The sequence below is a fragment of the Saimiri boliviensis genome, chromosome 11, assembly GCF_048565385.1.
Source record: "Saimiri boliviensis isolate mSaiBol1 chromosome 11, mSaiBol1.pri, whole genome shotgun sequence".
Taxonomy (NCBI): domain Eukaryota; kingdom Metazoa; phylum Chordata; class Mammalia; order Primates; family Cebidae; genus Saimiri; species Saimiri boliviensis.
Genome location: NC_133459.1, coordinates 55,269,910 through 55,399,183, shown reverse-complemented (window position 1 = coordinate 55,399,183; position 129,274 = coordinate 55,269,910). Strand labels below are relative to the sequence as shown.

At 42.0% G+C, this 129,274-nt stretch overlaps 2 protein-coding genes across 2 annotated transcripts; one reads left to right on the top strand and one right to left on the bottom strand.

Annotated features, from left to right (window-relative positions):
* The first annotated feature begins 16,760 nt into the window (after positions 1 to 16,760).
* On the top strand, positions 16,761 to 54,167 carry C8B (complement C8 beta chain). Its single transcript, XM_010348524.2, has 12 exons — positions 16,761 to 16,947; positions 22,931 to 23,087; positions 26,213 to 26,354; positions 28,612 to 28,753; positions 31,403 to 31,535; positions 33,825 to 34,022; positions 37,202 to 37,442; positions 39,418 to 39,546; positions 42,087 to 42,250; positions 49,912 to 50,065; positions 51,525 to 51,593; positions 53,805 to 54,167. The coding sequence occupies exons 1-12, from the start codon at positions 16,856 to 16,858 to the stop codon at positions 53,954 to 53,956; spliced, it is 1,773 nt and encodes a 590-aa protein (XP_010346826.1). The 5' UTR covers positions 16,761 to 16,855; the 3' UTR covers positions 53,957 to 54,167.
* An 11,005-nt stretch (positions 54,168 to 65,172) lies between these two features.
* C8A (complement C8 alpha chain) lies at positions 65,173 to 128,523 on the bottom strand. The gene is made up of 11 exons (XM_003921508.3): positions 128,317 to 128,523; positions 114,880 to 114,973; positions 107,187 to 107,331; positions 106,071 to 106,218; positions 100,368 to 100,557; positions 98,260 to 98,460; positions 96,211 to 96,451; positions 76,329 to 76,463; positions 75,024 to 75,181; positions 70,520 to 70,742; positions 65,173 to 65,626 (listed from the first exon to the last, which is right to left on the bottom strand). Exons 1-11 carry the CDS (start codon positions 128,391 to 128,393, stop codon positions 65,475 to 65,477), a joined length of 1,764 nt encoding a protein of 587 aa, XP_003921557.1. The 5' UTR covers positions 128,394 to 128,523; the 3' UTR covers positions 65,173 to 65,474.
* Positions 128,524 to 129,274: the final 751 nt, after the last annotated feature.

Below are 129,274 nucleotides of genomic sequence, written 5' to 3'. Positions count from 1 at the left end.
TGAGGCAGGAGAATCACTTGAACCCCAGAGGCGGAGGTTGCAGTGAGCTGAGATCATGCCACTGCACTCCAGCCTGGGTGACTACACATATACATGTCTGTAAAAGTGACACGAGGTTAGCACTGTAATGGGGCATAAATGAGCTAGCAATTGTAAAGTGCCTAGAATAGGGTAAATTCTACCTTTGTGTTTGTTAAATGTTAATAAAGTGCCGGAGGTCCAGCACTGGTGAGGAACACAGGGAGGTCTGCCCTCAGGTCCACCTACCTGGCTGCTGGCACTCCTTACACTACTTTGTGACTCTCTCTAAGAAGCGAGTGATCACTGATCCCCACTCCTTATGCAGAAGCAGAGGCTGGATCCTCATCCTTACCCCTTCTTACTACCCCAAACTCTTTGGGTGTCTCCATTGAAAGGAAAAGTGGGTGGGTGAAATACCTCAGCCTTCCTCCTGTGGAGACAGGCTATTGTCACGGGACGAGGGATGCTGTCTTGCCTTATCTGCTGGGTCTCTGTCATCCAGGCCTCCTCCCTACTTTTACAGGTGGATTCTAATAATTCCACCTTGGCCATGCTTGTTCCTTAGCCTCTCTTCTTCATCCCATTAGCACTGCAGAACAAGCCTCCTAAGAGGTAGCCTGGTCTTTCTCCTTTGAAATCCATCTTAAACAGTGTCTAAGAAACACAACTTTGCTCATACACTCTGCTCTTCTAAGACCCTCACTGACTCCATGTTACTTGTAGAACCGAGCCTGAGTGAGTCTGATATTTCCACCCAGGTTTCAAATAAGGAGCAATTAAAATTACAGTAAGTGGTGAATTTTCTGGAATGTCATCATAAACTTGTACGCTGAGTGGTTACTGGCTCTCATCCTTAGATGTGTCAGAAGCCTTGACGGGCTTTCTTGTCTGAAAGGGGAGTTGGAGAGGGGTTTGGGAACACTTCGTAGATCTCTTCTTCCCCCATTCTATGTTCAGCTGCCAATGGCACTACCCTGAGCAGCTGAGCCAGTTCTGACCACAGAGCTGGTTATTAGCAATCTTATCCTCCCCAGCAGGTGGGGTTTGGATATGGCTTTAGCATCTCGACTCAGAACAATTCTCCTTGTGGAACCACAGCTTTCCTTTTGGATCCTGGCCACGAGAGCCCATTCTTTGTAACCATGTTTCGATTGTAGTAGGTGATGTCCACGCTGGTGCTGCAGGAAGTCCTCTCCAGGGTGCCAGTGGGTCTGCCTGGGGTTCTGACAAGCTTTTTCAGACCAGGCCTCCTTTCTGTGTGGCACTGGATCATCTCCCTGTCTTATCAGGCTGTGGTCCTGCTTCAAATCAGTCCACAGTCCCCTAGAAATCACAGCCAGACCCCTTGCTGGGAAGGCCAGACCTAGTTGTTCCCTCCCCTACCTGTGACAAGCCATTTGTGTCTCTTCACCTCTGCACAGCTAGTCCGGGAGTCCACCCCTTATCCAGCTCACAATTCTATCTACCAAGCACATTTCCCCCTTTCCACCAGGCCTATTCTTTCCACCTTCTCCTTACAACCAGGTATACATATATATACACACACACGCGCGCACACACACACACACACACACACACACACGCATATGTATATATACCTGGTTGTAAGGAGAAGGTCCTCTCCTTGAAGGAATGCACAGGTGGAGAAAGAAGGAAGGACAGACGGCCAAGGAATCACAACATAGTGTCACAAATACCTGCAAATACTATCCTAGAGATAGTGCTATGGGTCCAAAATAAGACATGGTTTCTTTTCCTGGGATAGGCAAAGTTTCCGGTGTAGTTTGGACGTGTGTCCCCTCCAAATCTCATGTTGAAATGTGATTCTCATTATTGGAGGTGGGGCCTAGTGGAAGGTGATTGGATCATAGGGGCGGATCCCTCACAAATGGTTTTGCACTAACCCCCTTTGTGATGAGTGAGTTCTTGCTCAGTTCACACCGGATCCAGTTGTTTAAAAGTCTGGGGCCTCCCCTGATCACTCTCTTGCTCGCGCTCTCATCATCTGATATTCCTGCCTCCCTTCAACTTTCGCCATGATCGCAAGCTTCCTGAGGCCCCCACAAGAAGCAGAGGCTGGCCCTGTGCTTCCTGTACAGCCTGCAGAACTATGAGACTGTTAAATCCCTTTTAAAAAAATAAATAAATAAATTACCCAGCCTCCGGTATTTCTTCACAGCAATGCAAAAATGGACTGATACAAGCTTCTCAAAGGAAGAGTGACATTTGAGATGGATCTTGAAAAGATGAACATGAGTTTCCCAGATCGAGAATGAGGACCCCAGTAGCAAGTCCACGTGACAGAGGCAACAACATGTACCAACGTTGCACAGGTCCGGGAATTCAGGATTTCTCAGTGGAGACCCAGGATTTCATCTAGAAGAGTATGCATTTACTCATGGGAAAGGATGGGAGAGGAAAGGAAGGGAGGGGAAGGGAGAGAAAGAAATGCTATTTGATGCAAGGGATCCATCTTATCTGCATTGATGGGTAATACTCAAGTGCTATAATGAAAGCTGTGAAACAGCTAGTATGGCAATGAGCTTCAATTCCAGAAAGCTGAAGCCATGCAATGTGAGTCCCCAGAGGAAATTTAGAAGTCATCTGAGCTCAGATTTCCTAATACGAACATTTCTTTTTCCTTTTATATATCCCTGCCCTGCTGCCTTTTTCTCCTCACCCCACCCATTCATCATTCTAGGACTGGAAATGGAGTGTGGGAGGGGGCAGGATGTGAGCAGTTTTTGATCTTCAGCTACATTTGGGCTGGGAAACACAAACTACAGTGAACACTGTCATTTTAAGGATGAGAAAGCTGAGGCTTAGGTAAAGGAAATGACTTTCTCAAAGCCTCAAGCTGGGAATAAAGCCCCAGTCCTTCTGGTTTTCTGGCTCAAGTCCACAATCCCTAATAACTTCTCCATATGTAACTTCTCTAAACTATGGTGAGAACATCTGCATGCCCCCATCAGCCTTTCTTAACTCAGGACACAGGTGTAGCCAGCCTGCCGCCAGGGCTGGAAACTGCACTTCTGCGGGTCAGTTTCCTGATCACCGGCTGGAATCTCGCTCTAGGGAGGAAGACTCAAGGGCATTGCTGCCCAGATGGCTCTTGCACTTCACCCTCAGCATCAGGAGAGACTTCCAAGTGCTCCTCTTAAGAGTCCTTAGTTTATTGTCATTCACTGGGGCTTTACAAATTAAAGAAAGAAATGAGAGAGAGTAAGCATGCATGCATATGAGAGAGCAGATTCTAATTGCTCTCCCACAAAGTTAACAGAAAACTGAGGTTTGACATAAAGTCCTGGCTCAAAGCCCACCTTTATCGAATACTTGATATTATTATTATTTTGATTATAATAGCTTCTGTTGATCCTCTCCTAGGTTTCAGGCGCTGTGCAGATGGCTTGTGCCCACTTCATCTTTAATCCCCGCAAAATCCGAGAAAGATAGCATCATCCCTGTTGTGTAGATAAAGAAATAAACCACAGAGAGACCAAGTCTTATGTTCAAGGTGATACAGCAACAACCTAGCAGTGTCAGGATTCGAGTGCAGATCTCTCTAACTCTGAACCTTATTTTTAAAAGCTGTGTGACCTTGGGCAATGCAGGCTTCTCAACTGTGACACAGAGAATAATAATAAAAATTCATGTTGTGGAAAGACTCCAAGAATAAATAGATCAAAGGAAATAAAATAACTCTTACCTGTCAGGATTGCCATCAGCATCAAACGAGTTGATAAGGAAAAGTGCTTTGTAAACTGCAATACACCATCCAAATTTTATCATTATTATTATTTCAAAAAATATGGCTGCACCCATAAAATAAAACATTGTGTGGTATATATTTATGACAACATGCCTCAGACACAATTTCCACTCTGACAGGTTCCCTCCGTATCATGTTATTAAAAGGTTAAGGAAAATGAACAACTGAGGATTAAGATTAGATCTTTCACACATGAAACCGCAAAATCAATAGAGCCCCCGTAATCTATCCAGCGACATGAAAAATATACTGAGGTGCCTGGAATGATTACTCAGGGAAATGCCAACAGGTATTGACAAGGAACCTGGCAAGGCAGCTGCGGTGGAGGCTTGGCCACTGCCTCCTGCACACTAGCGCCCTCCTGGTGAAAAGAGACTCATTCTGAGAAGTCAGGAATGGTGGGAGAGCCCGGGAGATGGGCACTTTTTGCTCTCTCAAAGTTCTGTAGAACTTCTCTTCCTGCAATTGGGTCAGAGCTGCGTGGGGAAAATGATAGCTGAAGCAGCAACTCAGAGAGTGTGTGATTACACCGGTTTGTGGTCAATATACGGTCCTTTTAAAACCTGCTATTGTTATCCTTATGCTATGATGGTCATTATCACCGGGGCTGAAAATTTAATAATTTTCAGTATTTGAAGATGCTAACTATCTTTGTGGATACCTGTGGGACTGGGGGGAGCCAAGGCTGCAGTCTCAAAGCCATGGAGTTCTGCTTAAGGGGGTTTAGTTTTCCTACTTATCTGGAAAGGGTTTCTTGGAGATCTCAGAGGATGGAAGAATACTGGTGAATGTTCCGGTCAGGGTTTTAAGTCGAAACTCTGAGATGTGGCTAAATGTGACATTGAAGCCTGGCCCTCAAGTACTCTAAAATAAAATGACCTTTTGATTAACCTTTAGGGTTGCATGATACTCTGTGTTACCCTCCTCTGGCAGTCCTGGACATGGATGTGGAGTCACAGATGATAATGGTGACAGTTACGACAGAAGTAGCAGCTTCCACATATTGTTCACCTGCCATTTGTCAAGCACTGTGCAGGAAATTTACGTATGTTGCTTCTAGTCTTTATGACCCCCATACCAGAAGAATTTTCTCCATTGTGAAGGAACTGAGAATCAGAGAGGCAAAGTAACTTGCCCAAAGTCACATAGCTAGCAAATGACAGAATTGAGATTCAAACTCAGCCCATTGTCCCTCCAGCGCCTATACTCCATCCACTTGCTGGCACTGTCTCTGAAAAGTACAAACCCCCAAACCATAGGCAAGTACTGCAACTGGGTGGAATGCCCTCCCACCAAAGAATAGCCAACTAACAGAGCTCATGGATGGCAGGAGTAACAGAAGAAGGTGCTAAAAGGAGCAGTGGGTTAGGGCAGACTGTGGAACAGACTGGAGAGGCTTGGCTCATTTTAGAGGGCTTGGGAAGAAGCCTGCATGGGAAGGACAAGCCAGTCCCAGAGGGTTTTAGTGTTTGCCAAACACACTCACAGGCTGTAATATTTCCAGCCTCTGAGGCCACAAGTCATAAGATTTGGGGGGTGTCAGGGTCCCCAGCCACTTACTCTGCAAGCATCTGAACACAAGACAGCTTGGTTGCCAGGCTCTTTGGGTCCTTGTGCCCCATTTCCAGTACCTGGGCTCTGGGCATCATCTACTTTCCAGACCTTAAGGGAATCCGGTGACTCTGGCTTGGATGAGTGGGCACTTAGGGTTGCCCTGCCTCAGTAAGTTTGCCTGGATAAGAAGTGCCCAAGGGCTCTTCCCACAGGGATTGCCATTTTATTGTGCAGGTTGACAATCAGAGATTCAAACGGGAGACTCCACCTGCCCCAGAACACACACAGATGGTATGCAAGTGGCAAGAATGGACTAAACCTCATTCTCTAGTGTGAATCACAGAACATTTTCTCCCACTCTGTTCAGCCTCATAGAAGAATCTCAAATCTAGGGCCAGGTTTCAGGCATCAGGCAGAACTTTACATTAGAACAGGCCACCTCTCTGTCCTCTTCTCACACTTGTTTAAGGAAGTCCTTGAGGTTGAGAGTCAGGGTCCAGACAGGGGTGACCTGAGAACTGGGATCTACTTCCACATAATGGCATTCGCAGCAGCCTGGATGGAGTTGTAGGCCATTATTCTAAGAGAAAACTCAGGAATGGAAAACCAAATATTGTATGTTCTCACTTATAAGTTGGAGCTAAGCTATCAGGATTCAAAGGCATAAGAATCATATAACGGACTTGCGGGGAAGGGCGGGAGTGGTGAGGGGATAAAAGATTACACATTGGGTACAGCGTACGCTGCTTGGGTGACAGGTGCACCAAAATCTCAGATGTCACCACTAAAGAAATCATCCGTGTAACCAAAAACTACCTGTTCTCCAAAAACTATTGATATAAAATAAAAAACTTCTACATCTAATGTAGACGCTGAATAATTATAATAGCTAATGCTTGTATAATGTACTCATCATGGGCCCAGAATTTTTCTAAACATTTTATGTATGGTAACTCATTTGATCATCACAGGAGCCCTATAAGGTGGGCACTATTAGCCCTATTTTCCAGACAGGAAAAATGAAGTTAACAAGTATAAAAGACATTTTAGGAGTCTTACGAGTATACATGTGGTGTTGATTTTGATTCAAAATATTATTATACTTTATAAGTTTCTGTTTCTCCTGAATGCACTAGTCTATTAACTCTGATACAAGTTTGGATAGCTGCACTTGTCAGGGTGTGCAACTGTTATTCCTCAGAAACTTATAAAGTATAATAATATTTTGAATCAAAATCAACACCACATGTATACTCATAAGACTCCTAAAATGTCTTGTTTCTATATCATACAACAACAAAAAAGGTAATTGGGTTGGACAGTCAGTGTATTAGTCTGTTTTCATGCTGCTAATAGAGACATACCTGAGACTAGATAATTTATAAAGGGAAGAGGTTTCATGGACCCACAGTTCAGCATTTTTGGGGAGGCCTCACAATCATGGCAGAAGGCAAATGAGAAGCAAAGGCACGTCTTCTACGGCAGCAGGCAAGAAAGCTCAAGTGGGGGAACTCCCCTTTATAAAGCTGTCAGATCTCATGAGATTTACTCATTATTATGAGAAGAGCACAGGAAAGGCCCACATCCATGACTCAATTTCCTCCCACCAGATCCCTCCTAGGACCTATGGGAGTCATGGGAGCTACAATTCAAGATGAGACTTGCATGGAGATACAACCAAGCTATATCAGGCAGTATGATTTAGGTGTCCTGGATTCATCCTTGACTTTGGCTTGCTGTTTGTGAACCATGTGTAGGTAGCAAGGCTTTTCCTCTCTAGCATATTCTGCAAAGTTGGATGCTGACTGCATGTAGGCATAAATAAATCCTCCCTTCTGAAAAGAGGGCTGTTATTCTGGCTTTGCCTACTCTGGTTGCTAAACTTTTCATACCAATAGATAGATACAGGAGTCCATTGAGTCAATTGTCTAGCTGGAAGGCTGTATAAGTTGGAAATTATGAAATTAACAGCCAGAACATCACCGATGATAATATTAATGGTTGGCATTTCTTTGCCTGATGTAGGTGATGGGAGGATGGAGACAGCAAACCACCATGGCATGTGTGTACCTACAGTCCTGCAAGATCTGCACATGTACCCCAGAACTTAAAGCACATTCAGTAAGTTGTAGGGACAGGTTCTACTAATGGATGTTTGGCCTGCAGAGCTGCCCTCTTAACGTTTGTGCAATTCTAGCCTAATTTCATATGTTTGATTTACCACATAGTTAAGCAGAAACATACAACGAACTGTAGAAATGCTAGATTGGAGTTCTGGTGTCAGACATGGTGTCTTCCTTTGCAAAAAGAATGGCCTCTGGTCAGGCAGGACCGGGTTCTCCTTGCTGTGGTTTGCTTGTGAGATCTGCTGATCATCTTTGGAGAGTCCCTGCTCTTCTTTCATGCCCCATCTCTGGATTAAACCATTTCCATTCCTCAAGGGTCTTAAAATCTTTTGAAGACAGATCTTGGTCATTGTACCTGCCAATTCTTGAAGTTTATTCTAAGTTTTTTTTAAATGTTTTTACTGTTTTTTAGAGACAGGGTCTCACTCTGTCTTCCAGGCTAAGTGCAGTGGCACAATCCTAGCTCACTGCAGCCTCAAACTCCTGGGCTGGAGCAATCCTTCTGCCTCAGCCTCCCAAGTAGCTGTGACTACAAGTGTATACCACCACACCAGATGGGGTCTTGCAATTTTGTCCAGGCTGTTCTCAAACTCCTGGCCTCAAGCAATCCTCCTGCTTTAGCCTCCCAAAGTGCTGGGATTATATAGGTGTGAGCCACTATATCCAGCCCTCCATCGTTAAGTCTTAAGTCCTGATCAAAGAATTACTGCACTTATGAGTCTGGACAGGATGTTTCCCTGTGGTTTGGTGGTACAGTGGCATACCTATCTCTAATCAAAAAGCTCTGCCTATCTCTGTAAGCCATATTCTCTATTAGCATTGGCTGAAAGAAGGTACTTACATATTTGGAGAGAAAGGGGCTCTTTTGATTAAACCTTGTATTTTTTAAAAAGTCCTTCCTTAAGCAATGCCACTTCCTGAGTATGGTAACTGGTCTTCAGAGACTGTTCCCAATGCACTATTCCACTGTATTGTGTTACTGTCTCCTAAATTGAGAATGGGCTGGCCCTGTGACTCATTTAAATCAGTAGAATATGATGAAAGCAAGTCTACGCTCATTCCAGGCTACAGCCTTAAGAAGATCTGGCAATTTCTGCATTTCTACTTTTGGGATTCCTGAGATGTCACGTGAGAACTCTAGTTCCACTATTGGAGAGACCATGTGGAGAGGCCTGTTGGGTGGCCACCTGAAGAGGAGGAGGCCTGAGGAGAACCGCAGCCTCACCCAGGCTGTCCCCTCTAACCCTCAGCCATCAAGTTTCTGAGCCGAGTCAACAGACTTGTGAGTGGATAAACCACTGTGCATCTTCCAGCCCCTGCAGACATCACAAGGAGCAGAAATGACCCTTCCTCCTGGGCCAGCCTGAATTCTTGAGTTACAGAATTGTGAGTAATGGTAACATAATTAATGTTTTCAGACACTAAGCATGCCGGTAGATTTTTATGGTTGTATCAGATAACAGAAACCCTTGGTGACGCTATGTAACATCAGTAATTGCATCATAGTTCAAAAACCTGACCATTCAATCACTTCACTCTTTGGTTTGAGGCTTTGCAAGCACAGGGGAAATTTCCCAGGTTACCCTTCCACAGCCACCCCACTAGTGTTTGTCAAGAAAGTACATGGTTTTGGCCGGGCATGGTAGCTCACGCCTGTAATTCCAGCACTCTGGGAGACTGAAGTGGGCAGATCACCTGAGGTCGGGAGTTCAAGACCAGCCTGACCAACATGGAGAAACTGTCTCTACTAAAAACACAAAACTAGCTGGGCATGGTGGTGCATGCCTGTAATTGCAGCTACTTGGGAGGCTGAGCCAAGAGCATTGCTTGAACCTGGGAGGTGGAGGTTGTGGTGAGCCAAGATCACGCCATTGCACTCTAACCTGTGTAACAAGAGCAAAACTCCATCTCAAAAAAAAAAAAAAAAGAAAGAAAAAAAAGAAAAAGAAAGTAGAAAGAAGGAAAGAAAGAAGAAAGAAAGAAACATGGTTTTCTACTTACAGTTACCCAAGTTATAATTACATGTGTTCAATCACTTGAGTTTATTTCCTCTATGAAACTGGAAACTCTGTGAGGGCAGGGAGCCAAGAATGATAGTCATTGCTGAATCCTCCACTTAGCACAGGGTCCAGCACACAGTGGACACTGAACATATATTTTTTGAATGAATAAATGAACTTATGCAGTGTTTGAATTGGTATGAAGTTTGGAGTAGCTAGAGCATAGAGATTGACAAATTGTTAATTTGCTAGGCTAAAGACTTTGAACTTGATCCTGTAGTGAGCAAACGAATAGATGCACAGGGTGGCCTAAATTCCACCGTTTGCCACACTTAATCCACAAAATCAATGCAACTACATAATCCATCCAGTTGTTTCAAGTCCCCCAGGGAATTAGTTGCAAGGCACCTTGCCAAGTAGAATCCCACTTTTCCTCCCCACAGATTTCTAGCATTCCTGGAACTCTCTGGAGTAGAAAGTGAGTACTCTTACTAGTTTTTAAAAAATCAATTGTCTGTAGTTATATTTAGAAACATTTGTGAAAATGAGCTGCTCTGAGTTGAACTAGAGAGACTTCATTGCCTATCCCAATGGTGTCAATGCCTGATGGCTCGTGAGGTCAGTAAAATATTCAAAGATTTTTGGGAACCAAAAAAAGGACTTAATAGAACATGTGATGTAAGGTGCCTCCACTATTAAATATATTGTGCCCACACCTGGCCCTAAGTCACTAGCATCAAATCAAATTGTTCCCAAAGAGCTATCGCGTCAGTCTTCACGCTTGTATTTGGTGAGCACGTCCCACATGATGGAAACCACACCTGCGAGGCCGGCTCTCCTCTCGGCTCTCTGGGGAGCCCCTCACCTTGGAGCACACTGTTGGCCTTTTGCATCCACCTGGTTATACAGTGCTCATTGTCACCATCAGTGCTGACCAACAGTTCTTATGACATACCCTATCTGTATCAGTCCATTTTCATGCTGCTGATAAAGACATACCCGTGATTGGGCAATTTACAAAATAAAGAGGTTTAATGAACTTAAAATTCCACATTGCTGGGGAGGCCTCACAATCATGGTGAAAGGTGAACGGCATGTCTCACATGGTGGCACACAAGAGAAGAGAGCTAAAACCATCAGATCCTGTGAGATCTATTCACTATCATGAGAATAGCTTGGGAAAGACCTGTCCCCATGAGCCAATTACCCCTCACCGGGTCCCTCCCATAACACGTAGGAATTCAAGATGAGATTTGGATGGGGACACAGCCAAACCATATCACTATCTGTTCCTGAACTACATGGCTTACACACAGTGTTCCACATCTTAGCTTCTATTACAGCCAGAGAGAAATATTTACCTATAATTTCTAAGACCATGCACAATAGAAGAAACAAGGTACCTGTGCATGTCTACAGATAAATAGGAATCCATTCTTTCTATACAGAACTAAACATTTAAAAAGGATGCAGAATGTCCATATCTGTCAACAGAGAGAACAAACAACAGCCTAGAACAGTGAGCCTCCTCTGCTGAATAGACACTGCCTTCCTGCCACTACTACATCCATGTCACAGACACTCACCACTTAGAAGGCGGTTTTCAACCCATGACTCCTTCCTAGTGAATGCTTGCCTGTTTTGTGAGGTGGAGAATGAGGATTTGGGGAAGGAGAGCGTGTTTGTTTAGGTAATGCTAGCCACTATAACAGAAAAACACTGGCCTCTCCGTGGTCTAACACAGTAGAAATTTATTTCTTACTCTCTCATAGTCTAATCGGCAGAGAGAGGGGAAGCTTCTGCTCCAGGCAGTCATGCAGGAACCCAGGCTGCCAGAGGTTCTGCCCTCTTCAACACTGGCTTTCAAGATCACCATGGGTATCCACATATAGCTGGCATATGAGGGAAAAAAGAGAGATTACACACAAGAGGATTTTTTTTGTGGGTTAGACATAAAACAGTACACGCCACTTCTCCGTATATTCCATTAACCAGACTGCAGTCACAGGCTAGGTATAATTGCAAGGGAAGCTGGGACATGTAGTGTAGCTTAAGAGGAAGGGGATGTGGCTCTGTATATGGCTACTTTTTTTGCCACAGGAAGATAATTTTGCTATCATTATCGTTCTTTTAATTTTTTTTTTCCTTCTAATTTTTTCCAGTTGGGAATAGAGCCACTTCTTTTTCTTATTCAGATTTTATTTTCCCCAGATAGCCCTCCGATGATCTTGCTGTCCACTCAGCCCACCCACACTTCTTTCTAGGAAAATTTTGAACCACAGTGGTGATAATACCCATGCGAAGGATAAGGCATTCCAATATGCATAACCGCCTTGGGTGATGTAGTTATCACAGCAGTCCGCTAAGGACTTTTTAAAATCAGGTTCCCCAGGCCACAAGAGAAATCTACAGTGAAAACAGTAGACACTGGCATTTCCCAGACACTGATTAAGGCTCTAGAACAATAGGAGGGAGATAGATTCTGTCTTCCAGGATCCAGAGAAGGTGAGCCCGGAAGACAAGGAGCTCACCTGAAGGTGGACAAGCCCATGCCGTAATCCATGGGACTGTGGGTGATAGAGGAAAATGTGTGCTGTGTAGGGGGGTGTCACTCTGAACAGCTGCGAGACTCAGCCCTGGGGACTTAATATACTTTCTTTAGTAGAGAACCATAATCTCAGTCATAATAATTCCACCTTTGCACAGAGCTGTGTCATGTATAAAGTCTATCACTCTTCACTGAAAGTATGTCATTTTCTTCCTTCAATGACATAAGACAGGTATTATGTTTATGCCTCCATCTCTACTCTCTCTTCTGCTACCACTGCCCTAATTCAGGCCTGCATCATCTCTCAGCGGACTATTAGGACAGCCTCTAACAGGTCTCCCGGCTCCAATCTGCCTCCCTCAAATCCATTCTCTACACTGTAGCAAGAGTAATCTCTCAAAGAAAGCAGTCCCCTTTCTTCCCCTCCTAACACCATTCAATAGCTTCTCTTGCAGTTTGGATAAAATCCATGTCCTTAGCATGCTCATCAGGCTCTACCTGATACGGCTCCTGCCTGCCTCTCCTGTTTCATTTCTTTCCACTGCTCGTGCTGATCTCTGTGCTACAGCAACACTGAATGGCTTATGGTCCCCGGAGACCCAGTGAGCTTCCTCACCTTTGGATCATGACTTTGCTGACCCCTCTCTCTGCAATGCCACATGCCCTCCCTTTCATTTGTTAACTCCTTTTTAACCCTTAAGTGTCAGCTCATTCCTGAGAATGCTTTTCCAATGGCCACACACATACTTGGCTGATGCTCAAGCTATGCGGTGCAAACCTCTTTCATTGCCACATTGTACTGCTGTGATGTATTACTGTGTGTGCCCCTCTAAGCTGTGAGCTCTCATAGGGAAGGTCCATTACATATTCACCCAGTTACCTAGCATTGTACCTGGCATCTAGTAGGTGCTCAATAAATGATTGTTGAAGCATTTTATCAACAAGCCTGCATTTTAAACTCAGTCAACTACTGCTTAGAGGACATAAGGAGTTTGACCAAGATATAAACGATTTCATGGGAGAAATGAGATGTCAGTCTCAGTCTTTCTGACTCCCCAAATACTTCACACTATGATACATGGTACAGCACATGATCTTCAAAAGGAGATGGATCATTATGTTGGCTGAAAAAGTTGTATCTTTGAAAACAATTGTTTTATTTCGTTCTACTTCTTTTAAATCTTAAGTGCTTTTGAGAATCTTAGGAAAGTTATGGACTCCCCCCCCACCCCCCAGAAAACAATGTATACACACATCAAATTTTTTATGCAGCGTAAGGTATATTAAAAGTATATTGGTCAGAATGGGGTAAGTATTGCTGCGGCAACACATAAACCACCAAATCTCAATGACACAGCACAACAAAAGTTTAATTCTAACTCACAGAAGTGCTTTATGGGTCAGCATGGGCTCTTCTCCATCCAGTGACTCAGGGGTTTAGGCTTCCTTCACCATAAGACACTGTTCTCTCAACACATGCTTCCAAATCCACAGGACAGAAAACAGAAATGGAGAGGGCACACCAGCTCTTAAGTGCTTCAGCCGGAAAGTGACACATATCTGGGATAAATTGCAGAGTGTTCACAAATTCCTTCCAAAACTATCGGCATAACCCTTTGCAATGTGACTCTGCCGTTCCTCCCATTGATAGGTATAAGCTCTTTCTCCGGCTCTTGCACGTGGGTCTGGCCATTTGCTTCAGCCAACAAGACTTTAAGAAACATCAGGCAAGCAGAGGTTTGGAAAGCATTGGCACATTGGGGTTTGTCTTTTCTTGCTGCTTTTTGGAACCGTTAGATTACCCTGAGATCAAGCCTGAGTCAGTTTATTTGGAGTCATGTGGCCCAGTTACTTGATCATTTCAGCTAATGGCCAGTGCTAACTGACAGAACGAATCATCAGGCCGAGGAGTGAGGCGATCCTGGACCAACCAGGCTCCTGCTGACCTTCCAGTTGGCTGAACCAAGGCAAGGCCAGCACCTATCTTAGCCTAGGCCCATATGATCACCCGAGGAATTGTGAGCAGATACATGACTATTGTTTTAATAAATAATTTTGGGATTATTTGTTATGCGGCAGAAGCTAACTAATACAAAAATAGGTACCAGGATTGAAGTGCTGCCATAGCAGAAACATGAAAAGCAGCATTGGCTGTGGAACTGGGTGGAGGCTGGAAAATCAGTTAACAGAAGTTGGAAAAACAACAAACTGTTGGTGTATCCATATACCTAGAGTTACAAATTTCTACATATAGTTTAAAGGCCCAAGAGACATGTGATCAGTTTAAAAGCTCTCACATGGTCAGAGATGAAATCTATAGCCCTGAGTAAGAGCAGCTAGACCAGAAGTGTGGTGTGGTGTGATGACTGTGATAGACTTAAAGCAGGGTTGGCACATCCTAAGGGCAAGGTAAAGCTTTAGAATTAGAAAACACAGTGTTTAGGAGTCAGAAAAGAAAAAAAAAATTGTATCTAACCATAGGTTTCCTTCTAATCAGCTGTGGAAACAGCTGTGAAACCCTGTCTCAGAGGCTTGGAAGAAGATACAAAGTTTTTTGGCTTATTGTCAAAATCAAACAAGATGATGCATGGGGAAATTGTTAAATTGCTAAGAACTGTACCTGGAAAAATATGTTTATTATTGTCACTGCAGCCTGAGGATGCCGCCCTCTGGGCAGGATCTCAGGTGAGCGGCACTGAGAAACCACCAGGGGGCGCGATGAGGTTGGATCTCCAGGACACCTGGTGGAGCCTGACCGGAAGAATCCCACGGGAATCTACCGAGAAGGCTTTCTTGAGCAAGTGACATTAGCATAAAATGTAAATAATGAGTCGTATTTAGCTAAGCGGCACATACTCTGGAAGGGGGAATGGCATGCAAAAGTCCTGGAGGTGAAAGAGCACAGGATTCACTTGTGTAACTGTCCTCTCTAAGCTCTGCAGGCTCCTCCTTGAGTACATCATGTTGAGGAGGTAGAACAGGAGCCTTGCCTTGTAAGGGTTTGGGTTCTCTTAAAGGCAGGTAGATAGGAGAGAGGACATGGATCTTTCTTGAAACACAGTTTTCTGCCTGTTTACAAATGATTAACCACCACAATCAATTGTGTCAAAGTTCGGGTCGATTGCATCCTTTGGGACAATGGTGACATGGTGCCTTGCACTTGGGCTTATGACAACTGGAATGCACCCTGGATGGTCTGACAGCAGAACTTGTGTTCTGTGTTTTGGACACAATCAGTGTGAGGGTACTACCATCTTCTGTGATTTTTCCATCCATCCCCTCACTATCCTTCCTTATTTGATTCTCCAACCCACCCGGCTACTCTGCAGGCACGGCAGGAGGTGGGAGAATGCGGACTGAACAGATCGAGGGCTTGCTGTTTTGTACGTTCAAACCCAACACAAACTTATCAAGTAGGTAGTAATGAATTATGATCCCCATTTCACAGATGAGAAAACCGAGTCTTAGAGAAAGTCTATAACTGTGTTTAAGGAAAGCAAATCCAGACTGTGCTCTTTCTACTAGCCTACCCTCATGCCTCGCAAGCTGCCTCTTCCCGCTGAGATTCCTCATCCACACATGCAATAGCAACAGCAACAGGACCGCCATCCAACACCTGGACTCGGCACTTTAGCGTGGCAGGTTGGTTTTGTAAACGCCAGGCTGGTGCAGTTTGGACTTTAATATGTTGATTCTGGGGAGTCAGGGATGGTTTTCAGGAAGGTAGATTTGAGAACCTCAGTCATTTGCATCTTTTGGGATGTAAACAGTAACAAGAACAGTACATATATTTAGATAATGATTCTCATGTAGTTATTTCTATAATGCCTATTTGTTCAACATTTTCACATTTAGTATTTGGTCTGACTCTCCTAACCGAGTGATAAGTCGGCACAGTCTCTCCAATTTTACATCTGAAGAAATAGAATCAAAGACAGTCAATAAAAATGTCAGCTCACTCAGAGAGAGAGCACATAGAATGCGACAGGCAATGCTCCACATGTTTTGAATATTTAAATTTATTTAATCTTCACAATAACCTGGTGAGGTTGGTAGTATTATTTTTCCTGTTTTATAGATGAAGGAACTTAGGTCCAGAGAGGGTTAGTAATCTTCTCTGGTCACACAGCTGGTGAATCATACAGAAGCAATTTGAACTCTGGTAGATGGGTTCTAGAGCCCTGCAGCTTCTTACTGACTAGTTCAACATCATGTAGCTGGAAAGAGGCAAACAATTCAAATATTGATCTTAATAGAATTCCAAACCCTGAATTCTACTTAGTAATAATAGTTTACATATCTGAGCACCCAACATAGGCTTGTTCTAAGCATTTCCTTCTATTAACTTGTTTAATTCTCACCAAATTGCAAGTAAGGAAAATGAGGCACAGAAGTAAAGCAACTTGCCCATAGTCCAAAGTTAGTAGGCTGGTGAAAAAGTAATTGTGGTTTTTGCCGTTAAAAGCAATGACAAAAACTGCAACTACCATTGTGCCAACTTAGTAAGTGGCAGAGAATGTACTTGAACCCAGGCTGTCTGAACCTAGAGCCCACAGTCCTCAATGTCTCACAAATAGCCTGTCCACTTAGCAGCTTACCCTAAAGTTATAGATGAATAAATACCGTGCTGCTACAGACGTTTCATTATTTTGGCTGGTTTCCAGAGTCACAGGTAAGTTTTTGGTCTGTGCAAAGTCTGAGTTTCCAATCACTAGTGGCTTTCTGTTTACTTTGCAGATCTATTTGCTCTTGGGGACAGAAGCTGACAGTGGCACTCACTGTACAGGCTTGTCATGGATCTAGCAGCCTCTGCGGCATCTCCTGTCACATTGGGAAAATGAAGAATTCCAGGACATGGGGTTGGAGGGTGCTGATGGAGATATTTCTTCTCTGTGCTGCCCTGGTCTGTCTCAGTTTGCCTGGCTCCAGGTAAGTGACAGCTACCAATAATTCCCTGATCAATAATATGACAGGGAAGGTGCAGCTACATCATGCTGATCATCTCTTTGTTGCATGCCTACTGAATGAAGAACGTCTCTTGAGGCAATTTGCATGCATCTGCTAACATAATATCAACAACTCTCTTCAAATTATTGTGGAACCAAGAGGCTGATTTCAACAAAAGTTCCTGTAAGAAACTGACATGTTTGAATGTATTTTGTCATGCTGAGAAGAATAGGATATTTGTTCTGTATTCTGAACAAAGCCTCCATGTGATTCTTTATGAAAAAGAAAGTTTGTTATATACAGATGAAAAAAGAGCCAATTCATGAGATGATTTTAATAAATGAGAGTGACCCACCCTACCTGCTTATCAACCCCAAATCTTCAGATTCTCAGGTTCTTTCTCATCCCCTCGCCTCTGTCTGTCTCTCTCACTCTCAATCTCACCACCACCCTACCAAATGTTCCCAGCAGTTAAGTGCTAGCTGATTTATTTCAGCATTGTTAGTCTCCATTAGCAGGGTGCAAAACAAGCGAAAGAAAATGTCTTAGTGGGAGCTCAAACTTGGGCTCCAGTGATAGAAGAGCTAGTGACTTGGCAATTTGGGGACCCTTCATGTGCCTGAGAAGCCCCTACCATGAGATGCTGAAGTATGCATGTGTCCCCAACATCCATGTAAACACTCCTGTGGGAATAGGGACTGTAATGCCATTCCTTTTACTTAGTCCAAAAATGAGATCTGAGCAAACCTTTCACTTTATGTGAGGAATATCTCCTACCCATGGGACACAGCCTCTGGTCTCAGTTCTATTGTGCTGCCATTAGGCACCACCACAGGACAATGAGCATTTGTTCACTATCCATTGGGCACTCAATAAGTAACAGCTGTTAGGATGATCAAGCATCTATCTCCATTTAGCCCAGAGAATAACTAAGCTGCTGGGACCTTCTTTGTGTGTACTGTGTGTACATAGAGAAGCCTTCAGTACCCCATAAAATGTGTCTGGAATGGAGGACTTAAGGAAACCATAACAACCCTATCTATAGCATTCAAATACCTGCTCTCTGTTGGGCTCTGAAGATACAGAGATGAGCCTATGTTCTCACAAAGAATGCCAACATCGAGCACATGCTACGTCTACTGTTGCAAGAGATGCTACAGGGGCAGCCAGGGAACAAAGAGGGAGTGGTCAGCTCTACTGAGCCTGGGGTCTGGAAAGGCTTCTAGAAGAGAAGAGTTCTAGGGCTGAATCTCTACAGGTGAACAGGTGTTTGCTGAATGATTATGGGGTGTTTGCCAGGCAGAGGGAGCAACACAGGTGACGGTCTGTGAGTGAGAGAGCCAGGGATCGCTCCCAAAGCTTCCAAGCACTTCAGTGGGCCTTGAACACAGGTCCCAGCGGGGAGTTGAGAAAGATAAGATAGAGTAGGAGTGAGCAGGCCTCAGGTCACGGGCAGAGGTGCGGGATGCTGGAGTACCAGTGAAGGAGCTTGAACTGTGTCCTCCTGCAATGCAATGAGAGCCACTGAAGGGTTGAAGCAAAGGAGTGACACGATGAATTGTATATATTAGGAAGTTCACTCTGAAATAGGGAGTGGAGGGGAAATCGTTGATTAGAGTGCAGTCTGGGAAATGGTATTTAATCGTCACCACAACATCATGAGGTGGCTGTAATCTCTCCTTCTTGCTATATAAGAGAACAAACCGATCCTCAATAACAAGAAGAGATTCATGCATGTGTGGTGAGTCTCAAATCCTTGCCACTATACCAAAACCCAGGTATAGTGTCTGACATCCACCCATAATTCCCATGGGGCAGTCTTGAACATGGCTGATATTTGAATTCCATCTGCGAAGTAGAAGAATAGCCTTTGGTTCTGGGACAGAAAATGCTCAGACCACTTTCATATTGGCCAAGAGAGTTTTTTGTTTTAACTTACTCTTGTAATCAAGTCAGATGATGAAATCATAATCACTGTGTCATAAGACCTATCACTTATATATCGCCATTCTGTACCAGACACTTGGAAACATTAGCTATAATCCTCATAGCTACTCTAGGTAAGGACCACTGTTTACAGTTTCACAGAGAGGGAAACAGAAAACATAACTGTCCCAAGGATGCCCACTTAACAAATAGCAGACTATGGATTCAAATCCAGTTTCATTCAGGTCTCAGAGTCCCTGCATGCTACCTGCATCCTTCACTTCGCACTAAGGCATTGTCTCCCCACCTCTGGACCCACCCCACCTCCCACCACCTATGTTGTGTGTCTGACTTGCTGGCCTCCTGTGTCATTTGCCCATCCCTGGGCCACACATCTGTTGCCTTGAGATGTTGCTTTAAATTTCATGTCTACCACAGCAAACTACAGAGAGAAGAGAAATTGAAAACCTGCCACCCAGAAGCTGCCCCTTCTAGCAAAGAAAAAGGATGCTGTTTGCAAAGGGGATGCAGCTGCCTAACAAATTGTGTGTGACAAGAAAGTTGTTGTGTCAGGGTATTTCTACCGAAAGCCAAAATATATTGATGCACCCGTCTATATAAGTTGATGGCTTGCAATTTATTGCTGACCCACCCCTGTCGTACTGGATGGATCTATCTTTATTTTGATCAGAGATGCCTGTTAGGAAGAGCGTGGGAGACCTGGGTCTGGTGAAATGTGTCCTAATGCTGGCTACAGCATTTTCTGCATCCCCGGGAAAGACACCTGCTTGCCAGTCTTTAAGTAGAGGGAGCACGTGTTCAAGGACCTGTACAAGGGTCTTTCCTGTAGCTCTATTTGCAATCACAAAACACTGGGCAAATATAAATGTCCCTCAAAAAGAAAAGGCACAAATTAAATGCAATACATGTCCTGTGATAGAACATCCAGGCAAAAGAAATGAACTAGATCTCTTTATGAATCAATATGGATAGGCCTCAGAAATGCAATGTGGATTAGTAAAAGTGAGTTGCAGAATCATATGTAATATGATATGTAGCAAAAGCAATACTAGAGATAGTGTATAGACCTCAAACTATTTGAAAGAGACTGGAAGGAAACACACCAAATTCGTGGCAATAGCTCCTCTGGGGACAAGGTGGGGGGCGTGAAATTGAGGCTGCTATAACATGCAGATGTCAAAACTAAAAATTAAAAAAAAAAAAAGACTTGAAGCAGGTGTACCAAAGTGTGAACAATTACCAATTTGGATGTGAGTACATGGCTGTTTACTATATTATTTCTTGTACTTCTATAGGCAGGTTTAATTTTTCAATGTTAAAAGCATACAGATGATTTTTAATGACAGAAGTTTAACCAGTTGGTTAAAATGTCCATCGGGTTTGTTTCTCTATAGAAATTCATGGAGGTGACAGGCTCATGTTTCTCCCACACACAGAGGCCCTAATGGAACCTAGAATTTTGGCTCCTTGTTAGTCCCAGGAATTAAAGATGCAATTTAATGTTAGCCTTTCAGGTTTGCATTTTGTAGTATTAACAAACCACACACATCTCATCCAATGTAATTTACAAACATACTATTTATTCAGCTGATTACTTCATTATATTGCTGCCTTCCATAATGAAAATTGGGTGCAAAAATGAGAGATGTGGTGGGTATAACTACTTTTTACCTAGTTCTTTCTGTAAGTGATCATCTTGCCCATTAACAGGCTTTCAAATCTCAAGAGAGGAAAATAATTGTGACTCTTAATAGCTAGTGTGTACATTACTTATCTGCTCAGTCTCAACTGTGGCCCTGGAGTTGTCTTGGTTGCTAAAAACGCAATGTAACTGTTTCGTAGTTGAAGTAGGAAGAGGGTACCCTGCAGAGCTGTCAAATACATACTTAGGAGAAGCCAAATCACAGACAATAATGTTTTGTCAAACCTGGGCACATTAGCAGATAAGAACACATTCTGAAGCCCCCCACTGGTGTGCAGTATCCTGCCTCAAGTAACCATTTTAAAGTATCCACCTGTGGTTTCCAGTAGTCTTTGACCTTTCATTGAATATCCAACTTTACTAGGCAATTGATTTTTGCTGGTCTCTGGGGCGGTCATGGACACAGATTTCACCGTAGTTAATATTATCCTCTTTTTAGGACTTTTGCCAAGTGAGAATGTATTGTTAATGACCTTGCCGGGAGTGACATCCTGCATATTTGAGATGGTGAAAACTATGTGATGAACTTCTCCCTAATGACTCAGTCCTGGATGTGGGAATGAAAGAGGCTTTACATAGAGGTTGGAAGGGACTGGTGGAGTCAGTGCCGGCCCGGTTTCCTTCCGGGTAGCATGGGGCAACAGACAAAGCACATACATACTCTAGAGCCTAACAGACCCTGGCTCAGATCCTAACACCACTGCCTGCCTACCAGCTGCATGACAGTGGACACGTCGTCACTGTCTCTCTGGGCCACTTCCCCCACCTGCCCAGGTGGCAGTGATCCGAGCGGCCTTCCACACCGCTGTGAAAATCGGAGATAGCATGGGTGACGCTGGGCCATTTAGCACAGACTTGACATGTCTGTTATAGGTGCTCAGTAAACCTCCATTCCTTTTGGCTTCTCATCTCCTTTTGTGGCTTGGAAAGGAACAGAAATTACAAAGAGTCTTACAGTGTAATAATACACTCTTTCATTTGTAAGAAAAAAATAAGAATCATCATAGACGCTTTATAGTACAAAAGAAGAAACTGAAGACCCAGGCCGATTAAATAGCATGCTCATTCATTCACTCGTAACCCAATGTGCTCCAGGAAATGAACGAAAAGCATTGCCTTGTCTCTGCTGGTGGTGCTGAGGTTTCCAAGAGTAAGTATCCTTGGCTTGCTTCTCCTCTCAAGAACCATCACCTCTGCTTCCATAGATTTCATGATCAGATCTATGCCAAACACAAATCTCTCATCCTGAGATCCAAGCCCATATAGGAACTACTTACTAAATGAGTCTCTGTAGGTGTTTCATGGTACCTACAGACCCGAAACTCACGTCTTCCCCATCAAGACTTATTTTCTGCTGTGTTTCCCAATGCTCACACACTCACATGGGGAACTATCATCCACTTAAAATGCCTTCCTTTAACACCCCACCTCCACCATCCAATTACCCATTACTATCCATCCATTCCACATGAGATACATCTCATATGCTGGTCCTCCACATCCTCTCTCCCTGGCCATTGCCACGGTTCAGGCTTACACCACTCAATGGCACTGCTGCTGCCAGCCTCCTCCTTGTTTCTCTGCCACCAGGCTCTCCTGACTCCCACGGGGTCTGCACAGCTCCAGCCATGGGGCCTGCATGCTGGAATTCCTTGCCTTCTGGGTAAAGTCCCACAGAGCTAGGATATGAGACATGTTTCTCCTTTTCTACTCTAAGATAAACTGTGACTTCTAGAAGTCAGAACCCTGTAGCACAATACTCTGACTATTGTTAGTTCTCAGTAAATGTTTCATAGACTCTTAACATTAACCTTAAAGACAATCTAGTCCAAACCTCTCATTTTTTAGAGGATAAAACAGAGGCCCAGAGATAGGGAGTAAATTCCTTAAGATCATATATCTAGCTGTAGCTATGTTCCCTGCGTAGCTGTAGCATTTGAGAGCTTATAGTACTTTCCCATGTGCTATCATTTTTAATCCTAAAAATAGCCTTTGTGGCAGGTATGATTATCCCCATTACATAGATGAGAAAAGTGAAGCTCATACAGGTTAAAAAACCAGATCGCAATACCCAGCTTAATGCACTGTCTTCTGGTCCAAGTTCAATACACTTTTGGCCAGAGCTAGCCATAATGTTAGGTGCTTACTACATGTTCAGTAAGTATTTGTTGGATGAATTATCCTATCTGAGAATGATAAACTAATAGCCTTGCACAAGCAAGCAAATATGTATTTATTGAATGTACAAATAGATGGTTGGATGTATACGTAATTCCCTTCTGATACTTGACTCTCTTCTCTCCTGATGATTTTTAGAGGTGAAAGGCCACATGCCTTTGAGTCAAATGCAGCTAACAAGAGCTTTGCTAAGAGCAGACAGACGCGGAGTGTGGATGTTACCCTGATGCCCATTGATTGTGAGCTGTCTAGCTGGTCCTCTTGGACCACATGTGACCCCTGTCAGAAGAAAAGGGTAAGCAGCCAGGCCTGGGGAAGCTCTAATCCTCCAGGAGCCTTGGTCCCCAGCAAGACTGGCTGAGCTATCGCTAACAGTGCTTGGCACATAGTAGGCCCTCAGAAAGGGTCAGTTAACTTAATTAATGCCTCCTTTCCCTCTGTGCTTCCAAGCAGCAATCAGTTCTTTCCTTTGGTTCTCCAGTATTTTTCAAGGACAGCCAGCCTTTCTTACTGTATCAGCTTCCTAATTAGACTCCCTGCCTTGAACCTGTTCTTTCAATACATCTTTCATCTTGAAACAGGAGAAGTAATCACCGTGTATGTTGGAGTTGTCTTTGGCCACTTGAAAACCATTCATAGTCTGCCCATGACCCTTAGGATCAAGACCAGGCTCATGATTTTCAGGGATTCCTGTGACCTAATCTAGCCTACGTCTCCAGCACACCTGACCCTTGTATGACTCTGGCCTTCACTCTCTCTGGGTCTTTCTTCATGCTGCTTTCTCAGGCAGGGTGACCTTTCCCACTTCCTTCACCGGCTAACACCGACTCACAATTTGAAAGTACTCAGGAGCTGGCTCTTTTGAGAAAACGTTTTGACTTCTCCTCAGCCCCACCTCCAGTTGGATAAGGCAATCTTTTATGAGCTTCAGTAGCTCCTTATTATTCTTGTGCCCTCACATTTGTCACAACACGCTGCTTGTTTTTCACCTTCACTAAACAGTGAACTTGTGAAGGCTAATTCAATTCTGCATCTTCAATGCATAAGCCAACCTCTGGCACATAATAGGTTTTTTGTTGTTGTTGTTGTTGTTGTTGTTGTTGTTGTTGTTGTTTTTTCATAAACGTGGTGTTTGCTCTCATTCTGTTTTTTGATGTCTCTACAAGGAAGGGAAGATCGTTATTACACTTCCTGTTAAACAGTTAGGTAAATGGAATCAGAGCAGGTAAGTGGCTTCTTGAGTTCACCTAGCAGTAAATGTAGGCCTCAAACTCAGGCCACCACCCAGTGTTCCTTGTCTAGGGTTCTACCAGTGAACACACTCAGCTTCTACAGTATTTGTCATTCAGCCTCCCTTGTCATAGGAGGGCTGACCCAGGATCTTAGTTCTGAGAGCGACAGATGTGCCAGAGAAAAGAGAAGGGTTGCTGTTTCCCCAGATCCTTGGGAAACCAAACCAGCCATGGGCTGAGACTCTAAAGAGGCTGTGGAAGTAGGCCCAGGACAATCACACAGTTAACTGGATCAATGGAGAGAGCCAAGCTGGATCATTCAGCTCCCAAAGTAGGTTTTATTGGTGAAGTTATCAGCATTGATCCAATTATCTGGATAATTGCTTCATCTGCACCATAAACTAGGAAGACTCAGCGTGAGTCAGCCTGCCAGCCAGAGCTGCTCTCTCAGAGTCTGCTGCCCACCTTCTCTCAGCTGGACATAACCCCTGTCTGCAGGGCCACTGGCTGGGGGCTCAGCAAAAACCTCTCAAGTCAGACTGTGTGACGTATTTCCTCCATCATTTCTGCACCCCTCAAGCCCACTTTGCCTTTGGAGCCTGGAGCTTTTAAGTCATTTTTTATTTTTTTCACAGTGTTCTCTGAAAGCCTTGTCCCTGTCCTGACAGGCTCTGCCTTTCAGAAAGAATGACCCTCTGTAAGTACAAAGGACATGGGTGAATGGTCATCTATATTTCTTTTTCGGATTTCCAAAGACCCAAGTACAGATGCCATACAAGTAATAATTATACCTCATTATTGTCATCCTGCGAAGGGGCTGCTGCTATCCTGGCCTGCCTCCTCCCCTCTTTTGTTCACTAAAATCTTGACTGCAACCACCATTTGGAAATCACCAAAATCTGATCACTTTCTTCCTCTGAAGCAGTTTCTCATGGCCCCAGGATGCAATCCTGTAACCACTTTCCCGAGGCCTGGAGGGCCCCGTGTCAGCAGCTCTTGTCTATGTCTCCCTCCCACTCTGGCCACCCTCCTACTTGTGCTCTTCTCTCCAGCCACGATGAATCTTTTTAATGTTTTCTGGAACACGGGACATCTTCTCTAGCCCTCTCAGCTTTGGTCCAGGAATTTCTTCCACCCACATCACTCTTCTGCCCCATACTCTCGCCAGTTCTTCACATCTGCCTGACATTCCTAGTCAGCCATCGAGTTTCAGCTGAGGTATCACTTAGTTCTTCCAAAGTCTTCTACTTGGGCTTCTCCTAAGCTTGCATGAGGGCCTTCTGATGAGCCTACAGAGTGCTCTGCCTCCCCTGCCGAGGCACTTATTGCACTGTGCTGTCACTGCCTGGAGCCCAGCATCTGTGACCTCCTTGAGAACAGGCTCAGGGATACAATTACTGGTGAAACTGACCAAAGAAGCAAGCAGCAATAACACTTACCTTTTTCAACACTGGGTGGCTCAGCCAATAATATTGGAATAAATGAATAACATGGTAGAGATATAGCAATATTGACTGCTAAAAAGCAAAAATAAAGAAACACAAGTCCAAGTAATTGCCTAAACATAATGAGATTATACAAACTTCATAACTGAACATTTAGATAATTCATGATCCCTATTTTACAGATGAGTAAACTGAGATTCACAAAGATTAAGTAATTTGCCCCATATCACATGACTATAAAGTATCAGAGACAGTTGTAGCTCCAAAGCCCATGTTTTAGCATTTATAATATACTGATGCCTTCAGAAACAAAGGAGAATACTTGAATCAACCCAGTGGAATAATTAAACTGAGAGATAATTTATTTTTTGTTATTGAACTGGCTACATGAGTTCATTTACTAACCTTTGACTCCAGAGCCCATGCAGTCAGCATAGGCTGACTTTCCCATATTTAGCAAATCTTGATTGATCATTGCAGAAGCAGAGATCAAAGGTAAGGTCCCTGCCCTCAGAGAGCTCAAAGACTAATTGGAGAAACCATTAGGCAAACAGCCAATCACAACATATCTCCTTAAGTGTCTATAATGGGGGTAGGACAAGGGGCTGGAGGAATGACAATTAGACATTTCAGTGTTCTTACGGAGCCCAAATCCTGGCTCAAGACCCATTTTCACAGAGTATCCCTCAGCTCCTGAGACCTGAGGCTCTGCCCTTGGCTCACCTGGTTCCTTTCTGCTACAGTACAGGCATGCCTATTTGCTGCGGCCCTCTCAGTTCCACGGGGAACCATGCAACTTCCCTGACAAGGAAGCTGAAGACTGTGTTGCCAACAGACCGTGCAGAAGTCAAGTGCGATGTGAAGGCTTCGTGTGTGCACAGACAGGTATAAGTCAATGTAGGAGTGAGAGGGGAAAGCCTGACATGAGGTCATGGGTTCTTCTTTTGTTTTTTTTTTTTTTTTTTTTTGAGATAGAGTCTCACTCTGTAGCCCAGGCTGTAGTGCAATGGTGTGATCTCGGCTCACTGAAACCTTCACCTCCCAGGTTCAAGCGATTCTGCTGCCTCAGCCTCCCAAGCAGCTGGAACTACAGGTGCATGACACCATGTACAGCTTATTTTCGTACTTTTAGTAAAGACAGGATTTGACCATGTTGGCCAGGATGGTCTAGGTCTTTTGACCTTGTGATCTGCCCACCTCAGCCTCCTAAAGTGCAGGGATTACAGGCGCGAGCCACTGAGCCCAGCTGAGGTAATGGTTCTTGATGACCAAGGGACAGCCCATGTCTAGTGCTCAAGATCAGGGTCATGGGCCAACTCAGGAGGCCTCCTTGTCCTGAAATCTCTGACTTCCTTTCACATGTATTCTTTTATGAAAATCACCTTATAATGTAGGTGTTATTATTATCTTCATTATATACCTTAAAAAACTGAGACTTGAAGAGTTTACCTGCCAAGACCATATAGCAGGTTAAGTGGAAAAGCTTGAACTAGAAATTCAAAAATTCAGGTTTCATTCATTGACATTAAAGACAAAAAAGTATGTGTACTGATGTCAGAAATCTTGGGTCAGGTCTTATTTTGACTTTGAGACTAGAATAAGTCACTTAACCTTTCTGCATTTTGGTTCCCTCAAATGAAAATTAGGAGTGATGTGAATACCTTACAGGTCTGTTATAAGCATCAAATGACATCATAGCTATGAGGGCTCTCTGTAGACTGTTGGCTTCCCTAGATCTCTCAGGGGTCTGGGTTAAATACAATGTGACAAAACTAGAAGATTATATAGCGTAGTTGGCGTTGTTTATCTCTGATAAATCTGCGGAAAGATATTTCCTGTCATTGACATTTCTGCATCACTAAGTTCAATATGTTCCCCAATCCATGATATATTCAGTAAAAATTGTTGTTTATAAAAAGAAAGAAAATAAAAAAGGACAGATGGATAGATGGACAGAAGGAAGGAAAGTAGGAAGAAAAGAGTACACAAATGAATAATCACCTGCTGCAAAGCTAAATGAACACAGCTTTTCAATTCATTCAGAGAACCCAGGCAAACAGATACTTCTCTATTTCCCTGTCTCCAGCAAAAATGAGAGTATTTTGACCCACATTTTCTAGACAGGAGTTGCAATTCTCTACATTTACTGCACCCATGTGGACTGTGCATGGGGATCTTTCAAAAGAGTTAGAGATTCTTAGAGTAATTTCTAGGGGTTATTGCAAATGCAAAATTCTATGCAATAAATCTGAGAGACTTTTTTACAGTGTATCCATGGACTCATTATGGCCAGTGTTCCATGATTCTGACCAAAGCCATAATGGTTATTTGGGCAGGCTTTAATTTAAATGCCTTGTAAGAAACATTTGAAGACCAGATTGTTATTTTTCTGCTTTTAACACTCCAAAAACATTGGTTTAAAATGAACATATGTAGCTGAGGAAATAGTACTACCTGTCTTAAGGGCTTTATCCCCCAAGAACATACTTATAAGAAAGAAAATCAATCAGGAGAAAAATGTTTAAATGAAGCAAAAGGGATGCAAATAAGTTTTCATGATCCAAATGACTACGTTGTCGAAGACACTGTGGTTTACTGGGAAGAATCTGCGATTAGATAGAGGTTTCAATTCCACTGCAAATATTTACTAGTAATGTGCCCTTGGCCCTCAAGAACACTGACAGTACTGATAATGCTTACACGGCACTTCCTGGGAGTTGGGACTATTTTATTTACTCACTTAAATGTCGAACAACCTTATGGGATAGAAATGATGACTTTCCTGTCTTACAGGTGAGTACATGGAGGCAGAGAGGTTAAGTAACAAGTGAAATGTGGCCCAGCTCACACAACTTACGGGGCCCACCCTTCCCACCCTCTCTTTCCAGCCCCAAGGAGACAGAGTCCAAACTGTCCTGCTGCTTTCTGGAATACAACATTGGCCTCTTTTGCTGGGGGAGGTGGCAAGATATTAATAAACTCTTCGTGTCATAGCCAATCTATCTGGATACAGGATGACTAATTAAAACAGAGCAGCATGAAAGGCCTGACAGAAGGTCTCACACCTAGTAGGTGCTAATACTATGGTAGTTCCTCTCTTGCCAGCCATGTGGCTGTGGGTGATACACTTTCTCCATCCTAGGAAGGTGTGTAAACCGCAGACTTCTTTGCAATGGGGACAATGACTGCGGAGACCAGTCAGATGAGGCCAACTGTAGAAGGATTTATAAAAAATGTCAGCATGAAATGGACCAATACTGGGCAATTGGCGGTCTGGCCAGTGGGTAAGTGACCATTTTTCTGTGGCGTAGATGGGAAGGCACAGCATTAAATGGAATTCTGAAGGATAGAGGAGAGAGCTAATATAAGCAGAGTTCCCACTCACCTTTCGGAGAAAAGTAGTGTAAGTGACGCTTCTGGCTGCTCTCTGAGGAGAGTTCCAAGTTGCTCCAGGAGCACGTTCCTCGGACAGACCTCAGCATCAGAAGGGCTGGTTTGGAACACTGAGACAGAGCTGTGTGTGCATGGAAACCACACAGGCTGCTACACGAGGGCCAGGGGGAGCCTTTATTTTAACACCTGCAGTGTGACCATGTTAGATGCTTTCTAAGCCTTACATCTTGAAGCCTACTGACAATTTGCCAGGTAGATTTTATCCGGGTCTGTCCCAATCTCCCAGCATTGATCCCTCCAAGAAGAGTGATCTCTAGTTAGATAGTAAAGGGATGGATTTCCAGGGCTTCTGAGGATCTCTGAGTTGGTCCTGTTCTCTGGCAAGGACAGAGGAGCAAGGTCAGCAGGAAGGGGCCGCACTAGCCTGACACGCACCTTACCTTCCTGCCATATTTTGCAGCTTCTCAGCCTGCAGGTGGAAGAGGGAGACCTTCCCCTCAAGTGCTTTAAGAATCATCATATGTAATGCAGCCTGGGGAGGGGAACAGTGACCCTGAATGGGATTTACCTTATTTCTGAAAAAAAATCAAATGTCAATTTTTAAAGTTGTCACTAGAGAGAGACTTGTGAAGTGGGAGGCTTCTCTCAGGACTACCTTATAAGCTCGTTATTATAATCCCCATTTCACGGATAAGGAAATTGAGGCCCAGGAAGGTTCAGTGAGTTCCGGGGTCACCCAGCTGGAGTGCGGGATAGCAGACATTCAAAGCCAGCAGTAGGGTCTGACAGGACCCTGTAGTGGGGAACGGAAGGAGTGGCTCACTGGCCAGGGGACCTCATGTGAGGTACTTATCTACTTGGAACTTTAGTTTTGTCATCTGTAGGAGGACGTTAATAACATGTTTCTTCCAAAGTGCCGTGATGATTGAATAAGTGAATATCACTAATAAACGAGGTGCTGGGCAGCTTGTGTGGTGGATTCTGTTTGTGCACCGTCAGATTTCAAAGGCCAGCCCACCCATTGCTCCTGGCAGGGAGACCCTGGGTTAGTCAGTTACCTTCATGTTCCTCACCTGCAAAATGGGGATAATAGTAATACTTACTTCCTAATGATTAATCCTCATAAGGATTAAATGAGCCATTATGTGTAAATTGATTAGGATGATGCTTCCACAAAGTAAGCACCACATTATATTTGTTAAATAAAATAAATATGTATACATTATTTTGATACATGGAAATGGGTCATGGGAAAGAGAGCCCAGACAATTCTGGTGAGGAACAGAATCAAGGCCAGTAAGTGGAAGCTGATAAGAGACAGAGACTGTTAATAAAAAACAGAACTTTCAGCAGTTAGAGACAGTCAAGAATGGAGGCTTACCCAAGGAGGCAGTGAGAAATAATGTCTAGAATAGACATTAAATGGAATTCTGAAGGATAGAGGAGAGAGCTAATACAAACAGTTTCCACTCACCTTTCTGAGAAAAGACTGTAGTGTAAGTAGCACTTCTGGCTGCTCTCTGAGGAGAGTTCTAATCTAGGGCGTTCTAGATTAGACATTATTTCTGGATTTTTCCTCTCTAAAATGGAGATAACATCTATTGCCCAGAGCTGCAGGGACACTAATGAGATGATTCATGGAGCCACCGACTGCTCTGTTTGTCACCAGTCACACCCTCAGTAAACAGTAATTATTGCAAATAATATTGTAAATGTGTCATGGTGAGGGTTGTGCAGAAATTAAGAAAACTACCACTTCAAACAGCTCTCAGTATAGTGAGGATGTTCTCTGGCAAGGACAGAGAAGCAAGGTCAGAACGGGCCACACTAGCCTGACATGCACCTTACTTTGCTGCCATATTTTGCAGCTGTAGTGAGGATGACAAATACATAAATAGCACATTTATCATAGACCAAGCAGTGTTTTAAGGACTTCATAAACATGGCACATGTGGTCCTCACAACATCCCCATGCAGTAGAATTTTCATGGTCCCATTTATATATGAGGAGACTGAGCCACAGAGGTGGTAAGTGGCCACCCAAGGTTTAACTGGCTTGCCTAAGGTCACCTGGGCAGTAAGGAGAAGAACACGGATTGGATCTGAGACGTCTGGCTCCAAAGTCCACGTGCTTACCTCCTATGTTACCCTACTCTCCCAAGGCAACTGTAGTAATACAGGACAATCAATGCACAATGGTGAAAGCACGGGGTGTCAGTGAAATGTCTCACCGCAGTGGCAACAGAGCTCAAACTTGACAGATAAGTTGGAGATATAAAAGTGACTGTCTGGAAAGGCATTCTGGGTGCAGGGAACAGCACCTTTCATGGAAGGAGTTGAGTAGACTGGAAAAGAGCAAGCCTCTTCACATGGCTGAGGAATGGGGCACGTGGCTGTGGCTAAAAGTAGCCAGAGATGAAGCTGGAAAGCTGTTTTGGACTGGGTATCAAGGGCCTTGAAGGCTGTGCCAAGGAACTTTTGCTTTCCTTCAGTAGGGTCCAAACCCTAACCTCTTCACTGTCTCTGTCTCTTCCTCACAGGATAAATTTGTTCACAAACACTTTGGAGGGCCCAGTTCTTGATCACAAGTATTATGCGGGTGGATGCTCCCCACATTACATCCTGAACACGAGGTTTAGGAAGCCCTACAACGTGGAAAGCTACATGCCACAGGTAAGGGACAGCCAGGTAGCAGTGGAGGGAGCCCCAGCTGAGCACCCAGTTAGCAGGATCCATGGCCTAGCCCAACAGCCTACTAGCTGTGTGATCTTGGACACATCCCCTTTTCTCTTGGAGCTTCAGTTTCTTCATATGTAAAATGGGTAGTTCCTTCCTCCAGATATTGTGGTGAAGATGACATGCTGCATTATAGTAACAGGAGGGTGGTCGTCGAGCAGTAATAATAGAAACCATAATATCAAAAGCTACCTTGAAGGTAGAAGTACAGCTTAGGATTTGGAGTCACATTGACTTGGTGGCCCTGCCACTTACCATCTACGTAATCCTATAGGCTCTGAGCCTCTGTTTTCCTGTCTCCAAATTGGGATTTACAGAGATCCTACCCTGTAGGGAGAGGATTAGTGAAATCATGAATTTAAGTATTTAGCACAGAATCTGGCTTAATGGTGAGTCCACCAGAAACGTTAACTCCTGTTGCTGTTGTTATTGCATTCTTATCAAATCCCTGTCTATTAAATGCAGGCATTGCTTTAAGCATTTTATGAAATGCTCTACCAAGGTAGGACCCTATTATGACTAATGTACAAACTTAGAAATACATCTCACAGAGAGTGGGGTTTAGAATATCCCATAAGACACACATGTACTTGAGTTCTGATGGGAACACACTGGGTTCCAGGCCTGGCTCTGCCACAGGTCCTAATTTTACCTTCGATTAAGTTCCTTTTCCACTTTGGGCTCAGTATTCTCATCTGTGAAATGAGGGGACTAGAGTAGAGGGTCTTGATGGAAATTTCCACTTCTGAAATTGCACCATGTTTTTTTTAGCCAAGTGTGGTGGTACATGTCTATAGTCCCAGCTATTCAGGAGGCTGAGGCGGGAAGATTGCTTGAGCCCAAGAGGTTTGAGGCTACAGTGAGCCAAGGTCGCACCACTACACTGCAGCTTGGTGACAAAGCAAGATTCTGTCTTTAAAATGCATATATTGCCCAATTTTGAAGGCTAGCTCCTCCTTATCCCTCCTTCCCTTCCTCCCCAACACACTTTTTAGCCAAGAAAGAACAAATTTACCTTAGCATCAAACACACCCTCCATCAGGGTGCCCAGTGCCATCCACAAAATCTCTGCTTTCAAGGGGGAGTCTCAGAGCGGCCATTACTATCCAGGTGACAGTGGATCCTAACTCAGGTGGGACATACGTGGTAAAGTCTCTGCTCTCCATACCAACATTATTTGAGTGCTGTGCTGGGTGCTGTGCTATGATTTAACAGGATGAACCCAATCCTCAGAACAAGCCTGATGGAAGGGACCATTATCGCCTCCATTTTACACATGAAGAAACGTAGGCATTTGTCCAAAGTCACCTGACTGGGAAAGAGCAGAGAGGCAGCACATCTCAGCAGCCACACTGCAGACCATGTCCAAACTGCTCCTCCTTCCCCTTGGGGCAGCTGAGCTGTTGCACCCTCCTCTGGGAATTATAGGCATCCAGAAGCCCATGGGAGCTGGGGGCAGGGAGATGACTCGGGACTGGTCACTCCAGGGCGCCCAAGACAGTACCCTTGGCAGTTTCCCCACACACAGAGCCATGAACACTGATTTTTGAGCAAATGGCCCTCTGCATTCTCTCTAAGGCACTTTCCTGCCATTGTCACTCCATCCCCTAGCCACTGCCTTAGATCAGACCCTCATCAACCATCACCTGCCCTGCTCATACAGCCTCCTCATGGGTTTGTCTCTCTGACTCCAAATTTTTTCCTTCCAACCCAACCACCACTGCCCCAAATCATTTTCCTGAGGCTTGATCTACTTCCTCTGCTGACTCATCTTTGAATTAAGCCCAGATTTCAGAACAAGTAATTCAAAAGCCACACTATTTTGATGCCAGAAACTCCTCTCACAACATCCCCATTTTCCCCTCACTCTTTCAGCTTCTCACTGAACCACACTGCTATTCCTGGGGCACATCCTGCTCTTTCCCACCTCCATGCTTTTGCTTTAGCTGAGCCCACAGCACAGAACATTCCCCTACATTTCCAACAGTTGAAATCCAAATAAAAAGCCAGCCTCTAAGTTTCCACCCAAGGCATTGAACAGGTCTGTCTCTACTACTGAATCAAGAGCCCTGAGGCAGGGACACAAATTGGCCCTGATTTTTCTGTATCCAGAGCATCTAGTTCAGTATCCAGCACATGGTAGGAGTAGATTTGCTGTCTGCTCATTGGTATTGAACTGATTTGAGCCAAATGAAATAAAAAACACTTTCTTTTTTCTTCCTTTAGACGCAAGGCAAATATGAATTTGCACTGGAAGAATATGAATTGTACTCAGATTTTGAACACAATGTCATGGAGAAAACAATAAAAAAGTCTAGTTTCGGTTTTGGTTTAAAAATACCTGGAATATTTGAAATTGGTATCAGTAGTCAAAGTGATCAAGGCAAACACTATATCAAGAGAATCAAACGATTCTCTCATACTGTAAGTATGCCTGTGTTGCTTTTAAACGTATATGTTGTCTTACTCCAGTTTCTGTTGCTGTAACAGGACACTACAGAATGGATAATTTAAAAACAAAAAACATTTACTTGGCTCACAGTTCTGGAGGCTGGGAAGTCCAAGCTCAAGGGCCATATTGGTGAGAGCCTTCTTGCTGCATCATAACACATGGAAGGCATCACGTGGTGAGGAAGCACATGCAGGAGACAGAAAACAGGGGGCTGAACTTCATTGTTTTATCAGGACCCCACTCCCACGATAACTAACCCTTTCCTGAAACAATGACATTAATCTATTCATGAGGACAGAACCCTCATGGCATAATTACCTCATAAAGGTGCTCCCTTTTAAAACTGTTACAATGCCATTTGATTTCAACATGAGTTTTGGAGGGGACATTCCATCAATAGCATGTGGATTCTTTTGAAATTTCATGCCCACAGATGTGTCTATATTCCACGTTACTACTAGTTCTAACAACAAATCATATTTCTGCTGTCTTGAAATCTTTTTTAAAAAATAATTATAGAAGATTATAGAGATAGAGACAGGTTATCTCTGCCTCTATCTCTCTCTTTTTAAAGAGACCAGGCAGAGATAACCTTCTGTAATTATTTTCTCTCATTTTCTAATAAACTTTTCCTTTAGGTTTTCAATGAGCTTATGGTGTAGCTTTGAAGACCAGAATATTTCTGGAGATTTTTCAACCCATAGGAATCTGACTTTTATCCCAGACATCCAGCTGAAATTCTCTCTGGAATGTCACCCAAGACCTCTTCTCTGACTTCTTAGGGTGCTTGGTGGAGATGACTAAACCATTGCTCTCCTGTTTCTCCTGCTTTCTTTCTGCTCATCAGCTTCCTTCCTGGCTCTAATATTCCCAGCTGTCCTTTATTTAATTGGTGGCCCTCTTCCCTATGTACTCTCCAGTCTCTCCTGGGTGACCTCTTCAACTCACTTCTGTTACAGGCACAAGCTATGAGCTTTCATCACTGCTTCTAAGCTCTCAGCTCAACTTCAGACCTTCCCTATCCACTCTTCTGAGCATCTCACCTGGGCATCGTGCTGACACTCCAAGGCAATGTCTTCTTCCTAAATCTTCAATGTATGTTAATGGCATATTCCCCTCCACTTTTTCAGGCTAAAAACTGAACCAGAATCATTGGTTCTCACTTTGGCTTCATGTCCACATCTGTTGAATACCAAATCCTTCAGTATTACTCTCCAGTATTTTTTACACTAGCTCCTATTACCTCTTAATTAATCCAGGTTATTTCATCTCTTACTGTTCCCAACTAAATGGTCTCTCTGTCTCCTACTTGCCCCTTCACACACATGAAGAAATGTTTCTAGGATGCTAATCTGATCGTATCATCTGCTTCCTATTGCTTACTACCTCCCCTTTTCCTTCTTTCCTCCCCTCCCTTCCAGCTACCTGATTCAAATTGCCAGTTATAGGATATTAATGTTGGACCAGGCACTAACCTAGAGACAGACTAGGGATCTCTAGACTAAAGGATAATATTCTTGCGTTCATGTTCACAGTGTAGTAGGAGCAGCAAACGTGGAGACCAATATATTATTCTTAATTACATCAGTTATGATACAACATGGTATATGCTATAAAGGCAATGCAAGCAAGTACAATGCAATCCTAGAGAAGGGAGTGCCAGCGTGTATCTGGGAACTTCGGGTTGGTATCAAATTGGAGGCAATAGCAAAGTAGAGATTTAAAAGATAAGTAGGTCTGTGTCGGGCAGAAAAGGGAGAAAATAACATTTCAGGGAGAAGGAACAGCAGGGCTAATAATATGAAAGAGAATGGCAGGCTTGGGGAACAGTGAAAAGTTGTATGAATATTGACCTACGTGGTTGGTAGAAAGCAGTAAAGTATGGAGAGCAGACCTTTGGGGTGGAGAAGCTGAAGCCAGAGAGGTTACTGGAGGACAAAGCGTGATGATGTTATATTCAGAGTAAGGAGGCTGATTTTATTCTGAAGGCTACAGCAAGCTAGGCAAGGTTTTGTTTTAAGAGGAGCATTGACATAACACAATCTGAATTTTAGGACTTCAACTGTGATTGGGGCATTGAAGGAGGCTAGAGAAAGGAAAGAGATCACAGAGGAAGCTTTTATAATAATGCCAACAAAAGGAGATGCAACCTAAAACAGTCAGAAAAATAATGAACAGAGTACCTAGTGACTGCTTATTTAGGAAAGGTAAGGGAGAAGGAAGATGGTCAGAAGTCACTGAGGCAGGACTAGAATGGGGCGAGAGCAAGCTAGGAGACAAAATGAAGCACCGGGGCAGTGGGCGCCAGCAGAGCTGGCATGGCTTTGAGAGCTGAAGGATTTAGGATTGGACAGAACATACCTCAGACATTTCCCACCTTCCTCTTTTCCTCTGCCTATACGGCAGTATAGGGGACGCTCCCCTTGGGTTGTACTAACACCTCCTAGATGTTTATACTTCATCTGGCATCACAAACTTTCAGTCTCTTCCATGCATGGAGAGTCACCAAACTTTTTCTGTAAAGGGCCAGATAGCAAATATTTTAGGCTTTGTGAGACTGCAAAGTCTCCATTGCGACTATTCAACACTGCCATTGTAGTGTGACACCAGTTGTAAACCATACCTAAACAAATGGATGCAGTTGTGTTCCAACAAAACTTTATTTACAAGTATAGGCACTGTAGTTGGTAGGAGGCTGTATTTTGCTGACTCCTACCATACACTATCATAGCTGGTATTCCTAAAGCACCATGTTTACTCTTTGTTGCATGGCTTTTTTTTTTTTCTGAGTTTACAAGGCATCAGCAAAGCAGGTGCTTTTGCAGGTTAGCAAACCCCATGTCCCATCGGAGAGGCCCCATGCCCTCCAGCTGTTCCCTGCCATGCCTGCTTCTGTTACCCTTCTCAGTCCTTATTTTTTACAGTAAGGAGGTGAATTAACAGCAAGCTCTTCCAAGCTGAACAGGATGTCAGAATATTTATGAGCACGGAAAGCTTGTCAAAGAGGCCGTCTTCCCTCAAGTATCCTAAAGGAATCATAAGAGTGATGACCCTGGGCCAAGAACGTCGAATGGTATTTGTAAAGTTCAATTTCTCATTCCAGATTCCTAACTTTAAAGGTCTGGTTTTCCCATGTTGGTATTTCATTTAGAGAAGCGTATTTCTGCATGCACGCTCTGACCTTGAAGTAGCACATTACAAGCTGAAATCCAGAAGCCTCATGCTCCATTACGAGTTCCTTCAGAGAGTTAAGCAGCTACCCCTGGAGTACGGCTACGGGGAATACAGAGATCTCTTCCGTGATTTTGGGACCCACTACATCACAGAGGCCGTGCTCGGGGGCATTTATGAATACACACTCGTTATGAACAAAGAGGCCATGGAGAGAGGAGGTACACTGAGGGACCACGGCTTTCCTAAAAGCTGGGGGAAGAGTCATAAGTTGAACTTCTAGTTTTTTTCTACCTACCTGGCTACACCTTCACAGTGTCATTTGCAGATTCCTCTTCCTCCTTTTTTTGACTGACAATGTCAGTCCTCCTCTGTCTAGCTCCCTAGGCCATTCACTTTTCTATAATTCTCTTCTGTGCGATTGTATCCAACCCCACGGCTATAAATGCCTTCAGCATGCAGATAACTCCCAGATCTCTTCCTGCACCCAAGAGTTTATGCTGACATGTTTCTTTGATGTCTCCACGTGAATGTGTAACAACCCTCACCAGCTGAACATGCGCCCAAAGAGAACTTTTGACTTTCTCTCTCCAATAGGTTTCTTATTTAGCCACCCACATCTCAGAAATGGTTCCACCATCCAACCAATGGCTGAAGCCAAAAACCTAGCAGTCAACCTTGATTATTTTTTTCTTCAAATCTATTGTTTTCCTTCTCTTCCAATCCATCAGCTCTACCTCAAGTTATATATATATAAATACACACACACACACACACACACACACATATATATATATATATTTCTATTACCACCATAGGCTCACCTCATGACCAGAGCTTCACATTCAAAATGTAATGTGAATGTGAATCAAGTATGAGTTTTGGAAGAGGTAGATTCTGATTCAGTAAGTTTGGAGTGAGACCTGAGAATACATTTCTAACAAGCTTTGGAGTGATGCTGATGTTGCTGGTCCGTAGATCATGCTTTACTTTGGAGATAGTTACTGTGGCCTCCAAACTAATATTCCACCCCCACCCCTCTCCTATAATCCATCTTCATACAGCTATCCCAGGTCTTTCTAACTCCAATCAACTACAAGTCTAAGGTGTGAGTGCTACTTTCTGACCCAATATCCTTTCTAATGACACGGCACTCGTTGAGTTAAGTAAACTGCTGTTAGTCACACGGATTGCAGTGGCAAAACCAGGGCTTGGTTACCAGTGCATGTACTTGCAAGAGGACACGATGTAAATTTATACACTGTGGCCTCAATCTTGTCAAAATCAAGATAACTTCCTCTATAAAAATGGTTTCAAAAGTGCTTTTTGTAGTTCCTCAAACTGCTTCCTATAAAAGGGCTCAATAATTAAATAAGTCGGGAAAACACATAACAGATTCCACTCTCAGAGTTCCATGAATGTACTCCAATAAAATGACCTCTCCACCTATTTTGATGCAACATTTGTCACATTTTCTTGACCACAGAAGTTCCTTTTCTTGTAACATCTGCTACCATCTCATGGGATTCATGTTTCAAGAAACGTACTTTGAGAAAAAACTGATCTACACTAACATTGCTAGACAGCCCCAGTGGTCAAAGTTGCTTCTTTCTCCCTGAACTGGCCTCAAGGTGCTCAGAGGTGCTTATCACGGAAGGAGGATGCCTCAGGGAGAATAAGGGTGGATGAAGCAAGAAATAGTCCAAAAATGAAGAAGAAATCAGGGAAATTGGCCCCTCCCCTTTGCCAGATACTATTCCTTACTTTTTGTATGCATTACATTGATTAATTAATTAACACACATTTTCTACTTTATCAAAGATTGGAGAAGCCTGGCTCAGGGAGGGCAGGCAGATTATAGCAGTCTCTGCACTCACTGGATCTATCCCTACAGAATCAACAGGGAGATCAAATTTTTTAGAAAATGACTGAGCATTCCCCTCTTTGGAAGTCAGCAAAAATCCTCAGAGAGCATTGGGAGGAGGCTGAAAGGGGAAGTTGGGTCTGCGCTCTATGAGGTCTCTGCCCTGGTGCCTTTTGCTGTCTGCATTTCTTGTTATCAGGCTAGTGACCTATTTATTTGAACCTGAATCCTTGTGACATCCAACAAGGGCTAGGCCTCTGAACTCCGTCAAAGGAAAAGTGACAGAGTGAATTACCTTTTAAGTCATGGACCTTTTTCCTTGCTTTCTTCAGATTATACTCTTAGCAACGTCCATGCCTGTGCCAAAAACGATTTTAAAATTGGCGGTGCCATTGAAGAGGTCTACGTCAAGCTGGGTGTGTCCGTAGGCAAATGCAGGGGTATTCTGAATGAAATAAAAGGTGAGTGACAGGGGCTTGTGACTTCCACACTTAATGTTTATCCTCCTAGTGCCTCCAGTGATTACAACATCTCCCTCCCTTTTTGAGACAAACACTATCCCAACTTCTATGCCAACTATGTCCTTCTGTTCTTTAGAGTTTTACCACCTAACGTACCGCTAACATGGCTTAGTGTTGCTTGTTTTTGAACTTTATGTGGATGAAATATAATCCTTCCAGTCCTGTGTTTTCCATTCAACATAATGTTTTTGTGTATAACTATAGTTAGTTCACTTCTGTCACTGCATACTATTTTGTTGTATGACTATACCGCTTCTTCTTTGTCCATTCTACTATTGATGAACACTTGGATTATCTCCTCTTTCAAGCAATTATATCGATTCTGCTCTGAACATCTTACATAGCTATCTGGTGCACACAGACAAGTGACTTTCCAGGGAATACATATAGGACTAGAATTGCTGGGTTGTAGAGGCTGGGCTTTTTCCACTTGACTAGATAGTGCTAAGCTGTTTTCTAGAATAGCTGTACCAATTTATACTCCTGTTGGCAGTAGATGAGAACTCCTTCCCTCCCCCAGCCTTTTTGTGTATGTGTGTGAGACAAGGTCTCACTGTGTTGCCAGGCTGGCGTGATCTCAGCTGACTGTAATCTTCACCTTCCAGGCTCAGGCAATCCTTTCACCTCAGCCTCCTGAGTAGCTGCAACTACAGGTGAATGCCATCATGCTCAGCTAATTTTATTTTTTATAGAGACAGGGTTTCACCATGTTGCCCAGGCTGGTCTCAAACTCCCAGGCTCAAGCCATCTACCAGCCATACTGGGCCCGAAAGTGCTGGGACTGCAAGCATGAACCACCAAGCCTGGTCGAGATGCCCCCAACTTTTGAATGATGCTCAGGTGTTGCAGGCTCAGACTTGAGGAGCTGTTTTATACCAGTTCTTCTTCTTTTTTTTTTTTTTTTTGAGATGGAGTTTCACTCTGTCACCCAGGCCAGAGTGCAGTGGTGCAATCTCAACTCACTGCAATCCCCGCCTCCCAGGTTCAGGTGCATGCCATCATGCCCAGCTAATACTTGAATTTTTAGCAGAGACAGAGTTTTGCCATGCTGGGCAGGCTGGTCTTGAACTCCTGACTTCAAGTGATTTGCGTTCCTTGACCTTCCAAAATGCTGGGACCATGAGCCAACATGCTGGGCTGCTTTACACCACTTCTTTTGGCACTGGGGATTTAGAGACATTAGAATGGAAATTGCCCACTGATATGATTGAGAGCTTTCTGGGAAACTCACTAAGTCCAAATAATAATTGCTTTATAGTGGTCACTGTTTAGTATGTGTCAACTACATGCTTAGCACAGCCTTTATTAATTTTCCCACAATTGTCATCTCACACAAAGAAGTGAGATAGCTTAAGGTCTGGACAGGGCTGTCTGGTAAGTACTTCAATCTCTCCAAGATTTCTTATCTGCACAGTGAGGATTATATAGTTACTATTTCATAGTGAAGATTAGATGCATTCATACATATACCGCACTTATATTAGTGACTAACACATAAATAATCAATAATTATTAGCTGTTAACATTTATTCTTTTTATGGATGCAGAGTATCCATTTTACAGATGAGAACAAAAAAGAAATCTCACACTGTATAAATGATTTGTCCAAAACCACAAGGCTAGACAAAGTCAGAGCTGGATTCATGCCTGGTCAAGGTGTGTAGGGTGAGTGGAGGAGAGGAAGAAATCAGTTTCCAATCATATGGGCTCTACTACACTCTACCTGCAGGAGCCAATTTGGGGAGAGGAAACTTATTTCACCAAGGAACAGTGGCTATGAAACCAGACAGACCTTGTTTAAAATGTATCAACTACTAGCTGTGTAGGCCTTGGCAAGTCACTTAACAATTCGAGGAAGAGTTCCATAATTGGACAAGTAGAGCTAATAATGCTGGGCTCCTAAAATTGCTGTCTAATAAAAGAAAATAATGTAGCCTATCTGTTTCTATATCTATCCATCTCTCTGTCTGTGTGTCTATCATCCATCTATCTATCAACTGCTTATTATCTATCTACCTATTATCTATTTATTATCTATCCTCTATCTATCTATCTTTCTACCAATCTATTATCTATCTCCTATCACGGATCTATTATCTATGTATCTACCTATCTACTCTCTGATCTACCTACCTATTTACCAATCTATTATCTACCTAGCTACCTACATATTATCTATTTATCTATCTAATCTATCATCTGTCTTCCCTAAGCTTACTCAGTAACTAGCACTTACAGCTGCTCAAGATAATTTTTTTTTTCTTGTCCTGCCCCCAATGCCTGTTACCTATGGCTGGATGAGTTTACCTTTGCCCCATGCACCATGACTGCCCCATGGGCAAGGAAGTGTCTAGTCTATGCACAATTCTCAGACAAGTTCAGTGAATATGATGTAATCAAATTGTTGGTTGGGTTGCAGTATATTCTAGGGGGCAAAGGGGTATCCTTTGTGATCTGCTGGCTGTCTGTGTCCATTCCAGACAGAAAAAAGAGGAACACCATGGTGGAGGACTTGGTGGTCCTGGTACGAGGAGGGGCAAGTGAGCACATCACCACCCTGGCGTACAAGGAGCTGCCGACAGCAGACCTGATGCAGGAGTGGGGAGACGCTGTGCAGTACAACCCAGCCATCATCAAAGTTAAGGTATGCAGCGCTGCTCTACCCATCCTTTTCTCCATCTGCAAAATAGCTTTTGAGGGCCTACTGTGAGCCAAGGTATGAAATGCAGCTATCACTAATGCCCAGGCCCTAATTTTGAGACACACATTTGATAGTAAAAAATATATTTGAAATAAATAGGCCAGGCACAGCAGCTCACGCCTGTAATCCCAGCACTTTGGGAGGCTGAGGTGGGTGGATCACGAGGTCAAGAGATTGAGACCATCCTGGCCAACATGGTGAAACCCTGTCTCTACTAAAAATACAAAAATTAGCTGGGCGTGGTGGCGTCCACCTGTAGTCCCAGCTACTTGGTAGGCTGAGGCAGGAGAATTGCTTGAAACTGGGAGGCGGAGGTTGCAGTGAGCCAAGATCACACCACAGCACTCCAGCTTGGTGCCTGGCAATGGAGCAAGACTCTGTTTCAAAAAACAAAAAGAAATAAAAGAAAGAAAGAAAGAAAATATATTTGAAATAAATAAATTATAACACACTGCTCAGTACTACCTAGAAACCCTCGACATCCTCTCACTTGGGCTCCAAGTTGCTAAAGGAAACTAACAATCAGCTTCTAATTCTAGCCTGCTCCTTTTTCTTCTTCTTTTTTTAAAGACAAGGTCTTGCTCTGTTGCCCAGGCTGGGGTTCAGTGGCATGATCTTGGCTGACTGCAGCCTCTAACTCATGGGCTCAAGTGATCCTCCTGCCTCTACCTACCAAGTAGTGGGGGTTACAGGTGCATGCCATCACACCTGGCTAATTAAATTTTTTTTTTGTAGACATGGGGGTCTTGCTATGTTGCCCAGGCTGGTCTTGAACTCCTGACCTCAAGTGACCCTCCCACTTTTGCCTCCCAAAGTTCTGTGATGATAGGTATGAACTACTGTGCCTGGCTTCTAGCCTCTCTAATGAAATAAAAGAAATATTAATTTTATTTATTAATCAATTTAATTAAATAATTAATATTCCTTTTGTTTCATTAAAGAATCACTCATTTATTAAGTCATTTGAACATTATGCATTCAACCAACAAATAGTTGCTAAATTTCTGCTATGCTATAGGAAATATGGTACTAGGGGAAAATAGAGGAAGATGCAAGTATAAAACATACAGCCTTTGAGGTACAGTAAGATACACACACGTAACTATCTTACAGGCCAAGATAAGACATCACAACAACTAATATGTCTTGAGCACCTAATACATTCATGACCCTCTTTAGAAATGCTTTTTCATCTAACATTTAGAAATGTTATTTTATCTAATCTCCACACTCGTCAGCAAATTAATCATTCTTATCCCCATGTTGTGATTGACAAAAATCAAGGGCTAGAGAGTTTGCATCCATCACTGGCTGTTCAAGAGTCTATTTGGTTCAACCAAAAGGCGTTGACTTCTTCCCTCCCCTCTAGACTTTCCTGTGGGCTTGGTGAATAAAAAATAATGATTCTAACCACTTGTCACTCAAACTAGAGGAGTTCCACAATGTTAAACTAAAAGGATGGTTGTTATGCCAGGACTGTCATACATGTCAGCAATGGTAGATCCTTGCCTGTGGGGACTTCTGCATGGTACCCATAGCACATCTTTACACCATGCTCTTCTTGCCAGTGTCTGTGCAGTCATTATGGGCCAGTACCCACCCACTGGAGATTCCACCTTGCAGTCAAGGTAGAGGGTTGAGGGGCTGGAGCTCTGATGAGAGACTCCGCAGTCTCCAGCCCGGGTGATTTCTTTATTTGCATGTTAAATACATAGTTTCTGCAGAACAAGAAGGCTGCCATTCAAATCCTCTCCTTTGCACTTATTCAGCAGTTGCACTTAGGGTACAGTTGCTGGCAAACATGAGAAGGATCAAATCAGCTGAGCTGCAGGAGCTCCTGAGAAATCTGGGCTTGGCTGATGCCGTGGTGGCATTGGTCGGGCATCACAGATGGTCATGGGAGAGAACAGAGAGTTCAGGGGAAAATAAATCCCTACCCTTTATCTCTTTTTCCTGTGATATCTTACCTGAATCTTTTTAAAAAAACTGAAAACCAAATAAATGCCCTGGTTACTCAGGTCGGTTAAATGTGCCTGCCTGGGCACTGGAAATGTCAAATGCCAAGCATGTGATGTGATGTGGAATGTGTTAGAGAATCAGAGATGTTTTGGGAGTGCTGCAGGAGTGGAGGAGGCAGGAGCACTGAAGGTTGTCACATACCTCTGTACCTTCCTACCCTAAGTTGGAAATACATACTCCGGGCATCCCACTCTCACAAGCATTCTTTTCTGGCAAGAGGAAATTGCAGATGGCTTCACATTATGTCAGAATAATTCTTCCCTGCAAAGCCAGCTTACCAGGTAGCTGGAGTGGCAATTGATTTAGGACAGCAGAGCCCAGTAGACAATTTCTAGATGCAACAGTTTCAGCCAAGGCTTAATTATATAAACCAGTCTTCAAGCTCAAGACCTAAAACATGATTTCTATAGAAGCAGATAGGCAGGGAAGGAGACCACAGGGGAACCCATTCTTAAACTTTAGTCATAGGTAGCTCTTTGTTCAAAGAAGACTTAAGAGACAGCAATGAACATATAAGAAGATATTTGAACACAAAAGATGGAAATTATGTTCATGATATAGGAAATTATGATGTCTTAAAACAGAAAAACAGAAGTAAATTTTAGAATATATTTTCCATGATTTCATAAAATTCAAAAAAATGAAGAATTTATGAAATAAAAGCTGAGGTGTTTAGATACTAATCAGATGAAAAGACAAGTGGCTGAAGACGGGAAATCAAGCATGCAATAGCAGAATTAAAGCCCACATTTGAAGCTATAAAAGACAGAATTGACACTGCAGAAAATTGAGAGAGGATGTGTAAGCTGCTGTAAACATGTTCTTATAATGCAAGAGACAAAGAGATTAAAACAATGGCAGAAAAGAAATATGATGGACAGAGAGTACAGGAATAGAAATCTTAAAACAGAGAGTTTTTTCTAAGAAAGAGACAAGATTACATGTGAAAACACATTAATCAAAACATAAGAAGAGAATCTTCCCTGAGCTGATAACACAGAATGAACGGCTCATTGAAAACTAAGCCAAAGTGCTGAAAATGAAACAAAACTGAAACACATCCTGGTGAAAATGTTTACTTTTAGGAACAAATATATCCTACAGGAATACAAGTCAAACTGGTCCTAGAATTCTTTGCAATGTGAAATGCTTAAAGACAATGGAGCGACAACTGTGAAGTCTTGAAGGAAAAACTTATGGCCTAGTGAAATGGCCATTAATGGCTGAGGAATTCCAAAGACATTTTAGATATTAAAGGAGTCACATAAAAGGTTGCTAGATTTCACAAATGAAAACACAGGAAGTTCAGTTAAATTTTTAAATATCAGATACATAAGGAATAATTTTTAGTATATGTATCTCCCAAATATTGCATGGGATATACTTAAACTTAAAAAAGATTTGTTCTTTTAATCTCAAATTAAAATAAAACGGAATGTCCTGTCTTTAACTGGTAATCCTTGTCACAAAGTCTGTCATCCATGTACATTTCCATGCTAGTCAAGATAGCTAGGTTGTGGTCTGGGACCTATGCTGATGGAGAGGCCATTGTATGAATTATTGGCATTGCCCAGGGCAGGAGGGAAAAAATATGATAATGAATGGTGCTCACACAGAGATCGGGACAGCCTAGGTCATGATGCAGAGTAACAACCTCCACGTTTCAGCAGCTTGGTAGAACAAAAGTTTATTTCTCAATCACATATGTCCAAAGCATGTAGACAAAGCAGATTTGCTCAATGTAGTTGCTCACAGATCCAGATGATGGGGGCTGCATCTTGTTATGTGCTCCCAAGATGACCACAGCTGTGACAATAAAGGAGTGGGACAAGTCACCTCACTCTGTTTGAAAAGGCTCAACCTTGAAGTGACATTCTCATCTCACCTGCCACTGGTCAAAACAAGTCATATTGCAAACCTACCTTCAAAGAGAGCAAGAATGCAGCCTAACCATGTTCCCAGAAGGAAAAGAAGCTGAAATATTTAATAAGCAGTAATAATGACTCTTAGACCTTTCTCAAAGCAAATTACTCAAAGATTTTCTCAAAGCAAATTACTCTGGTCCAGAGAATGGTTAAAATACAAATGTTGTGGCTTCATATGCCTGGAAAGACAAGGTTGGATTTGGACTGATAGAGCTCACCTGCAAAAATAAATCCTGAATTTCAAACAGGAAAATCTGGCGGGGTGTGGTGGCTCAGACCTGTAATCCCAGCACTGTAGGAGGTTGGGGTGGGTGGATCACATGAGGTCAGGAGCTCAAGACCAACCTGGACAACATGGTGAAACTCACCTGTACTAAAAATACAAAAATTAGCTGGATGTGGTGCTGTGTGCCTATAATCCCAGCTACTTGGGAGGCTGAGGCAGGAGAATTGCTTGAACTCTGGAGGCGGAGGTTGCAGTGAACTGAGATTGTGCCATTGTACTTAGCCTGGGTGGCAGAGTAAGACTTCTCAAAAAAAAAAAAAAAAAAAAAAAAAGGAAAGATAAAGAAAACCCTCAACAAATATAACTAAATGGCTGATAACACACCAAAAAAAAAAATTTTTTACCACTAATGAGATCCTTAATATGTAAAGAGTGATACCATTTTGAAGAAAAAGATGTCTCAAAGGAGATGAACACTTCTCAGTTGGCTTATAAAGATGCAAAATGTTTAACTTCTGTAATCATAAAAAATAAAAATTAAAGTAACACTGCAGTATTATATTCTACCTGTCAAATTGACAATGATTAAAAGTCTACAATATTCAATGGCATTGACTGTGATGAGATGGATATTTTTGTAAAATAGGATGGGAATATAATTTGATACAATTCTTTAGGAACAGAATTTAAGCAGATATATCCAAAACATTAAAAATGTTTATAGCTTTTCATCCAACAACCCCCAATGCAAGAATCTACTAAAGAAATAATTTGACAAGTTGGTAAAGATGTATGTGTAAAGTCTTGTCTTATTTTGTTACTTGAAGTAGCAAAAGGGAAAAGAAAAAAAGCAAATGTCCTAAAAAAGGAAATATCCAACAGAAGAGTTGAATACACTGTGGCTCATCCATATAGAAGGATACTCTGAAGCACTGAGAAATCATTTTATCAAAGATGCTTGAATCATGTGGGAAAATGCTCATATTCTGATGTTAAGTGGAGGAAGTGAGACATAAAATTGCTCTTATGCCACCAATTTGGTGTAAATAGCTACTGACCCATCCTCTGGATAGCTCCATCTACCTTCCCAAAAGTATACCCTGAAAGGAAACTGACCACAGCGTTAACACGTCATATCCTTTTTCCACCTCTCACTAGCAATGTGACTTTTGTCAATCTCCTTAATGTCTCTGTGCCTTAGCTTTTTCACCTGTACAACAAGGAAACAAAAAGCTAACTAACTCATGAGGTTGTTGTAAAAATTAAGTTAGATAATGTGTGTGAAGTATTTAATTCAGCACCTAATAAATGCTAGCTATGGTAACAATTCTTTGTTATCGCTAAGAACACCCAGATTTAGTATGGAAACTTGCGTAGAGTTTAGTCAGTGCTCACCATTCCTTTGCTGCAATAGGATAAAAGAAAATGTTCACAAGGGCAGGTATGCTAAGAATCCAATGACCAATGTGAGTGGTTAGAACTGTGTGTTTGGGGGGAGGTGGGAAAGAAGGTGGAAGAGAAAAGGAGGACAGAAGGTAAGGAGGGAGGACTAAAGGAGAGAAGAAAAAAGATGGGGAAAGTGAGCAGTGACTCAAAGAACAGATGAATGAGCTGCATCAAGTTTAAAAAGGCAAAGTGGAGTCCTGAGGAGCTGATGTTAAGCTGCAAGTCAAACCATAGCTTGCAAAATTTGGAGAACCCTAGGAGAGAGATTATAAATGGGAATGATCGAGCCATTTTTATCAATGATCATTGTGAACTAAGAGGAAAAACACAGGTTCTGGAATAGAACCCTGGTAATACCATATTATGAGATGTGTGATCTTGATCAAATTACTTATCCTACCTTAAAATGGAGCTGATAATTGCTACTTTTTAAGGATGAAGCAGGATCATATTTGTAGCCCTCCACACAGCTCCCGGGACACGGTATGTATGGAAGGTTTATTCCAGTTTGGCCTCTGATTTCCTCTGTCTCCTGCGGCAAATCTCAGTGCTGGTAGGAAAGTGCCTTTATGGTTAATGGCAGCCTTTCAAGGTGCTTTGGGAGCAAAAGCAGATTGTTGGAGGAGCTCTTCATTGGTTTAAAGAGAGTTTGCCTCTTTCTCTCTCCAAACTCCCACCCCCACCCCTTGTGTGGCCAGCAGGTTGGATGGTTCTGCAAACAGCCTTCGGATCAATTCATTGACCACAAAATGGTGAGACAATGGGACCACCAAGGGGCCTTGCTTTGCCCACTGGAGCGAAGGTCAGCGTCAGATGCATTAAGAAATGGAAGCAATTTTCTTCCCACAGGAGGCTTCTATTAGTCATGATTGCTTGCATTTAGAGAGACCCTAAACTCTTCCAGGGCTGGATTAGGGCAGAATCACAAACAAAATCTGGAGAGGAATCTGGCCCTGGAGTTGAAACCTGAGCCAAGAGGGAACATTTTTAACCATCTATTTGGACTGTACCTCTGGTTTTTCTAACCCACAAGCAATGCCACATCTATCTGTGACTTCTCCCTCTCAAACACTGCCACGACCACTGAGTGAGCCACATCTGCTCATTCTTCCTCTATGCTTCTGACAGCCATACCCTCTCATCATGCCCCCTGCCGTTATCCTAATGAGGCCCTTCGTCCCCTACATCCATCCAGCCACTATGTTCACTTAGCTGGAGCCTGGACCCTAGAAACACAGAGCTGAGACATTGTCCTGACCTCCAGTAGCTTATAGTCTAATCAGAAAAGAAAGAAAAAGGGGGAATTCTCCATGTAAAAACCAAACCAAACCAAAAACAGTATCAACCATAAAGGAGCAGTCAGAAACACGGGATTTGTATCAGATGGGTAGTGCAGACAGTATCTTGAGTGATTAATGGAGGGAAGGTGTTCTGTGAGCTTTAGAGCTCTGGAAAGTTCCTGATGGTGACTCTTGCAGGATGGGAATGATTTTAATAGATTTGGAGGGAGAGTGATGTTGGGACAGAACTCCTATAATCCTTCCAAAGAGCTGCTGGAAAATCGCCTTCTCTGCCCCACCAAAGATAGATGAACCATCCACTCCTTTCTGCTCTCACCTGCTTCTTTCTACAAGTTTCTGCTGGTGCCTGTAACCACCAAGTGGTAACCATCTGTTGCTGTGTTTGTCTCTCTTTCTCTCTAGATTCTGAGTTTCTTGGGAGTAGGGATTTTATCTCACTCATTTTCTATGCTTCATGCCTAGCACTTAGTAAGTATTCTAAGTGTCTGTTGACCTGAACTTGAGTGAGCTAATTTGTGTTTATCAGCTAAGGGGAGGCAGAGAGAAGACAGGAGATCCATCTAGTCCCATAGGAATCCACATGCAGTCTTTGTGCACTGATCCCGGTCCATTCCTTTGTAGTTTTGCTTTACACTTCGACTTGATAAATGTTTTTCTCTTGAAATCAATGCCCTTTTCCCTTTCCAGGTGGAGCCTCTGTATGAACTAGTGACAGCCACAGATTTTGCGTATTCCAGCACAGTGAGGCAGAACATGAAGCAGGCGCTGGAGGAGTTCCAGAAGGAAGTTAGTTCCTGCCAGTGCGCTTCCTGCCAAGGGAATGGAGTCCCTGTCCTGAAAGGTACCACTTTCAAGCAGCTGGTCTCCCTTGTGGAAGCCATAATCTGAAGCAGACCAGGGGCCAGCCATTTGCCTGCTTTTATTGACCAAAACGTCAGAATTTAGTCCACTGGGAGATATTACTCTTGCTGTCAGTATACCTGGGTTCTAGCCCCAAAGGGTACTGCAGGTGACAGCATCATTAAGCTGAAGACAGGAGCAGGCTGAGATCATGTGACCTACAGCAAGGAGTGGGAATAGACTCAGAGAATCTCTACCCGGAAGAGGGCCTGGGCTGAGCAGGAGAAGCCTTTTGTGCATGTCCTGACTAATATGTAATAAGATTTGGGGGCAGCAGCAAGGATGGGCCACTAGAACTTGATTGTTAAACTCAAGAGTCATGTCTGGGGTCACTGGAGTGGGCAGAGCAGACTGAGAGGGGTGAGGGCCTGGAATCTTATGCTCCTGTTGGGATAGGCTATCAAGACTCTGAGGAAGAGGCCAGCCAACACACAAAACAGGGCCACCAGAGCAGATGGTTACAGCAAGTCCAGCTCAGGGAACCAACTGGAGTCAAGGCAGAGACCAGAGGATGAAGTCAGCTCCACAGAAGGGACAGAGAAGAAGATGTATTCTCAGGCAGAAAGAGTCTAGTTGCAGACTGCAATTAAGGAATATGTCTCTGGCTCCTTGGACAGGATGGACATGGGCAGAGAAGACATAAGTGAGAGCATAAGGCCTAGAAGTTCTGCTCTCAGCACAAGGACCCCTAGGTGAGAGTTAGTTCTGAAGCAAGTGGGGTCAGCTCATCAGCTCAAGATTTTAATCTAGGGTTGCTAAAATCTCCCTTGCCTTGTGTGAAATTTGGACCTAGAAACTTGGATGCAACTGAGGCTGGAGAGTGATGGTGAGGTAGAATATGGAGCCAGAGACTGGAATATTTGCAGGTCCTGACCTTTGACAGACAATCCTGTAAAGAGAAAGAGATTTCTTGTGATTCAGATGAGAAGTTCCTTGACAGGCTACAAATTCACATAGGGAATCACTTCCCAGGAGTCATTACTGGCCAAAAGTTGGATGAGACATCTGAGAGTAATGAGTTCCCCATCATGGAGGTATTCAAGCCTAGGCTAGGCAATTATTTGGGATGAAATTGAACATCAATGACAATTGGCCTCAATGACTGCTAATGTAGCTTCTGACACTGTAAGCATTTAAGTATGGGTCAAATGTCAGCTAATGAGTAATTGTACCCAACAATTCCATGTATTCCCAGGGATGGCAATCAACACCCCTTTATGGCAAAGGCCCTCAGGAAAGGAGTGGATATTCCTGGCACTGAACCTGCCAATAGCAAGTCATTTAACTAAATATGGGCTCTGTTTTCACCTGATGAAAGTGCAATGATGTGGAGGGCTGAGCTCCAGGGGTTCTTTGCTCCACCTGGCATGATTCACACTCTCTCTGCCTTGTCTTCTCAGAATCACACTGTGACTGCATCTGTCCTGCTGGATTCCAAGGCCTAGCCTGTGAGATCTCCTATCAGAAGAGTAAGTTGATTGGAAAAGGAACTCTGGGGAGGTCCAGAGAATAATTCACCAGAACAAGAACAAGGTGTGGGTGTGGAGTGTGGGGCTGGATACTAGGAAACCTGAGCTCCCTCCTGGCCCTTGATTGTTCCGTATTTCATTATTTTTTACAACACAGAGTGCTTTATATTAGAGAAATATCAATGCATGGCGTTTGCAAGCCATCTCTTTGGGTCATTCTGGAATGCTTACCCTCTTTTTCTGCTTAGTGTGCTTCTATTCAGCCCTCAAATTCTAGCACAGATACCCCCTCCTCTGCAAAAATTCCTCTAATCCCCAAAGAATTAGCTAATTCCTCCTGCTGTCTCCCCGAGGACTTTGAACATATATCTACTATAGCTCTCTAGGCATTGTGCTTTGGGTTGGCATGTCTATCTAGCTCCCCTGCATCTGTGAGTAGAGAGTATGTCCCATTTACCTCTGTGTCTCAGTAGCCAGGCACTGTTGTTGCTCAGTGACATGTTGAATTAACAAATGAAAGACTCAACTACCATTGGGCTCCCTTCCAGCTCTCAAATTTTTTGGCCAGTTTAACATATAATTATGAGTCCTCAGCCGTTCACTCCTCTCTCACTTTCATTCCTTTCTGTGACTTTTTGGTGATACTGTTCAATATGGAAATAGCACATGTAAAACAAACAACAAGCATTTATTGGACACTGCTGTATACTAGACATCTTGCTGAGTGCTTAAACTCAGTTTGGGTTGAAATTCCATCTCCATCATTTAATAACTGTGACCTGGAGCAAGATACTTCACCTCTTGATGCCTCGGTTTCTGCAACTGTAAGATGAATACGATCATATTAACTACCTCATAGAGTTGTCTTGAGTTTGTAAGAAGGCACATAAAGCACTTGGAATGGTAACTGACACAATGGAAAAGCAAGATAAACATTGGTTACTTTTTAAAGAGCACATTGTTACTTTGTATCATATATATATATATATATATTTATTTAATCCTCACAACAACCCCATGAAGATATCATTGATATTCCCATTTTATAGATGAAGAAACTGAGGTTCAATAGGTCACTAACTAACGTGCCCATAGTCACACAGTTAGGTTTGATGGGTCACTAACTAACATGCCATAGTCACACAGTAGAAACCCAGGTTCAGGAACAGTGGTCTGCCCCCAAAGCCTTTAACTGAAACTCCTGCCTGTACTCTCATGTTCCCAGTGAAATCCTCAAGGTTGTCCACACTCTCCTCTTTCACCTCAACTAGTCCCCAAGCAGTCATCTTCCCAGTGAGTGTGCAGTCACACAACCACAGAATTCCTATGGGTGGGACGAGCCCTTGGAAACCATGCACTCCAACTCTCTCATTTTTAAGTAACTTACCCAGAATTACACTGTGAGATAGTGGCAAAGCTGGACACAGGATATATCATGATTGAAGTCATTGATGACTTACCAATCTCACCAACAATCTAAAATCCTCAAGTGAAAGCCAAGTGTCAGAAAGTGGAAAGCACCAAGCATCCAACACTCACAGTAGATAACACAGCTCCCATTACATAAGCTGAAAAGAAGGTACCTGTCCAGCATCCCACAGCTGGAAACTGTCTAAGCTGGAAAGCATTCATTCATTCATCCATCCAACCATCCATCCATCCATCCACTTAACACACATTTAGTAAGGGCCTCCTGTGTGCCAGCCTAGGTGCTGGGTGAACAAATCAGATATAGTCCCTGTCACAATGGAGATTGTGCTTTGGAAAGGAAGGTCAATATCCTTTGAATTGTCCCATAAATGTCTTTAAAGTTTAAATTGTAGCAACTGTTACAAAATGTTCAGATACTGAAAATACAAGGAATTGAAGGAGAATTAGGAGTCACAGTTGATGGGGAGTTGGGGGTGGTCAGAGAAGCTTTTAACTGAGGAAATAACCCTTTCACTGAGATCCAACAGGCGAACTGGATTGACCAGGTGATTAGAGGAGGGAAGAGTTTTCTGGGCAAGGGGGGAATGCATATGCAAAGGCCCTGTGGTAGGCAGGAGCATGACAAGTACAATGGCCAGGAAGCTGGCCAGTCCGCTGCAGCAGGGAGCTCAGAGATGCAGACTCCCAAAACCTTTTGGCTTACATACCTCATCCAATCCCAGTAAGGCACCAGGAATATAAGAAGGGCTAACTGATGTTTGTTGACCTTCTTTCTTATAGATATCACTATTGATGGGAAGTGGAATTGCTGGTCAAATTGGTCTTCATGCTCTGGAGGACATAAGACAAGACAAAGGCAGTGTCACAATCCGCCTCCTCAAAATGGGGGCAGCCCCTGCCCAGGCCCTGCTTCAGAAACACTTAACTGCTAATGATGGGAATGCTCCTAGCAGATGATACAGCAATGGGATGCATACAGTGAGAGGCCTGTGCCCTCAAGCACCCAGGCCAGCTCATCCCTACACCAGCTTCCACCTGGGGTTCGTAGAAGGGCAGGAGGCAGTGCCATGCAAGCTGTTTAAAATAAAGATATTAGCCTGTAAAATGCAAGTCGATTTAAAGAAATCTGAGTTAAAGGCTTAAGCGTCTATGTAATTTTCACCTTACTCACACTACAATTTTATTTCACTCATATTGACTACCAGCCAGGAAGGAAGTTGTTCACATTTCAATTCCATTCTCTAGCTGTGACTAGCATGTAGTAGGTGCTTAATAATGAATCAATGAATGAACATTAATTTTTTTCTTTCCTTGATGAGTACAACGTCTTGTTCAATAATAATGGTAGTTCCTGTTTACTGGATGATTACTATGTGTCAGCCATGAATTCTGTGTATTAATCCCTTCCATCCTCTAGATGCTGTAACAGCTGGGGGAACTGAGGCTTAGAGCGCTTAAGCAATTTGTTCACTGTTAACACAGTTAGAAAGTGGCAGACCCGGGCTGTAAACTCAGGCTCTAGAGTTTTGAATTCTTAATCACGATGCTCTCTCACCTCTCAGTAAATGAGTATCTGATTAACAAATAATGTTTCATGAAACAAAATGCAGCAGAAATTACCGTGTGTGTGTGATTGACAAATCGCCAGTCATTCCCTTCTGAGGAGAGAGGACCCTGGTCCCCCAGCTTACTTGGATGCTTAGCATAGGAAGGGTGTGGTTGTCCATATTGGCAGCAGGAGTTCTGGGTCAGAGTGGAATTGTGCTTAATAAAGGAGTGGCATGGATAGGTGCCCAGGGAAGATCCTGAGCTGGAGACAAGAGCCAGGGAAACTGATCCCTGAAGCAGAGAAAGTTGAAAAAGAAGAGAAAATCATGGTGGCCGGAAGAGGAAATACGTGAAAGAGAATTTTAAGTTGATGGCTTTGGGTATGTGCAAGGTAAACGGTTCCCTACCTCCCCCACAAAACTGTACTTTCTGCTTTGCTCACTTACACTCTTGTGCAAATACCATTTTGCAGGTATGGAGGGAGGCTTGAGGGAGAGAATAAGAAGACAATTTTTCTCTGGGCTACCAGAAATAAAAATTTAATTTTCTGGATTGTCAGGTGAGCATTTAAGCTTTATTTCTCTAATTCGTTCCATCATATTAAAATATCCTGGAAGTCTTTCTTTGCTCTTGAGCTCCTCCTGTCTGACTGAAGTACTTCAGGTGAATTTGTTGAAATAAAGTTGGTGGGGTAAAAAGCAGATGGTTAAAGGCGAATTAGTTCATCCTATTGATTCAACCATTGATTTTTAGCAAAATCATCTGCTTAGAGTTGACCACTGGGTCTGATGCTGGGGCCTGAGACCTTAAAATATGACACCAAGCTTTGGTTACTGGCACAAAGCAATCTCGCCCAACTAGCTATCTGAATTGAGTCCACAGAGCAGCCATCAGAGGGAGCTGCTTTGGTACTGCCAGGGGTTCCTGCATCAAGTGTGGCGATCCTGCCCGCCTTCCCACTTCCCCGTGGCCCCTGCAATTGAGCTGACGGGTCTGGGCCCTTGTTTGGTTTAATATTATTGCTTTGCCGTCTGCTGTTATTTCAACAGGATAATCCAATAATGTTTTATCTCTTTCATTATACTGAGGCCGTATAATTTTCTTGAGTTATAATCTATCTTCTTTTAAGATTCCCTCGAGACAGGGAAGAGCGATTCTGTCTTTAGTTGATGGGAGGCTCCCATGAAGCTGACACTAGCACGTTGAAGCAGCACTGCCAAATTAAATTCTGAATCTCAATCACAGCCACTGTTTCTAATGGGAAATTTGTGTTGATTATGGAGATGACAGCCCAGGTTCACATTTATTGCATTTAGCAGAAATTGTTTATCCTATTAAATATAGTCTTGAAGGAGAGACAATTGAATTTTGGAGCACCGGTGAATACCCGGGTGACGCCCAGGCGTTGCTAAACTGTGTAGTAATTATATTCTTATTTGTGAGCTGAACTTCCCCACGTGGCTCTTTCTGCAATCAAATGCATTTTGGAGGAGGCTGAAACATAATGTAAGAATTAAACAAAATAAATGCGAACTGTGCTTTTGGAAAATCTTGAAAACTACAGCTCACACTGGTGTACTGGTGAAGGAGCTGTAGTATCCGAGGGGCAGAGTCCAGGCAATGCAGTTTGGCTGTGGTCCTGGGAGCTTGAACACAGCACAAGATACCTGGATGTGGGAGATTTTTGCATCTCAGAGCATAAATCTTTGAAATGCTGTTAGCTCTGTATGCTTAATGTCCAGGTGGGAGGCTTTCCGTGTGACCTTGGACTAATAACATAACTTCTGCAGGAATAATAATTATTATAATTAGTTTAACAATAGCAATAATAGTAATAGCTGCCAATTATAGAGTGCTTCCCAGTTTATGAAGTCTCTTAACCTACATTATCTTATTCAGGCTTCATCTGAACGTCATAGGGTAGATATTAATAGAATCATTAGATGACACGTAGAGAAAACTTGAAATGGAAAGCCGATCCTTATGACGAATGAGTCAACTACAGAAGTCAGGAGAGCTCAAGAGAAAGAGCACTTGCTGGTAGAGAATCCAGACAGAAGGAAAAGTCATCTCTGTCTTAAAGAAGAGGACTCTGGCCTGCTCCCAGGCACTTATTTAAAAAGAGTCCTCAGGAGAAAGTGGGCCTGGCACAGAAAGCTCTTGGGGGAATCAGTGTGGTATTCCTCAGGACGTTTATGATCTGCACCTTGGTGGGGAAACATACTGGCCATAGGACCTTGCACACAGCAGCCCCACCACTCACCCTCCTGCTGAAGCCAATTTCTCACTCATCCTCCAGGTCTCAGCTGTCTCTTCTTTCCTACAGCCGTCCTTGCTCCCATTAGGTTAAGAGAGAGATGTCTACTCCCTGTTTTCATTTCACCCTGTACTTCCCCCATTATAATAGACATAAGTCTGAAAGTCTGAAAATGGAGATACTATTTTGTTCTGTGACATCATGTTTACTCATCAGTGTTTGTAGGCTTTGCAGAGTTACTTATTCATTCTCAAATATAGCATCCACGAAGGCAGGGACGGGGACTACGGCGCTAACATATAAGTTCAGCGACTGGCACAAATAGACCATCAATAAATAATTGTGTAATTAATGAGTGAATGAAAGGAATGAGTAGGGCCTAGGGAAGAACTTTCTCATACTGGGGAGAACCTTCAGTGAATTTGTGGTATATGATAGTGGCACCATGAGAGTAGGGACAGAGCAACCCCTATGATAGAGGAAACCCACGTAATAGTGAATGATAGGCACCTCCACGCGGCTTTGTGGTCAGCAGTGCAAGAGCAAAGTGAAATCAAAGGGAAGGAAAAACAGCTGATGTCACGAAGGGACTGAAAATACCCATTTGGACATGATATTGTTGACACTTCCTGGGGACAGCCAGGAATCCCCAAGGAAGCTTTGCCGAGGAAGGGAATGAAAACTCTGCAATTATTGGTGGAGTAACCCTGAGAAGCACATTTACAAGCTGATGAGAAAACCAAGGCTCAAGAGATTTTAAAAGGCCTGCCTACTACATGGTAGGGGTAGGAAAAAGGAACTTAAAAAAAAAAAAAAAAAAAAGCAACTTCCAACATTCTGCCTCATCCTCAGTGTTCTCATCTCTACATTAGTTTTAAACCTGGAATGGCCACATAAAACCTAATGGCAACGCATTGGCATAGTACACATTAGGTCTTTGAGATTCCCTGTTTATTGAACGTTGGCATGAAATCAGATTTTTCTATGCTGTGTTTTCCTCTTTGAGTTATCATTCTTAAATGTTAGGCCAGATTTTAATAGTGAGGTATTAAAAAACTTGGGGATCTGTTTGTAGAGATGCCGGGGGGTGTTATCAAAACCTTTTAGGCAAAACTGGAAGGACAGCTTAGAGAGAAACCAAATAGCATAGTGCTTAGAAGCCAGACTATGGGTGTTTGAAGCTTGGCTCTGTGGCTTACTACCTTGTGGCCTTATACAAGTTACGTATCTGTGTGTGTCTCCATTTCCTCATCTGTAAGATGGGGATGGTGGCAGTATCAGCCTCCTGGGGCTTTGTGAACATTATGTGAATTACTGCATTTAGGAGAGCACCCTGGACTTAGTAAGCAGTCAATAATTAAGCTATGTCATTACTATCATTTCCAGGGATTTTTAAAACATCAACAAGAACCACAGGTTGGTTATTTTTTAAGTCATTTAAAACTGCTTTAAAGACATTTCAGTGTAAAACCCATTACAACATACAAGAACAAAAAGACATAAAATAGTTTAGCTCCTAGGAAATGTCTTAATAAAGGGCATGGAGGGTTTTTATATCCCAGGCTCTGGGTTATTAAGGGAAAATGTATCAGCATAATAACTAATATTTGCAGAGGGTATTACGAGTTACAAAGAACTTTCACACACCTCATCCAGCTTAATCCTCTCAATGCCTGCAACAGGAAGGATTTATTATCTGCTTTTGCCAGGTGATGAGACAGAGCCTCAGAGAACCTGAATGCTTTGCCCAAGACCACACAGCTTGAAAGCCACAGAGCTCAGTCCAAGGGCTACAGCCTCAGTCCTCACGTCTCCTACAACAGCAGAGGCAGGTCCAGCTTCATCCGTAGAGCAAATGCCCACCTACCTGCTTATATGGAAGGGGCAGAGAAAGGCCCTTGGTCTGACATCCCTGCAGCAGAAAAACAAAGTGGGTTTGGAGGGCTTTGCAATAGATAGGCAGAGGTGTAACACCCCAACGCCATTACTTCCTAGCTGCATGACTTGAGGCAAGTCACTTTTCCTTTCTTGGCCTCAGTGTCCTCATTAGAAAAGGAGGCCATTAAACTCCAGCGCACAAGGGTGAGGATGAACATTCTCGGGGTGCTGAACAAAGCAGTACCGCCTAACTTCTGCCTTTTTTTTACCCTGCCTAGTATCTGTCTCTTTCAGCAGGTGGATGCATTTTACAAAAAGAAAAATGGAAAGAAATAGTGATTGCATTTGCAGTCGGGAATTCTCAGAGGATTGTCAAAGGGAGTCAAGTGGCTGGTCTGACATTCACCTCTGCCTAGGAGGCCGTGCTGGAGCCTGGGCGCTCCCATTATCGCTGTTGGCTGCATCCACCACTTATCTCAAGTCTACACCTTGCAACCCCAGGTGTTCCTTCATCCATCATTGGCCATTGTTTGTATCCACTCCTCCTTCCCTCACCACCTCCTGCCAGAGGACTCCTTGTTAATAAGCCAGTTTGCTCACATCCTGAAAACTATCTGATTCTGGCCCCTTTTATCCCAAACACTGCCCATCCATCAAATGCTTGCTCCACATGCTTGGTTAGGAAAATGGGAATGGGGGAGGGAGACAAATCATAGATAAAACTTCTTAGCTGCTATCGCTAAAGAAATAGAATGGATAAATAGACCTGTCAGACATGTATCATGCCACTGGTCAGCAGAGTCCATTTGTTAAAAACAGGTTAGGATGGGAGGATTTATCTCACATTTTAAGCTGTTAATATAGAAGGGAAACATATTTTCCTCTATCTCTCCCAGGGGAAGAGGGGAAATCTTAAGATCATGAATGAGGAACTTTTAACTAGATTTGATGGACTTCCCTTCACTAAGGTGAAAAAGCTGGGCTCTCTCTTGAATCTGTGCAGCCTTCAGGAATGATGTGAGCTTGGCTGTCCTCTGACATACCAGGAAGGTTGCAGGACTCAGCAGTCCTGTGAAAGTGTCTTCCATTAGGTTTCACCTCACAAGTTTCTGTATGCTAGACACAAAAGCCATTCTAGAGTCTTTACCTCCAGCACAGAGATACCAGAGACAATAGCAGCCAAGAAACTCTTCCTGGAAATTTTTTTACGTACGAAGTATGATGCTAGGTGCTAGGGCTTCGGTGGTAAATAGTATTCCCCACTTGCTCTGCAGGAAGTCACTGTGTCAGGTAGACACACAACTAGACTATAGGGATGGAGTGAGCATGGAAAATGCTGGAATACAGAGCTATGTGAGGGAGGAGGACCTGATGAAGTGTGGGGTAATGGAAGGGGTCACGATTGGCTTTCCAGATGAATGGACACCTAACCTATACCATGGAGAGTGCTGGTGAGGGGCTAGGAGAAGATGGAAGCGGAGAAGTGGGAGTGAGGTAGTGCTTCCAGGAATAGTATATGTAAAGACTGGAAGCAATAAAAGGCCTGACCTATTTGGGGAACTACATTGGAAATAGTTTTTTAATTCAATAAATGTTTATTCAACTCTTACTGAGGCTAAATACTATTCGGTACTGGGGATCTAATCATGAAAAGGCTTGCTTAATAATGGGGGGGAGTCATACCGTCTTAGTAGTTTCAGACTGCTATAGAAGAATACAGTAGACTGGATGGCTTAAACAACAGGCATTTATTTCTCACAGTTCTGGAGGCTGGTAATTCCAAGAGCAAGGTGCCAGCTTCATATGCATCTCATGAGTCACTCTTTCTGGTTTGTAGACTGCTACCTTCTTCTTGTATCCTCACACAGCAGATTGGAGAAAGAAACAAGCTCTCTTGTGTCTCTCCTAATAAGGACACTAATCCCAACATGAGAACTTCATCTTCATGACCTACCCACTCCCAAAGCCCCACCTCCTAATACCATCCCATTAGGGATTAGGATTTCAACATAGGAATTTGGGAGTACACAAACATGCCATCCATAGCATATGAGAAGAAAAAAAGAAGAAATAAACAAATCTATAATGTCAGGTAATGGTAATTCTGCATGAGAAAAATAAACGAAGATAAGGGTGAACCTCTTTACATAGGTTGGACAGAGAAGGTCTTTGGAGAGATGATACTGGAGCAAAGACTTGCATGAAATGAGGAAGTGAGCTGTGGATGAGCACACTTAGATGGTGAGCATCTCAGGCAGAGAGGACAGCAGGTGCAAAGGTCCTGAGGAAGGGAGGGCCTCGTGTGCATGAGGAATGGCAAAAGGGCCTGCATGGCTGGAGCAGCATGAATAACTGAAGGGAAGGAAATGAAAGGGAGCCGAGGGCTAGTCACACAGAGCTTTCTTCCTCACATCAGGGACAATAGATTTCTAGCACAGAATCCAATCAGAGAGATAAAGGTGGAGGGGGTACGTCAGCCTCAGAGATGTGCTTTATGAATCCAGTTTGAAATTCATGGCCTTTATAGCAATAGCTGTGGGCTGCTGAAAGCCCAAGAGCATACCGGGGTAATCAGGAAAGGGGCTGTCTGTGGGAATCTCCCTGGAACCAAGCACTGGCTGCCCTCAGGAAAGGCCCAATGACCAAACCGAAATTCCAAACTCAGTCATCTCCAGCCTGACAAATTCCAGCACCATTACCCAAAGAGCTGAGCAAAAATTGCCCCGCACTCTATCTCTTGGTTTTCCAGCTCTGTCACTTTACACATTTCCCCTGAAGAATTGAGCCCCTCCTTCTGCTTTCTATGATGCTCCAACTCTTACTGTGTCTGAGACTCTGCTGGCCATGTCCTGGCTGCCTGCCCTGCTCCCACAGCTGGTTATCTCCCACGGGCCCCTGGGCTTCCTGCTGCCTGGGACCTATTGCCATTGTTCACAGATCTCCCTTACCAGACTGCCATCAGTGAGGAATTTTTTTAACTTGATTTGATGGACTCTTGCATGGTTCCATCCCTGAATTCTTTCAGGGATGGGACCATGTCTGATCCATTTCTGAACCTCCAGCACCCAGCATGGGGCCTGCACAAGAGATCTCCAGAGAGTGTTTTGCCCATTTCTGAAGTGAAGGAATAGCACTGTAAATTTTCTTCATGCCATTCTGCTAATCCGTATCATACCCCCTTCCTCTCATGGCACTCAGCAGCTTCACTTTGCCATCTCTCATTTCTGCAATGTGGCTTTTGAAGCCTACCCTTTCTCTCTGTCCATTTTCTTCACCCTAAAGGCATATAGTTCAGAAGAGATTCACTGAATGATGAACTCTTTAGATCTTCCTTTCTCTCAAAAAAGAAAAAAAGAAAAAAGCCTCTCCTTATTGCTTTTTATTCTGTCATTAATTTGCTTTTCAAAAGACACCTTGTCAAGCTGAAGATTATGTCTTTAAACCATGTATTTACACCCGCTACCTATAAAACCATAGATCTTAAAAGACCTAAGGGAAAATGCATCGGATGAATTTTATGCTTTTTGCTTTGTGAGAGCCAGTCATTCTTGAAGACGGAAAGCTGCTGATGTAGTAAAGGGTTGCTATGTTTGAAACTGCCACTGTATTTTAATTTCTAAAGCTTCTAGGGACATAGCATCCTCAAAGGAGTGGGACAGACACTGGCTTGGGTTCTCTGGCTCAGAAGATAGGAAGATGGCATCGCTCAGCTGGTGATTTTCACTCACAAATGATCCAGGCAATTACATAATCTCAGAGTTCTCATCTTGTGCCCAGATTACTACGCTTACCTCCCACATGAGCCTCTGGTTTCTTCCTCTCCCCTGTGTCCCACACACTTTCCTCCAAATCCCTCCACCTGCAGACAAGAGCAAAGCGTGCTCTGTGACCTGGCTTGCTCTGTGCTCTGCGACCCATGAGGCTCAACCTCGCTGAGATCCAGTTTCCTTAGCTGCACAATGGGAGTTATTAAACAAACCGTAAGAGATCTCGCATAAGACTAGTTAAAATAGCACAAATAACTTTGCTGTCCCTTCTCTTTTGTTTTGTCCCTGTTACCCATGTGCATATAACGATTCCTCTACTCTCAAGAGTCTCAACCTGGGTTGCACTCGGGGAACTTCTAAAACTAAGGCTGTCAGGCCAGGCGTGGTGGCTCGTGTCTATAATCCCAGCACTTTGAGAGGACAAGGAGGGTGGATCACCTCACCGTAGGTCAGGAGTTCAAGACCAGCCTGACCAATAAGGTAAAACCTCATGTCTACTACAAATATGAAAATTAGCTGGGTGTGGTGGCATGTGCCTGTAGCCATGGCTACTTAGGAGGCTAAGGCAGGAGAATTGCTTGAACCTGAGAGGCGGAGGTTGCAGTGAGCTGAGGTCCAGCCACTGCACTCTAGCCTGGGTGACAGAGCAACACTTTGTCTCAAAAACAAACAAAACAAACAGACAAAAACTACAAATGTCTGGTCCTTACCCCCAGGGATTCAGATTTAATTGGTTTGAGGTGCAGCCTGTAGACATCACTGTTTTAAAAACTCCTCAGGTGATTCTAACATGCAAGCAAGGCATTTTTAGGTCAAGATCAAATGTTCTCTGTAAAGTGCCCACGTGGCCTGGTCAATCTGGCCCCTGGTCACTTTCTAGCATGTAACTGTCACTACTCCGTAAATAATGAATGTAGGTTAATTATTAATATAAGTTAAAAAGTAAAAAGCAAATTAATGACAGGATGAAAAGCAATAAGACAGTCTTTTTTCTTCTTTCAGACAGAAGATCTAAAGAGTTTAGAAATGAACTTCTAAATCACATGCTTTAATTAATAAAGTCTTAATAATAATGATAATAAGGGTGATGCTAATAATATCTTGTGTGACAGGCATGGTGCCAAGTGTTTCATGTGCCTCATTTTATTTACATGCATTATAGTCCCACTCCCCATTCCCAACATATATGCAGCTGCACACCCCCCACCCAATTTTCTTTCTCACTTTCAGACTTTGTCTTATGCTGAATTTCTGTCTGAGAGATCTATTCCCCGTTCACCTAGTTGAAAAGAACAGGGCCTGAGGAAAGCCCCGTGCCATTCACAACATACAGACTCATGGAAAGGTAAATCTCTCTCCTACTTGTCCTCCTTCAGCACTTATTTTGTGTGCTACATATTTTGGCATTAACTCAACAATTAATTTCCCTAAAACTTCCTCTAGTTGTTTCCTATACATAAGTCTTATTGTCACTCTAAGAAGATTGAGGACTCTGGAAGGACTTGAAGCATCAATATATATGTCAGTCACCAGGCATTTCTTGAGTACCTACTAAACCCTAGGATTGTAGATTTGGCCTTCAAGGAGCTCACAGTCTAATAGGGGAAACTGATGGATAAATAGAAAATTCAGTGCTACCTAACATGGTCTCTATTTGAGGCATGATTGAGTGCTGTGGGATTCTGAGACTGGCTGGTGTGATTGGCTCTCCCAGGGATGGGTCAGAGGAGGTGGATTTTGGCCTCTTCACCCTCCGCTCTGGGAGGCTGACCAATGTGCACCTCGTCTATGAACTGATTCTTCAATTCATTCACTTATTTAATCACAGCTACTTACTAAGGCCCTGTAATATTTACGGCACGAGGCTGGCCTCAGGGGCTACAGTGATAAACAAAATAAACCTGACTTCTGCCCTGAAGATTATTATCTCTCAGGAAAAGATAGACCTTAAATTGTCACAGGAGATGTGGGACTGAATATATATACTATGATCTAAATGTTTGTGTCCCTTCAAAATTCATACATTGAAATTCTAACCCCAAGGTGATGGCATGAGGAGGTGGGAAATTCGGGAAATGACTAGGTCATGAGAATGGAGCCCTCATGAATGGAATTTGTGCCCTTAAAGGAGGGACCTAAGAGACTGCCTAGCCCCTTCTGCTGTGTAAGGACACTGCAATAAGACAGTCCTGTAAAAACTAAGAAGTGGACCTTCACCAGGCACTGAAACTGCCTTGATCTTGGACTTCCCAGCCTCTAGATCTGTGAGAAATAAATTTCTGTTGTTTATAGGCCTCCTGATTGATGGCATTTTGTTATAGCAGCCCAGATGGACTGAGATAATAATAATTACTAGTTGTGAAAACTGCAATGAAGGAAAAGAAGTGTTCTATGAGAAAATAATTAGGAGAAATGTGACATTTTGTGGAAAGAATTTAAGTGAACTAGAGAGATTAATTGAATTAATAAATGAGTTCAAATGAAGGAAAATTGAAATAACTCATCAATTTTTAATATTTTTTCATTATTTCAGAGTGTCTACTTATCCTAACAATTAATAATGTTTCTATGAGTGAACGAATATTGCTATCAAAGAACTAAGAGAATTCTCATCCTACTTTGTTTTATTGGGCATTGATTGTTTCAGGTGTCTGCTTGCTTTGTCTCTGATGTTCAATAAGTAATCCCTGGCCATGGATTGAGTTACTCTCAGTTTTCCATTTTATTTTATTTTATTTTTTGACCATCCAAAGTGCTGTGAGCAGGACAGAGCTTCTAGTTAACGGTCAACACCCAGTTGCTGAATGAGTGATTGAATTTTGTAGGTAATAGAATAGTTGGCTGTAGATGGCAAGATCTAGTCTTAGGCCTGGAAGCAGGCAGAACAAAGAAAAAAGTGTGCTAATTTGCATCTTGTCTCAGCTGAAAGAAGTCTGTATCCAATAGTCAGTGCGGGAGACAACATCCACAGCGTCTGGCCCAGCCTGTGCCCAGAGGCCCTTAGCAAGCTTGCGTCTGTACTTTCCGACCTGGACACGAGGCCCCTCCATTCTGAGGTGCGGGATTGTCACATTCTCTCCTCCTTTCCTGGGTGCCTGCTCTGCACACAGACCAGGAGCTCCAGCAACTCCAGCTCCCATCTGTTTTGGCTCCTGCAGAGGAAATTTCCCAGGGAGAAAGAGGTTAGCATATAGCTAAGAAGGGAGGGCCTGTCTAGTGACAAACAGGGAGGGGTGGGTTGAACCCTTGGGAGACAGACTGGCCTCCTCTTCTTGGGTCGACAGCAGCTTGTTGGAGGTGTGAATAAGTCATGTAGGGTCTTTGCTCCTTTGTTAGTCTAGCGGTAGCAAGGGATATCTGCAGAGATAATGGCAGAGAGGCTCTTAATTGCCCCTGGGGTCTCTGTCCAGGGAGTCGCAGAGCTGCTATTGAGGGAGGGCCATCTGTTGCCAGAGAGTGGTCTGCAATCCCTCCTTGGGGAAATGCCTTCCGGTAGCCAACCAAGACCTCTGTGCTCACTGCCTTGCACTTAATTTGAAACTCTGGATGGAGTAGGAAGAGGCCTCTGGGAGCTCATCTCATGAAATTGGAATCTGCAGTTCCATAGAAGATGGATAGTGGAGGGAGGCAGGAGGTGTGCTCTTTTGGAAGAATGACACAGAGTCACTGGAGGCTGTGAAGAGTGGGGAGCGCTGGCCCACTGAGGAGTCAGGGAAAAGGTGTAGCCAGACACCTCTCTGGAGAGGATTGCTAAACTTTTAAGGATCTGCAAATCAAATCCCTCAGACTCTGGCAATGGAGCCGCAGAGGGTAACAGACTCTGCACGGAGCATTCGAACACATGCACTGACCATGGAATATCTGGAAATCTTAGCTCAGAGAATCACCCTAGCCTGGGGCTTAGCCTGAGTTTTGGACACTGTCATATGAAAAGGATAGACTAATCCAATGGGTTTTTTTTTCTATCGTTATTTTGTTAATCACAATTTCATTTTTCCTAAACGAAATCTTACGTGGACCCCAACCTCTAAGTCAGATGAAAGTGGAGCTGCTCTATTTGAAGCTGGATGCCTGTCAGGCTCACCCTACTCTGCTGGAGCGGTTCTGAGACCCCAAGGCTCCTCAGATCACAGTGTGAATATCATTGGATGGGATTATCTCCAAGTTCCCTCCAGCTCTGTAATTATACTCCCTGATGGGGCAGCCACAGCAGGGCTCTCTCTTTCTCCCACCTCCATGCCTCGGTCCCCATAGGCAAAGGCTTGCTGGGAAAATTCCCAGGGACTGTAATGGGCCTCCAAGGAATTTGACTGCCCTACCTCAGACTTCCTTGCCAGCCCAGTATCCATCAGGCTGAAAGTTCAGTATGACAGCCCCAAGGCCACCTGATGTCCATACCTTGCGTGGAGCCAGGTTGGTGGAACACCATGAGCTGCCTGCAATGAACTGAGTGCACCACCTGCAGGAGGAATGGCACCTCGGGAGCAGCCCTCTGTCTCCTCCCTTTCTGCAGATCATTATGTAATGCCCATTCCTTCTCTGATGCCCACCACGTGCGCAGGTGTCTCAGCATGCCTGCCACTGAGCCTGGCCCTGGACCATGGAGAGGCAAGTCTGGGTAACCCATACTCCCTCTTCTCTCTGCCTCTTTGCTGGGTGGACAGGAATCCAAGAAAGTCACTGGTTCTAAGGGCCCTTGGAGTGCTATAATGAAATTACTCTGGCAAAGCTCACATCTGTTCCTTTAAGCCAGGCCAGGTTGATAACCATTAACTGGTACATACCCTACTTTCCAATCCCTAAAGTGATAGTTACTAAAGTTGTCTGAGACCCTCTACTCTCATTTCTCAAATTTCCTGACTCTTAGGATGTGACTCAGTGGGGTGTACTGATTCAGAGATTGGGTCCTGGGTCCAAATCCTGGCTCTTTCATTCCCTAGCTAGGTGACCTTGAGCAAATTATTCAACCTTCCTTCTGCTCTGGTTTCCTCATCTGTAAATTGGGACCAATAATAGCATTTATGGCATAAGGTTCTTGGGGAAATAAATGAGTTCATATACATGCTACTATAATGGCTGCTACGAATAAGGCTTGGTTGTATTTTTTGGTCATTGATCTTTGTTCCCCTTGGGAATGCTGCCTGGCCAATGGGAAAATGGCAGCTGCAGCCCAGTCGATATCCTGCTTTAGAAGTCAGGAAAGCCCTGGGCCCTGGAGCTGGGCTGTATCAGTCCAGAGTGGTTTTCTTTTTCTCTCCCAATTCACCCACCTGCCAGGCAGTACCTTTTTCCAATTCACATAAGGCAACTGTGTGCCAGCCTTGGCCCTGAGAGTTGGTCTCCCTGGTTTGTATTCTCTGCATGCTCCTTCATGATGTCTTTGGCTTTCACTCACCCTCTTGGCTTACCTCTTTCAGCGTCCCTCCCACAGGACACAGGCAGTTCACTGGGACCCAGATTCTATTCCCTTTTGCTCGCAAAGGAGGTATCTGAACAGGTAACAACCCAGAACAATCCTCTACCAATGAAACATCCCACATGAAGCTGTCTCTTCTTTTGCTTATTCTAATAGAGCCTACCACAGGTGTTAACTAGTTTAATCCTCAACACCACCTCTGAGGAAGTTTCCAATATAATCTCATTTTACAGGGTATGCCTAGGTGCGAATTGTCAGCATTAAAAATTAAAGATCTGGGCCAGATGCAGTGGCTCAGGCCTGTAATCCCAGCATTTTGGGAGGCCAAGGCGGTTGCATCACTTGAAGCCAGGAATTTGAGACCAGCCTGGCCAACATGGCAAAACCTCATCACTACTAAAAATATAAAAATTAGCCAGGTGTAATGGCTCATGACTATAGTCCCAACTACTTGGAGGGCTGAGGTGGGAGAATCGCTTGAACCCAGGAGGCAGAGGTTGCAGTGAGCTGAGATCATGCCATTGCACTCCAGCCTGGGTGACAGAGTGAAACTTCATCTCAAAAAAATAAATAAATAAAAAATAAAAACCTAAAGATCTGTTTGATACCTGAGCTATGCTATCCTGCCTCCTATTTGGAACAACTCTCCAATAAGGAAATAACAACTCACCATCTCATTTTTAAACCAGGTCTACTACATGAGGATCCCCTTGAATCCTAAAGAAATTGGTATTTGTAGTTTGAAGTTTAAAATACTTAAATTCAATTTTGCATTTAACGATATTAAGCTTCAAACTACCAACTGCTCACCATGCTGCTATCCTTTGTTTAGGTCAGAGACTCAGAAATTCTGGGGGTAGGAAGGATCTTGAGGCTGTCTTGCCCAACCAGGAAGAATAAGTCTCTTCCATTGCAACTCCCTGAAAAGTGCTCATCTATCTCCCTCCCTCACTCCTGCCACAGTACATGCAGCAGAAACTTCTCCCTCATTAAGCCCTAATCCCTTTGCTGTAGTTTCTCTCCTTTAGTCCCACAACTTAATCTCAGTGGCTGTAGAATACAAGTTTCATGCTCTCTCAAATGGTAGTTTATGTGGACTTTGTCCTTCCTGAGTCTTTCTTCTCCATGTCAAAAGTTCCCAGTCTTTCCATATCTTCTTCTTAGTACCTAGGTTTGAGCCTTCCCACATCACTGGGTTGCCTGCTTTCCTTTATCAGTATCTGGTGAAGTGTGCCACCAAGAACAGAGATCCTAATATGCCAGAGAAGAATCTTATCCCGGGCTCTTGACTTCCGTTACCCCATCTTTCACTCTGGGGGCATCTGAATCAGGCTCCCATTGAGTGAACTGGGAAGAGTGTTTGGACTGTTTCTTTCACATGGCCATTGGGCCACATGGCTTCAGCACCATTCACCCTGTGCTCAACATTTTGTTTTCAGGGGTCAATTGTAATACTTTGGATTTGCCTATCCAGACTTCTTTGTCTTTCCCTGTGTGTTTTCTTCATTGAAGTAGCCAATTTAGGCTAATACATACAATGATTAGGTAGCCCATATGCTTTGTCATCAATGTATATACCATACAAGCAGTTTCACATGCTTGAAAAATTGGGAGCTTAGGAATTGGAACATGCATAGAGATTCTTGGGGCTAAAAGGAAAGTTAGATGAGAAAGCTAAACCCCAGAAAGATGTAAATAATCAGTGTCCCACAGTGACTTAGTAAAGCAGCTGGGATTCACATCCATGTCCCCAGACTTCCTAGTTTTTAAGGGATGGACTTTTTAATGCTTGTTTGATAACTTTCTTCCCTGGTACCAGTTGGTTCATGTTGCAGCTATCTGCATTTAAACCTTCCTTGCCCAAACCTTGTTTTTAGTCATAACTCCTTACACTATAATGATAACTACCTATCTCTTTTAGTGAGTTGAATTGTGTTTCTCCAAAAGATATGTTCAAGGCAAACCCTCATTACCTGTGAACATAACACTATTTGGAAGTAGAATCTTCGCAGATGAAATCACATTAAAATGAGGTCATGCTGGATTAGGGTAGGCCCTAACCCAGTGACAGGTGGTTCTTATAAGAAGAGAAACAGAGTTATAGAAGGAAGAATGCCATATGAAGGCAGAGGCAAAGATTGGAGTCATGCATCTATAAGCCAAGAAATGCCAAGGATTGCTGACAATCACCAAAAGATAGGAGTGGGCATGGACCACATACTCCCTTGGTCTCTGGCAGAAACCAACCTAGCCAACACACTTGACTTTGGACTTCTAGCTTCCAGATGTCCAAAACAATATACTTCTGTTAGTGTAAGCCACCCAATTTGTAATGATTTGTTATGGTAGTCCTAGGAAACCAGTTCATTCCTCCAGGAATGAATCCTGTTGTCCATATACAACTTGGTGAAAAACAATTCACCTCTGAGAAAAGGTCTTGATGGCAGGGAAAAAGCACAAGAACCACTGAGTGTGATGGGTGAGTAATAGAACTCTCATTACTGGGTGGTTCCTGGGTAGCGGCTAGGAGGGCTCAGAAAAGAGGGACTGGGAACCCCAAAAGTCCTTTCTGCACTGGCCCCTTTGAGCTGGGCCAGGCTGGAACTGGGTGGGGATGCGCGGGCCTTACCTTCTATCTGTGCTTGCTCACAGGCAGGGCCCAGGTGACCCACATGGCACTGGCACTTGCAGCTGGTGCCCTGGAGAATGGGCATCCCCTTGTGGAAGCAGGGCCCACAGCGGCAGCTGTTGAATTCCATCAGATACTGGTCCAAGGCACGGCGCAGGTTCTGGCGTTTGACCTCTAGCGGCCCCAGGCTTGTGTGCCTCAGCAACTCATGGATAGGCTGCACCTGTGGGTGCAGAAAGACCACAGGGCTCCTCTCTGGGCTCCGGGTACTTTCCCAGAGCCCAAGAACTGACTACCAAGCTTCTAGAAGGCCTGCTACATGTTAGGCACAGACACAGACACCCAACCTCTCCCACTACCTTGAATCCTCACAGCCACTGTGTGACACAGGTATTTAATTTCTCCCAGCAGAAGACATTCAGGCGTAAAGTGTTTAAGTGACTGGCTCAGAATCACACACTTACTAAGAAATAATAATGAGGATCAGGTTTAGAGAGAGGTTGTTAAGAGTCCCAGGCCACACAGCTGGACGTGAGCCACATTTACCTAGCTTTTACCATGTGACAGGCCTTTTCCCTATATCATTTCCCTTGATCCTCACAATAATCCTGGAGCAATGGGTGCAATCCTCACAAGAATCACCTACCTAACTTGAAAGCTGTGCACTCCTAATCCCAGAGTAACAGGTCAGCTTAGAAGTTATTTGTGCCAACTCATATGCCCCCTCCACCACGTTTAAGAAGCAGGAAAAGTGTGTGTTTTGATTGTCAATCTTCAATGCAGGAATTAATAACATCCTTGATAGGTAGATTTGTTGTCATTGACGAGCGATTCTCCTAATGGTGTAACTGTGACAGCTAGGTGTGGCTGGGTGGGGGTTTATTTACATTGATGCAACCCATTCCAGGCATGACCATAGTTCAGGGTTTCTCAACCCCGGCACTATTGCCTATCAAGTTGGATAATTCTTTATTGGCAGGAGTAGGCTGTCCTATGCATTATAGGCTGTTTGCTATAGCAGAGTCCCTGGCCTCTACCCACTAAGTGCCAGTAGCCCCTTTCCAATTGTGAAAACTAAAACTCTCCTGACATTGCCAAATATTTCTCAGGGGGAAGAATTGCCTCGACTGAGAAGCAGTAGATGAAGCACAAGCAGCATTGAATCTGGAGCTGGAAAACCTGGCTTCAAACCCCAACTACCCTGCTTCCAGCTGTGTGATCTTTGGTACATGACACGCAGAGCCTCCTTCCTCATCTGCAAAGGGAGAACAGTCATCGCACCCTCCGGGATTATTATGAGGATTAAGGGAATGATATAGAGGAACAACCTGTCACATGGTAAAAGCCAAGTAAATGTGGCTCACTTTCTAACTATATGACCGGGGACTCAACTACCCTGTCTAAGCCTGATCCTCATTATCTAGAAAATGAGAATAATAATTCCCAGATTTCTTATGAGTATCTAAAGAAGTACTGAATGTGAGATACTACTGTACAAGGGAAGAATGACATAAAATAAAGCACGATTTTTGTTAGATGCATGTGATAATAGGAAAAAAAAAATCCTGTATTTTTCAAACTGCATGCACATATGGTGCTTATCTTCAGCATGCTTACAATGTTACACATTTTAATACATTCATAAAAGGAAGGATCTTCTCTAGATCCCTCATTTTAAAGGAGAGGAATCTGAGGCCCCCAAAGGGGAAGTGATTTGCCAAGGTCACAGAGCAAGGCAGCAGTGGGACTGAGCCACATTAAGGCAGTCTCACTTTCCTGGAAACAGAAGTCAACTGCGGGCACTGGCAATAGCTTTGACTGGGTTCCTGGAAATGTGTGCAGAAAGACCTGTGGCAAACAGACTTTGGTCTGTGGTCAGGGGCTGCAGCAGAGGTCAGCAGGCAGGTGATATCAGGACTGATAGGGCCCCCAGCCGAGGGGAGAAAACCACTTACTGGAAGTTCAGGGAATTCAGTCCCATTGTTAGGAAGTCAGTGTATAATAGGTTGCCCTGTTGGCCTGGTCAAAGATGACTGTTAGATCCAGGGAAGCCCAGGACCATTGGGCAATTTCTCTTTGACCTTCCAGTGGGACTCAGCAGCCAGTTCCCCAACTCAGATCTCTCCCTCCCAGGAACCACAGGAAGAGAGGAAGCGCTCCATAGGGTGGGCTGGTGGAGTTGAAGGAGGAAAGAGAAGTGGAGAAAAGGGATCCTAGGATGTTAGAGCTTGAAAAGATATTGGCAAGATCTAACAAGGTCATATGATCTTGTTCCCATTTTGCAGATGAGAAAAAAGACTCAGAGGTCAAATGATACAATGTAGTAACAGAAGAAAATAACGAATAATGATACATCACACAACACAACATAGCAAAATAACATAACACAAACATAACATAACAGGATTCCTACATTCACTAACTCTAAGTACTGGTTATAAATAAGCACTGCTGAACTCTGGGGGATATGCAAGTGAGTAAGATTCTGTTTCCACTCTGAACATCAGGCTCCAAATAACCCCTACCTGTTCCACTTGTCTGTAATCTCTCTCTTCTTCAAATCGCCCTTTATTACCCTGTGAGCTTTCTCTTTATAAAGCACAGTGCTAGCTGTGTTACCTCCCTGCTCTAAAGCTGCCTGTGGCTTAATGCATCAGGTACGACTTCTCAGGGGGCAATATGAATTGTGCAGAGATTGAGGATGTTAGTGTCAATCAAACATGACTTGAGTTGGACTCTGTCATTTGCTAGCTTTGAGATCTTGTGCTGAACCTGTTTCTTCAACTGGCATTTACTAAACAGCCTCTGATTTCCCAAGTCTTGTGAAATAGCTCCATGTGACAGAGCAGGAAACTGGGGCTCGGTGAGGGAAGTAACTTGCCAAAGGTCACACATTGAAAAGGTGGCTGAGCTGTGACCCAAATTATGTCTTTCCCCTCCCTCCCACCCAATCTTGCACAAGTCTGGGTTCTTTTTTTCCAAAAGACTGTGCAGTATTGGTCTTCTCCAAATGATGACACTCAGTCTTCCCAGAGTTTTTCTCAAGGCAAATACCAAGTTCACCTATTGCCTGTGAAAGTTTATGTATTACTCCTGATATCAATTTTACAGTTTTTGCTCAAATCACTAATAGCTTGATGATAGCAATTTTCAAACCCCATGTGAATTACGGTTGCGTGAAACTGGTCTCTTACTTATTGAAGAAGAAATGAAATCAAGGTTAATCTATCTGACCTCTTTCTTCATAGAAAGCAGGGTGTTAGAATAGACTTCTTGGTTTAACTGTAGGCATATATTTTAAGAAGAGGACTGTATCCATAACTGGACTTTAAATATATGTAGAAAATTAGGCAAGGGTGGAGAGAAAATGGATGAGAAAATGATGATGTTTTGCTTGAAAGTCTGAAATACAGTCTTTTTTTAAATGGACTACACTGCATTTTTACAGAAGTAGTTTGGCAACTGCTAGAACAATTATTTCCTTTGTGGTTAGAATACAGTTTTCCATACTTTGAGAGGTTAAGCATTTAAGGCAGGGTTTCTGAACTTCAGCATTATTGACACTTGAGACCAGATATTTCTTTGCTGTAGGGGCTGTTTTGTGCATAGAAGGATGTTTAGCAGCATCCCTGGCCTCTGACTCCTAGATGCCAGTAACACCTCCTTTGCCCCACTGTGGGTCATGAAAAAAATATAAAAAATATCTTCAGATATTGCTAAATTTCCTCTGTGGAACAAAATTGCCCCTAGAGCCACTGCTTTAAGGGAGTTGCTAGAATAGAGAGAAGTGAGAACTGGATACAAAGTCCAAAGTTCTGAAATCCGAGCATTGCCACCTCTGAGATCTGTGACCTCAAACATTTTTGCTTGATTTTTCAGAGCCTGTTTCCTAATCTTTTTAATGGGAGGGAATTGTATTTATGCCAGAGGTTCCTGTAATGGGGAGATGAGATAGTTTTTGAGTGCAGCAGCCAATTGCAGCCTGGGTCCAAGTCCAACCCACAGCTTGTTCTTATATGACCTTTGAGCTAAGAATGACCTTTATATTTTTAAAGAGTTTTGATGAAGAAGAGAAAGAAGAGTAACTACTACTACTCACAGTACTGCTTTGGGTATCATAGCTTGCATGTGGCCAAGAAAGCCTAAAATATTTACTGTTTGACCTTTTACAGAAAAAGTTTGCCACCCCCTAATTTAGCCCATGTGATCTTTAAAGTCTTTTATGTATAAATGAAAAGCATGATTTGCCGAATGTGGCCTAATGCTAAGGAACTTCTGAGACAGCCAGTGTTAAACTGGGCACTGACCAGATCATCAGTTTCTAACCCCAGCTCCCTAGTGGCCTGGGTCTGAAGCCAGGCACAAGCAAGGCCACCAGTTCAGTGTGCCGTTACATTTAATCTTGTTCTTTGATGGGCTCATAATAAGAAATATGAAATGATCTGGTCTGCTTCACTTTCATTCCTCATGGATGTAGAGTTTCTTCGACTGCGAAAAGACTTACCTCAAAATCGATAACAACAGGATTATACTTTAATGACCTCCCCCAGGAACGGTATGAAATGGTGCTAGTGTTGTGTGTCAAGGCAGCGATCCAGGCAGAATTGCCACCTCGCACCCGAGAAATGACGTTTTCCACAGCCATGGCCTTCCTGTCCTTTTCTGCCATTAAGAGGATAAACTGCATTAGCTCATTTCCCCAAAAGCCCAAGGACTGGTTAACAAACCCCACTAATGAGATTCAGAAGAGAATTGACATGTTGTCCTTAGATATTTGCCATTCGACTACTCTTCTGGATTAGCTAGCAGGAAAAGGCAGAAGGGAAGGACCTAGACTCAGAAATAGACCCATCCTCTGGAGTCCGCTGGGAGAACAGCCCAGCCCACAAAAAGGATGGGAGGACAGGAAATGGGTGGTCGGTCATTCATCCATACACTCACTCATTCATTCATATGTCCAATGTCTTCTCAGTGTCTATTATATGCCAAATAGGTTCAATCAAATACTATAGGTGCTATAGAGTTACTGTAGGACTCAGTGGGCACAGTGAAAGAAACTAGTCAGATATACAGTAGGAGGTGTGGAGACAGTCAGGAAGAAAGGTAAGTTGTCTACAAAGGTAAGTGAGCATTTGCCAGGTGAATAAAGAGAGGATAAAAAGAGAGAGGAAACAATTTGACTTAAGGCACTGAGGTATTGGTAACGCAATGCAATGGGAATAGCTTGAACCTGTTCAATACCTATTTCACCCACTGCACTATAAACTTCTTCATTATCCCTGTATCCTCTGTGCCTCCCACTTGGAAAAAAAAAAAAAAAACTCAATACCTGTTTGATGAATGAATGAGTAAATGAACACATGAACACATCAATTGACTTGTTCAGGAAATGCCATAAAATATTCCTATGCAATCCCTCTCTAATAATTATTCTTTGAGCTTGGACTCGGTAACCATATTCTCCTTTCTCAACAGCCTTATTTCCTCCCTCTGAACTGTAACATGACAGGCCTTCATTCAAACAGCCCATTTTCCAGATTCCTTCTATTCTAGCTCTTACTTGGAGCTTTGTCTAACACTTGAAGTCTAGGAGGTTTCCCTGTACAAAGGTAAATATTTCTAGGGTGATTTTCAACCCATGGTAGATTCAAAACAGAGCCACTACAGGTCATTTGTTTGGGGGTATTTAGCATCTATGCAGTCTGATCATTGACTAAAATGAAATCAATTGGGGAAAAAAATAGCTTCCATGTGTGTCCAGAGGAAAGCCTGGCTTCTCTTTTAGGGGCATCTATTGCTGAATACTTGCCAGTTTTGCCATCTCCAAATCTTTCACAAGATTTTGCTGATAAACTTCCACCAACAGTTAGGATGCCTTCATAGAATGCATAGTCAATACCCAAGGAGCCTCCAAAACATTTTGTGACATCTGTGCTTGTAACACCTGCAACAGGGAGACAGAGAAACACTAAATGCTGAGTGAATAAAAGACACTTGATATGGTACAACTATGTCACAGTAGTAAAAACTAGCTTCAGCTTTGGAGTCCAAAAGGTGTGGATTGAAAGGCTGGTTCTTTAATCCAATTTCAGTTTTCTCTTCTGCATGGTTCCAATCAGAATAATTCTTGAAACAAAAAGAGATATGTAGTGCATATATTAGTTGGTAAAAGACACTAGCACACTTTCCTTTGGCCAATTTTTATTGAGTGATTTTGAGGCAATAATTCTATCTCATCCATCTGCATTTGCCCCCATGCCTACCTCAGTGCCTGGCCCATGATAGGTACAATTACTCTTAATTTTTGCACATATTTACCCCTACTATAAATTCCTCTCCTCCTCCCTTTCCATCATCATTCCAAAGGCTTCCATTCAAATGTCATTTACTCTATGAAGTACTTTTGTATCTGAATAATTCCCTCTTTCTTCAGAGCTACTAAATTTCTCTGTGTCTGAATGATCATCTTCATCACAATTCTTTTTGTCCAGGGCCTCATTGCACCCCAGAGAGGCCAGAGTCTTGCTAGAAGATGGATGGATCACCGTGGAAAATTTACCTGCCCCTCAGATCCCATAAAGACTGTCAGGCCCACATTAGCCATCTCTGTATTTGTCTGTATCTGAGGACCCACAGAGGAACCTGAATTTTGCAGATGAAGAAAATAATTCTCAAAGCAATAAAGCCATATTGCTACATAAATAAACAGGCCTGGATTTCCAACTCTAGGTCTGACTGACAAAATAAAACTAGATACATAGACCAGAGGAATATTGACCATGCTGCAGAGTTCAACCTGTTCGGTAGCTAAAGGGGCCTTCTGAAAGTTTTAAACCAAAGTTTGTATTTTGAGACATCACTTTTTTAAACTATAACTATACAAAATAATTATTTCCAGTCCTAGTGTTATTCTGTCAACCAGAAAGGAAAAATAATGTAGACCTGTCATTCAACTGAGCTAAAGATTAGATTCTCTATTTTCAAGGGAATATTGAGCATCAAAGTTTATTTGCCTGTGTCCCCATTAAACTGCAAACTCTATGAGGTCGAGGATTTCTATCTAATTCACCATCGTCTTGTCAGCATAGCAATGCAGGGTGTGCCATGTTCAGTCAGTATTTTCAGAATAACTGATTGATGAATGAAAAAGACATGTAAATAAATGAACGCCCTGAGTCCTTTGGTAAGGGTTTCTGATAGAGGGAAACTTAGAAGTCATAAGTCCTAAATTCAAATTCCAGTCACTTATACCTTGTGTGATCCTAAAAAAGGTCCATGATCCCATGGGACCTCAGTTTCCCATTTATGGAATGAAGAGGTTGTTATCTCTGAGACCCCTTTCAGCTGTAGCCCTCTGTGACTCTTTGGATATCAGTTTCTGAGTCACTCTTGAGCTGAAAGTGCCTGGGGGAAGTGATGCTCTGAGCACTGGCACTCAGCACCGAGCAAAGGGCTTCTTCTGCCATTTCCATTCAAACACTTTAAATTTTTAATGCATGACTAATTGGGGGAAGATTTAGCATATTTAATTGTTTTGATTAAAAAATGCTTCAACAGTGATAAACAAAAGTGGTTGAAAAGAATTTACAGGCAGAAGCCAGAGTGATTACTTAGGTGAGTGGTGGAGTGCTGCTGAATTAAAGCGACAGGACAGGCTGATTAATGGGGGCTGGAAGATGCCTGTGGTGTGATTATGCTCATGAAGGATCTGCCGACAGACTGCCACGTGCTGCTGGGAGAAGAGAATTCCAGCCTGACTTGAGCAGCATGACTTGACTGCAGAGAATTGCCATCTGAGGACCCCAGAGTGGGTACCAGCCAGCAAGGGGAGTCTGTGACTTACAAAGAATCATAGAACCTGAGAGCCGAAGCACACTTGGACACCTAGCTCATACTTTTTGTTTAAAGCTGAGATGCCTGAGGTTCATGAAGGCTAATTATATTGCCTAAGGCCATACAGTTAAAAAATGTTGAAACAAATTCAAGCTGAAGCCTGTCATGTTTAGAAGCCTGCAGTATTTTTATAATCTCAGTTATTACCTCAGTCTAAATTCTTCCATCTGATAGAAACATTTAGTAAGCACCTACTGTGTACCATCCCCAGCATATCACATACTGGGCAATGTAGACACCTTGAGAACATAACTAATGTGAAAATGATGCAAATCTGCAAAGGTAAGATCCTGCCGTTGAGAAGTTAGCAGGCTAGGAGCAATGTCTTAAATGAAGACCAATCTGTATCCTGACAGTTGCTTGTTTCAATATACCAGGGCTAGAAAGGAGTCTCTCATCGGAGGCTGTAAGAGATGCCAAATTTAGAGCTGTCTACAGTCAGCCTGTGAGAAAATGAGACTAATAACTTGGGGTCGGGGCAGGGGAAGTAAAACTTGGTACCAAAATCCAGGAGTTGAAAATGGCATTGGAAGCCAGGACTCAGTTCCAGAGACATAAACACAAAGAGTTGGGGGTGGGGGTTTGGGGTCAAAGGAACAGAGAAAGGTGTGAAGTAGAAAACTTGCCCAGATGGGCATGTAGGGTGGATAGACTGACTATATTAACGGAACCAGGTGATCCTCTGCCATTGCTCCACCCCTATCCCATCAGGCTGGACTCCTTAGGTTTAACTTTGGACCAGATTAAACTGTAGTTTGTTTCGGGCTTTTGAACTCAGTAAGCTCTGGAGCTGACCAGTCACAACCCAGGCTATACATTGAGGTCATCTGGAGTGCATTTGAAAAGTACAGGTAACGAGGCCCAACCTCTTTCAATTCTGATTGTATATTTCTGTGAAATCAGAAATCTGTTTTTCAGACAAATATTCCAGATGATTCCTCTTCACTGGATCTTGGATCAGATGCTGAGTATGGTAGTCCTGCAGAGTGTCTCTGGTGGCTTACCACAGGGCTCTGGCATCCTGTCTCAGTTGGTGCCTTTGTCAATGCCTTGGATGTGGACTTAGTAGCCAGTTCCATCATATCCATTCAGAATAAGAACTAGAAAAAGCCAAGGATAATTCACTTAAAGAATCAGGATCCCAAAGGCCTCGAAAGGATTCGTGGATATTAGTATTCAAGTATATTGGTCTGTTCTCACACTGCTAATAAAGACATACCCGGGCCTGGGTAACTTTATAAAGGAAAGAAGTTTAATTGGCTGAGAGTGCAGAATGGCTGGGGCGGCCTCAGGAAACTCGCAGTCATGGCAGAGGGGAAAGCAAGCACGTCCTCCTTCACATGGCAGCAAGAAGAAGTGGCAAGCAAAGGGGGAAGCCCCTTCTAAAACCATCAGATCTCATGAGAGCAAATCCACTATCATGAGAACATGAGGGTAACCACCCCCATGACTGAATTACCTCCCACAGGTCCCTCCCATCACACGTGGGGATTATGGGAACTGCAATTCAAGATGAGATTTGGGTGGGGATACAGCCAAACCATATCATAGCAAAATGAGACTGAATTGGGAAAACCTTAACATCCTACCCTACAGACAAAATACCAAATGCACAAGCACAGTGAGAAACACACAGCTTAGCAGGAGAACAAAAGAAAAGGCTTTGGAGTTTTAGATTACTCCCTGCTCAGTAGGGTAATGAAACCAGGTACAAATTATAATTAGTAAAATGGAGGAGGAAATAATCTCGCTCTCCTCTCCATAGGTGAAAGAAACTCAGAGCTGTGTGCAAAAACACTTAAAAACAGAAATAAGAAAATACCATTTTCTTCAATGAACATTATCCAGGCTTTACAAAGGAAATCCTGACATATGTGACAATACGGCTGAACCTTGAGGACGTAATGCTGTGTGAAATAAGCCAGTCACAGAAGGATAAAGACTGCCTGAATCCACTTACATTAGATATATGAAGAGTCAGATACATAGAATCAAAGGGTAGCATGGTGGTTGCCAGGGGCTGGGGGCAAGAGGAAAGGTGGAATTGCTAGTCAATGAGCCTAAAGTCTCAATGATACAAGATAAGGTCTGAGAGCAACATGTCCCTATAGTTAATAACACTGTATTGTACTATTAAAATTGGCCAAGAGGGTAGAATTCATGTTAAATATTCTTACCATAACAAAATTTAAAAATAGAGAATATTCAGAGAAAAATAAGCATGAGGGTGAAGACCTTCAAAGCCACATCCTTTTGAAAATATTAGAGGGGACTAAGGAAGTTTACTTGAAGAAAGGAAAAAATATTTCTCTTTAAGAGAGACCAGTAGAACTGGATTATAACTCGCCACAGAGTTGTTTTGAGGAAGAAGAATTAGGCTTATTTGTGTAGTTACAAGGGCAAGAACTAGGACCCAAAGGACAGAAGCTACAGGAAGGCAAGTTTAGGCTTAGCATAAGGCAGATCATCATCACAGTCAGAAGCCAAGCAGAGATGAGGTGTTTCAGCAGACAGTGAGCACTCACCATTGCAGGGGACCAAGTTGAGGCTGTCTGTTTGCCTGTGAGGGTACAGGAGGGTTTGAGGGGTAGAAAAGAGCAGTGATCTTTTAAGGTGACTGCTAATGCCATGATCCTGAGGCTTTAAGAACACATCAGAATGCTTTAAGAACATTTGAGACAACATCGATAAGTACCTAATGAAGTTTTACTGTGTTAGAGGTAGCTGAGAAATAAGGAGGACTAAGGAGAGTGCTTGACCTCAGTGAGCTGAGATTCAAGTGTGGGGAAATGGACAAGGAAACAGACAATTATTGCCGTGTGAGAGGAGGACTCTGACACAGGGCAGCAAGGTCAGGGAAGGCATCCTTGGGGGTCAGGAGAAGGAGTCAGAGACAAGTAGAGCAAATAGGGACTAGCCAGACACAGCCAGGAGTTATAATGGAGATGAGAGAGACCATGCAGAGGACTTGTGTCCTCGGTGGCAAGATGCTACTCAGAAAAGTCAATGTGACTTAAACTCCAGAGTGGAAAAGAGGGAGATGCAAATCAGCTGAGATCCCTAAGGAAGTACAGTTATTCTGCAGAGGAACATTCATTACACATGGTGAGTGGCAACGGTAGTCCTGAAAGCAGCCTTCCAAACCCCTCATTTCCTGACATTCTGCAAAGAAGCTCAGAGAAAGGAAGCTAGGCAGAAGGAGGAGACAATGTTGAGATTGCAGTCCCATGTCTTCCTCCTACTTGATCCTCTCAGAGGATCTGGTTCTAGATGATTTCAGCCATGACAAGAGAGCACAGTTGAAGGCCAAACTCTGCGACAGAGACTTCCTGAGCTAGAATTCCACCCTTGCCCAATGATTATGTGAGCAAATTGGTTAACCTCTATAGGAGGCTGGATTGCTTCTCATTCTAGTCTGGTCTCAAGGTGAGCTGTTTTTGTGGCTACCTGACAGGCTAGGAGCCCAAAGGTTATGTGTCTGGCCACCATGTCTTCTGCTTGTTTCCCACTTGGTCTTGGTGGTGGCACATGTGGGAGAATGGTTCCGCAGCCTACCATTCACCTTCTCTGGTAGTGACCTCACACCTCCATGGAGCTTCTGCATCTCTATGGCACTCAGGCAGAACCAGGCAGCTTGATTTCCAAGGTGCCAGAACACCGCAAGTCTGTCATTCCTCAGATTAAAAGCATTAGGTGGAAAACAGCAGGTGTAGTGCATTATTTATCTCTTTGCAACAAACAAATACCATTCATGTTGCTACGATTTATCTGCTACATTGCTTTGCTATATTTGTTGCTCCCAAAGACAGCCTCAGGAGTGGAAAGAGAATCTAACAGTCTATTTTCTGCCATCACATTGGAAAAGATGATTGGAGTCTGTGGCTGGGCTAGTTGGGAGGTGTTAACTAACTCACCTGTCCTCTTTGTGTTTCTTTTTATCCATTAAAACTCACATTTCTTCCCAACCACCTGAGAATAAAAGAAATACCTCGGTGCCTTTGCAGGTGCTAGAAATTCCCTTTATCTCTTTAATTGAGTTTCTCCCACTCAGTTCCAGACAACCTTTCCTCATTCCCCAAGGGCCCTATATCTATGCCCCAGTGTATCCCTGTGCTTCTATCCCTTTAGCTTACTCTAGTAACTGTCAATTTCTTGGTCTGTTCTTCCTATAAGACTACAGGCTTCTAAGTCATCTCTTGGGTGTGCAAATCTCTACACAGAGCCTGGCATGTGCCAAGTCCCCCAGGAGGGCTTGGGGACAGGCTGACTCCAGCCTATCTAGACAATGCCTCTAAAATGTTTAAGGAGTCACAGGTCTTTCTTTAATTGAAGATGCAAATCCCAGCTTTGTAATATCTCATACTAGATTAATAGCTCATGCTATATTTTATAAAGTACTTTCAGCTGCATTATCTCATTGGAGACTCTCAACACTGTTCTGGGGCAAGAAGGATTTACCTGTCTTACAGACTCACCAGGATTAGGAAAAGCAGAAATTGTGATGATTAAGAGTATAACCTCTGAGTTCAGAGGCCTACCATTCACCTTCTGTAGTAGTGACCTGAGTAACTCACTTAATGGCTTTGTGCCTCATATTCCCAATCTTTAACATGGAAATGATAATTGTTTCTGTAAGTGAATCCCTAAAAATTGTCTGACGCAATTAGGTGTTCAATAAAGATTAGCTGTTATTGTTAGGTAACTTGCCAAAGTCACCCAAGACTAACAGGCCCAAGAATCATGTCTTGAAGCAAGATATGCCCTACTCAAACACAGTGAGTGGATGGTCCATTTCATCAGGCTATTGTTATTCTGCAGAGGAACATTCATTGTACATGGTGAGTGGCAATGGTAGTCCTGAAAGGAGCCTTCCAAACCCCTCATTTCCTGACTACCTCAGTCTGCAAAGAGGCTCAGAGAAGGAGGATAGGCAGAAGGAGGCAATGCTAAGACTACAGTCCCATGTCTTCCTCCTACTTGAAAAGGGCTCTTCAGAGGCTCTGGTTCTTCTAGATGATCTCAACCACGACAAGAGGCAGCCTAGCCGAAGGCCAGACTCTGAAACAGAGACTTCCTGAGCTGGAATTCCACCCTTGCCCAAAGACTATCTGGGCAAATTGTTTAACCTCGCTTGCCTCAGTTTTCCCATCTATAAGATGGGGATTTTAATACTGTGTATCTCCTAGTGTCGTTGTGAATGTTCAATGAGTGATCCATGCCATGTAATGTGCTCAGGACAGTGCCTGGAAAAAGAGGGAGGCTGGGGAGTTTGCAAAAACCAGGATTTCTTAATGGACACTTCTGCAGTCTAAGTGGTTAGCACTAGAATGGTTGGTGATGACAAGGGCACGTGGTGACTTCATAAACACTACTATGTGCTGGGTAGAGATACTCCATGTGTCAGCTTACTCAGTGTTCACACACAATGCCACAATAGGAATAATCAGTCCCATTTTAGAAAGGAGTAGGTTGGGATAGTTTAAACTTAACTTAGATAGCTTGTCACTTGCCCAAAGTTACACAATAAGAAAATAACAGAATTGGGATTGAACCAAGGCCTGTGTCCAAAGCCCATGTTCTATATGCCATATTATACTGCCTATGTGACAGAGGTTAAGGATGGCCCTGGGAAGAATGTTGACACCATCTCAGCTTTTCTCCTTTAAGTATCAAGCTGTTTTCAGTGATATTAGAGCTGGAAATTCAAAATCAAGACAAAATCAGAAGGATGGTGCTGAGAGTCTCAGTTCCATGTGTATGCAGATGACTTAAGGGGAGTAGGGACAGAGCCAAGAAACTAGGAGTCTGTCAGTCAATCAATACCATCCATCACTGTGAAGGCTGGTTGTCATGGTAACTGGGGATAAAGCCTGGAGCTTGTTAGAATCCAGTAACTGTCTGGGTGACTGGTTGGTTAGCAGGCACACAAACACACAAAAAGACCTCTGGGGCCATCCCAGAGTCCCTAGCCACAAACATAGGACCTTTCACAACAAGGTTCCTGCCCACCTCACCCTCCTCATTGTCTAATTTCAGCTTAGAACATTTAGGATACCACCCCTGACTCTGCAGAGTGTTAGGAAAGCTCTGGAGGCTACCCAGCATACGTGGGCTTGAATTTGAAACCATCCAAGCTAGAAAAACGCTGAGTCTCTGCAGTGGGCCAGGCTCAGTCGATGGGCAAGACTCTGGGACACAACATGAACAGGATGCACGCTGGACACAGGCAGCTGCAATAGTGTGACACTCAGAGCTAAGTCTTGAGTACACTAAACCACCTAAAACAGGCTCCTAACCCAAACCTGGGGAGACAGAAAGACTGCCTGGAAGAGTCCTATTTGAGCTAAGCAGAGAATAAGCAGAGAATAAGCATGCTTATGAATAAGCATAAACCAGGTGAGGTGCAAAATTCCAGGTAGAAGAAACAGCATATGCAAATCAAGGAGAAAGAGTATGGTAAGTCTAGGGACCAGTGCATTGCTCAGTGTAGTGCAGCCCAGTGGTGAACAATGAGCTGGAGGTCTGTGCATGCTCACTGAAATGCTGGCCTTCTTTTCCATTGCAGAGACTCTCTTGCTTTCAGTGTTCACCTTGCATGATCACTGCAGCTTGCCATCCTCTCTGCAGTTTCTGAGAGGCCAACACTGACTCTGGTCATTGTTATCATCATGACTCCCGGCATAATCGAGTCAAGATCATTCTCATTTAGGCCCTGGCCTCAGCAGCAAGCCCTTCCATAACCAAGTCCAGCCTTTGGGTGAATCTGGACATTCATCTCCTTTTACTCACCCTTTCTACTAGCTGCCCCAGCCATTTCCATGCAACTCCCTTCTCTTCAAGGAAAACTTCTACTCCTAGTAGAAGATGAGGCTTGAATCTCTTTAGTGTTTAGCAAGTGGGAGGAGAAGAAAAGATTGTTGCTCCCTCATTTTTGCTTCTACTGTATTTGTTTCTATTTAAAGATTTATCACATTATGTTATTCTTGGCCCCCAGCTGACTGCACATTTCTCCAGGGAAGGGCTCTGTGTGTTTCACCCCTGTGTTCCCAGAAATCATGGGTGCTTAGTGAGCATTTACTGAATGAGTGGATGAGTGGATGGGTGGAGATTAGATTGTGAGTACGGTTTCCCACTGAGATTGTTTCCTGTGCCCAACTTTGTATAACGAGGGTAAATGTTGTACTCAGAATCATCCTGAAAGGGATTTATAATCAAACAACAGCCACAATGCATAAATATGATGGTAATTTAAGAGACTTAAATTACATAGCTTAATCATCTGGGCTGCCTTTGCCTTATTTTAATAATGGTATAGTAAATACACAGCCTAAGAGCCCTGTTGCCCTCAGCCCCTTGCCTCTGGCAGACATCACTAATCGATCTCAGCACTTTCAGACTGAGCCCATATCTGGTGTTCCAATCTTCAACTCAGCAGTCTAGGTAGCATTTGCTTTTAAGACCACTTGTCATCCCTGGGTTAGACACTTCTTCCATCCTGCAACTCTCTGAGGTTCACCTCTTTGAGTGTCACCAGTCAGCACACTATGCTTGTTCCTGGCTCTGTGGCTGTACTTAAGTTTCAGAACAATCAGGTGCCTTGTCAGTTTAAACATTAACAATTCTCCCAGTTACAATCCCCAATCAATGGGTCAAATTGACCCAACATTACATTTAGAAATGGATATATAAAATTATATTCCCTTAATTATTTTTAAAACCCAATTTACTCACTTTTAAAGCTATCAGAACAGTTTGATGTCTTAGAAAGGAAAATAAATGAAATAAAATAAAACATCTAGGTATACTGCAAGAAACATTGCACTTGGAATTAAAAACCTGGTTTCAAACCTCACCCTGCCTCTGACCAGCTGTGTCACCTTGGACATGTTATCTTGCCTTTCAGTGCCTGGCTGTCCTCATCTTACAGATGAGGACAGCCACCAAACAGAGCTGGAAGGGTTGCCATGAGGCTTGGAGGAGACAGTGTGCATGTAAGGTCTCCGCATGCAACCTGCTACAGAGTTAGAACTCAATGATGCTTATTCCTCTATTTCCACTGAGATACACTCTTGGAACCATTTGATTACATGAGACTTTCCAGACCTAGTTCCATAGTTGTTACTGACATCTGCTTCCAGCTTTCCCACCTGTCTATCTTCCTGCGATGGTTAACTTCCTGTGTCAACTTGACTGGGCCATGGAATGCTGAGATAATTGATGAAACATAATTCTGGGTGTTTCTGGGTGAGAATAACATTTAAATTGCTAGATTTAATAAAGTAAACCGCCCTTTCTAAGGCACATGGGCCTTATGTGATCAGTTGAAGGCCTGATTAGAACAAAAAGACTGACCTTCCTCTGAATAAGAGAAGATTCTTTGTTCAATCTGGAACATTGACTTTTTTTTTTCCTGCCCTTGGACTTGAATGGAAATGTCAGCTCTTCCAGGGTCTCAAGCCTGCTAGCCTTCAGACTGGAAGTGCGTCACTGGCTCTCCAGGTTCTCGGGCCTTCAGACTTGGACTGAAATGAAACCATCAACCCTCCTGGGTGTCCAGCTTGCTGACGGTAGATGTGAGGATTTGTCAGACTCCATAATCACATGACCCAATTCATTGCAATAAATCTCTTTATACTATATATACATTTTATATAGAGAAAATAATAGAGATACAGGTATTCGATTAGTTCTGTTTATCTGGAGAACCTGACTAATATACTTCCCAATGCCTCCCTTAGGGCTATTGATGATTTTTCCTTTATTTAAAGTAATTAAATACATTTTTTACAGTTAGTGGAGCTCACTGGGTTAAGACTGTATTTTTAATACTTTCTTGACCACTCTCAAAGTAAGAAATACCTTTTACATCCTGATCCAGTCTACACACACATTCATTTTAAAAAAGATTTTTTTTCTTTTTTGAGACAGGGTCTCACTCTGTCATCCAGGCTGGAGGGCAGTGGTGTCATCTTGGCTCTCTGCAACCTTCACCTCCCAGGCTCCCATCTCAAGTGATCCTCCCAAGTGATCCTCCCATTTCAGTCTCTCAAGTAGCCAAGACTACAGGCACATGCACCATGCCTGGCTAGTTTTTTGTTTGTTTAATTTTTATAGAAATGTGGTCTTTCTATGTTGCCCATGCTGATCTCAAACTCCTGGGTTCAACCAGCTTGGCCTCCAAAAATGCTAGGATTGCAGGAGGGAGCCACTGTGCTTGGTTTAAAAGAAGTTTCAATACTTAACTACACTTCGTGTGATATACTCTGGTACCTTGCATTCTATTATATTTCACTTTTTAAATGCTGATCATGACCCACTAAATTTCTTTTACAATCTACTAATGGGTTATGGTCTGCACTTTGAAAAATCCTAGGTTAAGACATCCTTGAGCCATTGTTGCAGGTTGCTTAACATTACAGTTTCTTGAGTTTGACTTCACCAGTTAGTAGCCATGTGACCTTGGGCAAGTTATTTAACAGAGAATAACTGAGTTCCAGTCCTTCTTTTGTGAATTGGAGATTATATATAATAGTATCCTTTTCACAGTTCTGTCCTGAGAATTAAATGAGATAGTGAATTTAAATTGCTTACCCCAGTGTCTACCACACAGTAAATATCAGTAAATCTTGACTCTCTTACCACCGCTGCTAGAGTCTAAGCCTTTCACATATAGTATAAAATGAATGACAGGATGTATGGAAAAATGGATGAATACTTGGAAGATTCACAAATCTAAATCAGAAGACCTAGGTTCAATACTAACTGAGTCACACTGAGCCATTTACTGAAGCTCTTTGAATTTCAACTTTCTTTCTATAAAACTAAGGGAAATAATAATATAATTCCTCATAATGTTATTATGAGGATCAGTTTGAATGCCAGGTGTGAATGGGTCATGCTCCACAAATAGTAGATGTTATTATATGTAAATACATTTTCCTAAAACCAAATAATGAATAAGAAAATAAATTGCTAGTTCACTTTGGGTGGTAACTAAGTAAATTATCCCTCACCATAATCAGATGATTTTGACAAAGAGAAACTCCATTACTTTCTATGAGCCCCCTGATAAGGCTCATAGATTGGACCATACCAATCATCTTGGTATCTAGACAGTGTTTCTTATGTTATGTGTACTTTGTAAATGTTTGTCAAAGGAAAGGCTAAAGGAATGAATGAAATACAGGAAGGCAGGGAGGAAGGAGCAAGAGGATGTAGAGCTATAATTGGCATTAACTTTAGTGAGGTTTTTAATTCTGTCCCTGTAGCTTTTCAGACATTGTGTGTTAGGTGGTAGACTGGCTGGTCCACAGGCCCTGACTGGAAAGAGATGATCAATAATGGGTTGGATGTATTGCACTCTTGCTGGAAGGGTCTTTCCCAGGGTCACTGTTATCTGGCATCCATCAGGGCTAGGGATGATGGAAAGCAGGCACTGATTTGAGCAGAGTTGTTAACACTTTGAAAGATAGTGATGAGAATCCAAAGTGACCTTGATAAATGGGAAGAGTGGTCCCTCCAAAACTGGATGAAGCTCTGGAGACAGAAATGAATGACCTTGATCAAAGAAATGGGCAGGTGGAGGAGGAGGCATGATTGCTGAGGCTCCAAGTTCATAGCAAATGTTCCAGCCACTGCAGGCTGGACATCATGATAATAATTTCCCTCCCAGTTGAGTAATGTTTCACAGCTGAGTGATTACAGAACCCTGGGAGACAGACCTTCTTAGCCCCACTTTACAGATGAGAGAACAGTTAACGTTCCAGAGTTGATAACTGTAAATTTGGGAATAATAAACATGTGACAATATGTTTATATTGTACATAGTACAGCAATAATAGGTAACATTTTTGAACTCTTACTCTGTGTCAGGCACTAAGCCACATGCTCACATAGATTGTTTCACCTCGTGTTTACAGCAACCCTATGAAGTATGTACTGTCATTGCCTCATTTAGAAGAGGAAACCGAGGCACAGTGAGGTTAATTTGCCTGTGGGTCACATGGCTGATAAAGAGTGGAAATAGGACTTGAGTCAGGCAATCTGACTCAGAACCTACTTCAGCAACTGAAATTTATTGAGTGCTTAATAGTGTGTGGGTCCTAAATAAATTTACTGATTCCTCACAACTAACCACTCTGTGAGGTAGATGACAGTATTTCCAATTTGCAGGTGACGAAACTGAAAGTCAAGATGATTAGATTATCTGCCCATGATTACACAGTTAGTAATTGGCAGAGTCCACGTTTCCAGCCACTACGCTATATTCATATCCTTCATTAAAGGGAAGAAATACCTATTAAACACTTACCATGCAACATGTACTTAGAATTATTCTCAACCAAACAAACGCTTGTTATCATTCTTATTTGGATCTTGTGGAAGCTGAGGCTAGGAGAAATTAAGTGTTGTTCCTCAATCAAAGTACAAACAGTTACTAAATGCTAGAACCAAGATTCCCACCCAAATGTTTCTGGCTTCAAAGTGTGGACTCCTTGCTACCATGTCACTGCCATGTATCTTAATTTCACAGAGCTTGATCAAAATGGCTTTAGTACCTACTGACTCCACCTGAAATTATAATCGATAATAGTATCTGCTGCTTGGACAGTATTTAAGGTATCACAGTGCTTTTCATGACTATCTTGGTTAATTCTCACAATAGTATTTTAAAGTAGTTATGACGATCTCTACCTTAGTCATGAAAAAACCGAGACTCAGAGATGTGACATACCAGCTTCTGAATGGCAGAGCCTAGGTCAGAAAAAAAATCTCAGGGAAAAGAATTTTTTCCACTACCACACTGCCTGTCATCTTTGTTGTGGCCTGCTGTCTTTGATAGGGCTGCAGAAAGCTACGGCTGTTTTTTTGTGAGCAAAGCATCAACTTAAGTCATTTCCTGTGAGGTCTTTGCAAAGCCCTTTCAATAAGGCCAAGAATCATAGCAGTTTAACTTGCTATTCTATGCAGGATTTCCATCACAGCATACCTGATAGAGGAAGTCTGACCAGACTCCTTGAGATTCTCTAACTGACAGGAAGCATTCTACCTCATGTTGCAGTTTGAGGGACCCAGGGCTCAGAAGCTGAAACAAATGTGCCAAGTCCTATCCACATGAGCCACAGAAGGGGTCTGGAGCAGACCACCACCAACTTAGTTCCAAAGGCATTTATGAAATATCCATCTAATCTCTGATACATTTGTCACTGTGCATGTCTGCTTGGCTGGAGGGAACCTGCAGAGAAATGGCATAGCATAGTCATCAGTAATATTAGGAATGGAGAGAAAGGGGTGGATTGTGGATACTGAGGAGATGACTAATGAGATATGTAGGGGGAGAGAAGGGAAAGACAGAATTTTTCCCAGGTTGTGAGTTCCAATAAAGGCAACTAAGCTGAAAAAGAAAGAACCCTGGATTTTAACTTACTTTGCATATTTTTCACTTACTAGTGATATGACTTCTTTGCCTTGTTTCCTTCATCTGTGGAAATGAGAAAACTATGCCTACCTCACAGAATCATTGTCAATATTAGGTGAGGAGACTTGATATGGAGCTTAGCACATAATAAATAGTCAACTATTTTCCACCTCTCTATGTCAAGTAAACTGGGAGGATGGTGGTGTCTCTATAGAGAAAGAATTCAGGAAGAAATGCTTGAAGGGTTTGGGGTAAGAAGGACATGAATGCTATTGCTTGGAGGTGCCAGCTTCCTGGTGGAAATGCTCCACAGACGTATAAAAATATGGGCAGGGAATCTGGAGAAGAAAGAGGACTCTAAATGGAAAGGTGGTCGTCACTCACATGATGATACAAGTTGTACAAGTGGTAGAAGCAAGGGAAATGCAGCTCAGTGCGTATTCATGGTGCACCTACTGTGGGCCCAGCCTTCTGATAGACACAAAATGTACCCCAGGAACAATAGGCCTAGGACTTGAACACTAACATTCATAGTCTGCAGAAGAGACAAATACATAATTGCAATTATTACAATATGCATTTAAACAAGTATGTATATTTAGAGGCCTTTCTTTGCCCCCAGAATCCCTACCATATTTCCAAATGTCTGAGGGGTGTCCTTACCGCAAAGTTGACACCTTCAGGCAAGCACATCCTGTCCTTCTCACCTCAGTGTGTGTGTGTGTGTACATGCATACACACTCATGTGTGTCTATGATAAAAATACAATTTAGAGAAAGGAGTCGTTGACACCTCACAATCCACACCCAGTCTATCTATAAATTCCTTAAATTCTGCTTCCAAAATACATCCCAAATCTGTCATATTCTTACATGTCCATTCTTTATTCCTTGCTTGGACATCAGCAATGCCCCTAACTGTTCTTCCTGAGTTCACTCCTGCTCCTCTAATCTGTGCTCTACATGGCAGTAGAATAACTGACTGACCCATTGATTAGACCAAGCACTGCCCTGTTGATGACTCTGCAGTGGTTTCTCTGCAACTGCAGATATAGTTCATACTTCTTACTATGACCAGCAAGACCCTCTGAGGCCTCTTGGCCTCTTCCAACCTCAGTTTCTGCTATTATTCCCTTATCCCAAGGCTTCTGCCACACATGCCTTCTTTCCCTTCACAAAAACACCGTGCCCCTTCTTCAGAGAGGGCCTAGGTAAGCTGTTCACTCACCCAGAACACCTTCACCCCTGTGTTTGGCACCTTATCCTTCGGATCTCACCTCAGTTTGGATTTCGCTTCCTCAAAGAGACTTTCCCAGATCGTCCCAAACTAAGTGACTATCTTCCCTCATCCCCTGCAGCTAGTCTCTATTTCTACAACCTGTTCATTTTCTACATGGCTCTTATCACAATTTGCAATTACACATTGATCAATTAATTCACACGTTACTAAGCCCCTGCTCTATTTTAGGAAATGAACATGCAGCAATGAACAAAAATGATTGGGATGAACATTCTAGAAAGAGGAGACTGACAATAAACAAATAAGTACATGAGCATGGTGGCTACTGATTTGCTGAGAATTAAAATTGGGTGATATAACACAGAAACTTGACTACATGATCAGGAAAGTTCTCTCTGAAAAGGTGACGCTTAAGTAGAGATCCAAATGATAAGAATAGTGCTCTATAAACATCAGAGGAAAGGGTGGTTCCCGCAAAGAAGACAACTAATACGAAGACTCTAGACTCAAGTACGATTGGAATGTCAGAGAGTTAAGGGAACAACAACGACGACGACCATGAAACAACAAAAAAGAAAAAGAAAAGAAGAGCCCACCATGCTCTTGCGATAGCCAGGTGAGAGATAACTTAGGTGGCTTGGACGAGTGACACAGAAATAGAGGGAGAACAGGTGATGCACATGCTTTAGAAGCAAAGTCAACGTAGCTCGCTGATGGGGGCAGGAAGTAAAAGAGGACCAAGGATGACATCTGGACTTCAGCTGTTTATTTTGTTTCCTCCACTGGATCGAGAGCTTTGCAAGAAGCTCTTTGCAAAATCATACTGATTTTGTTCTTTTCACACATGTTACAAACTCAATGGACTTGGCTGAATGAATGAATCTATAAACAAATGAAACTGTGGGAGAAGGAGTGGAGCAATATCAGAGCAGGTTTCACAGAGGTAGGGATGACCCTATAAGGTTCATAAGGATGAGGAGAAGTTTGTCAGGTTGGCAAGACAGGGAAGAGCATTGGGGGATGAGAGAACAGCATGTGCAAAGGAGGCCGGAAACATCCAACTGAACAGAACAAGGGCACTGAAGTACTCAACCTGTCCAACATATATTGGTAGCTCTGTAACCAGAGAAGTCAGAATGGGGAGTACACTATTTCTCTTTTGTATAACTTAATACAAAGACAAATAATGAGAGTTCCAAAGAAGGAATGAAGGAGGGAAAAAAAAAATCTAAATCCAGAAATTTAAGCCTGAAACAGTACTGATACCTGCAGAAGGTAGAAAGCTGTCAGTCACAGCCCTTGAGGAAATGTTAGGATCTCATTGAAGCCTAACGTCACCTCCCTAACATCCAAGACTTCCCTTGATTTTTGATGCATGGTTTCATGCTGTCTTTTGGGGAGAAGCTTTTGATCTAAAGGGCACATTAGAAGAAAACAGCCTCGTGCATCCTCTGGGATGAACCCAGAGAGGATCTGAGCAAACGCAAGGACGAAAGATTCCCCCAGAGCAAACCAGTGAGTATGTTCACTTAAATCATTCCATGCCAAGCTCAGCCCTTTGCAGACATGAATGTTCACCACACAGGATGTCTCTTAGAAACAAGCACTTAATAGAATATAAATTAACAGCATATAGATCAAAGCTACAGAGAGAGAAAAAGACAGTGACAAAGAGGAAAGAGAAAAGGGGGAGAGAGAGATAGAGAGAAAGGTACCTAGAAAGAAAGGGAATGAGACAGAGGGAAAGAGAATAAGACAGAGAGAAAACTATTAGGTTGTGCAAAAGTTGTGCTTTTTAATGGCAAAAACTTCTATTACTTTTGCACCAGCCCAATATAGCAAACATCAAAATGGAGAAAGAGGGTGTGTGATTCTGTTTGTCAAAAGGGATAGAAGGTAGATATTTTTGTTCTGTGTAGGTTAATATGTAAATGACATTCTGATTTATTAGCGGTCTCCAGCAGATGAGGTGATGATTAGCACATTTCCATATTTATAGAAAAGCAACACTAACTTTCCGGATTTATAGAAAATCAGCTCTTCACAAATAGCAAATTGTGCTATTATCGACATATGGTTTTCTATAAACAGAGCTGAGGTAATTATCCCTGGGACAATTTGTCGGTGGGCTCCTTTTGAATATTAACCACATTGGAAGCCCATTTCAGTCTCACAGATTTTAAAGAGGAGGGGCCACCAGAAACCCCAGGCAATTAATTAGTAATCCAGCACCAAAGATGGAAGCCAAATGAAAGGCTATACCACAACATGGTGGAAGACTAGAGGTCCAGGGCTCTGACCCCCGATTCTGTCAGGCCTGGGATAAGTAATTTGTCTCTCTGATGAGCCACAGCATTTGTGTAGCTAAAACCTGGATAACACCAATTTCTAAGTGGAGTCAAGAAAATTAAATGAGAATACATGCAATAGCACCTGAAACCTAGTAGGTGCTCAACAAAGGTTAACTCTTTATTTCCTTTTTCATGCTTTTGAATGATTCTAAAAAGAATCACTTGAGTAAAGTTTTTAAAATGCTTCCTTTACATTTTACATTCTTTACATCCATTGTAAGGTACTTATTTTGCATTATGATACAATACACATACACATGTTTTACTTAACTGGAAAAGATTTCTTGAAGTAGTAATTGATCTTTAGTGCCTATAATCCACTATGATATTTTCTGTTCTGTCCTTTATTGTGGTTCAAAACTTTTCTTGTGATATATACATTGATTTTGAGAACTACAATAGACCTGCAACATGTAGTTTGAAAAATACTGTAATGCAAGAGGGCAGTTTCATATTTAGATTTGTTCACCATCATATCCCTAGCAAAAACACATGATGGATACTCAATAGAGCATTTGAATTATTTTTTAAATGAATATGCAGATGGATGAACTAATGAATGACTCTAGCCAAGAACCTGAATTAATGCTTCATCTCAAACTTCCTGTCTTGTTTTGAACACTCACTATGTATTAACCCCTGTGTTGAGTGCTAAAGAGATAGAAAAGTGGCAGGCATGATAGTTGCTTTCAAATATCTTGCTATCTGGATAAGGAGAATAATACTAGCATTTGGAAAATTGTTTTTTTAAAAAATAACTAGTGTGGAATTTTGTGTGTGTGCTGAAGAAGAAGAGCAGCCAGCCTGGGCTGGTGCAGTCAAGGAAACTTCTTAAAGCTGGAAATTTGAACTTGGCTTTGCAATATGGATAGATCTCTCATCCTTCCTCTCACTCATTAAACAGGTCAGTGGTTCTCAAACTGTAGTAGCACCAGAATCATCTGGCAAACTTGTTAAAACACAGACAGCTGGCCCATTTCTAGTTTTTGATTTAGTTACATTTGGGATGGAGACTGAGAATTTACATTTCTAACTAGTTCCAGGTGATGCTATGCTGACAGTTGGGGCCCACATTTTGAGGACCACTGTTCTCCTAGGTTAGAGGAACATCATTCATGTGATTGATGCGAATAGTCTTTATTTTTAGCCATTCAGAATATTAAGCAAGGAAGTGATATAATCAGATCTGTGAAGTAGAAAGATCCATCTGGTGGCAACTGTTGAGAATAGGTTGGAAGGGGTGAGCCCGCCTCCAGAGACCATTTAGGAGCTGATGCAGTAATAAGTGAGAGATGAGACTCCAGCCTACCTCCGTGGGAGTAGAGATGGAGGAGAGGGGAAGAATGAGAGAGAAGTGAAGCACCTTAGAGATCTACCGGAGTGAAGGAAAAGGAGGAGTCTGAGATGAATCTAAGTTTCTAGCTTCACTGACTGACTGCATGGCAATTCCGTTAACCAATAATACTACATCTAAAACAAGTTTTCACATTTTAAATAACAACTCCCTCATTATTTATTTTTTAAAAAGTAAACTCTGATGCAATAGGAAGCACATAGTTTTAGGGAGCTAGACAAGTCTGAGCTCAAATCCTGTTTGTGGCATTTATTAGCAAGTCTCACTCCACTACATCTCAGTTCCCTGGGAATAACAATACTTATGCTATCCTATAGAGTTGTCCTAAAAACTAAATGAGATCACCCACGGCTCATAGTCAGTGTTTAGAAAACTTCAAACCATGACCTGGTGTCTGTGTTGAGTACTGTGTGCACAGAGCTTCTGCTCTACTTACGAAGGGATTCCATTTTGTCTTTGTCAAGCACCAGGATATATTCGTACGTGCCACCCATGGATCCAGATGTGATGTAATGGGTGCCATAGTCATTGATGAACTTGGCATACATGCCGTAATTGTACTGTTCTGGAAGCTCCATTAATGACTGCAGCATTCCTTCATCCAGCATAATGTTGTCCCTCCTCATCTTAAAATGGGCCGTCTGCACCTTTGTGAAGATTCTCATGAAAGCATATTTCTGCCAGCAACCACCATTGAATAAAGCAAAAGAAGGGAGCATATATTTTACCATTAGAAATAGTGCAAAAGGTCAGCTTTTAGTAGCTGTGAGAAATATATATATCTAAGTTTGTACATATAATACATAAATATACAGATATATAAATATTTAATTAATATATACAAATATATAGATATATATTTAATATATAAATAGATATATAAACATGTATTTATAAATATAAAAATATATTAATACATATACATATGAACGCACATACATGTAATGGAGTACTACTATATTTCACAAGCATATATTAGGCATCAATGTGTGCCAGACTTCGCCCACACCTTCGTATCTGTTCCCACTGCCCCTGCCCCGGTCAAGTTCTCATCAGCTCTCACCTAGGTGAGCTACTGCAATATTTTCTTCATTGTGCTTCACCCTTCTGTTCTGTTCCCAATCCATTCCCACCTCCACACTTCTCCCAGTGCTAATCAAAGCACTGCATTGTGAAACCTCCTTTGCTAATATTACATATCCATTAAAAATTGTGTTTAAGATATCTTTAATGAAATGCTGAAATGTCAATTAATTGACATTATTGAGCAAAGATCTACAATGCCTATAGCAGCATGCATCACACTGGGTGCAGAGGACATAATCTTGAATTAGATAGGCTCCTGCCCCCATGGAGTTTACATTCCAGTAGTAACCTTGAACTAAGTAATAAAGAAAAGCGAGATCCTCATATAAAAAAAATAAGATCACACTAGAAGAATTTTGGATTGGTTTTACAGAAAGATGGTCATCTATGGGCTTTACTTGCAGGCAATAGAAGCCTTGATTCAAAGTGATGATGAAAGTTTGAGAAGCCCAGATGCTTTTAGAAAAGTCCATATTAACATGCTACAGACAACCCTTAAAACAATTGAGGACTTTGCCTTCAGCTCAATAACTAATTCTTTGACAAAGCTCTAGAACTCAATTTATGTTTGTTGTGTAAGTTAGTTTTTATAACTGTATTTTCATCATGCAAGATAATTGTTGAACTCCACCTGGATCCACCGTCTTGGTATTAATGCTACTGAAAATTTTTAGTAAGCTTCTAATACAATAAATATTCCTCTGGCCATCTGATGACCTCTCCAGCCTCATCACTCTCTCTTTTTCTTTCCCACCCTGGTCTTCAGCTGGCTGAACTACTTTCAATCCCAAGTTTTTGTGTGGCATTCTCATCTCCAGGCCCTTGCACATGCCGATTTCCACGCCTAGAGCACCCTTCTGCCAACTTCGGTCTCCCTTTGTCAGGACAATTTGCACTAATCTTTAGATCTAAGCTTAGATGAATGTTCTTTCCTTAAGGAAGCATTTCTTGACCCCTCAGGATAATAGGCACTTAACAGTGAATGTTTGCTGGAAAAATAAAATATTTTTTGTAGCATTCCAGCCCTCCTATCTTTTTGGTAAAGAAAGGCTTGCTTTACAATTCTTCCAAGTGAAATTTAGAGGGCCCGGCTGTTTCTCTTAACACATTACCATTCTACACATTTCCCTATATGCTCCGGGTAACCATGAAAAAGGATGCTGGGAGGGGGGCAAAGTGATAAGAGTCCTAGTCTTATCATTCAATTTTATTCCCTTTGTGATGATTCCGTGTGCAAAAGCATAATAAGAAAAACAAACCCGATTACCACTGATCAGACATTTCCAATTACACAAGCAAATTAAGGTTCAATTACTACTGTACTTTTTAATGCAATTAAGGTAATACGTGTTCAGTGTATATTATGGAATTCTGTGAGACAGACATTATGTTTTAATACCTTCTCATTATACTTGTTTAACTCATTCAAGAATGAAGCATCTTTTGACATGGATACACCTGCATCCACCGTAACAGGGCTGCCAGCTAGGCCTACTCCAATGGTCACTCCAAATGAGTCAAACTTGTCTTTTTTTACGTTAGAAAAAAGGTCATTTGCATTATCATACAACTCTGAGGCAATTCCAGTATCTGCCAGGGCCTGAAAAGAAATGAATAGATGTTAGCTTTGTTCACATAGAGCCATTTCCCAACTCATACTTAATACTGAAATCTTTGCTTTGTAAAATATCTAAAATTTCAGATTATGGTAAGTAATCCTTTCATAAGGCTAATCTAGGCATTAGACTGATACTTATTAAAATATAGAAAACACAACATTTTTAGTGTTTAGTGGTGCTGATAAAATATTTATTTACACATCACATGTGCTTGCACATGCCCACACACACAGATGATTCTGCTCAAATACTATATTGCTTGGAGCATGGATTTCTTTCTGGCTGGCTTATCCTTCCGGGAAAGAAGGCTGGCTGCTTGTGTTTGCAATAGTGAGATACAGAAAGCCACATCTGGGTGTGAGCCTGGGAGGAAAGAAGCAAAGGAAATCTGCAGATTATGATTGTCTTAGGCAGTGGTATACTTTAGTGCTGCCCACAAACGTTTGGTTATTTCATTCCGGGCACATAGTAGGATTGCATTTCTCTGCTAACTTGAACTGAGGCTTGGTCTTGGGCCCTACTTGAGCCAATGAAGTAAGCCTTAGGAGCCTGCGAACAGTTTGCTGTCTAATCATGAGAGCATGTGTTGAAATGAAGCCTCCATTACCTTGAGTCCCTGAGTGTCCGTGATGGTCAGTTTCCTTTCTACCTTAGGATGGACAAGTAGCATAAGCAAGGCATTGTTGCTCTCAGCTGCTGAGATTTGAGCATTCTTTGTTCCTACAGCACTTAGTTCATCTTGTCTGTTACATAGGCCCAAGACCTTCCCTGAGATTAGGAACATGATGTTATGTTTTCCACTTTGGTTTACCACTGGCCTGACAGAGGGTAGAGGTGGAAGTGGGGTTGGGGAGCAAACTTCTTAAAAACAGACCTTATAAGCTTGGCCTTATTTTCTGTCTCTTTAGAGAAATTTGGGGAAGGGAGAATGTGACTAGATAATTGTTCAGAATCCTAGGATCCTACTCTCTCTCGAAAGTGTATAATTGACCTCCTCTTCTAAATGTTCTGTAGCCTGAACCTAGTTCCTACAGATCTAGGTTTGGATCTTGTCCCCACCACCAACTGCAGTACAGTTGGATCCTCACACTTTATCTCCTTGTGTTTCTTTTTCTTAATGTCTAAAATGGGGCAATCATAATATCTACCCCATGGTGTTGTGAGGATTAAATGGGAGAATTTGTGTGAAAGTAGAAGGTCTGACACATGGTAAGCATTCAATGATGTTTGCTCTATGGATGTTTCACCCAAAGGATGAGGGGTGAAAGGAAATTCATGGCCATGAGTAGGCTCTTGATCATGAGCTTCAAGTGACCAAGAGACCACTGAATCTTAGGGATGGAGAGAGTCTTAGTGATGGAAAGCAATTAGCAGGCACTTTTCTACAGAAGAACCCTTGCTTCACACAAAATCACATGCAAAGAGCCAAGACATGAAAATGATCAGTGTGAGCTACCTTTGGTGAAACAAAAGCACAGGTCTCAGAATCCTGCTCACCTATGCCCTGTCCTGCCCTCCCCGCTACAGATGAGAGAACTGGGCTCAAGGAGGGCAGTGAGTTAGCTGCTAACAGTCTTGTATATAATCTAACAGAGCCACAATTTGGAAATAGGTCTTCTGATTGGCAGCCCAGAGAATAGGGCCTCAGATCTATTTTATTGATTTGAAATGGAGCCGAGATTTAACAGGTGGGTAGCCACATTTATGAACTGCCTCTCAGCACCCTTTAACTCTAAGCACATGTGGGAATGGGTATGAAGGGGACGTCAGCCACCAGCAAACTTTATAGAAAACAAAAGCTTCCAGAGCAAGGCATCTCCACCAATAGGCCTCTCCCTCTCTGCCAACCACACCACAATGCCCTGAGAGCCTCGCTATTCAGACTTACTTCAAAGTGGTATGTCAGGAAGTTGTAGGGTTTCCGAAAGTACTTCTCATCATCTCCATAGTAGAGACGTTCACAGGTGGGGTCGTATCGAAGCTCCCTCCATTCCCCGTTGTATACTGTCTCACACTGGCCCCCAAAATACCTGGCATCATACACACTCTGAGCATCTTCCCCGGTCAGGATATTGTACCTACATTGAAAAAAGCAGCTTCTAAATAGCTAGTGGATTCTGGGCTTAATACCTAGGTGATAGGATAATCTGTGCAGCGAATCACCATGGCACATGTTTACCTATGTGACAAACCTGCACATCCTGCACATGTACCCCTGAATTTAAAATAAAAGTTGGAAATTTAAAAGAAAAAGAAAAAAGAGAGAGAATTGGAAAGGCAAAGGTAGCATAAAATTTTGTCTTCTGAAAGATGTTGTAGCTGGTTCAAGTAATAGTTTCTCAATCTATGTTCTGTGGAGCCCTGGAGTTCCATCAAGTAGCTTATGGACCACTTCAGGTTACACTGGGAGACTAAATGGGCTGCCTGAACCTTCAGTTTTCCTTTAACCAGATCATCTAGACAGCCCCATTTAGCATCTAGAATTGTACTCCCACATAGGAAGCACCCCTAAATATTTGTTGGGTTAGAGATGAATATGCACAAATATCATGAATCCAAGGGCAGCAGCCAGTCTGGGCCCATTTCCCATCTATGCCACATCTAGCTGTGTGACCTCAGCCATATCATTTAACCTCTCTGTGCCTCGGTTTAGTCCTGTGTAAAAGCAGTTCTTAAATATTACTGCCCTCATAGAGATAAATGAGTTGAAACATGTAAAGAAATCATAACTGTGTTCAGCATACATTAAGGACTGAATAAAAGTCATTGTAATGGTACTTGTTAGTATTAAGTATAATCGTTAGTATAAGGGCTCTGCTGCTAAAAAAAAAGAACTTTGAAATATTGGATTCAATTCATAGTGCTAAGGTCGAGAATTTAATCCTCAGTAAGGCCACTGTCTTTGAGGCAGCATGGGATGTTGGAGGGTGTACAGTTTAAAAGTCAGGGAGACTCCTGTTTAATTTCCAGCTCTGCTACTTACTGGTTGTGTGACTTTGAACTCTAGAAGCTCTCTGCATTTTATTTTCCTCATTTAAAGAATAGACATAATAATAACTACCTCTCACAGTTTTTCTGAAGGCTGAGAATATGAAGCTAAACCAGCAATAAAGTACATATTAGGCATTCAACAAATTATACTTACTTTTCCCTAGCCTGATACTCTTCCAGAAATATTTCTCCATATTTCCCTTTCTAGAGTATTTAAAAATCATCTCCCCCGGCTCCATGTTTTAGGATATGGACAGTTTTACTGCATTCAGATAAAATAATGTCAAGCAGGTGAAATACGGCTTTAATTTTCTAAAAGGAGAAAGTTAACAGAGTTGGCTAAGAGTTCTAAGACCTGACAATCAAAGCCTCGTATGCTACAGATAATATTGTTATTGCTTGTTTTCGTCTCTCAAACTCCTATTTAACCTTGGGGAGCCAACTCAAATGTCACCTTCTATCGACAGCCTTCTTTGCATGCTCTGGACAGACTGCTGTTTCCTCCCCTGTGTTCCCAAGGCATGCAGTGACTACCTGTGGCATAGCAATCATCATGACTGTGCCCTCTGTGAAAAGACACAAGGCAGGAAAGGAGCAGTAGATAAATTGCAAATAAAACCCACTTCAAAGGAGTAAGTGGATAATTAGCAAGCACCTGGTAGATTGTAGAAATTCAATGTATGTTAACTTCCTTTTTCTCTTTCTTTCTCCATCTCTTTCTTCACATTAGTGGAAGTGATGTAATAACTACAATAAATTGAATACATACTCTACTAGATGTTTAGCATATATTAGCTTTCAACCTCATGACAATTTTGCAAATGCAGACATTGAAGCTCAGAAAAATTAAATAACTTGCCTCTAGTCGTAGCTACATTTTTTCCTATATTTTGTGGATAGTAAAATCTGGGCTCCTTCCCTCTACTTCCCCTGAAGTTTCTGTCTTCCTGACCATTAAACGTATTTCTACCTGTAGCTTATGAATACAGCCTCTTAACAGACCAAACAAAACTCAAAGAAACAGTAATCCCTAAGAGTGTACTATAACCTCTAAGCATAAAGCCTACATATATTTGGAAAAGATGATTGTGAAAGCCCCAGTGAAAAGGGAAAGGAGTAGTCAAAGAAGTTATACCCTTTGTAAATCTAGTAGGTGGAAATATCCACATATGTGTACAAAACTATGTGTACAAGAATGTTCATTGCAGCATTGTGTGTAAGAGGAAAATATGACTCTAATTATCTTTCAACAGGAAGTAGTCAAATAAATTATTATGTAATTATACTATTGAAGAGTTGGAATTTTTTTTTTTTTTAATAAAGGGCCAGATAGTAAATGCTTTAAGCTTTTCAGGTCACAGGACTGTGTTGCAACTACTCAACTCTGTCATTGCAGGGTGAAAGCTGTGTTCCAATAAAACTTTATTTGTAAGAACAGCAGGCTGAATTTGGCCCTCAGGCCATAGTTTGCTGACTATGCTATAGAAGACTATGCTGCTTATTAAAAAGAGATAAAAATTTGGGGGAAAACTTAAAACTGTACTACTAAGTAAAAACATGCAAGTTACAGATAATATGTATAGCATGATCACATTTATGTAAAATATACCTGTGTCTACAATACCCAGTACACATAGGTATATTTTCTGTATAATATATATTGTCAATGCATTTTTTTAACATAATCTGTAAGTATCTTCACAAAATTGCTAACAGGGGTCAGCTCTAGGAAGGGAAGAAAGAGAGGGCTATTGAATGGAGTGCAGGTAAGAGAGGATGGAAGAAAACTCTCAATTTTTATTTCAAACATGTAGTACTTCTCTAACAATAAATAAAATTTTAATCTGGGAAATGCTTAAATCAGAAAATCAGATCAAGTAAGGCCTCTAAGATCCGAGATAAATAGAAGAACCATCAAAACGTCAGTGGTTGGAGTGGAGCAGGACCATTTTACTGGTTTCAGGATTCGGTGTGGGTGAAGCACACTGTTCAGAAAGTGTACTTGATGTGTTTCTAGTTGAATCACGTGGGAGAGATCCATGGTCTGCCAATAAGGAGGGGATTATTTTTCATTTCAACATGTCAGTATTCCATCCTTCTGTTTAGTCTACAACCACTTTTGAAATCAACAAGAAACTCCTTTTATGGATATTGTCATGGGCTGGATTATGTCTCCCCAACATTCATGTGTTGAAGTTCTAACTCCCAAAACCTCAGATTGCGACTATATTTAGATATGGAGTCCTTAAAGCGGTGATTAAGGTACAGTGAGGTCATTAGGGTGGGTTCTTATCCAATGTGAGTGGTGTTCTCATAAGAAGGGAAAATTAGCACACAGATATGGACAGAGGGAAGAACAGATGCAGATGCAGGGAGAAGGCAGCCATTGGCAAACCAAAGAGAGAGGCCTCAGAAGAAACCACTCTGCTGACACCTTGATCTCAGACTTCTAGTCTCCAGAATTGTGAGAAAGTAAGTTTCTGCTGTTTAAGCCACTTAGGTTGTGGTGTTTTGTTATGGCAATCCCAGCAAGCCAATACAACTGGTATGAAAGAAAACAGAATTTTCTCATTTTTTTATATGTGTGTATCTACATGCACTTATAGAGTTCAATACCATCAAGTAGGTGGGCTGTGATCTTAGTGCAATTAACCATAATGAATGAAGGCGGCATTTCAGGGAACTCCCACTTGTCCTTGAGTGGGCTGCAACAGAGCTGGGTCACTATGTGACAGTTACTACGTCTTCTCATTTCCTTATCTGTAAAGATCCAGCTGATCATATTGATTTGTTTTAATTCAACCAATACTCAGTGAGAGGCTATAACAGGACAAGCTTGGACACAGATGCCGAAGAGATGAAAAAGCTGGATCAGAAGCAGCCTCTGCCCTCAAATAGTTTATTTCCAAGTTAGAGACAAGATCCTAAGCACAGACAGAGTGGCAGAGGACTAACAATACTAGGATGTCACCATGAGCTAAGCCCTGTTCTGGTACTGGAGAAGCAGAGATGACAAGGAGCCTCTAACCTGAGCAGATGGACACCCCAACAGATGTCACCAGCCCTGTTGGGTAAAAGCTGGGAGAATAAGACTCACAGGAGGCTCTGGGAGCAACAGGAGGGGACTAAGTCAGCCTAGTCAAAGTCAAGAGCAGGGGAGGGGGCTGTTACAAAGCCTACCTAGAGGAGATGGTACCTCGATGTACCAGTCTGCATGGGCTGCCACAACAAAATACCACAGATTAGGTGCCCTACACAACAGACATTTATTTTCTCATGGTTCTGGAGTCTAGGAGTCCAAGATCAAGGTGTTGTCAGGGTTGGTTTCTGCTGCAAGGTGTCCAAGATCAAGGTGTTGTCAGGGTTGGTTTCTGTTTCTCTTCCTGGCTCAAAGACAGCCACCTTTTCACTGTGTCTTCACATGGCTCATTCGCTATGCATGTGTGGAAAGAGAGAGATCACTGGTGTATCTTTCTCTTCTTATAAAACCACCAATCCTCTTGAATTATGGTCCCACCCTATGACCTCATTTAACCTTAATTACCTCTCTAAAATCCTGATTTCCTAACTCAGTCACATTAGGAGTCTCATGGGTTTTGACTGGCTTTTCTTGTCAGGTGTTACTGAAATTGCTCAGTTACTACATGAAGGTGAAAGTCAACTGGCAACAACTAGTCAAACTGGAAATGAACACCTTGAATGTCATCCTGGGGACTCTAAATTTGGTAAAGAGTATGGGCTGCAAATGATGAAGAGTGAGCCTTGGAAGTCTGGATGCGGGGAAGACATCTCAGTTCTGGGCTAAGATGAAATTGACTCTGAAATAAACCTCCCAACTGCCCCATACTCTTTCTGTTCTCACTGCCTTCAACACATAAATGTGGGGGTAGGGGGAGACACAATTCAGAGCAGAACATTAGTTAAGGAGTTGCCCAGGTAGGAATTTGGGAAAGAATATTCCAGAAAGAAGAAACCAAACTGATTAAGGCTCAGAAGGAAAGAGTGTGAGGCATTCAAGGAATTGAACCTGAACATAAGGTGAATGAAGAGAAGTTAGAATCAAGGCTAATTTCATCTCAATAGATAAAGAAACTGTGCTCTGGGAGGTTTAAGTAAGCAATGGGAAAGTGGCGGTTAAAGCCCCTCTCTGTCTCACCCCATGCCCATTTTCTCTGCACTATGTCTCACAGTTAGCCCTGGTTATTACAAGCATCTACAGTGCAAAGCAGATTGTGAACAGAGCTATTGGAAAGGAAAGGGCTTGGATCAGAGAAGAGCTATCTTTTTGAGAGATCAGGAAGGCTTCATGGAAGCTGCAGCTTCTAAAATGGGCCTTAAAAATGGCATTGGGGTGAGGGGAGATGAGCAGTAGGGTAGGGGGACTAAAAGAGATAGGACTCTGGGCAGAGTCATGGGGGGATAGCATAGGCAGTGTCACAGGCAGGACTGGGCAAGCCATCTCTGGGGACAATTAGAGCAGCTCACAGCATGCAGTCCAGAGGAACCCTCCAAAATGCCCCCCTTCTGTCTCCAAAACTAATGCTCACTGTTGAAGACATATCATTCCCGGCTCCTAAATAGCTAGCAGGCAGGGCCTCACCCCAAGGCTGCCTTTTGTGATCCTGGAATTGGTTCATACTGGGTGCAGTCTTCATCCATTGCCCTGATGTCTTCACAATCATCTTCATCAGAGCCATCAAGGCAGTCCAGGTCTCCATTGCACAGGAGGTGGCGTTTCAGACAGCGACCTGGAGAGGAGAGACTGTGGCTGCTCCCTGGATTTCCCTCTCCCTTAGGACACACACCCGCAATCAGTAAGTCCTTCTGCCTCTGAAATAAAACTCCCATCTGCTCCATGCTCTTTCTGTTCTCACTGCCTCGGCCTTCCTTCCAGCCTCATGAGCTCCCGTCTGTAGCTCCCCAACTTAGGCATTGCCTGAGTGTCTCTCTCTCTCTGTAATTCTCCACATTGCAGCCCCAGTGATCTTTCTAAAAGGCCAGTCTGCCCATGTAATCGTCTTGCTCAGTATCCTCCAGTGGCTCTCCATTCCTCTTCTTCCAAATGCCGCAGTCTGGACACCGGTTACCTTCCTGTCCATCACCTATCTCTCTTCCCAAAGCTTTGATGCTGCAAACATTCTGGGCTGATTAGGAGTCTCTGATCCCATGATTTGCATGTTCTTTCTCCAAAAAGTTCCATTTTGTTTCCCAAGTCTCTACTCAAGCACCATTTCGAAGCCCACCCAGACTGCCCAAAGCAGATTTGGGAACCTCCTGCTGGAAAGTCGACTAAACCATGCACATGTGTGTGCCCATGGCTATCACACAGTATCGTAATTAAGTCCTTCTAGGTCTCCGGACTAGGAGTATATCAAGGTAAGGTCCATTACTTTTTTCATGTCTACATTGACGGCAGGTAACAGACTCTCTGGCACATAATATGTGGCAAATAATATTGGTTCAATGAGTGGATGAATGAATGAATGGTGTCCCTTTTCTAAATGAATCAACAGATGTTCTGATAAAGCTGAATCAAAATTACTTGGGCTGCTGGCTTGGCTTAAAATGCAGATTCCTAGGACCCATCCCAAACCTACAGAATGGCGATCTCTAGAGGGAGGGCTCAGGGGTATGCATTTTAATAATCCCCCTGGGGAAGCGTTTCACATGTCACTTTTGACAGGCACAGCTATAATCCTGCTGGAATGCTACTCACCTGTCTCTTTACATTGGAAATCCTGCCCACACTGTTCTTGCCTTACACAAGTTGTAGGACTGGAGCAGCTGGCTTGATCCCAGACGTCACCACTGCAGATGGTTCCCCCAAACTTGTTTGGCTGCAAGAGGCTCCGGTATCGGTACTAAATCAGATTTTGAACAACACATATTCTTGTCAATTAATCATTCAATCAACCAAGATTTGTGCAGCCAGGTCTCAGCTCAACAAGAAATAACTATCTAATGATTGACAGCTGCCTGCAAAGCTGTCTTTTGAGGGATGAGTGTGTATAATCAGTGATGTGTCACCAGAAGTGGCACAATCACCAACTGGAATGTTAAATAGGGCCTCCAAGCATCAAATGAAAGGCTTGGACAAGGTATTTTTAGGGTCTTCCTACTTGCTAGGAAGAACCTCTGTTCCCTCTTCTTGAAGCAGTTAAATTCCTATTCATTGTTCGGTAACATTCTGCAAGTTGCCTACTTCCCTCTCTACTAACACGTGCCATATGAGGTTGCAATTGAGTATCCATGTAGTTCTCCATCTCTCCCACCAGTCTGTGAGCAATTTGCATATGGGGGTAGAGAAGAGAGGATCATTTCTTATTTGACATCATATAATTGGCACTTAATCTAAGGTCAGGTACTCAAGAGGCACGTTTAGAAGACATCTGTGGCTTTTTCTTTGCCACATTTTTCTGGCCCTGGAATTCCCCTCTTCCCTTGGGATATATCTCCTACGGTTCAGGTGAGAATGACCTCACCTCCTCAGTCACAGGGATGCCTGGGTATGAACCAGGCCTGGTTCACCAAAGTATCACATCTGCCTAGTTGTAATCATTGCTTCAGGGATTGGCGCATGACTCAACCCAGTTCAATTACAGTTCTCTCTGGGGATTTTATTTTAGAAAAAAAACAGCTTCTTTTTCCTGGAATTGTTGGAAACTGTGGCCATCAAGTTGTAGATGCCTTGCCTATTATGTAGAAAGTACCCACCCAAGAGATAGAGAGACAAAGAGAGCTCTGAAGACATTATCTGAGTCCCTGGGTCCACCTTTGACTGCAGGTAAAGGAAGGAATTTCAATGCACACCAATCTTGGGACTTTAGGGTTTCATAATCATGCTTTTTATATAGTTTACAGTGTAGAAGGAGAAAACTGAACACTAGGATATTCAAAAAAACATGAAGAACTATTCCTACTTTCAAGAAGCTTGAAGTCTAGTTGAGGACATAAAATGTGAATTAATACAAAACACACAGTATGGATAGCAACCACATAGTGGCCGGTAAGAGGACATGCAGCCCTGTATTTCCTGGTGCCTCTCTCCCTTGTCAGCCCACGGGCCCTTCCTTTAAGAATGTTGGTATATGGATAACAAAGCAATGATTCGAGCAGCAAGAGAAGTGAGTTTCCTGCCTGAATCAATTTCTTACTTGCTGTGTGAAGTATCAGTGGCTGGTACTTTTTTGATTTGTTTCTAAATCTGTGAAATGAGGTGGGTGAGCTAAATGACTTGCCTGATTATAATGACTAGTACCTTTTCACCTGCTTCCTGCAGTTAACAGAGCATGGACATGGGGATTATATAGACTTGGGTTCAGGTCCCAGATTTGCTTACCTACTGACCACGAGCCAGCCACTTCCCTTCTCTGAACTTCTGTCTTCTAGTGTGTGAAATGGGTGTAATGGCACTTTCCCTTGAAAGGACCACGTGACCTCTTAATAAGAGAATGTGTGAAGAAGCACCCAGCCTTGTTTCTGGTATATTATTAGTGCTCAATGAGCAGAGGTGCTTTTCACATCGTTACTGTTATTGGTGCAGTCTTTCCAGGTGATTCCATGCGTGAGCTGTGGAGCAATGCAGTTCACCTCTCTTCTTGTCCACCTCTGTCTCCTTAGCTGCTCAGTAGCAAAGTGGAAAAGGTAGCAAGGAGAGGTGAAGATCAAACCTGTCCATAGACCTGTCCTGCCTTTCAGTTATAACAGCAGTAAGAGATTTGTAAACTCTATGGGAAGAGATTAAAATGAATGACCAGTTGGAGAATATCAGGATATTTTAATTTTCCACCCACACTCTTGTCCCTCAGCACAGAAAATAAAAGAGTGATCAGCATACAAACGTAGAGTCCATTTTCTTTCTTACTTTTTTGTCCTTTCTTCATGTCAGTTTATTTCTAGATGTAGCTTCCAAGAACACTGGTTTATCTGCTCCTTCCTCTGTTCAGAAATATTTAGTCATTCCCACTCTTTAAAGTATAACTGCTATCCACATTAAATACATTTCTTATAATTTCCTTAACATGAAGCTGTGACTTCAGCCAAATATATCTTGTTCGTTGTTCCTAGACATGCTATGTTTATTCCTGGCTGTAGAATCTCATTCATGGTTTTTCTTCTTAGAATGACTTCTCATGTCACTTTCAAATCTTTCCTTCCTTTAAAATATAGCTTAAAGCCTGTTTTCCCCCAGGAGGTCTTTTAGGACTGTTCACCCTCTTTCTTACAATTCATACCCCAAAGGTTTGACTTTCTTGTGAACTCCTATAGATCTTATTGACTCCATTTTCTACCTGAAACTTAGGACATATTATCTTAAATTTTTTTCTGTATTTTTCCTTTATCAACAACTAATGTTACATGTTATTTGAGGAAAAGTGTCTCAGACTTTGTTTTTTGTTTGTTTGTTTGTTTGTTTTGCCAGAACCAGGCTGGAGTGCAATGGCACAATCTCTTGGCTCACTGCAACCTCCACCTCCCAGGTTCAAGAAATTCTCCTGCCTCAGCCTCCCAAGTAGCTGGGACTACAGGCGCGCACCATCATGCCCAGCTAATATTTGTATTTTTTAGTAGAGACAGGATTTCACCATGTTGGCCAGGATGGTCTCGATCTCCTGACCTTGGGATCTGCCCACCTCGGCCTCCCAAAGTGCTGGGATTACCGGCATGAGCCACCGCACCGAGCCATGTCTCAGACTTTTTAACACGGCCAGCACTAAGTAGATATCCAGTCAATGTCATGAGACTGGAATATCTAACAAGGATATTGTGCTTGGAGTAGTGCCCTCCAACTCAGAGGACTATTTGCCATTACATGACATCTATTTTGATTACAGCTTTTTATTGTAAATACATTGTGCTTATAATTCCACTTCATTGACAGTGAGGTTGGGAGTGAATTGTAGAGATACTTATCCAAGGTCCAAAGAAAGAAAATATTGCTGCTTGGAATATTCCAGCTAGGTCATTCTAAACTACATTTTTGCTTCTTTCACAAAAGGGCAAATTTAAGCCTGAGAATTGGTGCCAGGACACCTTAGCATATCTGTTGTACATGCTGTGGGGTGAGGAGTTCACAGTTAAATAAGCAACAGGGATCTGGTACATGCCACTGTTCTGCAGTGCTTTCATGGTGACTTACAGAGACAGTTTTAATACAGCTTAGTAAGGGCTTAAACTTCTCCAAACAAATAGCACACAACATTATTTGAAATCAGACATGGTATGTACTTGTTACTGAGGACTCCTTTGAATTAGCAGCAGATTTTCTTTCTTACTCTAAAAATTGCATTAGATTTTTAAAACCTGTAGCTACTAACTTGATAACGGTGATGGTGGCTACTATTGAGTGCCTACAATTGACCAAATACTTTACATTTCTTATCTTATTTAGTCTTCACACATTTATGAGGTTAAGTATATTATGAGAATCCCATTTTGAGCTGGGTTACAATTCCTGTTCTGCCAACTACTGTACATGCATCACAGGGTAAACTACTTCCCATCTCTGATCCTGTTTTCTCATTTGTAAAATGAAACATATCTGAGAGCATTGCAAAGATGCTTTACATAATACATGTAAAGAAATCACCACTTTGCCTGGTTCCTGACATACAGACAACAGCAGTTAGTTATCAATGCCATCATCATTCTTGTATCCAGCTGTTGGGCTACTTCAGAAGGAATTGGAGTAAGTGACCACTTGTGTCACTCATTACTCTCTGGGACAGTTCAGTGGGAGGCAGTAGTGCAGAGTAGTCAGCCACTGAAGCTTTTTGGAGTCAGACTGACCAAGTTTTAAATCAAAGCTCTGTCATGTTCTTAATGGATGACCCAAACAAAGTGGATGATGATGTCTGTCATTTACCGTTGGCTGTGAAAGTCAAACAAGATAATTTATTTAAGGCATTTACACAATTGTCTGGTACATAGACATTACTCAATAAATGGTGTCTATTGCCATTGTCATCCTTCCTATAGTATCTATACTGGAAATGATGGTGCAAGCCATAAGGCTCATCCACATCGATTCCCTCTTTACGAAGTTGCTACCAAATAATGAAGATTTTTGTGTTGCCGGAAGGTTGGTGCCAGTATTCCCTTCAGGACTTCTCCATGCCATTGCCCATAGTTGGGATCATTAAGATGTAATTTTCTTTTCTAACTGGTAGATAATGTTTCCTTCCAAGAATGCACATTTTTGTATGATTTTGAGAAGAAGAAACATATTAATTAAAAAAAAGCTAGGATGGTATTTCACTTAATAACAGAATTAATTATTTTAAAAATTACTTTAAAAACACGTGTTTTTTTGAGTCACTAAGGAAATAATTCTATTCTGATTTAAACTGCAAGTCATTTTCTTGCGCTACCTGCTATCTAAACTAAAAAAATGTGGAAAATTTAATTTAGGATGTGTAACAGGTTGAATAATGGCCACACAAAGATTTCAAGTCCTAATTCACGGACCCTGTAAAAGTTACCTTATTTGGAAAACTGGCCGTAGCAGACATTATTGAAGTTTTTGAGATGAAGATATTACCTTCGACTGTCTGGCTCGCACTAAGTACCATCATAGTGTCTTTGTAAGAAGAAGGCAGAGAGAGATTACAGGCAGACACACAGAGGAGAAGACGCCCAGAAGAGGAGGCAGCAAGGTGACCAGGAGGGCAGAGACTGCAGTGACGAAGCCACATGGTAAGGATTGTCAACACCACCAGAAGCTGGAAGAGGCAAATATCAGATTGCTGCAAAAGTAATTGCGGTTTTTACTGTTACTTAACGCAAAAACTGTAGTTACTTTTGCACCAGCTTAATAACAGAGTCCCTTCTAGCGCCTCTAAGAGGGAGCATGGGTCTGTTGATACCTTGATTTCAGACTTCTGGCCTCCAGAACTGTAAGAGAATACATTTCTGTTGTTTTAAGCCACCAAGTTTGTGGCAATTTGCTCCAGTTGACTCTAGAAACCAATACAGGATGTCAGAGCAAAATGAGCATGTAGGGCTCAGAGACTTTTAAACAGGAACAGTCTAAGTTTCTTCAGCATTTCTCAGAGATTAGAGAGGCAGAATAACAAATTTCAGGCTTTGATGTTGAATGAGCTAGGTCCAAATTGTGTGTGTTTCCATCACTTACTACTTCTGCAATTTTGAGTAACTCATCAGAAACATTCACTGAGCACCTCTCTGTCTAATGAGGGGTGGGTCTGGAGGCAGGATGACCATTTGCAAACCCTGCAAGAACCCCAGTAAGAGAAAAGCAGCGATTAATTCAAGGTAATGGGACGGGGGGATGAAGAGGAAGGCACAGATAGTTATTAGAAAAACAGCTGGCATTCCACGAATTAAAACGATAATGAGATACCACCTTACTCCTGATAGAATGGTCATAATTTAAAAATCAAAAAGTAATAGATGTTGGCATGGATGTGGCTAAAGGGAACACTTTTTCACTGCTGGTGGTAATGTAAACCAGTACAACCATTATGGAGAACAGTATGGAAGTTCCTTAAAGAACTAAAAGTAGAACTACCATTTGATCTAGTAATCTCACTACTGCATATCTACCTAATGGGAAAAAAAAAGTCATTATATGCAAAAGAGACTGTGCTGCATGTTTATAGCAGCACAATTCACAATTGCAAATATATGGAACCAACCTAAATGCCCATAAGCCAACGAGGGGATAAAGAAAGTGTGGTATATATACACCATGGAATACTACTCAACCTTAAAATGGAATGAAATTAAGGGCCTTTGCAGCAACTTATTGTTGGATGGACTTGGATGGACTTGGAGGCCATTATTGTAAGGGAAATAACTCAGGAATTGAAAACCAAATATCCTGTCTTCTCACTTATAAGTGGGAGCTAAGCTATGAGGATACAGAGGCATAGGAATAATATAATGGACTTTGGGGGCTCAGGGGGAAGGGTGGGAGACTGATAAGGGATGAAAGACTACACATTGGGTATAGTGTACACTGTTCGGGTGACAGGGCCACCAAAATCTCAGAAATCACCACAAAAGAACTTAACCATGTAACCAAAACCCGCACGTTCTCCAAAAGCTATTGAAAGAAAAATAAAAAATAAAAGAAGGAAAGAAAAACAGCTGGCATTCTTTAAACACATATTCTAAGCCAGATGCATGAGAAGGCCTTTCTGTGTATTACTCATGTATTGCTCACAATAACTCTAGAAGGTAAATACCCTTACTACTCCAATTTACACATAAGGAAACTGAGGCACCAAAATGATTAAAAATGTTCCCAAAGTAATAAAGCAGATAAGAGGCAAAGCCAGATCTAAACGGCAGAACTGAATCTTAACATTTAAGCTTGGCAGTAATGTGCAAATGGACAAGGTTCAGGCAGTGAGCGGTATGCCGAGTGGGGAAGGGAGTACCTAATACAGGCATGTGTGTCTGAAGGGAATTTTAAAACATAAATAAAACTGACTAGAATTTACACTGTGTTTTATTATATACATATTTATTTATGAAACAAGGTCTGACTCTGTCACCTAAGCTAGAGTGCAGTGGCATGATCCAAGCTCACTGCAGCCTCAAACCCCTGGGCTCAAGTGATCCTCCTGCCTCAACCTCCTGAGTAGCTGGGACTACGAGTATGCACTGCCATGCCCAGCTAATTGTGTGTGTGTGTGTGTGTGTGTGTGTGTGTGTGTGTGTGTGTGTGTATTTTTTGCAGAGAACAAGTCTTGTTAATGTTGCTCAGGCCAGTCTTGAACTACTGGGCTCAAGTAATCCTCCTGCCTCAGCCTCCCAAAATGCTGAGATTACAGGTGTGAGCCATCACACCCGGCCGACTGTGTTTAATTATCACTATGAGCCAGTGATTCTGAACAAAGTCAGAATTTTGATACTCCCCTATGCCTGAGTGATATTAGGGATCATTTTGAACTATTCAAAACCATTTAGATGGGCAGAGTAGATACACCTCTGTTCGTTGGATGTGTTAGTCTTTTCAATAAATGAAAGTGGAATTCTCAAGAACACACTCTGGGACATCCCCTGAATTATCTCATCTTCTCATGGGCAGCTTGGTATTTTGTTTCCAAACCATTAGTCCCTCCACATGACCCTCATTAGTGGGCAATAGATTGGCCAGGAACCAGAGAGGGATAAATGTGCCCATGTACAGATGTGACTTTTCTGCCTATGAGCCACAACACACATCTTTTGCAGTCTCTCCCATCACTACCTTACAAACAAAATCGGGAGACGCAGAAACAAATTTCACCATCCATGTACAATGGCTTTCAAATAACAATTTCTAGACCCAATTTCTCCCCGAACCCTAGACATAGAGGTCCAGCAGCTTAATCTCCATTTGAATGCCTAATACACATATCAAATATGAAATGCCCCCAAACTGGCTGTAAGTCTCTTACCTTTTTGTCCTGGCATGGAAAGCAATCTGTCCACTCTGACCAGCTGCTCAGTTGGCAGGTAACTGCTGAGGCTGTAGCTGCCCGTCTTACTCTCCTAAAGAAAGGAAAGACCCCTGCATCAATTATGAGATGTAAAATTTAAGCAAACCAGAAAGCTGTGTACATTTTCCTTCCAGTAAAACATAGTGTGGATGAAATGAAGAATGAACATTTATTGTACTCCTACTTTATGTAGAAATGCCAACAGAAATGAGAGAGTGTATGGCGTTAGAGGGTTATATAAATTATCCCTTTAATACTATATCATTCTCCCATGCATCAAATTATTATAATTTTAGAGAGAAAAATATGAAAGAGGCCTAACAATTTTTGAAGAGTTAACATAGCAGAACGCTCAGTGGTTGAGAATGTGGAGTCTGGGGTAAGAGGATTGGGTTTGAATCTTAACCACTTGCTGACTTTGAAAACTTGAGTAAATTACTTAACGCCTCTGAACTACAGCTTTTCCATCTATAAAACTATGTTAAAAATAACATTACCTAAAAGGGTTATTTAAAGTGTATTGAAATGCTTATGAAAGATTTACTACAAGATGACTTTCATTATTACATGCTGGGATATTATGTGGATTATCTCATTTAATCCCTATAACAATCCTTGGAGATAAATATTATTAGATCTATTTTATGTACAGTGCAAGAAAGCTGGGATTTCTAAAAGCTAAATAGCCTTGAAGTCATAGCCCAGGAACGATGGAGGCAAAATCAGAACTAGTTGGTTTGATGGCAAAGCCCATTTCCTGCTCCTCATTTGGCTACTGCCTCGTTTTATGAATCTGCCAACAGACATGAGAGAGTGTATGTCCAAGGCCACGATCCTTCTCTTTCCCCATGCTTCCCCCTCACCAATTAAAAAGCCTACTCAGGGAAAGGGGGACAAGCCACAGGCTTGCCTGGCTTCCACATTATCCTCTTCCCGTAGCACCACTGCTACAACTTCAAAGCCAGGTTGGCCCACTGGTAAAAGTGGGAACATTGTCTGTTAATACTAGAATTACCACAGCCTCTGAGAGCCAGGCAAACTCTGCTGTGATGAATGACACGATTATCTCCCTAGTGTAGGAAAAGAGTGTTTCAAGTCTCATGCTAATTATGAATGAGTTTGATGAATAATGAGACCTAAGTTGAAACTCTGCACAAGGAGCCGTGGAAGAGCCCAGAAAATTTTGTCGACCTTTAACTCTGGTTCTCAAACTTTTGGTCTCAGGACATCTTTACATATCAGCAAATTACTAAAGACCCCAAAGAGCTGATAAGTAGGCTAGATTTACCAATATTCACCGAATTCAAAATTAAAACTGAGAAATTTTAAAAATATTTGTTTAATAACTTATTTAAAATTATAATAACAAGCTTATTACATGTTATCATAAATGCACATTTTTGCAAATCCCTTTAATGTCTGGTTTAGTAAAAAGTAGCTAGAATCTCATTTATGCTTCTTCAACCAATCTGTTGCTATATATTATTTTGGTTGAAATCTGTGAAAAAAATTCAGTCTTACACGGCTATGTAGTTGAAAAAGGGAGGAATGTTTTAACAGCCCTTTCCAATAACTGTGGATGTTCTCCTTTGGTATTACATGAAAACTTGACAAGTGGCAATTTCTTACATGTAAGTTGTATGTGAAACCTGAAAGCATATCAGTGAATATTTTGTGCTCTGTCACATTAAAATCCACTGGTCTCTGTACACTTTGAATGGAACTTGTGCTCATATAAAAATTTTATAACATCAGGCACTTGAAATTTGGAAAACAATGGTTCACTATGCGCCTTACAAATATTAATGCATTTCACTATATAAAATCTAAACATCAAACTTGTTAATGTCACCAGTGATCTTATCAAGTTCATGGTGGTGGATATGTTTTCCAAAATTTTAATTTTCTCATAGAAGCTCAAATCTTGTCATTAGTAGCAAGTAATGTTATTCGTTTTCCTTGAAATGATAGCGTCTCTGCATTTTTTTATACAATGTGTGCCAAATATCCAAACCCAAATAATCATAGTTTGGCAGTTTTTTCATCAAGAAAAAATGGTGTTCCAGGAAAAAAGTGGTCTTACGGACTGATGTTTATTTCCCCTTAAAATTTATCCTAATTTTGAAACCTAATCCCCAATCTGATGACATTAGGAGGTGGGGCTTTTGGAAGGTGACTAGGTCATGAGGGTGAAGCCCTCATGAATGGGATTAGTGTCCTCATTAAAGAGATCACAGGGACCTCCCACATCCCTTCCACCACATGAGGACACAGCTAGAAGATGACCACCTGTTAACCGAGGAAGTAGGCCCTCACCAGACACTGAATCTGCCAGCGCCTTGATCTTGGACTTCCCATTCTCCAGAACTGTGAAGAATAAATGATTGCTGCTTAAACCATCCAGTCTATGGTAATCTGTTACAGTAGTCCAAACTAAGACAAGTGGCTACCTTAACTTACAGCTCAAACGACTGCTTTTCCTCAAGACGACCATCATACTCAGTGCATACTCAGTGATTTCTTTATTCATTCTTCCTATTTTGTTACATAGAATATTTAAGTCACATCTATTCAAGGATTGAGGTTTAATAAAATTGACAATTCTTACTGCTTGTAGAAGGACTTTCTTTCTTTTTTCTTTTTTTCTTTTTCTTTTTTTTTTTTTTTTTTTTTTTTTTTTTTGAGACAGGGTCTCACTCTGTCACCCAGACTGGAGTGCAATGGCTTGCTCTTGGTTTACTGCAACCTCTGCCTCCCAGGATTGAGTGATTCTCCTGCCTCAGCCTCCCAAGTAGCTGGGATTACAGGCACATGCCACTACCTCCTGGCTAATTTTTGTATTTTTAGTAGAGACAGGGTTTCACCATGTTGGCCAGGCTGGTCTCGAACTCCTGACCCCAAATGATTCACCCACCTCGGCCGCCACAAAGTGTTGGAATTACAGGCATGAGCCACTGCTCCTGGCTGGAAGGACTTTCTTAAGTAAAACTTAGGTGTGTGGGTGTGTGTGTGTGTGTGTGTGTGTTTTTTCCTACAAGTCTAGTACCACTGCCTTGATTTTGACCAAGGCCCCAGCAGTTTCACCCACTGGTGCTTCTGTACCACCAGTGCAACTAAAAACACAGTAAAGGGGGAAAATAATGTCTTACTGTTATTATGAAAACTGTTTTGAACTTACAGGTTCCCTGAGAAGATACTGGGGACTTCCTGGGGGTCTGCAGAGCACATTTTGGTAAACTCTTACCTGTAACATGGTGCTAGCATGCACCAGCCCTCCCATCCCTTCAAAGAAAACTTCAGTGCCCAGCTCACAATCTTCCCCCTCCTTCAATTCCTGTCATCATGCTGAGAGCTCCTCATCCCTATAAATGAGTCATCCAACTCTCTTGTCTCTCAATTCCTTCTCTTCCTTCTCTATAATAATCTTTTCTTTACTATCTTCATGTCATATTCTGAACCTTCTCACTCTCTAAAACAACTGTTCCAAGTCATTAATTATGAATCATCTGTGAATAGGGGGCTCCACAGCCTCTTGTTGTTCTGTCTTATATGCTTAAGGGGATTCCACTGCACTTTTTCTTGAACCTCTTTGGGATCTCCAATATCTCGACATCTAAGCTTTCTCCCTTTCAATAAGACCCTCTCTTATCTTTATTTACCTTTATAACCAGTATTGATTCCATGATTCATTACTTTACAATCTTACATATATTATAAACACCTAGACCCCACTGTCCCCTCAATCATACCTAACTGTAAATCTGAATTATCCAATGAATGAATCCAATTTTCTACCTCTTTACTTAGGTTAATTCCTATATATCTTTCATTCTCACCATAAACATCAATTCCTTATGGAAATATTTCCTGATACCCAGACTGGTTGAAAGCCTCCTTCATATGATTTGGTCAATCTCTGCACATCTCAATACTTAATTATCAAACTTGCAATATTTGTATCATTTATTTCTTCTCCACCAGACTCTATCTCTATGAATGCAGATACTGTCTATATTTGCTACTGAGCTCCCAGCACTTATTATGGGCCAGACCCATGGAAAGTGCTCAGTACATATTTATGAAAGAAAAAAAAAAGAAGAAAGGGAAAGAGGGAGGAAAAGAAGGAAGGAAGGGAGGGAGGGAGAGAGAGAAACGAGAGAGGGAGGGAGAGATGGGAAAGAAAACCGATCACTGGAATATAGACAGTGACACTGTTTAGATATTTATTTGACCCTGATTCTTACAATCTAAATTAAATTAGATCCTGGTATCTTGACATTCAAATGGTTCAGGGTTTGTTCCACATGTCCTTTTTCTAATAGACTGCTCTAATAATAAAAGTTTGAAGTGTGGGAACATGGAATTTGGAAGGAGAGAGAGAAGGTATAGAGAGAAGGTGTGGGAATGGGAAAGGACTCCAGCATTAGTACTGAGTCTCACTACAGAACTGTCAAGATAATGTCGTTGTAAGCCCATAGAGGCTGCATTATGTGTCAGACTGGAGGGAAACAGTACTAACGGATGGAAGTGAAAGCCTAGACAGAGCGGTGGTGTATTGCTGTAGTTTTAAAAGCTTTGTGACATGATGTCTAGACAGAGGCACACACACTAATGCTACCACTGAGGCCAGAGTACAGAAAGTACACCAGGACCATTCATTAAAGTCATTTAAGACTCCAACCTTTTAGCCAATATCAATGTGACCAACATTTTATCATTTCAATAAATTTTTCAATGTAGTTCATTTTTTGATGATTATAAAAGTAATACATTATCATTACAGGGAACATGAGAAAGATTATAAATGAAAAAAATGACCCAAATTTTACCATCATTAATATTTTGTTATATTTTCTTCTACTGTTTATTTTCATAACATATTGAGGTCATACTATTACATTTTATATCCCGATTCTTCCACTTAATAATAGAGCAGAAACGTAAACTATTTATGGTAATACACATTGTTCCGCTCCCCTTATATTAAACAATTAGATTACTGAGTCTCAAGTTTTTCTGTATTCCAAGTTACTTATCGAAGATATATCCTGTAGAGCAGAATGACTGCATTGAAGGGATTTTAGAGCTTATGGCACATATTGCAAAATGGCTTTCCCAAAGAACTGTATAAGGAGCCATTCATAATTCTGTGGCCTAATAAATCTTGGAAATTTTTTTTTTTTTTTTTTTTTGAGATGGAGTTTCGCTCTTGTTACTCAGGCTGGAGTGCAATGGCGCGATCTCGGCTCACCGCAACCTCCGCCTCAGGCATCTCTCAGCTGGCGAAAATCTACTCAATCAGTAAGACATTTAATACAGCACAGAAACTCAGGAGTTTTTGCTTCTAACCTTTAGTTTGCCTTGACCTTGCTGGGCTACTATGAGCAAGGCTGCTTTAACTGATTTTTAGTTTTTTAACTTGTAAAATGAGCACAAGTCTATATGGTGCTATTACAGAGTTTCTCAAGGTGTACCCTGCAGAGTACCAATTCCTGAGATATGCACTGGGGTTGGGGAGGAAGAGGAGAAGAGGTCCATGGTCAAACACATTTGGATGAACTGCATACACCATACCATTCTTGGAGATTTAAAATGCTCAATAACAAGGCTCAGAGAGTTTCTGCATTTTAATTTGCTTAACCCGGAATTTCCCAAATTTTGTGGGGAAACATCGGCCATTTCTTTTTTTATGCATCATTTGTAAGACTATGTAACACAGTTGAAACATTGATATAAGAGAAAGAGATTTAGAGTCCAGCAAATATGCATTTGAATCTGATTTTTGCTACTCACTGAACTTCAATTTTCTTATAGCTATAAAACTGGGAAGATAGTTTGCAAGACTATTTTGAACATGGGGTGAGATCATGTATGTAAACACAAGCCTGGCATACATGTTAACTTTTTTCTAACCTTATCAGTCTCACACATGTGCTCATCAAACTTCTCCGTCTTCAACAAAAATATATTCAGTGGCCTCAGATAGGGCTGCAGACAAGTGAGATGCTTCCCATCTGCCTTTTAAAATAGGGCAGCATATTGGGCAAAGGGCCTAAAACCTGGAGTTAAATAAGCAACATGCAAGTCAAATCCTTGACCCAGAATGTGGCCACTTCAGCAATTTAGAAAATAAAATAATTAGCTACCAATCCTAGGCTAGAAGATCAGAAAGCCTAACCCTGATGATTACCAGGGAGTTATCCTAATAAATTGGCTCAGCTTATATTAAAATATGATTATCACTAATTATATAATCTTGAGCCAGTCCCATCTAGTTACATGAAGATTCCATTATACAATAGAGGTATTTTGAATTTGACTTTGAAAGTGCTCAGTCTTCAGCAAACTCCATGTTGCTAAATCTAGTGGAAAGTCATCTAGTTTTGTTTACTTGCCCTCTGCTATGATGTATTTGTCCCCACTCATGTTGATTGCATAAGTGTAATAAGTAGGAGGAAAAAACAAAACTCATGTTGAAACTTGATTCCCAGTGTGGCAGTGTTGGGCCTGGTGGGAAGTGTCTGGGTCATGGGGCAGATCCCTCAGGAAAGGCTTGGTGCTGCTCTTGCAGTTGTGAGTAGGTTCTCCTGGCTAGACAGATTCATTCTTGCTGGTTCCCATGGAAATGAGTTGTATAAAGCAAAGTTCCTCCTTCTGTTTGGTACCTCTTTGAATGTGCCCACTTCCGTTTTGACCTTCTCTGCCGTGTTTTGACGCAGCACAAAAGTCCTCACCAGGATGTTACTATTTTCTTTATAGAACTTAAAGTATATAAGATGTTTGCATATACTTTTCTAGAACAGAAGCTTCATGAGAGCTGAGAGCAAGGACTTTATCTTTCTCGTTTATATCCCCAGGGCCCAGAATAGTGCCTGGCATATAATAGGTGCTCAATAAAACACAGTAAGGGTGGATATGTCAATTAAAAAAAAAAAAACAAAACTCTCATCGGAAGCCAAGCAGATTCTGGCACCATGCTTCTTGTACAGCCTGCACAACCAAAAGCCAAACAGCCCTCTTTCCTTCATAAACTACACAGCTGCAGGTATTTATAACAACACAAAACTCACTAAGACACAATCTGTTAACCACTTTTTTCTTCGTGAGAACTTTCATATCTTGGACTTCTTCAGCACAATTCCTTTTCACTCTCTTCCTACCTCTGGTGAGTTCTCCTCCAAAAACTGGAATTCCTCAAGGTGCAATCTGGTCTTTCTTCTTTTTCTCTTCCTGCTTTTCTCACCCTTATAAAGGTAAGATCCATGTCCTTGGCTTCATACATCATCTGTGCAAATGTTCCTATATTTAGACCTTCCACCTAGACTGGTCCTCTGTAATCCTGTTTTGTTTATCCAGCTTCCCCATTTGATATGTCTATTAAATGCCTCTTAGACATGGCAGACTTGAAGGTTCCACATCTATACTCTTAATTTTCTCTTTCAGCCAGCTCCTTGCTATGTCTTCCTGCGGGCCAAGACCCTCTTCCACTTTACCTTTCTCCAATCCATTCTCTGCATAGCAATCAGGACAATTTTTTCAAATGAGACATCAGGTAACAACCTTCTCTTATAAGACCCTCAGTGATTTTTGTTTTTTTGTGTGTTTTACTACACATGGACTCAAATCCAAATGTTTCACTGTGGTGCCCAAGGTCCTCTGGGATCTGGCTTCTGTCCAGTTTTTTGATATCTTCTCATGGCACATTTCTCTGCTTTCATGCTGCTCCCATCCTTCAGTTCCCAAACATGACAAGCCACTTCCCACCACAGGGTCTTAGCACATGTGATCACTCCGCTTTACCCTGCTCTTCACCTGGCTTCTCCCTGCCACCCTTCGCATCTCAGGTTAAATGCCACCTCCACAGAAAATTCCCTCAATCAGCCTGTCTTTAGATTGCTCTGATATCCTCTAACAAAGGGCCCCATTTATTTCCTGCACGGCATTTATCAAAATTTAAATTTTATTTTATTAATTAATTTATTTATTTGACATAGAGTCTCACTCTGTCACTCAGACTGGAATTCAATGGCACGATCTCGGCTCATTGCAACCTCTGCCTCCCAGGTTCAAGTGATTCTCATGCCTCAGTCTCCTGAGTAGCTGGGACTATAGGTGAGCGCCACCATGCCCAGCAAATTTTTGTATTTTCAGCAGAATCAGGGCTTTGCTATGTTACCCAGGCTGGTCTCAACCTCCTAAGCTCAAGTGATCACCCTCTGATCTCCCAAAGGGCTAGGATTATAGATGTGAGCCACCATGGCCATAATATTTAAGATAATTTTTTGTTTACATATTTATTGACTGACTTCATCACTATACTGTAAATTCCATGAGCGTGGAAACCTTAACTGTTCAGTTCATTACCTACCACCTAGCATACTGTAATATTTATTTATTGAATGAATGTGTAAATTCAAAAAAAGCGTCCACTGTGTGCTGGATACACATAGAATTCCATACAGAACTTTAAGTTCCAAGCATGTGCTGGGCTCTTCTGCATTATTTGCATAATGCTATTTCCTCCACGGAATGCTAATCACACCTCATTCATCTGGCCAAACCTTTCCACTTCAGTTCATTTTCTCCAGGTAGCTTTCCTTAGCCTGCCTATCCTATGCTAACATAGTGCCTATCCTATGCATACATAGCACTTCTAACACTTTATTCCTACTCCTAGACTGCAAGCTTTGGAAGACAGAGATCACAACTGTATTGCTCACTATTGTACCCTGGTGCTGAGCACAGCACCTGCAATATATTATCTCATATAATCTTAAGTTATTTCATTAAAATTTCACAAGAACCCTGTGGAGGTAGGATGTACCATACCCATCTTATAGATGAGTAAAACAGATTCATAAGAAGATGAAATAACTTGCTCCAGAATTAAAAACCAATAAAGACTCCAAAGCCTATGTATTTTTAAGCATTCTGAGATGTACTCTGAAGAATTTCTGATGAAAGAGAAATAGGCTGATAAAAATAATTTTCTAAAGGCTTACCATGTACCAGGTTCTGTTATAAGTACTTTATATAAACTTATCATGTACCAGGTTCTGTTGTAAGTACTTTATATAAACTTACTCAACTCCTGACAAGAACTCTATGAAATATGTATTATCTTCATTTCATAGATGAAAAAAAATTGTAGCTTAGGAAGTTTAAGCAACTGGCCAAAGTTCTATGGCCACTAAGTGGTGATGCCAGGACTCAATCCCAGGTTGATTATACTTCATAGCCCAGACCGAATGCCACCTGAAGTACAGCTAAAGATGAATTACCTTGAATAAAAGTTTCCATATTACATGATTCACTTTTGCGTCACATCCACTACTCCAATTGCTTTTATTAATTAAAATTAAAATTTCATGTTTCCCGAATACATATCAATTTTCAGTTCTGGACCACTATTAAAAATATTCACATGGACTTGGCCCAAGATGGCTTGGTAAACATACTCTGATGTCCATAAAAGCAATAAAATAAAAAGGGACATCATGTTTGAAACTTCGTTAGGGTCAACTGCCTATAGACCTACAAAAAGAAGAAGAAGAAGAGGAAGAAGAAGAAGAAGAGGAAGAAGAAGAAGAAGAAGAAGAAGAAGAGGAAGAGGAAGAGGAAGAGGAAGAGGAAGAGGAAGAGGAAGAGGAAGAGGGAGAAGGAGAAGGAGAAGAAGAAGAAGAAAGAAGAAGAAGAAAGAAGAAGAAGAAGAAGAAGAAGAAGAAGAAGAAGAAGAAGAGAAAGCTTTAGCTGATTAGATAGTTGACCTCCATGTTTGGGGTCCTAATTAACATTTCTTAAATTCCCCTGAGGAATTCTGCTTTTCATCAGTGAAAATTTTGGGTTGAAAATGTTGGCCTTCAATTGATGGATAATAAAAACAACACCCTTGGAAGAATGTAATAAAGGTTATATTGGCCAGTATTCATAAATGCCTGTCAGAACTATCTTGTTATTGAATACTCCCCTTCTCTCTCTAGGGTTCAGTTTCTTACTCTGTAACATGAGTGGATTAACCTAGATGTTAAATCCTTCCTAATTCTAAAGACCTACGAAATAGAAATAATGTAATTAGCATATAAGAACTTTAAAAGAATTATTGAAAATATGCTCTATTATTTGAGGAGAATTAAAAAGGTAATAAGAAGGGTAACAGAAGGTATTAAAAAGTATGAAATGAGACATTTAAAGCTGAAAATTGTATTTAACTGAAATATAAAATTCACTGGATAGGCTTAACAGCAGATTAAACATTGCAAAACAAAAAATAATTAATAAATATATGGTGATAGGAACCAAAATGAAACAGAAAATAAGCTGTCAACAACAAAAAAGGAAAGAGCCTCCGTGACCTGTGGGACTTTATCAAGCAGGCTAGCATCTCTGTAATTGGACTATCAGAAAGAGAGATGAGAGTATATGGGGTAGAACACGTATGTAAATAAATCATGGCAAAAATTTTCAAATGTGATAAAAACTATAAACCCACAGAACCATACCACCTTAGAATTAGAAAAATATAAATCTAAAGGATGGCCCCCAAAAAAGGAGAAAATAGAAACAAGGAAGACATAGGACAAATAGAAAACAAACAGTAAAATGGTGAACTCAAACTCATGCATATTTGATGTAAATGTTCTAATTACTATTATTAAAAGACAGAGACTATTAGACTAGCTAAAGCAAGCCTCAACTATGTATGTTCACATGAAGCATATTTTTAAATATCATCATATAAGTTAAAATAAAATAATAGAAAAAGATTTGCCATGTACACACAGATCATAAGAAAGCAAGGATAACTATATGTATTAATAATAGACAAAATAGGTTGCAGAACAAGGACCATTGCCAGGGATAATGGAAGCTTTTCATAATAATAAGAGTGTAAATTGTTAAGAAGTCAGAATAATTCTGGAGGTGTGTTTGTGTGTGTGTGTGTGTGTGTGTGTGTGTGTATTTAATAACAGAGCTTTAAAATACATGGAGCAAAAACTGATAGAACTGAAAGCAGGCAAATCCACAAATACAGTTGGAGATTGCAACATTCCTTCCTCAGTAATCAATAGAACAAGATGATTACTTGAGTGACATTAACAACCAATGTGACTTAATTGACTTAGAACTACAATGAAATAGAAGAATGCACTTCACATGGAATATTCACTAAGGTAGACCATACTCTTAGTAAAAAAACAAATCATAATAAGTTAAAAGAATTGCAATGAAAACTTCTAAGCAAATTAGAAACTTGAAATTAAAACTTCTAAGCAACACACAACTGAAAAGTATTATTTGTATAAAATATGTAATAAAGATCCATTGATTTTGACGCTAAAGATTATAAATTCCTTCCATCACTATTGCTTTAAAATGTTTTTCTCAAATAACACATTTTAATTAAGATTTTGTAATAAGCAAATATTAAACATGAACTTATAAACGTGTACCATTAAAATGTAAATTTACATAATCTGTTTTCAATGTTAGAGTTCATGTGAAATTTTATTTTTGGGGGGAAAAGAGTGCTATTGCTTAAAAAGAAAGATTAAAATCTCTGATCAGAGAACTCCGTGCCAATTGGCATATTATAAATTTGTTCTGATTATTGTCAACCATTAACAATGGTTGGAACAGAAACACCAAAAAATAACAGTAAGAATCACACAACATTGGGAGGCTGAGGTGGGCAGATCATGAGGTCAGGAGATCAAGATCACCTTGCCTAACACAGTGAAACCCTGTCTCTACTAAAACTACAAAGAATTAGCCAGGCGTGGTGGTACATGTCTGTGGTCCCAGCTACTCGGAAGGCTGAGGCAAGAGTCTCACTTGAACCTGGAAGATGGAGGTTGCAGTGAGCTGAGATCTCACCACTGTATTCCAGCATGGGCGACAGACCAAGACTTCATCTCAAAAAAAAAAAAAAAAAAAAAATTACACAACAGCAGTAGTGACACCTTTGACTGAATACTTACTAGGTAGTAGGTATTGATCTAAGTACTTTCATGCATTTAATTTTTGTTCTTACTTTCCTCCCATTTTACAGGTAAGGAAAAATGAAGCTTGGAAAAATTAAATAACTTGCTTGAGATCAGACAGCTAGTGAATGCCAGTGCCAGAATCTGAACCTAACAAAATCATTTCACCATGCAGTTTTTCACTTTCAAAGTCAGCGTCAGACACACTGGCATTAGATAGAAAGACCTCATGATTTCCTTCTTCAGCACTTTGTAAAGTATTTAATTGGTTCTATTTTGCCCTGACTTGAAATTTGCCTCTTCACTGGTCTGTCTTGTTTGATAAGTTCATCAAACATCAAGGCTCTTTGTTCATTTTCAAAAAGGATTACAATGATAAGCTTTTATAATTAAGAATATCTCATCAGAGATTTCCTTTACCACAGTTCTCTTGCCTTTATCTTCTAATTACTAGAGATGACTTTTCTGATTTCAAAATTGTATTTCCTTTAAATACAAGTTACAAATTAACTGCTTATAAAAATGCTTTCCTCCCTTCTAAACTGTTACTTAAAGGAACTCTCACTTGCTCTAGCATTTAAAAGCACTAAGGATTCAAAATTGCATCATCTATTAAGAATTAGAATTAAATAATTATATTTAAAATCTTTAATGCTTGGGAGACAGGGATTGCTTTAGAGCTATCCTAGAGGTGAAATAAAGGACTGCTTAGGCACCACAAAATACTTGATATTAAGATATAAAAGATAAAAATAAAACATGAAGATAGGTTGGAAATTTCAAGAAAATAGAATGAGTAAAATGCAATATACATATGAAAATATCGCCTTCCTCTATTAATCCCATAGCAAAAAGTAAAGTCATTTTTAGAGTCAAATGACCCAGCATCTCTATAGTCCTTTGTCTTCCTCAAAGTGATTTTGAACACATTATCTAATGTTATCCTCCCCCAAAACTATGAGACAGGTATTCTTATGATGCTCTTTTACAGATAAGGAAGTAGGGGTTAAGTTAACTGTTCAGCACCACTCAGGAGAACTATCATTTATTAAGTGCCTACTATAAGCTGAGTACATTTTATATTCAGGATTTTATTTTATCTACATTAACTCTTATAGAAGAGATATTATTATTCTCATTTTACAGCTAGGGAAACTGAGGTTCAAACCAATTAAATGGTTTACCCTGAATTACTCAGCTTCTAAGCATTAGAGCTGTGATTTACACATAGGCCGACTTAACTCCAAGTTCCTGGTCTTTTCACTGTCCCATCATCCTCCACAGGAGTAATAATAACATGAAAAGAGGTTATTTTCCATTCTAACACAGCCTCTGCTGCAAACATAAAAGTGTCTTAGTTCCCCAGCAGGTGATTCCTATGTGCAAGTTTTGCAGAGACATATGGCCCACTTACTGGTTCACCTTCTCCTGTGCAGTTACCCCAGGCTGACAAGTCATCAAAGACAAGATGAAGAAAACAACAGCAAACATCTCAGCAAGAAGCCACCGTGCTATATTACCTTGAAGGAATAAAACTATCTATTCAGGAAATTGGAGTAAAAGATGTCTACAGGCTGAGCCCTGTAAGATCTATCTGATGTTAGAAACTCACCCAGTTACACACAGATTCGCACAGAACTCACCCAATTCTCTTTCAAATGTGGTTAAATAGTAACCAGGGTATTGATTACCTAAATACTCTAAAAATGTTCCAGACACCAAAGGCCACTGCCCTTTAGACCTTTTCAAAAACGATATCCATGTGGTTAAAAAAAAGGAAGATATTTAACCATACCAGCTTAGCAAAGAGGTCTTATTTTCCAAAGGAGACAAAAACCAAATCAAGATGCAGTTCTAGAATTCCTAGTCTTTTTCAGTCTCTTGGAACTTCGGAGGTCAGATCAATCTATTTTGCAAGACTGAAACAGGGCTAACATAGGTATGTCAACTCAGACATAAAGCAGTCAGAAAAATGTAGGCAATGTTAACAGTTACATGAAGGCTCTACTATATATTGCCAAGCAGCTGGAACCTGAAAAATATGTTTAATTCAATGGACTTTCCACTTTTCATACAGACACTGGGTATCTTTAAGATCCAGCATATCTGTTTCTTGAGGGGACCAGATGTCTTAAATAGACATCTCCAGAATCATTTTCGAGAATTATAATGTCAATAAAGCCACACATCTGGACTAATGGTGTCATACCTGCATATAATCTCTTACTCTACCAGACATAAATTAAATTAAATTAATAGAGGCAGATGAATAGATAGGTAGGTAAATATATAGATAATGGATAGATACACAGACAATAATTGAATGCCTACTACGTGGCAGGCATTTCATATTTCTTATTTAATTTTCATAG

Excerpts from the sequence above, each read along its gene's own strand:
- C8A (XM_003921508.3), bottom strand. The coding sequence starts at position 128,393 with ATGTTTGCTGTTGTTTTCTTCATCTTGTCTTTGATGACTTGTCAGCCT. Across the intron at positions 100,558-106,070 it reads TCACAAAAGGCAGCCTTGGG|GTACAATATCCTGACCGGGG; the intron begins GTGAGGCCCTGC and ends TTTTCAATGTAG. Across the intron at positions 76,464-96,210 it reads AGACAAAATGGAATCCCTTC|GTGTTACAAGCACAGATGTC; the intron begins GTAAGTAGAGCA and ends TCCCTGTTGCAG.
- C8B (XM_010348524.2), top strand. The coding sequence starts at position 16,856 with ATGAAGAATTCCAGGACATGGGGTTGGAGGGTGCTGATGGAGATATTT. Across the intron at positions 23,088-26,212 it reads ACCCCTGTCAGAAGAAAAGG|TACAGGCATGCCTATTTGCT; the intron begins GTAAGCAGCCAG and ends TTTCTGCTACAG. Across the intron at positions 51,594-53,804 it reads TGAGATCTCCTATCAGAAGA|ATATCACTATTGATGGGAAG; the intron begins GTAAGTTGATTG and ends TCTTTCTTATAG.